The sequence below is a fragment of the Dreissena polymorpha genome, chromosome 4, assembly GCF_020536995.1.
Source record: "Dreissena polymorpha isolate Duluth1 chromosome 4, UMN_Dpol_1.0, whole genome shotgun sequence".
NCBI classification, from domain to species: Eukaryota; Metazoa; Mollusca; class Bivalvia; order Myida; family Dreissenidae; genus Dreissena; species Dreissena polymorpha.
Window position 1 is genome coordinate 31,247,910 of NC_068358.1, and position 116,917 is coordinate 31,364,826.

At 37.1% G+C, this 116,917-nt stretch overlaps 1 protein-coding gene across 2 annotated transcripts; it reads left to right on the forward strand.

Annotated features, from left to right (window-relative positions):
• The first annotated feature begins 3,936 nt into the window (after positions 1 to 3,936).
• LOC127879776 (protein fem-1 homolog C-like) lies at positions 3,937 to 82,197 on the forward strand. 2 transcript variants are annotated; one of them, XM_052426830.1, is made up of 4 exons: positions 3,937 to 4,012; positions 66,229 to 66,306; positions 76,648 to 76,825; positions 79,103 to 82,197. In XM_052426830.1, the coding sequence occupies exons 2-4, from the start codon at positions 66,229 to 66,231 to the stop codon at positions 80,839 to 80,841; spliced, it is 1,995 nt and encodes a 664-aa protein (XP_052282790.1). In that variant the 5' UTR covers positions 3,937 to 4,012; the 3' UTR covers positions 80,842 to 82,197. The 2 variants fall into 2 exon arrangements, with proteins under 2 accessions (XP_052282790.1, XP_052282791.1); XM_052426831.1 differs by lacking the exon at positions 3,937 to 4,012 and adding an exon at positions 21,941 to 22,016.
• The last annotated feature ends 34,720 nt before the right edge of the window (positions 82,198 to 116,917 follow it).

The window sequence follows — 116,917 nt, forward strand, 5'->3', positions numbered from 1 at the left end:
CAGCACAATGATGGGACTCTCTACCCCTAGGTCCATGGACACTGTCAGCACAATGATGGGACTCTCTACCCCTAGGTCCATGGACACTGTCAGCACAATGATGGGACTCTCTACCCCTTGGTCCACGAACACTGTCAGCACAATGATGGGACTCTACCCCTAGGTCCATGGACACTGTCAGCACAATGATGGGACTCTCTACCCCTAGGTCCATGGACACTGTCAGCTCAATGATGGGACTCTCTACCCCTAGGTCCATGGACACTGTCAGCACAATGATGGGACTCTCTAACCCTAGGTCCATGGACACTGTAAGCACAATGATGGGACTCTCTAACCCTAGGTATATGGACACTGTCAGCACAATGATGGTACTCTCTACCCCTAGGCCCATGGACACTGCCAGCACAATGATGGGACTCTCTACCCCTAGGTCCATGGACACTGTCAGCACATTGATAGGACTCTCTACCCCTAGGTCGATGGACACTGTCAGCACATTGATAGTACTCTATACCCCTAGGTCGATGGGCACTGTCAGCACAACGATGGGACTCTCTATCCCTAGGTCCATGGACACTGTCAGCACAATGATGGGACTCTCTAACCCTAGGTCCATGACACTGTCAGCACAACGATGGGACTCTCTACCCCTAGGTCCATGGACACTGTAAGCACAATGATGGGACTCTCTAATCCTAGGTCCATGGACACTGTCAGCACAATGATGGGACTCTCTACCCCTAGGTCCACGAACACTGTCAGCACAATAATGGGACTCTACCCCTAGGTCCATGGACACTATCAGCACAATGATGGGACTCTCTACCCCTAGGTCCATGGACACTGTCAGCTCAATGATGGGACTCTCTACCCCTAGGTCCATGGACACTGTCAGCACAATGATGGGACTCTCTACCCCTAGCTCCATGGACACTGTCAGCACAATGATGGGACTCTCTACTCCTAGGTCGATGGACACTGTCAGCACAATGATGGAACTCTCTAACCCTAGGTCGATGGACACTGTCAGCACAATGATGGTACTCTCTACCCCTAGGCCCATGGACACTGCCAGCACAATGATGGGACTCTCTACCCCTAGGTCCATGGACACTGTCAGCACAATGATGGTACTCTCTACCCCTAGGCCCATGGACACTGCCAGCACAATGATGGGACTCTCTACCCCTAGGTCCATGGACACTGTCAGCACATTGATAGTACTCTCTACCCCTAGGTCCATGGACACTGCCAGCACAATGATAGGACTCTCTACCCCTAGGTTGATGGACACTGTCAGCACATTGATAGTACTCTATACCCCTAAGTCCATAGACACTGCCAGCACAATTATGGGACTCTCTACCCCGAGGTCCATAGACACTGCCAGCACAATGATGGGACTCTCTACCAAAAGGTTCATGGACACTACCAGCACAACTATAGGACCTTCTACCCATATGCCCATGGACACTGTGACAACAATAATATGACTCTCAATCCAGAGGTCCATAGAGACCGCCAGCAAAATGATGGGACTCTCTATCCATAGGTCCATGGACACTGCCTGCAAAATGATGGGCTCTCTTTCCATATGTATATGGACACTGTCAGCACAATGATGGAACTCTCTTCTCCTAGGTCCTTGGACACTGCCAGCGAAATGAACAGACTCTCTATCCAGTCCATGGACACTGCCAGCACAATGATAGGACTATCTACGCTTAGGTCCATGGACGCTGCCAGCACAATTATGGGTATCTCTACCCCTAGGTCCATGGACACTGTCAGCACAATAATAGGATTATCTATCCCTAGGTGCATGGACACTGCCAGCACAATCATGGGACCCTCTACCCCTAGGACCATGGACACTGCCAACACAATGATGGGACCCTCTACCCCTATGACCATGGCCACTGCCAACACAATGATGGGACTCTCTACCCCTAGGATCATGGACACTGCCAGCAAAATGATGGGACCCTCTACCCCTAGGTCGATGGACACTGTCAGCACAATGATGGGACTCTTTAACCCTAGGTCCATGGACACTGCCAGCACAATGATGGGACCCTCTACCCCTAGGTCCTGGACACTGTCAGCACAATGATGGGACTCTCTACCCCTAGGTCCATGTAGACTGCCAGTACAATGATAGGACTCTATAGGTTCAAGGACACAGTCAGCACAATGATGGGACTATACCCCTAGGTCCATGGAGACGGCCAGCACAATGATGGTACTCTCTACCCCTAGGTCCATGGACACTGGCAGAAAATGATGGGACCCTCTTCCCCTAGGCCCTAGGTCAATTGACACTGCCAGCACAATGATGGGACCCTCTACCTCTAGGGCCATTGACACTGTCAGCACAATAATGGGACTCTCTACCTCTATGTCCTTGGACACTGCAAGCACAATGATAGGACTCTCTACCCCTAGGTCCATTGACACTGCCAGCACAATTCTAGGACTCTCTACCCCTAGGTCCATGGACACTGCCAGCACAATTCTAGGACTCTCTACCCCTAGGGCCATGGACACTGCCTGCAAAATGATGGGACTCTCTACCCCTAGGTCCATGGACATAGTCAGCACACTGATGGGACTCTCTAGCCCTAGGTCCATGAACACTGCCAGCAAAATGATGGGACCCTCTATCCCTAGGTCCATGGACACTGTCAGCGCACTGATGGGACTCTCTTCCCCTAGGTCCATGGACAATGTCAGCACACTGATGGAACTCTCTACCCCTAGGTCCATGGACAATGTCAGCACACTGATGGGACTCTCTACCCCTAGGTCCATGGGCAATGTAAGCGCACTGATGGGACTCTCTACCCCTAGGTCCATGGATACTGCCAGCACCACGATAGGACTCTTTACCCCTAGGTCCATAGACACTACCAGCACAATTAAAGGACTCTCTACCCCTAGGTTCATGGACAATGTCAGCACAATGATAGAACTCTCTACCCCTAAGTCCACGGACACTGTCAGCACACTAATGGGACTCTCTACCCCAAGGTCCACGGACACTGTCAGCACAATGATGGGACTCTCTACCCCTAGGTACATAGACAATGCCAACACAATGATGGGACTCTATAGCCCTATGACCATGGACACTGCCAGCACAATGATAGGACTCTCTATCCCAAGAGCCATGAAACTGTCAGCACATTGATAGGACTCTCCACCCCTAGGACCATGGACACTGCCAGCACAATGATCGGACTCTCTACCCCTAGGTCTATGGAGACTGCCAGCACAAAGATGAGACTTACTATCCCTAGGACCATGGACACTGTCAGAACAATGATAGGACTCTCTCAACCCATATGGCCATGGACATTTTCAGCACAATAATGGTACTCTGTAACCCTAGGCCAATGGACTCTGGCATCTCATCGCTCATGTTGCATCGTCGGTAGCACAGAAAAAAGTGAATAGACTTTTAAGATGATCGTGTTTATATAACACACGCCATCGCCCGTGTTCTTCCATGATTTTCCGTGCTTTCGACGTGTTTATACAATGAAGGTCATTGTCAAGCCGGCATCGTCCGTGATCCTAAAGGATAGTTCTTGTATCCGCCAGTTTTGCAACATTTTCCTCCATAGTAATTCCTTGCTGAGCCGTCGTGGTAGCGATAAATTATTCAACACGTTTAAACAAGAACTGTGAATGAAATAATGAAAGCATCCATGACTCACTGTCTCACTCATTCAAGGCCGAAGGGTATTGATTCACTCACTCACTCGCGCACTCACCAACTCACTTACTCTGACCCACTTTAAAACGCAAATAGCAGAACATATAATGTAATTTTGTATCAGAACAGTTATGTGTGAAGCTGTATGAAGTATGTTGTTCTAGTAGAGATGCGCTGACTGGCACACACGCTGATAGAAAATTAGTGGTGCATAACCGCAATCCATCGGTGTTTCTCAATCTTCCGGACTTCCGGGATTATTTTCGATGAGTTAAGAATATAAGCTAAACAGTAAGTAGATGTTTGTGATGTTTATAATTACGTATGCTTTTCATTAAAAATATAGTTCTTTGTGTAAATAACAACACGACATTTATTTATTTGTCTATGACGTTGATGAAAGAAAACGATCGTACCCCAGGGCTTAAGGACATATCACTTTCTGAAATGGTCAGAAGTGGGTGGGGTAATGTAAAATAATAATTCCTAATATAAGCATTCTATATATAGTTAGGAACAATATGCACAACTAAAATAACATATAATTCAGTAATACATGAACCAGTTGTAATGAAAACTTTCAAAAAGAGTTAATTATCACATTTTTTTACCTTATAAACCACTGTTTTTATTATCGTCCAAAGTCCTTATTTTCTCATATTCTTCATAAATCCGCTGATACCAGCTGGAACATACACCACTGTAGAACATAGTGTTAGAGTATTATTAAATATAACACACTAGAAGCAATGAAAAAAGCATCCTTTTTTGTAAGAAAAAATGTAAACAACTGGAGTCAAAAAATAGTACACTTGAACAAGTGGTAATGTAACGACTCGCCCCCTTAACTACTCGCCCCATAACGACTCGCCCCACTTTTTATAACGACTCGCCCCACATGTATAACGACTCGCCCCACATATATAACGACTCGCCCTATCAAAATAAAATGTTATATTATATATGGTAATATAAATGAAATCAATTCATAATATGAATTTAAGGTTCGGCATTGTTTGATAACCATCGTTCAGCGTTTTTTGCCTTATACCTGACCTTTTATACGTCTATTGCAGACATATTCTGAAAAGTAATAATTTTTATTTTATGATGTTTTTTACATCTTTGTTCAGTGACAATATTATCATAAAGCAAGACTATTGGATATCGGCACATTTGTCTCATGTCATACTTTCCTTTATATTTTTAAAAAGAAGCAAAGGCTTAGATCATATCGACAATTAAAGATTACCAGGTTAAATTACTCAAGAATTTAGGGATTATCGTTATAAAGGAGACCGATGAATTAACAACATAATTGACAGGTACATTACCGCGGGAGGGTGATGACAATCAACAATACACGTGTCATAAGCGCGAAAGCGTGAATACCTTGCTTCGTGGTAAAGATATTTTCGTATATACGGGTATTGAATGGTAAGAAAAATGAAAAAAGGCCTTAGACGAAATTTATTTTTTGCTGAAATTTTACGGACACAATTCATCTGTAAGATAATTTTTTATTTATAAATTTAAAATTACCATTATTTTCTTAAATCTACCTATTTATTACCTGTTGATCTGAATACACAACACACGTTTTAAAAATCTTTTTTTCATATTATAAAATGCGTATCAGTCCTTTTGTGTTTTTCACACAAACTTTACTTTAAAATGCTAATCAAATGGCGTTTCTTTTAAATTTTGGTGTGAACAATTAGCGCGGAAAGTTTTCAATGGTTTCAAATAAACATTAAATCCTAATTAAATGGCGTTTCTTTAAATTTGTAGGTGTGAACAATTATCGCGGAAAATTTGCAATGGTTTCAAATAAACAAGAAACCATTTGTGATAAATCAATTAATTCCACGATTTGTTTAATTACTTAATGGTTATAACTTTAATTGAGTAATACGTGCCACTGCGGAGTTTAGTATTGAAAGATGTATACATGATTATAGTATACCATTATTTTCAATTGATAATTCGACTAACACCATGCCTGCGCCTCCTTGTTTGTTTTGTCTACGACGGGTGTACCAAAACTCCAGAGCGGTGACATGTGACAACTGTTCACGGTGCCATCACATAAAATGTGGTAACACTGGTAAGTACTTCTAAAACGTACAATCGAAGATACATTATTTTTTTGCGTTGTAGTATTTTCGTGTGTCAACTTTGCACTCTGTATTTGCAGCGCAGCATTGTTTACTTATATATATAAAAGTGTATTAAACTGTTTTTATCTATGCTTATATTATAGTCTATGTATATCAGAGATGGAATAAACTTTGTACTCTGTATTTGCAGCGCAGCATTGTTTACCTATATATAATATATATAAAAAGTATATAATTTCAGGGATCACAGATGAGCAATTCGACGCCGCTGTTGCCGAAAATCGGGATCTACAATTTGTGTGTATGCGCTGTCGGCACAACAGCACCTGATAACCAAGGCTGCGCTTTTCTCTTTGGACAGGCCCTCTATCGGGAGGTTCAAGAATTCGGATTGCAGGTATATTGTATATATTGTATTTATAATTCCATGTGTTTATTTCCATGTATTTACGGCCATGTACGGACCTGTGTAAATAGTTGTTGTTGCTGTTGTTGTTGTTGTTTGTGTAAATAGTGTTTACATTTGTAATGAATAAAACGTTTGAATAAAATCATTTTCATAAATTCAATGTTGATAATATTAAGATATAATTATATTGATTACTGATGTATTACTGTCTTTTTGTAAACTTTTCTTATATATTTTATGTATTGATATTATTATACACACTGCGTAACTTTCTATTTTTATAAGTTGTTGTTGTTGTTGTTGTATATAAGTACATAAGTATCTAATAAACCATCAACACAAAAAAGTTTTTCTTATATATTTCTCTTTCTATTCATCTGTACTGTTTACATTTAACATAGATGCTAAAAATGTAACAATTAAAGTGATGGGGCGAGTCGTTATATATTATATACGCAAAAACATAGTTATGTTACTGTGGTAACGCATAATATTAATTGCAAGAGTTGATAAAATTCCAGGTGTAGAAATCTTGAACAAATCATGCAGGATGCGATACAGTATTCCAGTTTCTGTTGAAAGTTCCTGACAAAGGTGAAAGTTAAAGTAAAGCATTTTAACAAATTTCATCAAACTTCTAATTTGCCAAATCTTAAGATATTTTTTCAATACCCACTAGTTTTTACCGACTTAAAACAAATGAAATCGAAATTAAATAAAAATCCTACCATATAAGTAATGATGGGGCGAGTCGTTATCTATGTGGGGCGAGTCGTTATACATGTGGGGCGAGTCGTTATAAAAAGTGGGGCGAGTCGTTATGGGGCGAGTCGTTAAGGGGGCGAGTCGTTAGTAAACCCTACAAGTACGGTGGGCCAAAAATTATAATTTACAATATAAAATATAAAAGATACAGAAATATTGAAAACATTTTAATAAAATCCCTTCAAGCATATAGCATATATTAATGATATATGCATAATGACATATAAATGTGTTTGTTAAAGTTATGTTTTACACATTTAAAAAAAGTCTCAATCTAATTTATATTTGTCTTTTCTGGTCAACCATACTTTTTCCTACTATTTTTAGACTGAAGTTGTTTACATTTTTTTCTTACAAAAAAGGATGCTTTTTTCAGTGCTTCTAGTGTGTTATATTAAATAATACTCTAACACTATGTTCTACAGTGGTGTATGTTCCAGCTGGTATTAGCGGATTTATGAAGAATATGAGAAAATAATGACTTTGGACGCTAATGAAAACAGTGGTTTATAAGGTAAAAAAATGTGATAATTTACTCTTTTTGAAAGTTTTCATTACAACTGGTTCATGTATCACTGAATTATATGTTATTTTATTTGTGCATATTGTTCCAAACTATATATAGAATGCTTATATTAGGAATTATTATTTTACATTACCCCACCCACTTCTGACCATTTTAGAAAGTGATATGTCCTTAACACTATTAGTGTCACTAAGGCACGTCGGAGACGTCCGAACGACATTCACTGCCTGTACCTAGGTCCGGGCTAGCAAATGTCCCTGTAGCATGCCCGACCGGTCGTGTGTAATTTGGGCGGGATTATGTGTTCTATATCAATAAACTGCGTTTTAAATAAGCTTTTGAAAGATGCAAAAATCTTAATACAGTATGATCAAATGACAATTAAATCCCAGATTGAAGTCGGACACTACAAACAGATCGTTACTTGAAATAGATTTGGAAACCCCTGATTGCAATCAAAAAGAGGCCGACAATTCAGAAAATCCCCGGCGGTTTTCCTGGTAAAACACGTCAGTACCTATTTTTAAACGGAATTCTGATACGGTTTTGATTGGTTTCCTCGAAGTGATGTGTTTTCTCGATCAAAATACGTTTAAACTAAAAGCCGGGATTGCACAGGATTGTCCGGGATCGATGAAGGTATAAAACTCGACATTAACACAAAGTTAATATAAAATTATTATTTATTTATCAATTTTAAATAATTTTAATTTGTTTGATAGATTGGAAGTGTTTTGACAATCTTTTTTACGCAATTCAATTAGCAAAACTAATATTAATGGTCCATCCCGGCTTTTAGTAGAGAGTTAACCTTGTACAATTGTTACGAATACCGTAACACATTATTTGTTATTTTGCGACACCTAAGATTCACTTACGGTTTGTTATCAGACGGCAACCGCGGCAATCTATGTAAAAAGGTTTTAACATTCATGTCGTTGTTTAAGTTTGGCTTTACGAGTGGTGATGGGGGGTCCTCGGATAAGAAAAGAAAAGGGAAGGAGGAAAGTAAGAGAAAGTATGAGGGAAAAAAAACAAGGAAATTTCTCCCGAAATGGCGTGAAGATTACAAATAGATGTCTTAAGTAGATGAATATTGAATTCATTAGAATTAGTAAGGCAAGCTAATAAGAATGATTGAATCATAATTGCGCATCTCCACGCACAAGAAAATTCAAGTTAAATGATACATATAAAGGTTTTGATAATACTTTGGTTCTGGCACATAAAAGATTGGTCAGGGCTAGTAGGTTCTGCATTCAGTGTTTTTTTTTCACTTAAAGGGGAATGGTGGCGGGGCCCGTCAAAGAGGAAAAAATGCGTCCTTTTTTAGGAAAAGGGGAAAATTAAAAATTCACTCTTTTATATGTAATGATATTTATTATATGAATACACAGTCATGATTATGAAACAGTTCTTTCTATAAAAAAAATTTTTTTTTTTTTTTTTTTTACTTCTGGAGGGGATTTTTTTTTACAAAATGGGGGAAAAATATATACTCTTTTTTGAGGGGAATGGGGCCGAATATCGGCCCCGAAATTGCCATAAAAAAAACACCGGCATTTACTAGCCTCAGAATGGGCTAGTTGAAAAAAAAGTTAGTGTTAAGCCCTGTACCCAGTTTTCTGTTTATTGTGTACAGTTGGGTCAGTAGTTTCAGAGGTAGTTGCAATAATTCAACTCTCAGCTTAGGCTGAGAGTTGCAATACGCTCTCTCTTGTCCATGGGTGCAAAGTGTTATCAACAATTCAAAGGTTAATGAACACTGAAACTGCAAGAGCTTATTAAAATGTACCTATCTAACAGGGTTCGCACAGACCTTGAAAAGTGCTTGAAAATCAAGGTTTATCTTGAAAAGTGCTTAAAAACAATCTGGAGTGCTTAAGAGTGCTTATTTTCAACCATAGCCTTGAAAAGTGCTTAGAAAGTGCTTGAATTTGGCTGGAAAAATGCTTGAAAATGAAATAACAACAATTAAAAATGTTAAAAACAGATTCATTATTTCCAAGCTTTCAGATAATTTTACGTCATATCGATCCGATGATATTGATCGCTCCTCCTATCTGACCCACGCCAATTTTCGCGCGCTTTTTATCAGAACAAAGAAATTCATTTATTTCGTGTAAAAGTTGTAACCTAAAAGAGCTGTACACCATGCGTGCAAACCGTGTCAGATGATTTACACATGTTGCAATACAACTGTCCTGATTGGGCGCTTATTTCATCAAATCTTTAAATAGAATCATATGAGGTACTTTTGAAAATTGCAAACGTTTGTGTTTATGACTCTAATCGTCTATATTACCCACCCATAATTTGATTTTAAAAATGGAAATCGGGCATATATGGGATTATTGAGTAATGGATAAAGATGGGAGAAGTTGCATGTATGCGATTAAGAAAGTTGAAACGTATGTATCGGGGAATCTGGAGACTCGGGATAATACAATTACTACAATCAGTTATGAGTTCTCCTTGGCTTCAAACTGTTAATTGAATAATCAAACACTTAATTAAAACTCCTCCAGGTGCGGTATCCTACAGCTAGGTGCGAACACTGTTTTCTTTTATACGCGGCGTTTTATAAGACAAAAAACATGGGCATGGGTGTGAAATACATTATTCATTATCACTTTTAAATGAAAGGGATCAATACAAAACAATTATGTTGAATTATTTTATTTTAAGCGAACACGAACACGGCGGTATATATTATGGGTCTGCGGTGATTCGCGGTGTTCACCTTATGGCAAACGGCCCCGCTCATCGCGGTGTTCATATTGGTAAGCGAACACAGTGAGATGAACACCGCAGCGGCGAGTGGCGTTTGTTTAAGTACACGGTGCCTGTACTAAGAGTAAAAATACATATTTTCATGTCTTTTCCATGAGTCCGAAGTTGTAGTTTTTTGTTCAAGATTTATGACAGTTCCGATCTGTTTATACTAGCAGGTACTGGATCGGTATCGGTTTTATAATGTAAGGGAGGTAAGGTCTACTTTTTTTGTATGCATTATGCCATTACGGTTCTGAAATATGCCAGTGAACAAGTGCATTTTTCAGAAAGGGTTGCTTTTGAAGTACCTTGGGTTATTGGATTAGTGTGCTTGGTATAACTAAGACACTGACATTATCGATTGGTATTTGCACGGGGTTATTAACGCATGACTAATTCACAATTGCGTGTTTTATTTATATTGCTGATCTCATGCGTTCTTTTCGAGTGTCTATAATTGACAGGAGACTTTAACAACTCAAACTTCTAAACACCATAACTGACACGGCGGGCGATAAAACAAACAATGGAGGTGTGAAGCCGTTTGCCGGTTGGCATGTTTTGATTATAGCCAAGCTACACAAAACTTGACAGGTGACGCAAATTGCTCGATAATCACAACCCCAAGCTTGACAAGACATATGAAAACGTGTAAACAAACACAACATCAATTATATTAACACATTGTGTAAACAAACACAACATCAATTATATAAACACATTTGAAAAGCAAGAAAAACCAAGAAAAATAATCATAAATATATCAGGAAAGACCTTGCCGACATACTATTGTGAATCGACAAGTGCCCAAAAATAAATTGTGTAACCCTAGTACAGTAGGGAATAACATTGTGGGAAAAAACAATAAAATCTAAATGAAAATGGCTTCCTTGTTTTTCATTTTCTTCTTCAAATTTATTTGATTTCAATGCTCTGTACGTACCTGAAAAAGATAGAAAATATTGATGTTAACTTTATAATATTTGTCCATCTATATTCAGATCGTAAATATAACACCATTATTAACATAGTTACAGTTAAAAAAACGGGGAACAGAATGATGTGAGTTACCGTAACTGACAGGGAAACAATGTCTTGGCATGGCTGTAGTTGTGCATAACGCGCATCAAGTTTTTAAAATAAAATTTGGGGGTAAAAAAGTGCGCCTTATACACAACGTTTTACGGTATTAGAGAATGTGATTTGTCCTACAGGTAACAGGTGATGCTGTCATGGCACAATGGTAGACATGCTTATAGCGGTTTTGGGTAAATGTATAATAGTGATAGTACTACCATTCAACTGATTCCAGATATGTTCTTATGATTATTTATTTATTTTTTATATTATTGTGTAATCAACACAATCTTCTAGTCAGAAGTTTTTATATTAAAATTGAGTCCTAATTTGCTATTCTTTTTTATGTGTTTTATTGAAATCACATTTGAACAGTTAATTTTGAGGCATAAGAGTGAATATATGATAAAACTAGGTTTGAAGATGAATCGAATCGAAAAAATCGGTATCGGAGTGTCTGACATCGAAATCGATTCGAATCGAGCTGTTGGTGAATCATTGCAGCTCTAATGATATGGCTGCACACTCTCAGCGGTTGAGTAGTTGTCATGTCATCGTCTTCGTACTTCTCCCAGATCTCGAAGAGTCGCACGTGCACTTCTTTGAATATTGTCCGGTGTGCCCGAGTCGGGGCGTGTTCCGACACTAGGCGGATTGTTAAATCCACTGTTTCTGCCTCACGGCGCAACAGGGGGACGAGCATGTAAAACCCTAGGTCCACCCAACGACGCCATGAAGTAGTCACCGAACTGTCTGACGTTGGCATAGCACTTCGTCGTTTTGTTTCAGACACTGCATGTCCAGTACGTGCGCCCGCCATCACTACGCTACAAACAAACAAACAAATTATTAATGATTATTAATATGAAAAATTGATTTTGATATTGCTATTATTATTCTCAGAGCAGGGTTCGCCAAAACTTGAAAAATCTGTCAGTCATTCGGACTGACAGACTTGAATTTTTTGTCAGTCCGAATCAGTTTCTGTCAGTCCCACTGTCCGTCTAAACTATAACAGCAAAACACAACAAAAGAGAGTACCTTTTTGATGTTTATTAGTAATGATCACATTAAAATACAATGAAAACATGTCCAAAGTCGATATAATTAAACAATTATTATATTAATAATAAACCACATATAAACCAAAGGCATGTCAAACTGTTTTTAGCCTCCACAGCTCTACAAGTCCGTGTTCTTGAAAAGTTAGGGTGACATCCAATCAAGTTTGACTTAATTGCACACACCCATTCACACTTCTTTTGATGACATCAATTTCTGTTTATTAGCCGATTTCACAAGTTTTAAAACAACACCTGTTGTTAAAATATTTTCTCTTAGCTGAGGTGGTTGATTTCCAGGTTCAATTAAATGAATATCTTTCACACCTATTTCTTGATAGAAAGGCCCATGATAATTACCACCATTCTTGTTGTCTGAAATAACACAAAACATATTGCTACAAACTATCAACAACAAATCAAAACAAAAATATCCCTATGTCCGAAATATAAAATATCCGAAATATAGTACATGGGGCGAACATTTAATTTTAATTTCAGAAATTGTTGATGTGTAAATTAAAATATATCCTTCCCAGAACAATATAATAATGAAACTATTTAACAGAAATGCTCACAAATGCCTGCTGAAACAAGTTTTCATGCGGTTTTTGTTGTGGAGAAATTAAATGGAACAAATAAAATGGCGGACGCACTCGGTTGCTTTTTTTTAAACAAAGACCGTTGATTTTGAACTCGCATGTGATAGTCAATTCTAATCCAACTTTGAACATCAAAACATCAAAATGAAGGTAAGAAAAAAATGATTTTTTACAAAAGTTGAACAAAAAGCATTTACCTTCTATTAATCCAATAGCATATTATACACTTTTAGTGATCTTTTTGAAACCATTTTTCATCCGATTGTGTCGGTCAGTCGGACCGATTATCTTAAATCACGTGTCGGTCCTCAGAAAAATTTGCCGGTCAGGACCGGCGGACCGACGGTTTTGGCGAACCCTGTTCTCAATTACAATAGTAAAACGAGTTATATTGTTATTCTCAATTAATAATTAATTATTAACAAAAAATTACAGTTGCTTATTTTTACATACCTTGGCGATGTAGGAGGGAGTCAGTATTTAATTGTTTGCTTATTACTTAAAGGCACATACCGCTAATTGGTAGTTTGTGAGTCGATAGTAAAGCATAAGCTTTTCCTAAAAGTAAAATACCAACTTCATTTTAAATTGTATTATTGTTCATTCATGTTATATTATTATTTATGTATAAAGTTCATACAAATGAAGCATAAATGGTAACAGCTCTTCATGTTTTATATTTATTAAACAGTGCTCCAGCTAGGATTTGAAAAGGGCAGGGGGGCTTTTTTGTCAAAAGGGCACTTTCGACGCGCAGTATTTTGTCAAAAGGGCACTTTTGACGCGCAGTATTTTGTAAAAAGGGCACGTTCGAGCGCGCGGGTGTTTCTGGAATGCTTCCTATTGCATGTTAATTTATATGTTATAAATAATTGTATTATTCCCATTATTATTAAACCATTCAAATATAATGTCTACAATGAGGATTTAACTAATTACAATGTAATAAGAGATTTATGAATTATCATATGTTAAAAAAAAAAAAAAAAAAAAATTTTTTTTTTTTTTTTTTAGGGGGGGGGGGGCAGGGCGGAGGTTCGGGGGGGCAGGGCGGAGGTTCGGGAGGGCAGGGCGTGGCGCCCTTCGATTTAGGCCTAGCTGGAGCACTGTTAAAGTAACATTACTATTCAAAATCAACGAAAATTTCGTACAATTGTTCGTAAAATAAACTTAACCAATTAAAAATCAGTGTTCCTTATGGCAATTGCCGAAATTTCAACGTCAGATGTGGTCTGATAAAATAGATGTTTGTAGATACAAAATGCTCGTTTTTATTGTTGTTTTGCATATCTATTCATACGACACATGAACACTAAAATGGTGTTCGTGTGTCGTATGAATATATATATTCGCAGGAATTAATTGTGGCCACAAATAAATAAAAACGAGCATTTTGTATCTACAAAAATCTATGTAATCATACCACATCTAGCGTTGAAATTTTGGCTATTGCTATAAGGAACACTGATTGTTAAGGTGTTAACTTTATTTTACGAAATACTTAACGAAATTTTCGTTGATTTTGAGCGTTATAGTGACTTTAAACATAATGAACTATGCACAAATGTTATTATACTAACATTAAATCATTTTATTTTATTTTTACAAACACACATGATGCTTAAAAAATAACAACACTTTATGTTTTGTATTTATTGAACATAAGGCCACGGCTTTTATATTTCTTGGTTTACAAAACCTCCGACCCTAATTTTTGGAAAAAGGGAAAAAAAATAAAATCGGAAAATCGTCTTTTTTTTTTAAATATTTTATTCCCGACCGCACTGCAAAACGAGCGAAACGAGAAAAAAAAACGATCTTTGAGTACGGTTGCGAATAAAATCAAGTAAGTACAATCAACGATTGGTTCACATATATTGCAGAGATCGGGATATTTTTCAATGTGACACATTATGTACCAGTCCTTTTATGGGCACTTCTCAAAATTTATTTCGGGTAAAAATTACAGACAATAAGAAAATCAGCGTCAGTAAAATGTCGACCCCATCAAAATTTATTTCCGAGTCTGTGACGCAACTATATTGTTTAACATGTTAATTATATTAAACAAACCCGATATTATAGTAGATAAAAAAGTATTTGTAAATTAGTATAAATAATCCAATAAAACACTGCCATTATTTACGATATATGTGTTTAGGAATTTTGTAAACACGTCCGCCATAGTTTATAGGAACTGTACAGAAAGTTTGGAAATCGGAACAAATCGGTATATCTCGGAAAATCATTGATAAATGTATTTGTCGTTTCAATGCTTAGGGCCGAGTAATTTCGGCAAATCGGAACTCAACTTGCGTAAAACACTAGCTCAATTAACCATTAAACTCCGCCTCCGTTCTCGGCAAAAGATTCGAAGGCGGAGCTATGCACGTGCTTTTATTAAATTGGAGGATTGCAATTGAGAAACAAACACACGATTGGTTCGGCATGTTGATTGCTAGACAAAGGAAGCCAATTTTTTCGGCGCGAAATTTGTCGCTTTATTGCTTCCGACAGAAAGCGGCTTTCCTTTGATGACGTCAAACTGTCAATTCACACAGACTGCACATTTTCGGAAGACTAACTGACTCCTTGTTTACAATTCCGGTAAAAAAAAAACACTTGCTAACATTAAACTTTGGATTAAATTATCAAAATAAAGCAAAAGCGAAGTTGACAAATATGATTAAATTAATTCGCATCAGTTCAAATAAGACGTTTTGCGTTGTAAATCAACGAGTTTTCATGACAACAATAACTTTGACAAACATTACCGCGACGACGCATGGATCGATCTACCTCGATTTTTTTTCATCTCATAAGTCGAGTAAGAGCAAACACATACCGGGTAATTTGTGTATGAGTAGTTTATCTTATATAAGATTTATGCAACGGGCATTGCATTGCGTAATGAAGCGCATCGAATTATGGAAATGAAGCGCAGTTTTTCGTTTTAATGGGAGAAGAACGCATGTCATGTAATGGAATGTTTAAAATTGCCTGATGTTACAAAAGGTGCTTTTAGGACTCATTTCATTTGAAGATATAGATGTGTTTCATTGCATAATTTGATTTTTTGTCTCTGTGTCAAGGTTATAAAAGATATGTTGTCTTTGTTCTGATGTTATTAGTATTAACTTTTTTTTTCCGATGTTTTTTTTTTTTTTTTTTTTTTTCGACCGCCCGATGGACCATTTTCAAAATAATTTTTGTAAACCAATAAAAAAAAAAGTCGTGGCCTAATGAACTATTTACAAATATTTGTATACTAACAATAAATCATTTTATTTTTTGTTATCTATATTATAATTGTCAACATTGTTGTAATTTTCTACATTAATACCAATATCATTCACACCTATACGGCATTATTCACACCTATCCGCCTATATATTATCAGTGGGACGAAACGTCTACCTCTTTTCAACACAAATATCAGTGGCACGAACTGGTATTGGCACGAAACGTCCATAAACCGTTTCGGATCAACAGGAGTTCCGAATCAGTAGCGTTATTTACTTGTCTTTACGAAAAAATACATTCAATTTTGAACTGAAGCTTATATAATCATAAAGTCCATCCATTCTCGGTAACATCGAGCCATTTAACACGGTCTTCGAGCACAAATTGATGTTCTGCGACCCATTAATTTTGTAACAGGGTGAATTAATTTACCTAGGCACCGCTTACGCCAAATCGAGGCCAGACACTTTTGAGGACCACCAAAACTTAAATGTACGTTGGGTATCACATATTTTGCTTTAAATTAGAATTCATACGCTTACTTAAGATGATCATAATGTTAAATACTGTTAGAAGTTATTAGAAAAAGATCAGATTGCCTTTTTATTCTTATATATAAAGGCAGGTTTTCCGAATCATAGAAGCAAAAAAACACTGGGAACATCACAAACAAATTGAATGTATCAAATCTATGAGAAATGTTTTGTTATAATGATATTTTAGTTCCTGACTAGCCTGTCGAATGACCAAACCTACAAATCTGGCAATCTTCATTTCAACACCACTGAACATGCAACACCTTAAAAACCTGTATAACCAGTTTATTCAATCACACAACGATAATAAATACATTTTTCTTTTCCTTTACTTCTTAAAATTGCTTAACTAGCTGATATGCAAGCTATTTGAAAGTTAAACATAATTTTGAATCGGTCCCCATCATTGGTAATAGTTTACGTCATGTGATCTGGAATACCTGTCCTTGATTCGAAACTAGTGTTCTGAGTGGACTAGAAAATTCAATGTTTACATATTGATGAATAGAATTATTCCAACTTTTGAAACTTGTGTAGGATAGCGGACATAAATCCGCTTCCAAAGAGGTATACCATTAGCAAATTGGTGTTTGTTTCATTAGTGATCTGGAACTCCTGTCCCGATTGTAAAATCATTCAATGCAAGGGTTTTACTTAGTTGCAATAATCTAACTCCCCGCTATTGACCCTCCGGAGTTGCAACTGTTTGCGGCATATTTCACATCAAGTCTCCCGCCCGAAATCTGGGCGGTACTTTAATCGGTAATATTAGCAACATAAACTATTTTTGGCATAAATAAACAAAAACAGATCATAGTGTTTTTCTAGGAGGGCAAAGGGGCATGGCACATTACTTTCAAAAACGGCATTTTAATGTGCAGTTTAGGCAAAAAAGGGCAAAAACGTTCTGTGGAAAATTGGTTTTGGGAGAAACATGTAATCACATCAGAGGCAGTTGTGGAAAAAACATAAAAATATATACAAGCACATTTAATGGTAATAGATGTATTTAACTTACTTTGATTTATATCTATGTTAGCGTTTCTGATCACCAAAATCGCCAAAGGGGTTGAATCTTTCAGCTGGCGATTAAAGTTTAAAATGTGAATGAAAATGGCGATTGCAAAAAACCCTGATATTTCTCTATAAGTATATAATATTCCCTACTTTTAAAGAGAATTCAGTACTGATTTCCACATGTAATCGCCATAAAAGCTCCAGGCGGTAATAGATAGTCCACTGATAAGAGATAACCGGATGCCCGTATCGTATATTCAAGCCACATAACACAGTCATGTATGCTAACAGTTGCATCATTGGAAATTTTTGGGTAACTTTCCAGTCGACAAACTGTGATATTTAACGTCCAATCGGTTACGAGAATGTTTATGGAGGCGGAGTTATATAGCGATTATTATTTTTGATTGACGTCGTTCACAGAGTAAGTGTTTTTCGCAGGTTTATTAACAATGAATCACAGTTGTAGCATTAATACCTGATAGAAAACCGGTAAATAAAGCAGTACATTAAAGGCGGTTTCGGGCATCATCATCACACCTATTTACAGTACTGTAAACAATCAATAATTATGAGAAGTTAATTGCAATTGGTGAGCAGTGTAAAATTACTTACGGCTAGTAAGTTGTGAAAAACAAAACCCGTTAATAATTTGATGGGACTCTCTAACCCTAGGTCCATGGACACTGTCAGCACAACGATGGGACTCTCTATCCCTAGGTCCATGGACACTGTCAGCACAATGATGGGACTCTCTAACCCTAGGTCCATGACACTGTCAGCACAACGATGGGACTCTCTACCCCTAGGTCCATGGACACTGTAAGCACAATGATGGGACTCTCTAATCCTAGGTCCATGGACACTGTCAGCACAATGATGGGACTCTCTACCCCTAGGTCCACGAACACTGTCAGCACAATAATGGGACTCTACCCCTAGGTCCATGGACACTATCAGCACAATGATGGGACTCTCTACCCCTAGGTCCATGGACACTGTCAGCTCAATGATGGGACTCTCTACCCCTAGGTCCATGGACACTGTCAGCACAATGATGGGACTCTCTACCCCTAGCTCCATGGACACTGTCAGCACAATGATGGGACTCTCTACTCCTAGGTCGATGGACACTGTCAGCACAATGATGGAACTCTCTAACCCTAGGTCGATGGACACTGTCAGCACAATGATGGTACTCTCTACCCCTAGGCCCATGGACACTGCCAGCACAATGATGGGACTCTCTACCCCTAGGTCCATGGACACTGTCAGCACAATGATGGTACTCTCTACCCCTAGGCCCATGGACACTGCCAGCACAATGATGGGACTCTCTACCCCTAGGTCCATGGACACTGTCAGCACATTGATAGTACTCTCTACCCCTAGGTCCATGGACACTGCCAGCACAATGATAGGACTCTCTACCCCTAGGTTGATGGACACTGTCAGCACATTGATAGTACTCTATACCCCTAAGTCCATAGACACTGCCAGCACAATTATGGGACTCTCTACCCCGAGGTCCATAGACACTGCCAGCACAATGATGGGACTCTCTACCAAAAGGTTCATGGACACTACCAGCACAACTATAGGACCTTCTACCCATATGCCCATGGACACTGTGACAACAATAATATGACTCTCAATCCAGAGGTCCATAGAGACCGCCAGCAAAATGATGGGACTCTCTATCCATAGGTCCATGGACACTGCCTGCAAAATGATGGGCTCTCTTTCCATATGTATATGGACACTGTCAGCACAATGATGGAACTCTCTTCTCCTAGGTCCTTGGACACTGCCAGCGAAATGAACAGACTCTCTATCCAGTCCATGGACACTGCCAGCACAATGATAGGACTATCTACGCTTAGGTCCATGGACGCTGCCAGCACAATTATGGGTATCTCTACCCCTAGGTCCATGGACACTGTCAGCACAATAATAGGATTATCTATCCCTAGGTGCATGGACACTGCCAGCACAATCATGGGACCCTCTACCCCTAGGACCATGGACACTGCCAACACAATGATGGGACCCTCTACCCCTATGACCATGGCCACTGCCAACACAATGATGGGACTCTCTACCCCTAGGATCATGGACACTGCCAGCAAAATGATGGGACCCTCTACCCCTAGGTCGATGGACACTGTCAGCACAATGATGGGACTCTTTAACCCTAGGTCCATGGACACTGCCAGCACAATGATGGGACCCTCTACCTCTAGGTCCTGGACACTGTCAGCACAATGATGGGACTCTCTACCCCTAGGTCCATGTAGACTGCCAGTACAATGATAGGACTCTATAGGTTCAAGGACACAGTCAGCACAATGATGGGACTATACCCCTAGGTCCATGGAGACGGCCAGCACAATGATGGTACTCTCTACCCCTAGGTCCATGGACACTGGCAGAAAATGATGGGACCCTCTTCCCCTAGGCCCTAGGTCAATGGACACTGCCAGCACAATGATGGGACCCTCTACCTCTAGGGCCATTGACACTGTCAGCACAATAATGGGACTCTCTACCTCTATGTCCTTGGACACTGCAAGCACAATGATAGGACTCTCTACCCCTAGGTCCATTGACACTGCCAGCACAATTCTAGGACTCTCTACCCCTAGGTCCATGGACACTGCCAGCACAATTCTAGGACTCTCTACCCCTAGGGCCATGGACACTGCCTGCAAAATGATGGGACTCTCTACCCCTAGGTCCATGGACATAGTCAGCACACTGATGGGACTCTCTAGCCCTAGGTCCATGAACACTGCCAGCAAAATGATGGGACCCTCTATCCCTAGGTCCATGGACACTGTCAGCGCACTGATGGGACTCTCTTCCCCTAGGTCCATGGACAATGTCAGCACACTGATGGAACTCTCTACCCCTAGGTCCATGGACAATGTCAGCACACTGATGGGACTCTCTACCCCTAGGTCCATGGGCAATGTAAGCGCACTGATGGGACTCTCTACCCCTAGGTCCATGGATACTGCCAGCACCACGATAGGACTCTTTACCCCTAGGTCCATAGACACTACCAGCACAATTAAAGGACTCTCTACCCCTAGGTTCATGGACAATGTCAGCACAATGATAGAACTCTCTACCCCTAAGTCCACGGACACTGTCAGCACACTAATGGGACTCTCTACCCCAAGGTCCACGGACACTGTCAGCACAATGATGGGACTCTCTACCCCTAGGTACATAGACAATGCCAACACAATGATGGGACTCTATAGCCCTATGACCATGGACACTGCCAGCACAATGATAGGACTCTCTATCCCAAGAGCCATGAAACTGTCAGCACATTGATAGGACTCTCCACCCCTAGGACCATGGACACTGCCAGCACAATGATCGGACTCTCTACCCCTAGGTCTATGGAGACTGCCAGCACAAAGATGAGACTTACTATCCCTAGGACCATGGACACTGTCAGAACAATGATAGGACTCTCTCAACCCATATGGCCATGGACATTTTCAGCACAATAATGGTACTCTGTAACCCTAGGCCAATGGACTCTGGCATCTCATCGCTCATGTTGCATCGTCGGTAGCACAGAAAAAAGTGAATAGACTTTTAAGATGATCGTGTTTATATAACACACGCCATCGCCCGTGTTCTTCCATGATTTTCCGTGCTTTCGACGTGTTTATACAATGAAGGTCATTGTCAAGCCGGCATCGTCCGTGATCCTAAAGGATAGTTCTTGTATCCGCCAGTTTTGCAACATTTTCCTCCATAGTAATTCCTTGCTGAGCCGTCGTGGTAGCGATAAATTATTCAACACGTTTAAACAAGAACTGTGAATGAAATAATGAAAGCATCCATGACTCACTGTCTCACTCATTCAAGGCCGAAGGGTATTGATTCACTCACTCACTCGCGCACTCACCAACTCACTTACTCTGACCCACTTTAAAACGCAAATAGCAGAACATATAATGTAATTTTGTATCAGAACAGTTATGTGTGAAGCTGTATGAAGTATGTTGTTCTAGTAGAGATGCGCTGACTGGCACACACGCTGATAGAAAATTAGTGGTGCATAACCGCAATCCATCGGTGTTTCTCAATCTTCCGGACTTCCGGGATTATTTTCGATGAGTTAAGAATATAAGCTAAACAGTAAGTAGATGTTTGTGATGTTTATAATTACGTATGCTTTTCATTAAAAATATAGTTCTTTGTGTAAATAACAACACGACATTTATTTATTTGTCTATGACGTTGATGAAAGAAAACGATCGTACTATCTATCTATATATACTGCTAGTCGCCAACAATTAGCATTACAAGCAGGTGCGTGTCAGTGCTAGGAAATTAAGGAAGAAGTGTATAGGAGATAAAAGTAATACATAATGTATTTGTGAGACATAGAAACAAAGGTGATAGTGTTAGTTAAAAGAAGGAATATACAGATAAAAGGTTAAAAACAGCCAACCTGCTTAGAAACTGTGGTCTAGTTTGGTCACCCCCAGCCTAAACTGGTCCAGGGTAGGTGCCTGTACAATATTGGCTGGTAGAGAGTTCCATAGGACAATAGTGGCTGGATAGAAGGAGAATTTATAGTAGTTGCTTGGAGTAGGGATTTGTCTGAATGAAAGAGGGTGCAAATGTCTAGTGAGCCGGGTCGGAGGAGTGACATAGGGAGACATTGGTACAGCAACCAGTCCGTGGACAATTTTATAGAACATCAGTAGCCGGGAGTCATACCTTCTGTCGTACCCCAGGGCTTAAGGACATATCACTTTCTGAAATGGTCAGAAGTGGGTGGGGTAATGTAAAATAATAATTCCTAATATAAGCATTCTATATATAGTTAGGAACAATATGCACAACTAAAATAACATATAATTCAGTAATACATGAACCAGTTGTAATGAAAACTTTCAAAAAGAGTTAATTATCACATTTTTTTACCTTATAAACCACTGTTTTGATTATCGTCCAAAGTCCTTATTTTCTCATATTCTTCATAAATCCGCTGATACCAGCTGGAACATACACCACTGTAGAACATAGTGTTAGAGTATTATTAAATATAACACACTAGAAGCAATGAAAAAAGCATCCTTTTTTGTAAGAAAAAATGTAAACAACTGGAGTCAAAAAATAGTACACTTGAACAAGTGGTAATGTAACGACTCGCCCCCTTAACTACTCGCCCCATAACGACTCGCCCCACTTTTTATAACGACTCGCCCCACATGTATAACGACTCGCCCCACATATATAATGACTCGCCCTATCAAAATAAAATGTTATATTATATATGGTAATATAAATGAAATCAATTCATAATATGAATTTAAGGTTCGGCATTGTTTGATAACCATCGTTCAGCGTTTTTTGCCTTATACCTGACCTTTTATACGTCTATTGCAGGCATATTCTGAAAAGTAATAATTTTTATTTTATGATGTTTTTTACATCTTTGTTCAGTGACAATATTATCATAAAGCAAGACTATTGGATATCGGCACATTTGTCTCATGTCATACTTTCCTTTATATTTTTAAAAAGAAGCAAAGGCTTAGATCATATCGACAATTAAAGATTACCAGGTTAAATTACTCAAGAATTTAGGGATTATCGTTATAAAGGAGACCGATGAATTAACAACATAATTGACAGGTACATTACCGCGGGAGGGTGATGACAATCAACAATACACGTGTCATAAGCGCGAAAGCGTGAATACCTTGCTTCGTGGTAAAGATATTTTCGTATATACGGGTATTGAATGGTAAGAAAAATGAAAAAAGGCCTTAGACGAAATTTATTTTTTGCTGAAATTTTACGGACACAATTCATCTGTAAGATAATTTTTTATTTATAAATTTAAAATTACCATTATTTTCTTAAATCTACCTATTTATTACCTGTTGATCTGAATACACAACACACGTTTTAAAAATCTTTTTTTCATATTATAAAATGCGTATCAGTCCTTTTGTGTTTTTCACACAAACTTTACTTTAAAATGCTAATCAAATGGCGTTTCTTTTAAATTTTGGTGTGAACAATTAGCGCGGAAAGTTTTCAATGGTTTCAAATAAACATTAAATCCTAATTAAATGGCGTTTCTTTAAATTTGTAGGTGTGAACAATTATCGCGGAAAATTTGCAATGGTTTCAAATAAACAAGAAACCATTTGTGATAAATCAATTAATTCCACGATTTGTTTAATTACTTAATGGTTATAACTTTAATTGAGTAATACGTGCCACTGCGGAGTTTAGTATTGAAAGATGTATACATGATTATAGTATACCATTATTTTCAATAGATAATTCGACTAACACCATGCCTGCGCCTCCTTGTTTGTTTTGTCTACGACGGGTGTACCAAAACTCCAGAGCGGTGACATGTGACAACTGTTCACGGTGCCATCACATAAAATGTGGTAACACTGGTAAGTACTTCTAAAACGTACAATCGAAGATACATTATTTTTTTGCGTTGTAGTATTTTCGTGTGTCAACTTTGCACTCTGTATTTGCAGCGCAGCATTGTTTACTTATATATATAAAAGTGTATTAAACTGTTTTTATCTATGCTTATATTATAGTCTATGTATATCAGAGATGGAATAAACTTTGTACTCTGTATTTGCAGCGCAGCATTGTTTACCTATATATAATATATATAAAAAGTATATAATTTCAGGGATCACAGATGAGCAATTCGACGCCGCTGTTGCCGAAAATCGGGATCTACAATTTGTGTGTATGCGCTGTCGGCACAACAGCACCTGATAACCAAGGCTGCGCTTTTCTCTTTGGACAGGCCCTCTATCGGGAGGTTCAAGAATTCGGATTGCAGGTATATTGTATATATTGTATTTATAATTCCATGTGTTTATTTCCATGTATTTACGGCCATGTACGGACCTGTGTAAATAGTTGTTGTTGCTGTTGTTGTTGTTGTTTGTGTAAATAGTGTTTACATTTGTAATGAATAAAACGTTTGAATAAAATCATTTTCATAAATTCAATGTTGATAATATTAAGATATAATTATATTGATTACTGATGTATTACTGTCTTTTTGTAAACTTTTCTTATATATTTTATGTATTGATATTATTATACACACTGCGTAACTTTCTATTTTTATAAGTTGTTGTTGTTGTTGTTGTATATAAGTACATAAGTATCTAATAAACCATCAACACAAAAAAGTTTTTCTTATATATTTCTCTTTCTATTCATCTGTACTGTTTACATTTAACATAGATGCTAAAAATGTAACAATTAAAGTGATGGGGCGAGTCGTTATATATTATATACGCAAAAACATAGTTATGTTACTGTGGTAACGCATAATATTAATTGCAAGAGTTGATAAAATTCCAGGTGTAGAAATCTTGAACAAATCATGCAGGATGCGATACAGTATTCCAGTTTCTGTTGAAAGTTCCTGACAAAGGTGAAAGTTAAAGTAAAGCATTTTAACAAATTTCATCAAACTTCTAATTTGCCAAATCTTAAGATATTTTTTCAATACCCACTAGTTTTTACCGACTTAAAACAAATGAAATCGAAATTAAATAAAAATCCTACCATATAAGTAATGATGGGGCGAGTCGTTATCTATGTGGGGCGAGTCGTTATACATGTGGGGCGAGTCGTTATAAAAAGTGGGGCGAGTCGTTATGGGGCGAGTCGTTAAGGGGGCGAGTCGTTAGTAAACCCTACAAGTACGGTGGGCCAAAAATTATAATTTACAATATAAAATATAAAAGATACAGAAATATTGAAAACATTTTAATAAAATCCCTTCAAGCATATAGCATATATTAATGATATATGCATAATGACATATAAATGTGTTTGTTAAAGTTATGTTTTACACATTTAAAAAAAGTCTCAATCTAATTTATATTTGTCTTTTCTGGTCAACCATACTTTTTCCTACTATTTTTAGACTGAAGTTGTTTACATTTTTTTCTTACAAAAAAGGATGCTTTTTTCAGTGCTTCTAGTGTGTTATATTAAATAATACTCTAACACTATGTTCTACAGTGGTGTATGTTCCAGCTGGTATTAGCGGATTTATGAAGAATATGAGAAAATAATGACTTTGGACGCTAATGAAAACAGTGGTTTATAAGGTAAAAAAATGTGATAATTTACTCTTTTTGAAAGTTTTCATTACAACTGGTTCATGTATCACTGAATTATATGTTATTTTATTTGTGCATATTGTTCCAAACTATATATAGAATGCTTATATTAGGAATTATTATTTTACATTACCCCACCCACTTCTGACCATTTTAGAAAGTGATATGTCCTTAACACTATTAGTGTCACTAAAGCACGTCGGAGACGTCCGAACGACATTCACTGCCTGTACCTAGGTCCGGGCTAGCAAATGTCCCTGTAGCATGCCCGACCGGTCGTGTGTAATTTGGGCGGGATTATGTGTTCTATATCAATAAACTGCGTTTTAAATAAGCTTTTGAAAGATGCAAAAATCTTAATACAGTATGATCAAATGACAATTAAATCCCAGATTGAAGTCGGACACTACAAACAGATCGTTACTTGAAATAGATTTGGAAACCCCTGATTGCAATCAAAAAGAGGCCGACAATTCAGAAAATCCCCGGCGGTTTTCCTGGTAAAACACGTCAGTACCTATTTTTAAACGGAATTCTGATACGGTTTTGATTGGTTTCCTCGAAGTGATGTGTTTTCTCGATCAAAATACGTTTAAACTAAAAGCCGGGATTGCACAGGATTGTCCGGGATCGATGAAGGTATAAAACTCGACATTAACACAAAGTTAATATAAAATTATTATTTATTTATCAATTTTAAATAATTTTAATTTGTTTGATAGATTGGAAGTGTTTTGACAATCTTTTTTACGCAATTCAATTAGCAAAACTAATATTAATGGTCCATCCCGGCTTTTAGTAGAGAGTTAACCTTGTACAATTGTTACGAATACCGTAACACATTATTTGTTATTTTGCGACACCTAAGATTCACTTACGGTTTGTTATCAGACGGCAACCGCGGCAATCTATGTAAAAAGGTTTTAACATTCATGTCGTTGTTTAAGTTTGGCTTTACGAGTGGTGATGGGGGGTCCTCGGATAAGAAAAGAAAAGGGAAGGAGGAAAGTAAGAGAAAGTATGAGGGAAAAAAAACAAGGAAATTTCTCCCGAAATGGCGTGAAGATTACAAATAGATGTCTTAAGTAGATGAATATTGAATTCATTAGAATTAGTAAGGCAAGCTAATAAGAATGATTGAATCATAATTGCGCATCTCCACGCACAAGAAAATTCAAGTTAAATGATAAATATAAAGGTTTTGATAATACTTTGGTTCTGGCACATAAAAGATTGGTCAGGGCTAGTAGGTTCTGCATTCAGTGTTTTTTTTTCACTTAAAGGGGAATGGTGGCGGGGCCCGTCAAAGAGGAAAAAATGCGTCCTTTTTTAGGAAAAGGGGAAAATTAAAAATTCACTCTTTTATATGTAATGATATTTATTATATGAATACACAGTCATGATTATGAAACAGTTCTTTCTATAAAAAAAAAAATTTTTTTTTTTTTTTTTTTTACTTCTGGAGGGGATTTTTTTTTTACAAAATGGGGGAAAAATATATACTCTTTTTTGAGGGGAATGGGGCCGAATATCGGCCCCGAAATTGCCATAAAAAAACACCGGCATTTACTAGCCTCAGAATGGGCTAGTTGAAAAAAAAGTTAGTGTTAAGCCCTGTACCCAGTTTTCTGTTTATTGTGTACAGTTGGGTCAGTAGTTTCAGAGGTAGTTGCAATAATTCAACTCTCAGCTTAGGCTGAGAGTTGCAATACGCTCTCTCTTGTCCATGGGTGCAAAGTGTTATCAACAATTCAAAGGTTAATGAACACTGAAACTGCAAGAGCTTATTAAAATGTACCTATCTAACAGGGTTCGCACAGACCTTGAAAAGTGCTTGAAAATCAAGGTTTATCTTGAAAAGTGCTTAAAAACAATCTGGAGTGCTTAAGAGTGCTTATTTTCAACCATAGCCTTGAAAAGTGCTTAGAAAGTGCTTGAATTTGGCTGGAAAAATGCTTGAAAATGAAATAACAACAATTAAAAATGTTAAAAACAGATTCATTATTTCCAAGCTTTCAGATAATTTTACGTCATATCGATCCGATGATATTGATCGCTCCTCCTATCTGACCCACGCCAATTTTCGCGCGCTTTTTATCAGAACAAAGAAATTCATTTATTTCGTGTAAAAGTTGTAACCTAAAAGAGCTGTACACCATGCGTGCAAACCGTGTCAGATGATTTACACATGTTGCAATACAACTGTCCTGATTGGGCGCTTATTTCATCAAATCTTTAAATAGAATCATATGAGGTACTTTTGAAAATTGCAAACGTTTGTGTTTATGACTCTAATCGTCTATATTACCCACCCATAATTTGATTTTAAAAATGGAAATCGGGCATATATGGGATTATTGAGTAATGGATAAAGATGGGAGAAGTTGCATGTATGCGATTAAGAAAGTTGAAACGTATGTATCGGGGAATCTGGAGACTCGGGATAATACAATTACTACAATCAGTTATGAGTTCTCCTTGGCTTCAAACTGTTAATTGAATAATCAAACACTTAATTAAAACTCCTCCAGGTGCGGTATCCTACAGCTAGGTGCGAACACTGTTTTCTTTTATACGCGGCGTTTTATAAGACAAAAAACATGGGCATGGGTGTGAAATACATTATTCATTATCACTTTTAAATGAAAGGGATCAATACAAAACAATTATGTTGAATTATTTTATTTTAAGCGAACACGAACACGGCGGTATATATTATGGGTCTGCGGTGATTCGCGGTGTTCACCTTATGGCAAACGGCCCCGCTCATCGCGGTGTTCATATTGGTAAGCGAACACAGTGAGATGAACACCGCAGCGGCGAGTGGCGTTTGTTTAAGTACACGGTGCCTGTACTAAGGGTAAAAATACATATTTTCATGTCTTTTCCATGAGTCCGAAGTTGTAGTTTTTTGTTCAAGATTTATGACAGTTCCGATCTGTTTATACTAGCAGGTACTGGATCGGTATCGGTTTTATAATGTAAGGGAGGTAAGGTCTACTTTTTTTGTATGCATTATGCCATTACGGTTCTGAAATATGCCAGTGAACAAGTGCATTTTTTAGAAAGGGTTGCTTTTGAAGTACCTTGGGTTATTGGATTAGTGTGCTTGGTATAACTAAGACACTGACATTATCGATTGGTATTTGCACGGGGTTATTAACGCATGACTAATTCACAATTGCGTGTTTTATTTATATTGCTGATCTCATGCGTTCTTTTCGAGTGTCTATAATTGACAGGAGACTTTAACAACTCAAACTTCTAAACACCATAACTGACACGGCGGGCGATAAAACAAACAATGGAGGTGTGAAGCCGTTTGCCGGTTGGCATGTTTTGATTATAGCCAAGCTACACAAAACTTGACAGGTGACGCAAATTGCTCGATAATCACAACCCCAAGCTTGACAAGACATATGAAAACGTGTAAACAAACACAACATCAATTATATTAACACATTGTGTAAACAAACACAACATCAATTATATAAACACATTTGAAAAGCAAGAAAAACCAAGAAAAATAATCATAAATATATCAGGAAAGACCTTGCCGACATACTATTGTGAATCGACAAGTGCCCAAAAATAAATTGTGTAACCCTAGTACAGTAGGGAATAACATTGTGGGAAAAAACAATAAAATCTAAATGAAAATGGCTTCCTTGTTTTTCATTTTCTTCTTCAAATTTATTTGATTTCAATGCTCTGTACGTACCTGAAAAAGATAGAAAATATTGATGTTAACTTTATAATATTTGTCCATCTATATTCAGATCGTAAATATAACACCATTATTAACATAGTTACAGTTAAAAAAACGGGGAACAGAATGATGTGAGTTACCGTAACTGACAGGGAAACAATGTCTTGGCATGGCTGTAGTTGTGCATAACGCGCATCAAGTTTTTAAAATAAAATTTGGGGGTAAAAAAGTGCGCCTTATACACAACGTTTTACGGTATTAGAGAATGTGATTTGTCCTACAGGTAACAGGTGATGCTGTCATGGCACAATGGTAGACATGCTTATAGCGGTTTTGGGTAAATGTATAATAGTGATAGTACTACCATTCAACTGATTCCAGATATGTTCTTATGATTATTTATTTATTTTTTATATTATTGTGTAATCAACACAATCTTCTAGTCAGAAGTTTTTATATTAAAATTGAGTCCTAATTTGCTATTCTTTTTTATGTGTTTTATTGAAATCACATTTGAACAGTTAATTTTGAGGCATAAGAGTGAATATATGATAAAACTAGGTTTGAAGATGAATCGAATCGAAAAAATCGGTATCGGAGTGTCTGACATCGAAATCGATTCGAATCGAGCTGTTGGTGAATCATTGCAGCTCTAATGATATGGCTGCACACTCTCAGCGGTTGAGTAGTTGTCATGTCATCGTCTTCGTACTTCTCCCAGATCTCGAAGAGTCGCACGTGCACTTCTTTGAATATTGTCCGGTGTGCCCGAGTCGGGGCGTGTTCCGACACTAGGCGGATTGTTAAATCCACTGTTTCTGCCTCACGGCGCAACAGGGGGACGAGCATGTAAAACCCTAGGTCCACCCAACGACGCCATGAAGTAGTCACCGAACTGTCTGACGTTGGCATAGCACTTCGTCGTTTTGTTTCAGACACTGCATGTCCAGTACGTGCGCCCGCCATCACTACGCTACAAACAAACAAACAAATTATTAATGATTATTAATATGAAAAATTGATTTTGATATTGCTATTATTATTCTCAGAGCAGGGTTCGCCAAAACTTGAAAAATCTGTCAGTCATTCGGACTGACAGACTTGAATTTTTTGTCAGTCCGAATCAGTTTCTGTCAGTCCCACTGTCCGTCTAAACTATAACAGCAAAACACAACAAAAGAGAGTACCTTTTTGATGTTTATTAGTAATGATCACATTAAAATACAATGAAAACATGTCCAAAGTCGATATAATTAAACAATTATTATATTAATAATAAACCACATATAAACCAAAGGCATGTCAAACTGTTTTTAGCCTCCACAGCTCTACAAGTCCGTGTTCTTGAAAAGTTAGGGTGACATCCAATCAAGTTTGACTTAATTGCACACACCCATTCACACTTCTTTTGATGACATCAATTTCTGTTTATTAGCCGATTTCACAAGTTTTAAAACAACACCTGTTGTTAAAATATTTTCTCTTAGCTGAGGTGGTTGATTTCCAGGTTCAATTAAATGAATATCTTTCACACCTATTTCTTGATAGAAAGGCCCATGATAATTACCACCATTCTTGTTGTCTGAAATAACACAAAACATATTGCTACAAACTATCAACAACAAATCAAAACAAAAATATCCCTATGTCCGAAATATAAAATATCCGAAATATAGTACATGGGGCGAACATTTAATTTTAATTTCAGAAATTGTTGATGTGTAAATTAAAATATATCCTTCCCAGAACAATATAATAATGAAACTATTTAACAGAAATGCTCACAAATGCCTGCTGAAACAAGTTTTCATGCGGTTTTTGTTGTGGAGAAATTAAATGGAACAAATAAAATGGCGGACGCACTCGGTTGCTTTTTTTTAAACAAAGACCGTTGATTTTGAACTCGCATGTGATAGTCAATTCTAATCCAACTATGAACATCAAAACAACAAAATGAAGGTAAGAAAAAAATGATTTTTTACAAAAGTTGAACAAAAAGCATTTACCTTCTATTAATCCAATAGCATATTATACACTTTTAGTGATCTTTTTGAAACCATTTTTCATCCGATTGTGTCGGTCAGTCGGACCGATTATCTTAAATCACGTGTCGGTCCTCAGAAAAATTTGCCGGTCAGGACCGGCGGACCGACGGTTTTGGCGAACCCTGTTCTCAATTACAATAGTAAAACGAGTTATATTGTTATTCTCAATTAATAATTAATTAATAACAAAAAATTACAGTTGCTTATTTTTACATACCTTGGCGATGTAGGAGGGAGTCAGTATTTAATTGTTTGCTTATTACTTAAAGGCACATACCGCTAATTGGTAGTTTGTGAGTCGATAGTAAAGCATAAGCTTTTCCTAAAAGTAAAATACCAACTTCATTTTAAATTGTATTATTGTTCATTCATGTTATATTATTATTTATGTATAAAGTTCATACAAATGAAGCATAAATGGTAACAGCTCTTCATGTTTTATATTTATTAAACAGTGCTCCAGCTAGGATTTGAAAAGGGCAGGGGGGCTTTTTTGTCAAAAGGGCACTTTCGACGCGCAGTATTTTGTCAAAAGGGCACTTTTGACGCGCAGTATTTTGTAAAAAGGGCACGTTCGAGCGCGCGGGTGTTTCTGGAATGCTTCCTATTGCATGTTAATTTATATGTTATAAATAATTGTATTATTCCCATTATTATTAAACCATTCAAATATAATGTCTACAATGAGGATTTAACTAATTACAATGTAATAAGAGATTTATGAATTATCATATGTTAAAAAAAAAAAAAAAAAAAAATTTTTTTTTTTTTTTTTTTAGGGGGGGGGGCAGGGCGGAGGTTCGGGGGGGCAGGGCGGAGGTTCGGGAGGGCAGGGCCTGGCGCCCTTCGATTTAGGCCTAGCTGGAGCACTGTTAAAGTAACATTACTATTCAAAATCAACGAAAATTTCGTACAATTGTTCGTAAAATAAACTTAACCAATTAAAAATCAGTGTTCCTTATGGCAATTGCCGAAATTTCAACGTCAGATGTGGTCTGATAAAATAGATGTTTGTAGATACAAAATGCTCGTTTTTATTGTTGTTTTGCATATCTATTCATACGACACATGAACACTAAAATGGTGTTCGTGTGTCGTATGAATATATATATTCGCAGGAATTAATTGTGGCCACAAATAAATAAAAACGAGCATTTTGTATCTACAAAAATCTATGTAATCATACCACATCTAGCGTTGAAATTTTGGCTATTGCTATAAGGAACACTGATTGTTAAGGTGTTAACTTTATTTTACGAAATACTTAACGAAATTTTCGTTGATTTTGAGCGTTATAGTGACTTTAAACATAATGAACTATGCACAAATGTTATTATACTAACATTAAATCATTTTATTTTATTTTTACAAACACACATGATGCTTAAAAAATAACAACACTTTATGTTTTGTATTTATTGAACATAAGGCCACGGCTTTTATATTTCTTGGTTTACAAAACCTCCGACCCTAATTTTTGGAAAAAGGGAAAAAAAATAAAATCGGAAAATCGTCTTTTTTTTTTAAATATTTTATTCCCGACCGCACTGCAAAACGAGCGAAACGAGAAAAAAAAACGATCTTTGAGTACGGTTGCGAATAAAATCAAGTAAGTACAATCAACGATTGGTTCACATATATTGCAGAGATCGGGATATTTTTCAATGTGACACATTATGTACCAGTCCTTTTATGGGCACTTCTCAAAATTTATTTCGGGTAAAAATTACAGACAATAAGAAAATCAGCGTCAGTAAAATGTCGACCCCATCAAAATTTATTTCCGAGTCTGTGACGCAACTATATTGTTTAACATGTTAATTATATTAAACAAACCCGATATTATAGTAGATAAAAAAGTATTTGTAAATTAGTATAAATAATCCAATAAAACACTGCCATTATTTACGATATATGTGTTTAGGAATTTTGTAAACACGTCCGCCATAGTTTATAGGAACTGTACAGAAAGTTTGGAAATCGGAACAAATCGGTATATCTCGGAAAATCATTGATAAATGTATTTGTCGTTTCAATGCTTAGGGCCGAGTAATTTCGGCAAATCGGAACTCAACTTGCGTAAAACACTAGCTCAATTAACCATTAAACTCCGCCTCCGTTCTCGGCAAAAGATTCGAAGGCGGAGCTATGCACGTGCTTTTATTAAATTGGAGGATTGCAATTGAGAAACAAACACACGATTGGTTCGGCATGTTGATTGCTAGACAAAGGAAGCCAATTTTTTCGGCGCGAAATTTGTCGCTTTATTGCTTCCGACAGAAAGCGGCTTTCCTTTGATGACGTCAAACTGTCAATTCACACAGACTGCACATTTTCGGAAGACTAACTGACTCCTTGTTTACAATTCCGGTAAAAAAAAAACACTTGCTAACATTAAACTTTGGATTAAATTATCAAAATAAAGCAAAAGCGAAGTTGACAAATATGATTAAATTAATTCGCATCAGTTCAAATAAGACGTTTTGCGTTGTAAATCAACGAGTTTTCATGACAACAATAACTTTGACAAACATTACCGCGACGACGCATGGATCGATCTACCTCGATTTTTTTTCATCTCATAAGTCGAGTAAGAGCAAACACATACCGGGTAATTTGTGTATGAGTAGTTTATCTTATATAAGATTTATGCAACGGGCATTGCATTGCGTAATGAAGCGCATCGAATTATGGAAATGAAGCGCAGTTTTTCGTTTTAATGGGAGAAGAACGCATGTCATGTAATGGAGTGTTTAAAATTGCCTGATGTTACAAAAGGTGCTTTTAGGACTCATTTCATTTGAAGATATAGATGTGTTTCATTGCATAATTTGATTTTTTGTCTCTGTGTCAAGGTTATAAAAGATATGTTGTCTTTGTTCTGATGTTATTAGTATTAACTTTTTTTTCCGATGTTTTTTTTTTTTTTTTTTTTTTTTCGACCGCCCGATGGACCATTTTCAAAATAATTTTTGTAAACCAATAAAAAAAAAAAGTCGTGGCCTAATGAACTATTTACAAATATTTGTATACTAACAATAAATCATTTTATTTTTTGTTATCTATATTATAATTGTCAACATTGTTGTAATTTTCTACATTAATACCAATATCATTCACACCTATACGGCATTATTCACACCTATCCGCCTATATATTATCAGTGGGACGAAACGTCTACCTCTTTTCAACACAAATATCAGTGGCACGAACTGGTATTGGCACGAAACGTCCATAAACCGTTTCGGATCAACAGGAGTTCCGAATCAGTAGCGTTATTTACTTGTCTTTACGAAAAAATACATTCAATTTTGAACTGAAGCTTATATAATCATAAAGTCCATCCATTCTCGGTAACATCGAGCCATTTAACACGGTCTTCGAGCACAAATTGATGTTCTGCGACCCATTAATTTTGTAACAGGGTGAATTAATATGGAATGAGTGATGTATTGGACGTCATCATTGATGACGTTCATTCGAACGAATGATAAAGGGGGCTAAGTTTCGTTAAGTTGAGGCATATAGCCGCGATTTGAGCGCCTTGAAAACTGGCCGAACACGTTTGCTGAAATTTGACATGTATATGGACAAGAATGCGATCTACCTGTTGGCATAGGCGTTATACCTGGCAAAAATCAAGTTTTCGAGTATTTTGTGTTTAAATACTTTTATGGGAAAGGGCACGCGCACAGATAAACATTGTGACGTCACTTCACAAACAGCGTTAGACATCCGCCATCTTGTAACGCGACAAAGAAACTCAGTGTTATTAATTCAATAAACACAGAAAATATGATTGTGTTTAATTATCATTAATACAAATGTCTATATTTTGTGCAGCGGATGCTTATTCAGACGGATACGACAGAATTACGTAAGTATCATTGTGTACTTTACAGTAGATTTTACTACGGAAGAAATTTATTATATCTTACTCAGTCACTGACAAAATGAGCTTGACACATAAACAACAACCGGATCGGATTTACATCCACATAGAGTCGATGCGGCTAATTCCGTACGCATTCGGACAAGAATCAATATGGACGGTTATCGGCTGTTTTCTACCGAGAAATGAAAACTGCAGTGGACGCCGGGACCATTGGGCTATATTTAACTTGCTTTTTATATCGCGAGTTTTGATTGGATACTTCAGAAATTGTTGTCATGTACATTAACCTACACGAGTCTAATTTCGTACAGTGTGTGGGTAATTCCGTACACGCAAAAGAAAGTATACCAATGTCAATCTCGACGGGTTTGTGATAGAAATATCGATACCTATATTGGATATAATTACTACTTTATTTTTTAGAAACTTAAATATGAAATTAAATTTGTTTAAAAAAAAAAATTTTTCATGTTAAATCATGTTGAATTCGTATTTTTTGTATGTGCATATTAGAAATTTGATTCTGTAATTTACATCTTATTCATAATGTACGTGTAAGCAACACTAAAAGTTTTTAACGAATTCATATTTATATTTGTAATTGTTGTTTTATTTGATTTGTGTTGCTGTTTTAGTAAGTTTAATTGTTTGTTGTGCTAGAGAGTGACAGTGAAGACTCAGTATCTGTTAATAACCGCAATGTTAATCAATGAAAGTGGACCGAATATGGACTTGTCCTAAGGACACAACCACTGGGTTGTGTGGGGTGGAAACGCTAAGAGATGGACATCGTTAGCTATAGCAGCGTCTATGAGACCAAGTGTCTCGTGGGAAGAGTGAGAGTCCACAATTATAAGCTGGGGCCTCGCTGGACCACAGTGTTTAAGAAAATGGCCCCGAAACCAGATCTCACCGAATGTATCCTCCATCCAAGCTCGTTCCTGGAATGTGTAAACGCTGCCGGGAACTCCGTCCTCAGTATTGTAAGATAACAAACTTTTGTACGTTTTTCCCTTTACAATAACCAGAGGGGGGATCTCGCCTCCAGCAGCGTTAACACAGGCCAGGACAGAGACATTTTCCCGCTTATTCCCAACCCTTCCGGGAATATTTTTCGCACCGGACGGCCCAAGCACCCTAGCAGGCTTGTGCAGAAGTGGAACGCTGGTTTCATCAATGTTCCAGATGCGAACAGGCTTGTCCTGTAAAGAGAGAGACTCAAGCAGCCTAGTAAGATTGTTAAAATAATTATTGGTCACAGTTGCATTTAACATCCTTGCTCTGCATGTCGATAAGGCCTGTGGTGTCCTATGGCTTACGTCTGGGTGCATCTTCAAAAATCCAGCAATCCAATCCTTGCCAGGAACGCCATTTCTAAATGGGGACTTAATTTTGAGCTTACGGACGATTCTGCCAATCTTCACCTGCAACATTCGTCTGGTTATTCCAAATCCCTACAACAATAATAATATATGATGTATATGATGAATATCACCGCATTATATCAATAAATTGATCGTTTAATTTGTTAATACATGTGGGTGCTGTGAAACAAAATAAGATTCGCATTGTCGACCAATAATTAATACGGAGTTTTTATGATATAAGTAACGGAGTAAAGAACAATTAATAAATGCAAATGGTTTATAAATTAAATCCGCTTTATCGTTGGAAACAATTTGCTACTGTATTAGGCACAGTGCTTTAATGTCCGCTTCTTGGAATCGAGACCACATTTTGCGTTGCGTATGTTTGGTTTTAACAACGGCCAATAAGCGCAACAGGACGTTTGAAATGTTAATTTTAAAAATCTTCATTGATTATTATTTAAACTTACCAACATTTTAAAAACATAATGTGTATTGAACATGACGCATGAATCACAAAAACAGTTTCAACAGGCTAGTGTACATAGAAACAGCTACACACCATGTTCGCTGCCCGTTTAATTTTTTCAACTAGCTCCACCTCAACTTCGGTTGGTATGACTGTGGGTCGCCCAGCTTGTGCCAATTCGTCGACTTTGCCGCTTCGGTTTTGGATGGTCATGACTGGGACACCGAATTTGCTAGAAGCTTTCCGGTACGACATCCCATGTCTTACCGCACCCACAGCATCGAGGATATCCTTTTGAGAATACATTTTGGGCATTGTGGACTGTAAATGACAAAAAACAAACACAACTCATAATTGGAAATTTATTGATCATTTTACAGAAAATACGGAAGCTCTATTAAAGAGTGTTGGCTCTAATCTCGTCCACGTGGTCAAGCAAGTCACAGTCCTGCAAAACTCATACAACGTTCCATGCGAGATGCACTATGCTAAGTTCGTCCCTATCAAGACTGCAATATGCATTCCATATCACCTGCTGATTATACACATTTTCTGTCAATAGCGTTGACAGTCTGGTGAAAACGTCAAAAATAAGATGATGTTCATATTGCGTTTCACGCAAAAACAACTGGCACAAAAGAACGTGTATTTTCAGGCCGGTCGCCCCAAATCCAATTGATCTCAACATCAACGCATGTGGGGTTGTTCTAAATTGGAAACTCATGTCTGTAAACAAATAAACAACAACTACATAGAACATTTCTTTTCTGTATAAACATTTAAAACACTTTTTTTCATTCCAAAAATTTTAATAGATATATCGACCTTATTATCAATATTGTTTTCGTATAAATGCGTACGAAATTACCCGCACATAACTTTTACTGGTAAAAATTAATGCGGGTAATCTCGTACACTTTTATTTTACATATTACTAAAACAATAATACGATTTTAACATATATGTTGAGCTTAAAAAGAAAGAAAAAATATTTCATAAATTATTTTTAACACACAACCTCGCACACATTTCATAACAACTAAGATAATCTTATTAACGTTGGAGTTGTCGTTTCTGAGCGCTTGCTGATGATGCGGGAGAAAGCGGGAAATTTAAAATTTCGCGCCAAATACGTATGCAGCCAATCGGATGTAGACAGTAACGTCATCGGCAATCGATTTCACAAAGCGCACATTTAAACAAGCGAAAAAAGTACTATAAGCGATATAGCGTAATTCAGTGTTGTGTAACCAAACATAGAAGATATAAACAATAAATTTATAGTGTACGAAATTAGACGCCCGTACGGAATTAGCCGCATCGACTCTAATATTGTGCGAATCCGATGCAATTCAAATTACTAATGTTTGATAACGTTTGATGAATTCGTTATATCAATATGCATTAACTTTCAAGGGGAATAATTATAATTGAAATGTGCGATTCAATGACAGTGTTATATTGGGATAATTAGTCGTTTAGCCGTAACAGATAAGTATTTAGTTTGTTGTGTTTCATTTTCAACATAGTTTTACCGTTTTTTCCTAAAAGTAAAACAGTTCAGTCGTCATTATATCTTGAATTTTAAATATTGAAATACATGTCGGATATTTCATATTTTCGGACGTTGCTACGTAAGCTAGTTGTCAACATAATTATTAAGATACATATTTACCTTTTACCATACAGTTGTGCAGCTGTTGTCTACTTAATGACGCGCTGTTTAATGTCTATAATGTTGTTCTGCCCGTGATGATAATAAGTCTTTAAATCAACAAACCCCAGCAATGTCAATGGTCTGTCAACATTAGAAAAATATTAGCTAAAGAAACTTAAGCGTACAATTTATATGGTATTGACATACCTGTACTCTGAAGCCAACTCTGTATCGAAAGTCAACCAGAGTCGTAACATATTTATGTCACGCTATAAATCAAAGAATACTCATTTTCTTGGATACATTTCTACATATATTGGTGAATGAATATAAATTACTGCATCGAGGAATATTTTAAGGTTTAAATGTTTCAAATGCATTTAACAATAGATGAAAATAACTCTCATCAGTCTGAAATTCACAATTTTGAAGCCATTGTCGCTTTGTCCAAGACTAGTTTTCATTTGGATACTGTTGGATCATCCTTGACATCTTTTGCTGATATTGTAAACATTACCTTTGTTTTCTGAAATCTATTATTTGTGATTAACAACATACGTCTGGTGGATTATAAAACTGATTTCAGTGTGAATCAGGTAGTTTTAAATATTTACTTTGAGTTTGTATTTACACTACAATTTGTTAACAACACAAGCCAGAATATTCTAAAATACCGGGAAATGTCATTCTGAATTTGAAAACACTTGAGCACATGGTATACAAATATACAAATACAAATTTTATTTTAAGTCAGTTTGTACATAACAAGTATAACATTAACATCTACATTTTCACAACAATAACACGTATACTGAAAGCGCTTGGACAAAGCGGAAAGAATCCTGGTATTTCGGACCAGGGTATTTCCGGGACAGATTTACTCAATATGCAAAGGAAAAATATGATATGCCTAATCGACAATTTCAATTGGGTTTCGGAACGCATGGTTTTATTTTTCTATGCGTAATCGGCAATTTTACATTGGGTATTTACACAAATGCGCACCTAATTTGTAGCTCTGTTACAGTAATCTGTGAAACAACGTCATTAATAAAACAAAAAAATATGTTTGACCACAACGGTGGCTAATAATGTTTAGGAAAAATTACAAACAATATAGATTTATCTATAACATAACATGTTAGAATTTTATCATGCATTTATAATCACTCATAATGAGATTTCAATATACAGTTACATGCATAGACAGTTTTTTTAAGCCAGTGCCTTTTCAATTCAGAAAATAAGCAAGATAAACCATAAAATTGGGAAAAATAGATAGTAAACCATAAAATGGAGAAAAATGAGGCATTATTAATATGATTATAAATAACAGAATCACAATAATATTGTTTTTAAGTGCATGATTTAGTGCATTTTTAAATTTATATTATAAAATGCTGCTTCAATTTCTTTTTACCTTTCATATGTAAAAAAAGAAATATTTCCTGCTAGTGCAAAATATGACTGGTCATTTCGTAGCAAAAATGAAGAAAATAAGTGCATTAAATAAATGAATTAATATTTTTGTATCTGGAATAGTTGTATTTTAAATCGATCCTCCACCCTATTATGGCCGAATAAGGGCTAAATTGCTTTCCAACTTGAAATGAAAAGGCATATTGGTTGATCGTGTAGCGTTTATGTGCAAAATTTAAGGGCCAATTGATAAAGCTTGTTGATGCCAAAACAGGTAATAATAATAATTTATTATCAGGTACATGTACACAAGCAAATAAGTATATTTAACCCTTTCAGTGCGGTAACCGAATTTTAAAGGCCTTTGAAAACAGTTTGGATCCAGATGAGACGCCACACAACGTGGCGTCTCATCAGGATCCAAACTGTTTGCTATTCTGATAGTATTCTTTGAAAAAAAATCGAAGAAAATGCTAATTTTAGAAATTCAGCAGACGACATTTTAGCAGACGACAAATTTCCCAGCATGCAAAGGGTTAAGATGCTTAAGGTGTGGAAGACTGATAATCAGGTTTGGTGTCCCTCAAACCCTAAGCGTCTTGTTATTTCTTATGCAGTTTGTATAGATAGTGCCACATCCTGACACGTAAAGCTTGTGCTTTGTTGGCAGCGTTAGTTGGCTGTTAACAGGTTCATTGTGGTTATCTCCACCATCAGTCTGTCCGTCTGTCCTAGCCACTATCTCTTACACCATAAGCACTAGAACCATGAAACTTAAACACATGGTAGCTATGAGCATTATGTGCGACCCTGCACTATTTGGAATTTTGATCTGACCCCTGACCTCGCAAACCAAATAATGTTTCTTTAAAAAAATCTATGGCGGTAAAAAGTTAATGTGCAACGTCGCGGAAAATATTATACTTGACGACGTCATACAATGATGCGACTTTTAACAATTTAAGATTTAAAATTAAATCACATTAATGATTTAACAATGAGTTTTGATAATATAAATGCCATTGAACAGAAAATTGACATAAATGTGACCATATATTAATATTTGTACAAAATAGCCGACAACAACCGATTAAGTGTTAAAATTCCCGGGTACATTTTAGTATATTTACCGTACCCAGGGTACGAGCCTTACTAACTGTATTATTATTATATCTCACCGACTACAAGGTACCTTTACCTTGTTGTGTTTATCAACCTGGAATTTATGTAAAATCCGGCTTTCTTTACTTTTATTTTTCATTCATTTGATTAAGCAATTGTTGACGTATCTCGTGGAACATTATTTGAATCTTGGGATTTTAATGGCGACAAGCTGTAAGTGTCAATTTATTTTAAAAACAAATCTAAGATTTTAAGTTTTGTGTGTTTGTCATGCATAATTCAGTGTTTTCCAAAAAAAATTGAGTAGCCAGTTATATGGCCAGCAACAATGCAGTAAAACTAAAGCATTTGTGACATTTTACTTGATATACTTGGGGAAAGTAGTTGGCGTCTAGAGTAAATGTAACCGGCGAAATGGCCCGCTGCCGGTCTTACAGAGAACACTGATAATGGTAAACTAAATAAAAAAAACTCGCTGCGACTGGATTACGGGTTTGTAAAATTGTTTTTTGGGTCATAATATGGTTAGCATTCAATACAAATGTTATTATAAAGTATTGTGGTTTAAAATTCATTTTGAGAATAGGATGGAAGAACAGAAAATGAAAGGGTATACAGGGATGAAAATTAGTGGTTTCCCGTGAGCCCAGGACAAGTAGTTTTGGCCTGGGCAACTCAATTTCCAAAGTTGATAGTCCGGCCGGGCAACTTGTTTTTTTTTTAAAGCTTAAAACAATTCAGTGCAATAAAAATTGAATAACAATTGACCACCATGGATCAATACTAGTTAAATAACATTCATTATTTAGGAATAGGAAATAATTAAATTCAGGCTCATAATAAAACATCAAACATTGAGTAGTGCAATGTCAGCAAATTTATTTAATTATCTATTATTTTATTAAAAGAAAGTATAATATACACATGTACATATTTCTGGGCTCGTTATTCTTTATCTGGGCAACCAAAATACTAAAGATGGTTGCCAGTGCAGGCAACCAATAGTAATAAGTTAGTTTTAATCAATGAAATATCATTGTAACTTTATTGTTATAAGCATTGCATTAAAGTTGTGATTGAGGTAAGCTTGTTGTTAATAATATAGTATATTTACTTTTTAGCTCGACTATTATATATGAAATATATAAAGTGGAGCTATCCTACTCACCCCGGCATTGGCGTTAGCGTGCAAATGTTATAGTTTGCGTACCACCCCAAATATTTCCTATGTCCCTTGACATATTGCTTCCATATTTTGCATATTTCTTAACCAACATGACCCCAACCTAAATACAAGAGCAGACAACTGTATCACTTGCATTTTATAAGAATTATGACACTTTTTCCATGTAGAATATGCATATTATTGATAACTCTACAATGTTCGAAATTCGCACTAGCCCGGAGCTAGTTGATCATGTTTCGGGCTACTGAATTTCAATGGGTACTAGCCCGATTGGGCTATTGATTTTTCGAACTTTTGAAATTAAAAATGCTCAAAAATATTATTTTCATCCATCGTTTGAACCATACCTTAGAGGGTTTATTTAGCTTCGTATCGCGTTTCCTCACCCTTCTGATTATGTTGACATGACGAGAGTTTGAATGACAATTTTTTTTTGATACCGTGCAAATAAAATGCGGATCTACCCAGGTTGTTCAATTTGCTGTACTTTCAGAAAACCATACAAGTCTACAAATGTTTTAAATGTCCGCCATCTTGGATTTGTAATGATCTATTGACGAATTAACGCATTGCAATATCATATTTTAATAGAATATGTCAACCAAATTATATATTGATAGCGTAGTTGCTTGGTTACTTTTTACTGGTTTTCAGTTTTGGCAGTCAAACGTTATGCATATTTTATTTCACGTGCAAGGACTTACATTGATTGTTTTTGGACAGTTGTTTCCGGATACGGTATTATCTGTCGATTTTAATTTATTTTCGACATTCTTGATAAAAAAATATCTAGAATGATGAATACACATGCGATGTTACGGATGGTCTGGTTGATAATTTTTCACATTGTACTCACCAGAATTGGACCTAGAAAGACTATAAAAAAAACAGTAAGCTAGGGGGAGGAGACACTGCCCTCTATTCGCTTTATCATACGGCCTAAGACTTTCGGCTAAATGTTTCGGATTTCAAATTTGGGACAATTGACATCTAAAATTATTTACAGACTGGATATAAACCTTTGCATCTTGACTGCATGTAAGGTATTGATTGACGAATATCGTCATACATAAATATTATAATCGTATTGTGTCATTGAAATATTATAATAACATTTCCAGTTAATTGGGATCAACTGTTAGTTGCAATCCTCATCAATTACACCCTACCTGCAATAAAATCTACCCAGAACCGCAAAAATATAAACTTATTTTAAAAACTTGTGATAAACAGTTCGGGCTAGTAAACTTTGGTTCGGGCTAGTGAAAAATTCCATCTGGTAGCCCGAACGGGCTAGTGGTTTCAAATGTGAAATTCGCACACTGACTCTTTGTTAAAGTGTGCGTACCACCCCAAATATTTCCTATATCCCTTGATATATTGCTTTCATATCTTGAATAATGTTAACGTGCATATTTTGTATTAACGTCTTGATATTGTAGTGTACATATTTTTCGGATTTCGGACAGCCCATTCATTGAGTATTATTGTTGTGGTTTTGTGAGTACTCTTCATGTAAAATACTGCTGTTTAGATGTTCATTTTTAGTCGTATATATATCAGGATTCAATACCTATACCTTAGTGAAAATGGCATCGGAAGAACATTTGTTCATTGTACTAGATAAAAGTAAACATTATATCTATCCATCTTATTGTTTATTGCAGTTTCAGTAATATTCTGTCTAAAAATGATTTCAACATGATATAATTATAAATCATGGCTAGGAAATGTGTATATATGAAGCAAAAATTAAAAATAGATGGTTCATTTTTTCCCATTTACATGTATGTATATTTATCTATGTATACATCTTTTGTTGTAAACAGTTATGCGACATGTCGGGAAACGCCCAGGACAAATATATCGACGTAATGATTTTTTCACTTATGTGGGTGTATGTTGGCTCCACTTCTCACGATACAGTCATTGTAGTTTAATTGAAAAATGCATCTTACAATGTGAGATGAGTTCTGGGTTCAAGCCCCAGCAGTGGCCTATCAAGTGTGAAATACGGAGCCATTATGATTAAATATACACAGTTATCTTTTTAAACAATACAATTAAATATAAGGAATAATGTTAAAGGGGAATTGCTGCTTAGCTATTTTTGACATTGAATAACAGGGTTTATATACACCCCAAGGATAAATGCTTCTAAATTTGTAAAAAAAACAAAAAACAAGTCGAAGTGTGCAGAATATTAAACATTTGCAACTTTCTGATGTCTAAAAGTCATCAAATGCCACTTAAAGTTTACTTTTTTTTTGTACAAAATAACCCATTTTGTGCTGTCCATTATCGGTTAATGTTTTACGCTGTCAGGTCCAGAAGCGCTCATTCTGTAGCATGTTTGGACCATAATGTATAATGCGACCAAGTTTCAGCAGATTCAGCCCAGTGGTTCTGATTTTATACGCTGTGCCTAGCTTTTATTGAGTATAAGTACTATTACTCACTGATTTATGCATATGAGCTTGGCTGTTTTCGAACAAAACCTGAGGTTTTGTCATAGCAAGCTCATTGTGTCATGAAGTGTCTTTTCGCCATCCGGCGTCCGCCATGCTAAAACCTTAACATGAACCCATTGTACCCACACATTTTTTTCGTACCCATTTTTTTCGTACCCAAATATTTTTCGTAATCAAATGTTTTTCGTACCCAAATTTTTTTGTACCCATTTTTTTCCTACCAAATTTTTTTTTCATACCCATTTTTTTCGTACCCAAATTTTTTCGTACCCAATTTTTTTTTTCGTACCCATTTATTTCGTACCCAAATTTTTTTCGTACCCAATTTTTTTTCGTACCCACATGTTTTCGTACCCAAATTTTTTTTCATACCCTTTTTTTTGTACCCAAACTTTTTCGTACCCACTCTTTTTCGTACCCACTCTTTTTTTTTAACCCAAAATTTTTCGTACCCAATTTTTTTCGTACCCAAATTTTTTTCGTTCCCATTTTTTTACTACCCAAATTTTTCGTACCCAAATTTTTTCATACCCAATTATTTTTTGGTTCCCATTTTTTTCGTACCCAATTTTTTTTCGTATCCAAACGTTTTCGTACCCACATTTGTATATTCTTACCCATTTATTTTTTTCGTACCCAAATGTTTTTCGTACCCAATTTTTTGGTCGAAATAATCGGTTTTCAATTTGATTTGATCTCCCCACTCATTCCATCCCGCGAAACCCTTAAGGTGTCGCAACTCTGGTATGGAATGAGTGATGTATTGGACGTCATCATTGATGACGTTCATTCGAACGAATGATAAAGGGGGCTAAGTTTCGTTAAGTTGAGGCATATAGCCGCGATTTGAGCGCCTTGAAAACTGGCCGAACACGTTTGCTGAAATTTGACATGTATATGGACAAGAATGCGATCTACCTGTTGGCGTAGGCGTTATACCTGGGAAAAATCAGGTTTTCGAGTATTTTGTGTTTAAATACTTTTATGGGAAAGGGCACGCGCACAGATAAACATTGTGACGTCACTTCACAAACAGCGGTAGACATCCGCCATCTTGTAACGCGACAAAGAAACTCAGTGTTATTAATTCAATAAACACAGAAAATATGATTGTGTTTAATTATCATTAATACAAATGTCTATATTTTGTGCAGCGGATGTTTATTCAGACGGATACGACAGAATTACGTAAGTATCATTGTGTACTTTACAGTAGATTTTACTACGGAAGAAATTTATTATATCTCACTCAGTCACTGACAAAATGAGCTTGACACATAAACAACAACCGGATCGGATTTACATCCACATAATATTGTGCGAATCCGATGCAATTCAAATTACTAATGTTTGATAACGTTTGATGAATTCGTTATATCAATATGCATTAACTTTCAAGGGGAATAATTATAATTGAAATGTGCGATTCAATGACAGTGTTATATTGGGATAATTAGTCGTTTAGCCGTAACAGGTAAGTATTTAGTTTGTTGTGTTTCATTTTCAACATAGTTTTACCGTTTTTTACTTAAAGTAAAACAGTTCAGTCGTCATTATATCTTGAATTTTAAATATTGAAATACATGTCGGATATTTCATATTTTCGGACGTTGCTACGTAAGCTAGTTGTCAACATAATTATTAAGATACATATTTACCTTTTACCATACAATTGTGCAGCTGTTGTCTACTTAATGACGCGCTGTTTAATGTCTATAATGTTTTTCTGCCCGTGATGATAATAAGTCTTTAAATCAACAAACCTCAGCAATGTCAATGGTCTGTCAACATTAGAAAATTATTAGCTAAAGAAACTTCAGCGTACAATTTATATGGTATTGACATACCTGTTCTCTGAGGCCAACTCTGTATCTAAAGTCAACCAGAGTCGTAACATATTTATGTCACGCAATAAATCAAAGAATACTCATTTTCTTGGATACATTACTACATATATTGGTGAATGAATATAAATTACTGCATCGAGGAATATTTTAAGGTTTAAATGTTTCAAATGCATCTAACAATAGATGAATCATTATTTCTTATTTTTACTATTATGTTATAATTTTGTTAATTAAATAAAAGCACCAATTTAAAAACCAAACAACAGTATTGCGTTATTTAAATCGTAAAATTAACTAAATTCTTTACCTTAGGCATGGCATTAATTACTCAACTCAAAAGTAATCCACAGTTTGCAAATAAATGCCCCCAATGTTATTGTAAGCCGATAATAGGTGTCATTAACACCTCGTTGTAGGTATACCTCCTATATAAAATCAATTTACCGAAACATCCACGACTTTTACTCTATAAATCAATTTACCGAACTGGTCATTTACCGAAACATCCAGCACCCGTATGAAAATAACTCTCATCAGTCTGAAATTCACAATTTTGAAGCCATTGTCGCTTTGTCCAACACTAGTTTTCATTTGGATACTGTCGGATCATCCTTGACATCTTTTGCTGATATTGTAAACAATAAAACATTACCTTTGTTTTCTGAAATCTATTATTTGTGATTAACAACAAACGTCTGGTGGATTATAAAACTGATTTCAGTGTGAATCGGGTAGTTTTAAATATTTACTTTGAGTTTGTATTTACACTACAATTTGTTAACAAAACAAGCCAGAATATTCTAAAATACCGGGAAATGTCATTCTGAATTTGAAAACACTTGAGCACATGGTATACAAATACAAATTTTATTTTAAGTCAGTTTGTACATAACAAGTATAACATTAGCGATGTATCGCTATTGACTGACATATGGTATGTTACTAAAAGTAGAAATACCGTGAAATCTCGGGAGATTTGCATTTCAAGAAAGTCTGACACATCGCTGTTTTTCTCGATATGAAAGAGCAGAATAGATAAATTTTAAATGTTTAAGATAGTATTTTGTGAAAGAATGTATCGGTTAAATGTGAAAAATGTCAATCTTTCCAATCAAGACGTGATTGATTTGGGCCAATAACTGCATTTAAAACCTGTTTTGGACCGGTCTTTGTTAACTGTCAACTTTTCGGGATTTTCTGGTTGACTCTCCTAATGGGGTTGGTCCATAACTATTAAGTCGCGCCAGTAGTCATAGTATAAGCAACATTGAAGCCTAATATGCATTCATCTATTATTACATAAAAATGATGATTTTTTTCTTACTTGGTAACTGGCGACACACATTTTCAATTCTATTTCATTAAATTTGGCATATATATTAATAAAAATGGCATCGTATGAACATGTCGTCATAGAAAAAAGGACCATTGAAGCCTAATATGCATTCATCTATTATTATTTGGGAACAAATAATTTTAACGTGTGAAGACCCTACATAAAAATGCTAATTTTGTTCTTACTTGGTACCTGGCGACACACATTTTCAAGTCTATTTTATTAAATTTGGCATAGATATTTATAGAAATGGTATCGTATGAACCATTAGTCGTAGTATAAGCAATATTGAAGCCTAATATGCATTAATCTATTATTATTTGGGCACAAATAATTTTACTGTGTGAAGACCCTACATAAAAATGCTGTTTTTTTCTTATTTGGTACCTGGCGACACACATTTTCAAGTCTATTTCATTAAATTTGGCATAGATATTTATAAAATTGGCATCGTATGAACCAGTAGTCATAGTATAAGCAACATTGAAGCCTAATATGCATTCATCTATTATAATTTGGGCACAAATAATTTTACCGTGTGAAGACCCTACATAAAAATGCTGATTTTTCTCTTACTTGGTACCTGGCGACACACATTTTCAAGTCTATTTCATTAAATTTGGCATAGATATTTTTAAAAATAGCATCGTATGAACCAGTAGTCATGGTATAAGCAACATTGAAGCCTAATATGCATTCATCTATTATTATTTTGGGCACAAATAATTTTACCATGTGAAGACCCTACATAAAAATGCTGATTTTTTTCTTACTTGGTAACTGGCAACACACATTTTCAATTCTATTTCATTAAATTTGGCATATATATTAATAAAAATGGCATCGTATGAACATGTCGTCATAGTATAAGCAGAGAAGCATAATACGCATTCATCTATTAAAATTTGGGCTCATACAATTTTACCGTGTTAGCACCATATATCAAGTTGCAGATTTTTTTAATATTCGCCACATACCCACAGGCATTTTCATTAATATCTCAGAAAAATAGACCTATATATTAATACACATGGCATCTAAAGAACATTTTATCATTCATGGTTCCCAGCCAACCTGGAAATCAGGGAAAACCTGGAAAAAGACTTTCACTTTTTCCAGTCAGGGAAAAGTCAGGGAATTTGGGAAAAGTTCCTGAAATCAGGGAAAAATCAGGGAATTTTGCTTGGGCAGACTTTCCCAACTTGTCTCGAGAAGTCCATACAATTAAAACAGCAAATTATTTCCTCTGCATGGCTATGGTGACTTTGTAGTATACATGTAGCTTTAAAAATAAGTTATGTCTGCAACTGCTATTTATTCAGGGTGTCTAAAACAAGAAATAGGTCGAAATTATGATCCTGGACGTTTTATTTTCCATCAGGGAAAAGTCAGGGAATTTTGTTCATACAAAAAGCTGGGAACCCTGTAATAAAGCAATCTAGAGGCATGAAATGCATTTTTCTATTATGATATGTCCACAAATTATTTCACTAAGTGATGACCAAGCTTGAATATGAGGATTTGTTGAATATTTCATGCAAACCAACATACATTTTTAGTTGTATATCAGGATTCAATTCCTATACCTTAGTGAAAATGGCATCGGAAGAACATTTGTTCATTGTACTATATGGAATGAAACATTATATCTATCCATCTTATAGTTTATTGCAGTTTCAGTAATATTCTGTCTATAAATGATTTCAACATGATATAATTATAAATCATTGCTAGCAAATGTGTATATATGAAAAAAAAAAAATAGACAGTTTATTTTTCCCCATTTATGTATATATATCTATGTATACATCTTTTGTTGTAAACAGTTATGCGACATGTGTCAGAAACGCCCAGTACACATATATGGACAGAATAATTTTTTCACTTACCGGTATGTGGGTGTATGTTGGCTCCACTTCACAAGATACAGTCATTGTAGTTTAATTGAAAAACGCATCTTACAATGTAAGATGAGTTCTGGGTTCAAGCCCCAGCAGTGGCCTATCATGTGTGATATACAGAGCCATTATGATTAAATATACACAGTTATCTTTTTATGTCCCCCACTATAGTAGTGGGGGACATATTGTTTTTGCCCTGTCTGTTGGTTGGTCTGTCTGTCTGTCTGTCTGTCTGTCTGTTTGCGCCAACTTAAACATTTTGCAATAACTTTTGCTATATTGAAGATAGCAACTTCATATTTGGCATGCATGTGTATCTCATGAAGCTGCACATTTTGAGTGGTGAAAGGTCAAGGTCATCCTTCAAGGTCAGAGGTCAAATATATGTGGCCAAAATCGCTCATTTTATAAATACTTTTGCAATATTGAATATAGCAACTTGATATTTGGCATGCATGTGTATCTCATGGAGCTGCACATTTTGAGTGGTGAAAGGTCAAGGTCATCCTTCAAGGTCAGAGGTCAAATATATGTGGCCCAAATCGCTTATTTTATGAATACATGTACTTTTGCGATATTGAAGATAGCAACTTCATATTTGGCATGCATTTGTATCTCATGGAGCTGCACATTTTGAGTGGTGAAAGGTCAAGGTCATTCTTCAAGGTCAGAGGTCAAATATATGTGGCCCAAATCGCTTATTTTATGAATACTTTTGCGATATTGAAGATAGCAACTTGATATTTGGAATGCATATGTATCTCATGGAGCTGCACATTTTTAAACAATACAATTAAATATAAGGAATAATGTTAAAGGGGCATTGCTGCTTAGCCATTTTTGGGATGTTATTGTGATTTTTGGCCAAATTTGACACTGAATAACACGGTTTATATACATCCCAAGCATAAATGCTTCTAAATTTGTAAAAAAAACAAGTCGAAGTGTGCAGAATATTAAAAATTTGCAACTTTCTGATGTCTAAAGGTCATTAAATGCCACTTAAAGTTTACATGTTTTGTACAAAAGACCCATTTTGTGCTGTCCATCATTGGTTAATGTTTTACGCTTCAGGTCCAAAAACGCTCATTCTGTAGCTTGTTTGGACTATATTCTATAATGTGGCCACGTTTCAGCAGATTCGGCCCAGTGGTTCTGATTTTATACGCCGTGCCTAGCTTTTATTAGTCCACTACCGGTTTCACCGGAGGGGACTTATGGTTTGCACTCTGTGTGTCCGTCAGTTAGTCAGTCAGTCAGTCTGTCACACTTTTCTGAATCCTGCGATAACTTTAAAAGTTCTTAATATTTTTTCATGAAACTTGAAACATGGATAGATGGCAATAAGGACATTATGCACGTGATTTCATTTTGTTCCTACGTCAAAAATTCTGGTTTCTATGGCAATAAATAAAAACATAAAATAAATTCTGACAATGGTGGAGCCGGTAGGGGACAAATTTGCTTGACAATTATGAGTCTTGTTGAGTATTACTCACTGACTTATGCATATGCGCTCGGCTGTTTTAGGAGAATACCTGAGGTATTGTCGTAGCCAGCTCATTGTGTCGTGTCGTGTCGCCGTCCGGCGTCCGCCATGCTAAAACCTTAACATTGACCCATTGTACCCACAATTTTCGTACCCACATTTTTTTTCGTAACCAAAATGTTCGTACCCACATTTGTTTAGACCCAAAATTTTCGAACCCACATTTTTTTAGTTCCCACTCATTCCATCCCGCGAAACCCCTTAAGGTGTCGCAACTCTAGTATGGAATGAGTGATGTATTGGACGTCATCATTGATGACGTTCAATCGAACGAATGATAAAGGGGGCTAAGTTTCGTTAAGTTGGTGCAAATCACTGCGATTTGAGCGCCTTGAAAACTGGCCGAACACGTTTGCTGAAATTTGACATGTATATGGACAAGAATGCGATCTACCTGTTGGCGTAGGCGTTATACCTGGGAAAAATCAAGTTTTCGAGTATTTTGTGTTTAATTTTTTTTCTGCGAAACACAACGCGCGTAGATAAACATTGTGACGTAACGTCATGAAAAGCGCTTAGGCTAGCTTCCATCTTGTTAAGAAACAAAGAAACTAAGTTACGCGTTATTAATTCAATATAATATACAGTTATGCGTTAAATCTATAAACAACGACGTAATAATTGTGTTTAAATATCAATACGAAGTACACATGCATGTCTTTTGTGCAGATCGAGTGTGGTTGTTTAGATATTCATGACATAAATCTATGTTATTGTGTGCGACGAGTTGAAGAAAGGTTTACACGGCGAGGCTTTCCGAGACGTGTCGGATAAATGTAAGTACAAACTGGTATTAACATGGTATTCTATTTATCCGATAATATCTTTAATATACATGATAATCATGAGACAAATACATTATTAATTTAGGGTTTAATTATTGAATCAATAAATAAACGTGAGCAGTAAATCAATTGAGTATAAACAACTAGCTTACCTTAATGACGACAATAATCCAATATAATATAACAATTACAATTATGTATGATAAACACACAATCCGAAATACGTTTTTGCATTCGTTCGATGCTTTAAACAAATAAATAACTGTTAAAAACATCCAGAGAATTTAACTTAAAATTGTTTGTTTTGACAAATAAATTACGTCACACAACATACGTCATAAATTGCGCAATCAGTTGCATGCAAAATAAAAGTACGGAAAGCCGGTTTTGAGAAATGTTTATATAGAGGAGCAAAAAAGTATTATATAAACAATAACAAACGATAGAGTGGTGACGGACTTCTCAAAATAGCATTAATTGAAATAGTTTCATGTATATTAAAATATCTGTGATATCTTTGGATACCATCATCAAATACACAGAAAAAATAAAATACAATGTAAGTATCACGTTTACTTGAATTTGTCCGACGAGTTGAAGAAAGGTTTACACGGCGAGGCTTGCCGTGAGCAACACATCATTAGCAGCATAAAGTGCGTAACATATAAACAAAATAATCAAACATAATTATAATTTCACGTAGCACATTAAAATATCTATTGCAACTGACACCGTTTTGTAGCGAAATTTGATGACTCAATTTCAGCTTTAACAAGAGTTATAAAAAAAAAACTTAATTTAGTATAAACGTCACGCTTACATAAATGACATCGTTAATCCAATGTTTGTAACAATAAATTGACTACTTTAATCCAAAGTTTATAACAAACAATTTGAAACGATATGCACTTTCACCTTTATTAATCCATGTCTTTATCGAAACTTAGTTCACCTTTATTAATCCATGTCTTTATCGAAACTTAGTTCAAACCACACAATTGTGTTGTATTCCTATCTATGTTTACATTTATGCATGATGAACACACAATCCGAAATACGTTTTGCATTCGTTCGATGCTTTAAACATATAGTTTACAGATAAAAAAAACACAACGACATGTCCTTAAATTCCAGAGAGTGTAAATAAAACCATTGTGTTTCGTCACCGAAATGACGTCACACAATGTACTGCGTAGAACATTTCGTAATATAAAATCAAAGCGCTGATTGCATTACAAAATGAATTCAACATTATCTTGAACGCAAAGCTATAATGATGTTTCAATAAAATACACAGAATTTTGTAGACACAGAAAAAGGCTTAATGCTAGTCGATAGTGTTTAAGATGGGGATGTCCGACACACTGCAGTTGTTTGCTCTTTTCACGTTTTTAATATTATAGTCATGGGAATTGAAGTTCTACTTTTTAAGGTAGCTAATCGAACGGCCTCGAAAAAATAAACATGTCTGCGAGTATGATGGTTACTTTCATGTGATATGTATATTAAGTTTTTGCGAGAACTTTGGTTACCATCATTAAATGCACAAAAAGAAATAGGTTTTCAATTTTATTTCATCTCCCCACTCATTCCATCCCGCGAAACCCTTAAGGTGTCGCAACTCTAGTTTACCTAGGCACCGCTTACGCCAAATCGAGGCCAGACACTTTTGAGGACCACCAAAACTTAAATGTACGTTGGGTATCACATATTTTGCTTTAAATTAGAATTCATACGCTTACTTAAGATGATCATAATGTTAAATACTGTTAGAAGTTATTAGAAAAAGATCAGATTGCCTTTTTATTCTTATATATAAAGGCAGGTTTTCCGAATCATAGAAGCAAAAAAACACTAGGAACATCACAAACAAATTGAATGTATCAAATCTATGAGAAATGTTTTGTTATAATGATATTTTAGTTCCTGACTAGCCTGTCGAATGACCAAACCTACAAATCTGGCAATCTTCATTTCAACACCACTGAACATGCAACACCTTAAAAACCTGTATAACCAGTTTATTCAATCACACAACGATAATAAATACATTTTTCTTTTCCTTTACTTCTTAAAATTGCTTAACTAGCTGATATGCAAGCTATTTGAAAGTTAAACATAATTTTGAATCGGTCCCCATCATTGGTAATAGTTTACGTCATGTGATCTGGAATACCTGTCCTTGATTCGAAACTAGTGTTCTGAGTGGACAAGAAAACTCAATGTTTACATATTGATGAATAGAATTATTCCAACTTTTGAAACTTGTGTAGGATAGCGGACATAAATCCGCTTCCAAAGAGGTATACCATTAGCAAATTGGTGTTTGTTTCATTAGTGATCTGGAACTCCTGTCCCGATTGTAAAATCATTCAATGCAAGGGTTTTACTTAGTTGCAATAATCTAACTCCCCGCTATTGACCCTCCGGAGTTGCAACTGTTTGCGGCATATTTCACATCAAGTCTCCCGCCCGAAATCTGGGCGGTACTTTAATCGGTAATATTAGCAACATAAACTATTTTTGGCATAAATAAACAAAAACAGATCATAGTGTTTTTCTAGGAGGGCAAAGGGGCATGGCACATTACTTTCAAAAACGGCATTTTAATGTGCAGTTTAGGCAAAAAAGGGCAAAAACGTTCTGTGGAAAATTGGTTTTGGGAGAAACATGTAATCACATCAGAGGCAGTTGTGGAAAAAACATAAAAATATATACAAGCACATTTAATGGTAATAGATGTATTTAACTTACTTTGATTTATATCTATGTTAGCGTTTCTGATCACCAAAATCGCCAAAGGGGTTGAATCTTTCAGCTGGCGATTAAAGTTTAAAATGTGAATGAAAATGGCGATTGCAAAAAACCCTGATATTTCTCTATAAGTATATAATATTCCCTACTTTTAAAGAGAATTCAGTACTGATTTCCACATGTAATAGCCATAAAAGCTCCAGGCGGTAATAGATAGTCCACTGATAAGAGATAACCGGATGCCCGTATCGTATATTCAAGCCACATAACACAGTCATGTATGCTAACAGTTGCATCATTGGAAATTTTTGGGTAACTTTCCAGTCGACAAACTGTGATATTTAACGTCCAATCGGTTACGAGAATGTTTATGGAGGCGGAGTTATATAGCGATTATTATTTTTGATTGACGTCGTTCACAGAGTAAGTGTTTTTCGCAGGTTTATTAACAATGAATCACAGTTGTAGCATTAATACCTGATAGAAAACCGGTAAATAAAGCAGTACATTAAAGGCGGTTTCGGGCATCATCATCACACCTATTTACAGTACTGTAAACAATCAATAATTATGAGAAGTTAATTGCAATTGGTGAGCAGTGTAAAATTACTTACGGCTAGTAAGTTGTGAAAAACAAAACCCGTTAATAATTTGATGCGGTAACAAATTAAATCCAGTGCATGTATATTTTATCATGTCTATTTGTAGAACTGATTTACACCGTTTTTCTACAGCCACTTGATAATAACTATTCACTATGCATTAATATCGGTATGCCATGTAAAACTCGTGTTATAAGAAAGAGCGCGAAATTATTGCTGTCGTCTGCAATGCCAAGTTCTACGCATGCAAAGCATGCTTTTTTAAAACAGACGATGTGTAACTAAATATAGCCTAGCCGTTCACTACATGCGGTATTTAAGACTTACAAATTTACCGGTATGTTTGAATGAATTATATTTTGCAACTATGGAAAAATATGTCAATTCAAGAATACATTGCAGTAAATGTATTTTTCAAGAATCAAGAAGCACCAGACTACGGCAAAAATTATTGGGAGAAGGGTGGGGTGGCCAATAGGAGTTACGCAAGACCCACCCAATCAAAGACCGGGGCATATCTGAAAGTTCTAACATTGTATACCGTTTATGCCAGTGCATGAAAATAAATATAAATGAAAAATAAAAAAAACATGAAATTATTTGATTTCAGGTAACAAATAATTTATTTAAATGTGACTTCATTGATAATTTAATACAGTCATTGTTGATACCTATAGATTCATGATAATGATTATGTTGTTCATTGAGCAAATAAGGTTATAATGTGGGTCGTCATCGTAGTGCTGAAATTTGGCTACTAATTTTTTATGTCCCCCACTATAGTAGTGGGGGACATATTGTTTTTGCCCTGTCTGTTGGTCTGTTGGTCTGTCTGTTTGCGCCAACTTTAACATTTTGCAATAACTTTTTCTATATTGAAGAACTTCATATTTGGCATGCATGTGTATCTCATGAAGCTGCACATTTTGAGTGGTGAAAGGTCAAGGTCATCCTTCAAGGTCAGAGGTCAAATATATGTGGCCAAAATCGCTCATTTTATGAATACTTTTGCAATATTGAAGATAGCAACTTGATATTTGGCATGCATGTGTATCTCATGGAGCTGCACATTTTGAGTGGTGAAAGGTCAAGGTCAAGGTCATCCTTCAAGGTCAGAGGTCAAATATATGTGGCCAAAATCGCTTATTTTATAAATACTTTTGCTATATTGAAGATAGCAACTTGATATTTGGCATGCATGTGCATCTCATGGAGCTGCACATTTTGAGTGGTAAAAGGTCGAGGTCAAGGTCATCCTTGAAGGTCAGAGGTCAAATATATGTGGCCCAAATCGCTTATTTTATGAATACTTTTGCAATATTGAAGATAGCAACTTGATATTTGGCATGCATGTGTATCTCATGGAGCTGCACATTGTGAGTGGTGAAAGGTCAAGGTCATCCTTCACAAGGTCAAGGTCATCCTACAAGGTCAAACATCATATAGGGGGACATTGTGTTTCACAAACGCATCTTGTTTTCCTTAGCGCCAACCTAGATTTATATTAATATATTCACCTTGCAATGTCCATTTAAGTTCCATGCTGTTTCAGTAAACTGTATAGCACGACAAACATAATAAAGCAATATATGCATATGCATTTGATTCGATACAGATCCGCTAGCATATTATAAATATAAATGAAAACATGATTGTCTTATCCAATTTTCTTACGATAATCTTGTCAGATGTTTTAACTTTGCGAGTAAACTGAACTCTAACAATTTGCAAACACTGGTTTCCGTGAAAATTTGAAATACCGGTACATCCACTGAGTAGATTACTATAACTATGTTGTTGGTATCTGAAACGTTTTTATGCATCGTTGATTATCACAGGCATTTCATGAATCCCTTGGAAATGTATGATCTCCAACGTTAATTTGATAGTAATTTGCCATTTTTGCAGAGAGTCACAATTTAATTCTTTATAGTCCGCCATCTTGTTAAAGTGATGTAAGAAACAGGTGCGCATAGCAACGTAAAATCGTATTAAATGTCCGCCTTATACAAGATTCGCATTTTGTTTAATTAGTTCATGTTACAGTAATTGTTTCAATAATTAATTATCTTAAAGACGACATAAAAAACCGATAAAGATATAACTTTTTTTATTTAATTACGCGTAAAAATATAAGTTTTGATATAACTGAATTGTGCATGAAATGCTCAATTTCCACCAGGATAACATCGAGGTTTTCATCATTAGTCTCCGAAGTAACTGTCCAAGATTTTATCGTGGAGGAAAAACACATTACAGATGGATTAGTGTGCTTGGCATAACAAAGCCACTGAAATTATTGATTGATATTGACACGGAGTTATTCACGCACGACTAATTCACAACCGCGCGAATCTTCGCTGCCTAAGGGCCATAATCGGGTAATAGTCAGCTCAGAAGTTTGGTTAAAAGGCAATAAAGGTGTTATAAATAAGTGTGCACGGCGGGAAACAGTGGGTGCTCATGAACGGGCAGGCCGGTGGCCTTTGGGATGGGCAGCGTGGCGCTAAATGGCTTTGAAAAGGGGCAGAGTGGCGTTACAAAAAAGGGCATGGCATGGCGCCGCGCCATGCTAAAATGGCCTGGATAAAACACTACATATATATATCACTTATGCGCAAATTAAAACCACTTACGTGATGTGGTGTGCTCTCTTAATAATGATATTAATCCAAAGTTTCAAACATGTCAACGGTCAATGAAAATGCTTAAGTTTTTGCAATTGAAAAAAACAAGTATTCCAAATTTGAAAGTACACTACCAGAATCCTTCGCGTGATAGATCTCGTGTCTCGTCAACCAATCATAATACACTGACTTTCTACGGATCTTCCAAAAGATAGATTGAATCATCAATTCCAAACTAAGGCTTTCGGTTTAATAACTGTTTTGTAAATGTAATATTAAAATCACTTTTAATTCTCAATTTAAAGCATTTGTTTGTCAAAAAAACAAGAAAATTCTTTCCCAAGTTATGTCAAAAGAAAGCAATTTTTCCCAATCAAACCGTAACTTCGCCAAGGACGGTCCCAATCCCGCGCTGAAAAAGGAGGAGGGTTGGGCGTGGGGCTAGCAACGACAACAAGGGAACAAGCGACAAACGGCGCCGGGAGTGAAGCAGACCAGGCAACTGGACTTATGAAGGATGGGGATCAAAGCCACAAGGACGTCCCCACCCCGATAGCGGAACTCTTGACGCTAAAGCGATGGATCAGAGTTGGATGTTGGAACGTGCGAACACTCTACCAGACTGGAAAGCTAGCGCAAGTGGTGAGTGAGCTGAACCGATACAACCTGACCCTTATGGAAGTAACAGAAGCAAGATGGACTGGCTCTGGCAAGAAGAAGGTGAGTTCCAGAGAAGTCATCATCTGGTCAGGAAGAACTGACAACGACCACCGGGAAGGAGTTGCCGTCATCATCAAGAAAGAGCAAGGCCAACATCGTGCTACAGTGGAAACCTGTGAACCAGCGCCTGCTGTACGTCAGGATGAACTCCAAGTACGCCAAGCTGTCTGTTGTTGTGGGCTACGCACCAATAGACAATGCGGAAGAAGAGGACAAGGATGCATTCTACGACACCCTTCAAAGTGTTTTTCTTTTAGAGGACATTCCCCAACACAACGTGCTGATGTTGCTTGGCGACTTCAATGCTAAGGTTGGCTTCAACAAAAAAGACAGAGAGAGCACCATGGGACGACATGGAATGGGTGTGATCACCGACAACAGGGAGAGACTAGTCAACTTTTGTCAACAGAACGACTTGGTCATAGGAGGCACCCTTTTTGTGCACAAGGAGATCCACAAACTAACACATCCCCAGACAGCAGGACCCAGAACCAGATCGACCACATCATAATCAATGGTCAGTTGAGGCACTCTCTGCAGGACGTGTGTGTGATGCGACATGCAGACATCAGCAGCAACCATAGTCTTCTGGTGGCCAAGGTGACTTTGAAGCTCAGGAAAGCCAAGACGGGAGACATCAAGAACCAACCCTATGATGTCGTCAAGTTGAAAGACCCAAAAGTGAAAGAAGAGTTTAGGTTAACCCTCAGGAATAGATTTAGTATTTTGGAAGATGAGGCAGCACTGACCATTGAAGGCTTCAACAAAGTAATGAAAGAGACAGGAGAGGAAGTTCTGGGCTTCAGAAATAGCCAGAAGACAGAATGGATCTCAGAAGAAACGTGGTCTCGTATAGAAGAAAGAAGACAGATCAAAAAGAAACTGTAAGACACCAAATCCCTAAGACTTAAGCAAAGAATTTCAAAGGAATATAGTGAGGAAGACAACGTGGTGAAGACATCAGCCAGAAGAGACAAAAAGAGGTACATAGAGAGGCTGGCAGAGGAGGCGGAGACAGCAGCCGAGCACAATGACATGAAGACAGTGTACCAGAACACCAGGAAGCTGAAGGGCGACTATGGCCAGCACCATGACCTTCTTGTGAGAGCTGAAGACGGAACTCATGTCACTGTGGAAGAGGAGAAGCTGAAGAGATGGAAGCAACACTTTGAGTCCATCCTAAACCGCCCAGACCCACCAACCCTAGCCGACATTCCTGAAGCTGAAGAGGACCTTGACATCAACCTCGGCAACATCATTGTAACGGAAGTCAATGAAGCCATCCGTAAGCTGAACAATGGGAAGGCGCCTGGCGACAATGGAGTGTGCCCTGAGATGCTGAAAGCAGAAGACACAGTGACGCCGCAGCTTCTTTGCCAGATTCTTCAAAAGATTTGGGACAGTGAAGAAGTGCCAAGCAAATGGAAGACCGGCACCATTGTCAAACTGCCCAAGAAAGGAGACCTGGGGAACTGTAACAACTGGCGAGGCATCACTTTACTATCTCTCACCAGTAAGATCTTCAGCCGCATCATCCTCCAACGCATCACAACAGCAGTGAATGGTATCCTTCGCCAGGCTGACTTCAGGAAAGGCAAGTCCTGCATCGACCACATCTACGTCCTTAGGCAGATCCTTGAGCAGTCCCAGGAATGGAATGGATCCCTCTACGTGGTTTTTGTGGACTTTGAGAAGGCCTTCGACAGCCTACACAGAGACTCCCTCTGAAAGATTCTGCGACATTATGGCATCCCTCAGAAACTTGTCAACGTCATCAGGTCCCTGTACAAAAACTTTGAGTGCAGAGTCATCCACAACAACCAGCTCACTCCCTTGTCAAAAAATAACCCACTTTCATACCAAAACACACTTAAACCAACATAAAACTGTGTTTTTTCGGAGTTTTTCTTAGCGGAAGTTGGTTTTTGCTAATAAAAGTGAGTTTTATGTGCGCTAAACTGTGCTTAACTGAGTTTAAAGTTGGTTATTTTAAGAAGATGTGTGTTTAAGCGAGTTTTTTTCTGTAAGAAGTCGGTTTTTTGTGTGTCAAAAGTGAGCCTTTTTATTTATGAGTTGGTTTATGTGTGTTTAAGTGTGTCTTTTTGTTTTATAAGCGAGTCTTTTACAACAGAAGTTGGTCTTTTTTTAAACAGAAGTGGGTTTAAGCGAGTTTAACTTGGTCCTTTTGTAAATAAGTTGAGAGCTGCAACGAGGCTTAAAGACTCACTTTAACACACTTTTCAACAAGTTGGTCTTTTGTTTATTAATATAACTCATCAATGAAACAATAATTCTTCAACTGGGTCTTTGTTTGATGTTTATAGCCATAAATAAAACAAGTCAATTGTAAAGGGGCTTTTTTTTACAGCTTGTTTGCCATTGTCCCTATTGTACATTTGTGTGATCCCCATAATTTTTAGGGAATATTGGATGAAAATGGCTCTTTCAAAACATCACAGGTTCACAGATGGACAACAAGTATCACTGACAAAAACTATAACAATGGTCAAGCTTAGTTTTATACATGGAAATGAAAGAGTTTGTGTTTCACTTTGAATTTTTATCTTTATGTTTGTTTTTATTATAAACAATATCTTATGATTGTTGTATGTCTTTATTTTTTAATTTTTTTTAACAATCTCATATGATTTATCTCATATGATTGTTTATATTTGTTTAAAACAGTATTTACTTGTTAAATCTGCATATTTAAATAATTATGGTATTGGAAACATTATTTTGGAAATAATCTATTTATTTTTGTACATAAGTTATGCAAGATTTTGATATTTGCATATGATACCATCATATCCATTTTCTTAATTTGCAATAAAATAATAAAATGCCAAACATGCTAAATGAACCCTTATTTCACACCACTAACAATAAACAGATAACAATCTGTCAGGCATTCAGAGCTAAACAGGGTACTGCTTATCTAGGGGCAGATAAGGCTACTGATGGGGTTTGCCTAGAGATAAAGCTGTGTGGAATAAGATATAAGGCTTTTGATTGGCTATTGCACTGAGGAAGTTATCTTTTTGAAAACAACAACTTTTGAAAAACAAGCTGGTGTCAGCAATTGAATATTGAGCTAAATTTAATTCAGCAACATTAATATAAAGAAGTGAAAGACTTATAATGGTAGTGTAAAATGTCTTGAAATTCTGTCAGCATGAAGTATTGTGTGATGAAAACAATGTGTTTTTTACTGCAATGTGGAAATCAATAATAAGTTGGTTGGAAAGGGGGTTGAACTGCCTGTTGTTGTTTTTGGAATACTGAAGAACAGTTTTAACAGGTTTGTATTGTCATTTCTTCACCCCTTTTTTATTTAGTTTATTGAATTAATTATGATAATTATCATATTTATGTATTGTCACTGGGAAATGTAAATGGATAAGTTATTGTATTGCAATTTAAAGGATAAACAACACATTTTGAAGCAAAAATAGATAAACTTACACATGAAAAAGTGTAAATGTTGTGTACAGTGAATAATTATGGTTGTGTTTCATGGTTATTGTCATCTAAAATTTTATTTATATCTATTTCTGGTTATTACTGAACGGATTTCTTTCCCTCATACTTAATTAGAACTTATATATTTTAATTTTGAAGGTTAAACTCTTGCCACAAGGCAAAATTGACATCGATGGGAAGATCCTTTGGAAAGAATGTGCATCATCGCCTGCCTGATGTATGGACTTTTAAACCTGGTTTTTACCCTGCACAAGCTGGCAAACTTGAGGGGAACAAGAGTGGGAAAACCTCGCCCTGTCCTTGACCAAGAAAGCTCGATTTGTTGAGAGGTAAACTATACAGGTTATTGCATTTACAATGCCACCAGACCACACAGCCAAATGAGACCACGCATCTTGGTACATTTTCAAACTGCATTTTCTACCAAACGCAGTTTCTTTTAATAATTGATGAAAAGTGCTAAGTCACATGTGATCACGGGATTAAAATTTCAAAAATAAACAAACAAAAACAACAAGCAAATAACTTAAATTGATTATTATTAAAGCAACAAGATTACCATAACAGCAATATTTCATAGTTAAGTGGAACGAAAACATAACCAATCAACATGTTTGAAGAATGCCTTGCCCTTTTGAAAGTGATATGGTATTAATCCTTTGCAGATCAACTGGCATAAGAGATGCTCAAGAGGAGAAGGACACAAGCAGCATCAATGGTACAACTACATGTCGCTCCAGCGCCCGCTTTCCAGGTCTCTACCAGCTGCTTTCCAGGTCCCTCCACCCGCCAAGATCAGGTCTAGGTCCCTGCACTGGCTGCTTTCCAGGTCCCCTAGCGGTCAAGGTCTCTCCAGTAGCTGCTGTGCAGGTCCCAACACCGTATGCCGTCAAGGTCCCTCCATAAGCTGAAATCCAGGTTCCTCATTCCATTGCGGTTCAGGTACCTCCAACAGCTGAGATCCAGGTCTCTGCGGCAGCTGCGGTCTAAATACTCCACCCGCAGTGGTCCATTGCGGTCAACCTTTTGCTTTAAAATCTTCCATAAATGTCTATTATTGTATAATGTATTGTAAAAATATTCTGTTTGTATTAATTTGCGGTGTACTATTTTTGTCATATAAACATAATTTTGTACACATTGTGTTTTTTTCCCTTTTAACCACATGGGGCTTATAATGAACTGTTGTAATTGCTTCACAAAAACCATTTTTTCTAGAACATATCAGTCCAAAATTATTTTTTTTCACACTGCAAAATCCCACAAAAGGCTCACAAAAAACCTACTTTCTTAAAAAAACTCACTAAAACACTGTTAAAACTGACAAAAATCAACTTACCCAAACCCACAAATTGCTTTTGTTTTTTTCACAGATAAAATACTGTTAATAACTAGGTTTAAAGCGAGTTAAAAGCATGTTTTCACTTTGAAAAAAACTAACAAAGGCGTGCTTTCAGCTCACTTTTCGCTCACTTAAAAACCGTGTTTAGCCTGCTTATAGCTCACATAAAAAAAACACTTTTTACCCACTTAAAACCAACTCCACAGACAGAAGTTGGTCTAAGCATGTTTAAAAAACCCCAAAAAACCAACTTGTAGAAAATCATACTCACTTTAAACCCACTTAAGATGGTTAAAAAACCCACTATGTTGGTTTGAAGCGAGTTAAACCAAGATTTAACTCAGAAAAAACCAAGTCGGTAAGCTAAAAAACCCAGTCGGTAAGCTAAAAGCGTGTCTGAAAAACCCGCTTTTAGCACAGTGCAAATACCGCAGAGTTAAACACAGATGCCTGAAAATAACTCACTTTAAACCCACTTAAGACGGTTAAAAAAACCACTATGTTGGCTTTAAGCGAGTTAAACCAAGATTTAACTCGGATAAAACCAAGTCGGTAAGCAAAAAGTGTGTTTAAAAGACTCGCTTTTAGCTCGGTGCCAATACCGCAGGGTTAAACCCAGTTTAAAACTGGGTTATAACCGGATTTTGCTCACTTTTTTGGCAAGGGCTGAACCATTCAAGGTGGAAACTTGAGTGAAGCAAGGATGTATCCTCTCGCCGCTCCTCTTTTCAATGGCAATTGACTGGATCACAAGAGTTAATCACAAGATTATTATTGTACATTGATTAATTGCATTTATTTCAATATAATTATAATTTTCGGACACATTAATTTCTGTCTCTAAATTTTGGGACACTTGTTATTATGAGAAAATAATCTCATATAGTAAGAAATATGTCATGACAATTTATTATTGACCTAAAGTCAATTTTCACACTGAACAAATAATATAAAGAAACTAGAAATGGCGCGGCAGAGGCCGACACGTATCCCCACGCCGCATGGTTGACCCAGGGGGCACCCCAGGGTTGGTAATTGGGCCCTGCATTGTTGAGATTGACCTTATTGTCATAAGAGATGTTCATTATCAATTAGAAGTAAATCAGTGTAGAAATGAAGTTATGGTAAAAGGCAATTTTTGGTGGGCGTGGCCTATGTGGGCGGGCATGCTCCAGGGTTGGTAATGGGGCCATGCATAGTTGAGATTGACCGTATTGTCATAAGAGATGTTCAGTATCAATTTGAAGTAAATCGGTGTAGAAACAAAGAAGTTATAGTAAAAGGCAATTTTGGGTGGGCGTGGCCTATGTGGGGGGGATGCCCCGGGGTTTGTAATGGGGCCATGCATAGTTGAGATTGACCGTATTGTCATAAGAGTTGTTCAGTATCAATTTGAAGAAAATCTTTGTAGAAATGAAGTTAAAGCAAAAGGCAATTTTGGGGTGGCGTGGTCTATGTGGGTGGGGTCGCCCCAGGGTTGGTAATGGGGCCATGCATAGTTGAGATTGACCGTATTGTCATAAGAGATGTTCAGTATCAATTTGAAGTAAATCGATGGTAGAAATGAAGAAGTTAATGTAAAATAACATAAAAAAATGAGTGAAAATCTCTGACCCGGCCCCACCCAACCCCCATAACTTTTGACCCAGGGGTCAGATCAAAATTCCAAATAGTGCAGGGTTGCACATATGGTCAAAGCTACCATGTGTGTAAGTTTCAAGGTTCTAGTGCTTATAGTGTAGTAGGAGATAGTGGCCAGGACATACGGACAGACAGACAGAGGGACAACCGGACAGACGGCAGAGATAACCACAATATCCCCACGCTTTTCAAAAAGCGTGGGGATAAATATAACTAATTTAATGTTCAGTATGAACTTAATTTGTTTTTACAATATGGTAAATCCCCTTGTCTCATTTCAGATGGCAGGATTCAGGATAACGGACACTGCTGGTATAGACTATGGGCTGCTGTCATCGATTGTGTACAACTGTGTGCAGGTAATTGAATATACATAGCAACATCTACTAGTTCATTGCGATCATATTGAAAGTTTAACAGAATACCAAACATGTTTGCCAACTGAAGCTAAAATATCCTGTAGTAATGCAAATAAAACACATAATTATGTTAACTCTCCTATTTCAGTATTTGTTTAGTGTTTGTTTTTTGTCCCCTTACAGAAAAGGCAGCATGTAAAAGCTGTACACCTTAACAGATGTCCATCCGAAAATTGCAGTCTCACCAATAATTTCGCAATATATTTATTGATTTTAAAGGGACTGTCAACCACGACGACAAAGAAAAGAAAAGTTGTAAAATAACATATTTTTTACAATTATTAGTTAATATTGATTAAAATATCACGATTGGTATATAACATTACTTGAACAAAGTTGTTGTGTTTTCATATTTTCAGTATATTCGGTAATGAATTTTACTGGGTATGTCTACCAGGTAACTACCAGTTAACTATAAATAACGTCAGTAGATTGATCATCGTCGTCTAGTGGTTAACCCAGGAATGCAAATTGTGCATGCGTAGTGAATTGTATATATTTTATATATAAAATGATAATTCTACTTGTGTTATTTATAGTGTGTATATCATTATGTCACCTATTTTAGCGATGTACTTTCGATTTCACATCGCGAAATTGTATTACCAAATATACTAAAAACATGAACTTTTTAAAAGTAATTAAATATACCAGTTGTGATATTTAATCAATATTAACTAATGATTGTAAAAATAAGGTATTTCAGAACTTTTATTTTTACGTAATTTGTGGTTGACAGTCCCTTTAAAATGCCCTGGCACTTATCTCTCTACCTCAAAGGCACTTATCTCTCTACCTCAAAGGTCAAGGTCACTAAATATAAGGTCAAAGGTCAGACAACAGCTTGTCTGGACTGTTACATGGTCATTTATCATTCAATTGTCAATTAACTGATCACAAATGACCACTAACAGCAGATGGCTTGTGGGCGTGTATCACCATCTCCCTGCCTCAAAGGTCAAGGTCACACTGAGTGTGAGGGGTTCCGTGCCCTATGAGTTAATATCACTTTATTTTATATAGCTCTTATCAAAAATAGGCTACATATTCTCAAAAATTGCTTGTAATTCATGCAGTTTTCTCCAGAAATGAAGCTTACCTAATGGAAAGACCTCCTGGAACTTAGGAGAAATAGTCCTTTAATTTTATAAAAATGTGGCTCGATGATATCTGCTCTCTTACTAAACCAGTGTTCATCTTATTATATATAATTGTCACCAAACAGTCTTGAAATGTTAATAAGCACACAATGGAGGCCGAGTTATTGCCAGCCGAATCCCACTAGTCACGTGAAGAATTGATGAAGTATTCTACTTCTGTGGTTGTGTGGGGCTGTTCTTTGCTAGTCAGAAAAAATGTAAATAATTGATTCATGTTGTGAATAAATCTGAACTATAAGTAAAGAAATCACACAAACACAAACATAAGTCTTTCATTCCCACTTTTACATGAAATGTGTTAACTTATAACAGAACTAAAAGTATTAAACCATCTGGAAGTATTTAAAGAGCATGAACCTTTAATCATGTGACTGTGTTAAGTCTGTGAAAATTTTCACTGTGAAGCATTTTACTAAGGAAATTTGATACTACGATATGCTTGGAAAACTGAAGGGCTCTATTTTCACTCCTCACTTAATTTTTAGAAGCATCTGTTGAACTATGTGTCTGACTGTTAACAGCGTTATAGATAATTTTTGTCCCATGTGGGTAAATACCCCCACTTTTCACAGCATGGGGGTAAATGGTCAAATTTTGCTTTGCTTGAAGGGTAATTTGCTAAAAGTAAAACAAGAATATAGCCGGGGTACAGACACGTTACTTTAATCATGTTAAACACAATAAACCATTAATTATGTGTATTCCTTCATAGTAGTAGGTTTCTTAAGGTGTTTTTGTGTTTTTTTTAGCTCACCTGATTGCTCAGTTGAGCTTTTGTGACCGGTCTTTGTCCGTCTTATGTCCGTCCATCCGTTCGTCTGTAAACATTTGCTCGTAAACACTCTAGAGGCCACATTTCTTGTCCGATCTTCATGAAACTTGGTCAGAAGCTTTGTCCCAATGAAATCTCGATCAAGTTCGAAACTGGGTCATGCTGGGTAAAAAACTAGGTCACTAAAAAAAGAAAAACCTTGTAAACACTGTAGAAGTCACATTTCATGCCCAATCTTTATGTAACTTTGTCAAAATGTTTGCCTTAATGATATGTTGGTCGAGTTCAAAAGTGGTTCCTGTCCGTTGAAAAACATGCCTGCCAGTGGGCGGGGCAGTTTTCCTTATTTGGCTATAGAAAAACCTTGTAAACACTATAGAAGTCACAATTTTCGCCCAATCATCATGAAAGTTGGTCAAAACATTGGTTTTATTGATATTTCGGACGAGTTTGAAAATGGTCCAGATCGGTGAAAAAACATGGCCGCCAGTGGGCAGGGCATTTTTCTCTATATGTATATTGTGAAAACATGTGAACACTCTAGAAGTCACATTTTTTGCCCAATTTTCATGAAATTTGGTCAGAACATTTGTTTCCTTGATATGAGAGTTAAGTTTGAAAATGGTTCCGGTCAGTTGATTAACATGGCTGCCAGGGGGGTGGGGCAGTTTTCCTTATTTGGCTATAGAGAAACCTTATTAACACTAGAAGTCACAATTTTTGCCAAATCATCATGAAAGATGGTCAAAACATTGGTTTTATTGATATCTCGGACGAGATCCAAAATGGTCCAGATCGGTGAAAAAACATGGCTGCCAGTGGGCGGGGCATTTTTCTTTATATGTATATAGTGAAAACATGTGAACACTCTATAAGTCACATTTTTTGCCCAATTTTCCTGAAATTTTGTCAGAATATTTGTTTCCTTGATATGAGAGTTGAGTTCGAAAATGGTTCCTGTCAGTTTAATAACATGGCTGGGGGGGGGGGGGCAGTTTTCCTTTTTTGGCTATATAGATCCCTTGTAAACACTCTAGAAGTCACAATTGTTGCCCAATCATCATGAAAGTTGGTCAAAAAATTGGTTTTATTGATATCTCGGACGAGTTTGAAAATGGTCCAGATCTGTGAAAAAACATGGCCGCCAGTGGGCGGGGCATTTTTCTCTATATGTATATAGTGAAAACATGTGAACACTCTTGAAGTCACATTTTTGGCCCAATTTTCATGAAATTTGGTCAGAACATTTGTTTCCTTGATATGAGAGTTGAGTTCGAAAATGGTTCCGGTCAGTTGAATAACATGGCAGCCGGGGGGGCAGTTTTCTTATATTTATATAGTAAAAAAAGCTTGTGAACACTCTAGAAGTCACAATTTTTGCCCAATCATCATGAAACTTGGTACAAAGATTGGTTTTGTATATATCACATAATTAATGCCATAATTATGGCCCTTAGATTGTCCAAATTTTCATTATATTATACAAAATCCTTGTTAACACTCTAGAGGTCACAATTTTGTTTCAGATTTTATGAATCTTGGTCATAATATTTATTTTTGTAAGCAAAGTTTGATGTTTGGTAAGGGGGGGTCAACTCAAGATATAGGTCACCAGGTCAAATCTTACAAAAACAAAAACACTCCATATGCCAGAGTTTTGGTTCAATAATGATGAAACTTGACCAGGATGTTTGTCTGGACAATATCTAGGTCAAGTTTGACGTTTGGTAAAGATTGAATGAACCGATTCCTCTCAGGTGAGCGAACTAGAGCCATCTTGGCCCTCTTGTTTGATAAGTTAAGCAAGATTTCGAAATTTTCATAATATTGCTATAATTTTATTTTTAAATGGGAAATATAATAATAAAATATGTGTCACATTATCAGTCAACAAAGTAACAACACCTAAAAACAACCTTTTTCACACCCATAAAGGTATCAATAAACAGATAATCTGTCAGGCATTCAGAGCTGATGAGGGTACTGATTATAGTGGTAGATAAGGCTGTTACTGATAGGGGTTGCTTAGAGCAGAGAAGTAGATAAGGCTGTAGTACGGAATGAGTTAACATACTGTATGATTGAAGTGGGCTTGAATTAAGTACAATTTTTGTAAAAAATACATTACATTTCAAAACATTTTAAGTAGGACCATACTAGCGGTATTATAGTGGATTTAATAAATCATGAAGTACTTGTGTATAAATAGCATTTAAAAAATTATAACAGAAAATGGTGTGAATTACTGGATTTGAAATGAATACTGATATTTTCAGACTTAAATATGTTTCAATACACAACATTGCAAAACACAACTTCTATCACTAATCCTTCAATGAGAGAAAATCCAACAACTTAATGGATAATAAGAATTTAAATAATATTTTTTAATGAAACACTTATTTTTACAGGCAGTTAATTAAAAATAATAATCAAAATATCAGGTGAACAAAAATGGAATTTATTAATACAGGTATTACCAGGTATTAGAATTGCCCAGTCCAACACAATTATTTGTCAATGTGTGTAACTGAAGTCTTTGTTTATCTGTTTTGACACTTTTATTAATCTGTTTTGACACTTTGATAAAGCTTTATCAGGGGTGTGAATGCTTGATTATTATACCCATTAATGGCAGGCTCCCAACTAGATTAAATTTCCTTTCTTCAATTAAGGTTTTCTTATCAATTTAACCATTATATTTTATAACATTAATTATCCTATCTAACATGAATAAATAAGTAATTGTGATAATGTAAAATTCAAAGAATTCAATGAAACTAATTAATCGACTTCAACATTTGGCAAGTACTAAATTAAATAATAAAATAATAACCTATCTATGTATACTGCCAAGCAACCTTCCAGCATTATAGGATATTATCGAGTCCGTTTCTTGGGATGAACCAGTACTTGGTGTCTATGGAGGAGATAATAATAACGCTCCCCGAGTAGAGAGCAAACCCACGAACTCCCGATCGCTAGACGGACCTAATAATATTATTTAAAACAAATGCGCAAATATTATACAAAATACTTAATTTCTTTCAATTTTATATGTTGTAACACAGTTTATAGAAAAATACATTGGTTGAATTGCATTTGACAAAAATCGCAATGTCATCTTTCATTTACATACTACTGTTATTATTTTCAAGTCAAAATTGTGTTGCAAAGTCAAAATTATAACCCCAAAACATCTGCTCACAGTTTGTTTTTGAATATGTCTTTATGACAAAAGCAAATGACAATAAAATCTCATATAAAAATATGGGGGTGAATTGTCTTGGGGGTGAATTGTCTTTGGGGGTGAATTGTCCAAGGAAATCAAATTCTGGAGGTGAATTGTCCAGGGGATGAATTGTCTGACACCCATTTATATAATCCAGCGCACAAATTCGCTCTAATTTTTACGATAACCAGTCTCATATTTTTGGCGAAAGACATTCGGCTGTTTATATTTTTTGTTTACGATGTATGCAGAGAATTTACAGCATTTGCGTAAGTCCAGATTTGCTTGCTTAAATGTACACACTGAAATGATAAAATGAGCATATCTTGATATTTCTAATGCATATATTACGTTGATACTCAGCTTATCTAGAACGCTGTGTAAACATAAAATGCTGAACGTTAGTTTACTTACTTCTACATGAACTGCATTTTACTGAAGTTGAATACAATATAGTAAGTACCCTGCATTCATTGTGTTAGATATGTACATGTACTCACTGTAGGTTGACGTTATTGTTAAAGTTTAACATACGCTACCAATCTCTAGAGTTGGGCCCCATAATTTTTCCCTTTATATAATTCACAAAAGGGCTTCACAATGATTTCCCCTCTTTCATAACCAGTTTTCACTGGATCAGCGCAAAACTTTCTGGACAAGGGCTCAACCAGTCTTGGGGCAAGGTTTATTCCAATATTGTTAAAAATATCACTCTGGTAACAGGGCTTGACACTAACTTTTTTTAACTACTGACCCAAAGGACCACCAGCTTTCAGAAATTACTGGTCCTCCAAGATTTCAAGTGGTCCTACGATTTCTATGCTATTTGACCTAAATTTCAACTTAACTTTCCGGACTATCCACAATGTGCTGTGCATTTATAAAAAGAAAACTGCTATCTACTAAACTATCTCTTATCCTTTTCATATTCCCGCTGTACTTCAAGCTTCTCTTCATTAGTTTTAGGTTTTTTAGGCGGAGGTTCAACCACCCTTTGATTGAAATTACTAGGGATGCAAGAGGTTAACCGGTTAACCTACCGAAACGACCAGTTAACCGGTTACATTTTTCGGAAAAAGGTTAACCTGGAAAAAATATTTGATTATTTTTTTTCATGGAATTATTTGTACGATTTTAATTTTTTCGCGTGACATATTGCCAACTTGCGCTGGCGACTAGTTAGAACAACATGCCGCACGATTGACGGTAATAAATAATGTGTCAACAATCAAAGTAATAAAACAATTAATCAATACTTTTGTGATAACAAATAAGCGGTACGTTTTGATAACTGACACTTTTGTGTTTTTTTTACTCGCTTAAATTTAACTAGCGAACTGCGGTGAGTGGGAGCTATTAGCGAAGAAGTAATTGACACGTTTATTGAACTCACGATAAAAAAACAGTTGAACTATTAGACGGCTCATTTTGATGTTTTGTTTACCAATACCCAACACTGATTGCTCGCAAAAATACCGTGTTTATAAGTAACATTTTTATCAAGAATTGCATCCGTAGTTGAAATCTTGACGAGTTAACGTCCTTTTGTTTATCAAAAAATAATATAATTATGATAATATTACGTCTAATGATTCCACCATTACCGTCCAATGAGAGTGTTATTAAAGAAAACAAATTATTAACTTATTAAATAATTAAACATCAATTAAAAATAGATACAAAATAAAACCGTTGAATTTAGTATTTGTGTAATTGCTTAAAATTTTCGCGCTATGGTACGTTAACAAACATACGTAACTATCAGTATTTGCGATCATTATACTTAGTTACTTCGCTATTAAATAAATGTACTGATTATATTAAACATTCAACTTACATATCGTGCAAAATTAATTTAATTTGCATTTGTGTTCTTTATTTTACCCACATTTTTAATTGTATAATGAAAATCAAACGATACTACTTCGGCTACAAACGCTAAAATGCAAACAACAAAATATGTAAGTATCGAATTAGAAGAGATGCGAATTCATTGGACACACATGACCCACTTAACGTCGAATAGAAAGGGAAAAAACGTTTCTTTATTAAGCCAATTTGAGTTTCAAAAATTAAAACAGAATGAACACACCATTTTTGTGAGCTATACGAAGCGAACGTAAAATAAGCGGCCCAACCAAAAATAAGTTATTAACACGTGAAAATGAACATTGTGTAGCTTTTAAATTTTTTACCCCTGTGCATGTACGCAGGAAAACTAAATAAAATATATAGCATAAATTTACAAAATTATTAAAATAAATTGTACAATACATTTTATTACGAAACTGGCATGTTATCAACGCAAGCGATTTCAAATTTGAAATAAATTTTGTTTCTACAGAGCTGTTCGAGCGGTATGAAATTTTTTACGTACTCTAAATCATTTTCACTACTTGAGGCGTTTCGGTTAACCGGTTAATAACCGGTTACGGGAAAGGGTTAACCGGTTAATGATTTTTGTAACCTCTTGCATCCCTAGAAATTACACATCGCGATAACTTGTTATCTTGAAGATACGCATGTTTACTCTCCAGGAATATCTAAACATTATTTGGCGCCATCCAGTGTAAATTCGCACGGTAAACAAAGTATCAATCCGAAACGCTTCGAATTTTATGTTAATTTGTGTATCGATCACAGCGAAGTACGGAGACATTTACAGATGACATTTGCGGATTGCAAATTGATTTTTTGATCCGACAACAGGATTTTGTCTTCCGGGCTTCTAGAAAAATTTAGTTTTTCAGTATGTTGCTATTTTTATCCTGGTCTCGAGTCTTTTGCTATATTATCCCAGTCTCGAGTCTGCCCATAACATAATGATGAAATTATCGGTTTATTATGAACATATAAAGTTGTTTTTATTGATGAAAACGGCTTTCCATCAGTATTTCACAATAAGTTGGCCAGGATTTTTCGCTGGTTCAACGGATCAACCAAATTTCTAGTTTCACTGGTCCTCCCTATTTTTTACTGATCCTGGGTCAACGGACCACCGTTAGTGTCGTGCCCTGGGTAAAAATCAGGGTAATCTATTAAAGAAATCTTTTCACGTTTCGGTAAATTGACAAAATTGAAAAAAAATGTTTCAGATTTGCAAATTTTCGTTTTATTTATGATATTTGTGAGGAAAGAGTAATAATGAAAATTTACCCTGGTATAATATAGCCATAATATGCATCTTTTGACGATTTAAAAACCTAAAAAAATTTAAAGCGTTGCAACGCGAAGCGATTGAATAATTTCAAATTTAGAGAGTTCTGTTGTTGTTGTTAAATTTTGTGAAACTACGAAGATTGCTTATATAAAGTATAAATACGTCTTGCATACACACATGTATATATTTGGCAGGATGGCCAAGCGGTCTAATTGGTTTTTACTCCATGACTCCAGGGGTCATTGGTTCAAGCCCTGTTGCGGGCTACTTTTTTTCCCTTTTTTAAATGTTATTCTTGATTTTTTACTAGAGCTTTTTAAATCCAATGTTTACATTTATCAATATAAAGCATTAAATGACAAACTTCAAAACATGCCAAAATCTGTGAAAAAGGCCCCTTTAACTACAAAACCTAAACAGCTTGTTTAAATACAAACTACAGCCATTTAACTCATTTGAAACAACCTTCAGAAAGTCATGCCTTGTTATATACATTGTTTGATGATTGGATGCAACAGAGCAGGGCATTTTGATATCTCTGACACATTCCTTGTTTTAAATATATCCAATTGATCTTGTTCTGAGAAAACTAGGCAAAATGCATGTGCGTAAAATCTGTCCCAGATTAGCCTGTGCAGTCCGCACAGGCTAATCAGGGACGACACTTTCCGCTTTAATGGTAATTTTGTTATGCCCCCCTTCGAAGAAGAGGGGGTATATTGCTTTGCTCATGTCGGTCTGTCGGTTGGTCGGTCTGTCGGTCGGTCCGTCCACCAGGTGGTTGTCAGACGATAACTCAAGAACGCTTAGGCCTAGGATCATGAATCTTCATAGGTACATTGATCATGACTCACAGATGACCCCTATTGATTTTGAGGTCACTAGGTCAAAGGTCAAGGTCACTGTGACCTGAAATAGTAAAATGGTTTCCGGATGATAATTCAAGAACCCTTATGCCTAGGATCATAAAACTTCATAGGTAGATTGATAATGACTAGCAGATGACCCCTATAGATTTTCAGGTCACTAGGTCAAAGGTCAAGGTCACGGTGACCCGAAATAGTAAAATGGTTTCCGGATGATAATTCAAGAACCCTTATGCCTAGGATCATGAAACTTGATAGGTTGATTGATCATGACTAGCAGATGACCCCTATTGATTTTCAGGTCACTAGGTCAAAGGTCAAGGTCACGGTGACCCGAAATAGTAAAATGGTTTCCGGATGATAACTCAAGAACGCTTATGCCTAGGATCATGACACTTGATAGGTACATTGATCATGACTGGCAGATGACCCCTATTGATTTTCAGGTCACTAGGTCAAAGGTCAAGGTCACAGTGACCCGAAATAGTAAAATGGTTTCCTGATGATAACTCAGGAAAGCTTATGGCTAGGATCATGAAACTTCATAGGTACATTGATCATGACTCGCAGATGACCCCTATTGATTTTCAGGTCACTAGGTCAAAGGTCAAGGTCACAGTGACAAAAAACATATTTACAAAATGGCTGTCACTACAACTTAGAGCCCATATGGGGGGCATGCATGTTTTACAAACAGCCCTTGTTTAAAGGAAGTCCCTTTTTATCGCAATCTAGTTTAAGGGGAAAGTGTCGTCCCTGATTAGCCTGTGCGGACTGCACAGGCTAATCTGGGACGACGCTTTTCGCACATGCCTTTTGCCCAATTTTCACAGAACAAGCCACAATTGATCTCATTTTCAAAATTAACCCTTACAGTGCAGGAACCGAATTGTGAAGGCCTTTGCAAACAGTTTGGATCCAGATGAGACGCCACAGAACGTGGCCTCTCATCTGGATCCAAACTGTTTGCTATTCTGATAGTATTCTTTGAAAAAAAATCGAACAAAATGCTAATTTTAGAAATTTAGCAGACAACATTTTAGCAGACGACAAATTTCCCAGCATGCAAAGGGTTAATGATCCTTTTTCAGGAAGAAAAGCTGAGCAAGCTGCGTGCTACTCTTTCCAAACGAACACGGGAGCAGCGTCAAAAGATTGTGAATCATAAGATCAATGGCAACACTCCACTATTCATGGCATGTCAGCAAGGCAAGGTGCACTTTGTGAACTACCTCATCGAGGAGTGTGGTGCTGACATCGAAATTAAAGGTGAATGGGCATTCATTTAAAGTGGATTGGGGTCAAAGAGATTGACACTATTTGTGTCTAATTGAGTGTGCTACTTTTGTACATACATACATACCTGCCTGTCTCATTTTAATATATACAATTTCCCAGTTAGGTCCGTCCATCTGTCTGTTGATAGACAGATATATGTTTGATGGAGTACTCCTTCACTTTTAAGCTCACCTGAGCAAATAGTGTGCAATGGGAGCTATTGTGATCAGTTTCTATTATCGTGCAGAAATTATTTTTAAAACATTGCGATTCTGGAGGGAAAATTTTTCATCCAATCTTGATGAAACTTTATAAGTATATTTATCTTCACAATATTTAGGTTGACTGTGAATCTGGGTCACATGTGTCCAAAAAATAGTTTGTCAGGTCTTATCTTAGAAAAACCTTATAACAACTCTCGAGGGCACATTTCTGACTCAATCTTGATGAAATTTGGTCAGAATATTAACCTTGGCAATATCAAGAAAAACCTTGTAACAAATCTATTTAAAAAAAAGACTATCTTGACGAAACTAAGTCATAATGTTGATCTTTACTTTTCCAGACTTAGCCGGGTTAAGTGTAAAGAACATCAGGTCAAAATTTACACAAACCTTTTTAGCTCTCTTTTGAGACATTTTTAACTCAGGTCAGAATGTTTGTTTTGGCAATATATAGATGGAATATGAATCTTGTTCACTTGTATAAAAACACACTAGATCACCAGGTCAGATAGCAAAAAATAATATAAAAATAGTTACCACTGTGAAGGCCACATGAATTCAGGATGCTGAGCAAGCCCAACTTTAACCCTTTGCATGCTGGGAAATTTGTCGTCTGTTAAAATGTCGTCTGCTGAATATCTAAAATTAGCATTTTCTTCGATTTTTTTTCAAAGAATACTATCAGAATAGCAAACAGTTTGGATCCTGATGAGAAGCCACGTTCTGTGGCGTCTCATCTGGATCCAAACTGTTTGCAAAGGCCTCTAAAATTCGGTTCCCGCACTGAAAGTTAATTTTGTTTCCCTGTTTCAATGGCTTGATGTGTTAAAAACAGCAGTTATTTTAACGCAATTATGAAATTACATAATAGTCTAATAACTGTTTTTGTTTTTTTAATTTAAATCACTTGTTTTTGCATAAATATTTAGAGCAAATCTTAGGGCAGCCTTAAATCCTTGAAAAATTGGGATAACTTCTTGCCTTTTGCATTCAAAAATGTACTTTTTGACATGAAAAGAATAAAGCCCAACTTTCAGGGTTCGACATTAAGGCACGTTTGACAGACATTGTCTAGTAAGATCGGTGGTCGGGCTGGTAAAACAGCGGGCTAGCTTGTCCGACTGGTCATACATAAACAAAATCTATACTGATTCATATAACTGTAAATAACTGCTGTGAAAATTCTTTCCTTCATGTGTAAAATTACTCTCATATCCGTTATTTACATCAGAACGAAACTACCGTATATAAATAAATGCAGAGCATTCACATGATTCATCGCTATTTTTAGACGCTAAGGAGAGCTTCCCGCAGGAATTGCTTGTTTCCATTGATCAAGTTGTCATGAATATTAATGATTTTCTGCAGTGTCTTAAAACTTTACAGCATGTTTATACGACTTCTATAAAAAAAATCTGTATCGTCAATATAAACATTTTTGCGTAGCAGACAAGATAATGTAATTTAAATAATGGCTTTGTTCAAGTTCGGATTTTTGTCCGACAAATCAGTTAATAAAGAAGATTTTGACGGTAAAATTGACTGGAAACGTAAATATGAAGAAAAACGAAAACGTCAAATTTAAATGTATCCTATGGAAAATTGAGTCAGTTCCCATGGCTTGAATTTGACAAAGAATAGCAAAAAAATAGTTTTATTTTATTGTTTTACTCTATGCATCAAAATAACTGTCTGATGTTCACTGATTATTTACTGATAAATCCTGATTAAACAGTAACATGATCCAATTGTGTTTATTTGCTATGTCATTTATAGTCTAGTAGACATGCAGATTCAGGCTAGTACATTTTAAGAGGAGATGGTCCGATGGTCTTGCTGTAAAAAAAGTTAATGTCGAACCCTGACTTTAATATTTACTAGTAGAGGGCATGTGTTTATTTATATGTATAAATGATTTATATTTATTATTAAAAGTTGTTGCTAAAATTAAAACAATATGCAATAAATCAATTATTGACCTTAAAACGTTTGTTTTTGCTTGACACTTTACTGTTGATAATATCAGTTGCATGCTTGCTTTCAGGTGTGTATGAAGTTCATGAGGACAATTCCCGCCACCTTGTTTCCCCGCTCTGGTGTGCAGCGGTGGCCAACAAACTGGACGTCGTTCAGACGCTCGTGCGTCACGGTGCCAACGTCAACGAGACCTCTGACACGGACTCCACACCGGTACGATCAGCCTGCTTCATGACAAACATTCATGTGATCAAGTTCTTGGTTGAAAATGGCGCTGATATACTAAAGCCGAACAAAAATGGTGGAACGTGTTTGATTAACTCCGTTCAAAGCGCACAACTGTGTACGTTCCTCATAAGCAAAGGTGCCGCTGTGAACGCTGTTGATAGTTCTAAGAACACTGCCTTGCACTATGCAATACGTGAAGGAATGCTGGAGTCGGTGAAAGTTCTGTTAAGCAATAAAGCTGATTACATGATAAGGAACGATTTTGATGATGATGCTCTGCAAACGGCTGCAACCCGAGGAAATGTTGAGATCGTAGATGTCATTGTTGAAATGGCTGGACTTTCTCTGGAGGCTAAAATACAGGCTTATGAGCTTCTTGGTACGTGTCATATAGATGAACGTAATGACATTGTGTCTGGCTTGAAGCTGTGGCGCCAAGCTATGAAATGGAGGTACAAGAATAAAAATCAACCGATTTTGAAAGTTTTACCAAAAGAAACTAAAAAAGTCTACTTGAATGCTAAAGAACCTGAAAATGAGGAGGAGCTTTTGGAACTGACTGACCCTGATGAGATATACATGCAGAGTCTTCTGATACGAGAGAGAATACTAGGGCAACACCATAAGGATTCAGTATTTGGACTCATGTACCGAGGGGCCGTGTATGCCGACTCAAACAAGTTCCAGCGTTGTGTAGACCTCTGGAAGTATGCTTACATTATTCGTTATCAACAGAACGAGCCTCTCAATCTGGACTGCCTGTTCACAGTGCAGGCTCTAGTGAAATTCTTCTGGGAGGTTCAGATGGAACATGAAAACAATGGTGAAATCGAGGCCAAAATCTTTTTTGATGATGCCCTCGAAGTTCTACAAATCCTTACAGGTCAGATCATATCAGCCAAAGAATGTTTGAGCAATGACGGGGAATGTTTGCTCTATGAACAGGCCTCCAAGTTGAATACCCAAGCAGAAGACAAGGCTTCGCAGACGTTGTCCGAGTTTCATCTCCTCATGCAGCTGTACCTGCACATGATTCACCTGCTGACTAAACTGGAGTGCTCGCGCGACCAGACGCATGCCTACATGTCCTGCATTCACAGGCTGGTGAGCACAGATCTGAGGTGTACCAAGGGACTCTCACTACTCCACCTGGCGGTGGACTCCAAGACGTCATTGACCGCTGACGAATATTACTCTCAGTTTCCTACCCTTGAGGTCGTTCAACTTCTTGTGCGGTGTGGGGCGAACGTGAATGCGCAATGTCAGTGTGGGAATACGGCATTGCTGAAAACGGCGCACACGATGTATATGCACAGCGGGCCTCCTGAGGAGGAGGAGAAAAAAGTCATTGAATATTTACTTGCTATAGGGACCCATGTGGACATAATGAATAATGTGGGAGACACTGCAGAGAAGTTTTTAAAACATTCTGTTTTTTTCAGTTACAGTCCTTTACAGTATTCGTCGCTAAAATGTTTGGCCGCTCGTGTGATAATAAAAGAAAAAATCCCATTCAAAAGTGAAGTTCCTGTGTCTTTGATTCCTTTTGTTCAATGCCATGGAATGCATTGTAACTGATATTAGTTTGCGTTTTTTCCGTCATAAATTACAACTGATTTCAATACATTTAAATGAAAAGGATTTTATTTAAAAGATTTCTTGTTATCGTGATAACTTATTTAATATATTGTGAAGTGCTAAGTTTCTTTTATTTATTTACAACATTTGTCATAAATGAATCATGTTAATCTGTTGTTCACCCTTACTAGATGACTGTCAGTGATATATTGTGAAATTGGCTGGGAACTTGTCATATTTAAAGCCAGCTAGTGGGAATATGACCTGTTTTTTTTCCCAATAATATCTACACATGCGAATGGGATTTTGTTAATATTACAGTATGTCTATTTGGTAAAGTAAAATAAATAATATGGCATATTTTACTCCCTGTAGAGTGCAATTTTAACCATACCCATCAACTTCCTATGCTATATATGTAATATTACAATACATAGCTTTATAAAGCCTTTGTAAGGCATCATCCCCTCAGAATAATTAATTCATATACTAGTAATCCATAGCATTCCCCCTCAAACTTTTCTTAACCCTTTCCCACTCAGAAGCAAAGTGAAAATGGCTATGTGCAAACAGCATAAGACCAGAACAGCCTTGCAGTCTGTTCATGTTTTATGCTGTTTGCTGCTCATTTGTATTTAAGGTTTCAAAAATTGAATCTACATTTAGTCTTAAATTTTTATAATATTCTAAGGGACTACAAATACGTGAAAATACATATCTAAGTGGTAAAAGGTTAACTCAGAAATCGTAATTGCCGACCTTTTTCCCCAACAATATTTCTATGGGGAACTAAGGTCAGCATCCACAGATATCAGGCCAGACATGTATCTTTTAATTTAATTACTTTGATGAAAACAGGAGTATCCTGAAAATTAAATCATACCCTGTCCGTCAGTGTCTGTCTCTCTGTATGAGGTTAACCCAACATGAATTGTTTCATCTTACATTAGTTGTTCTTCTTAAACAGTTTTTATTCCTGCATTAATGATGTGTTTAGACACCATCCCCACTCCCACTTTTCCTAACCTCATTTTGTCATGGAGATACCTTGGGACCAAGACTAATTCAGAGCGTCCACATTCTTGATTAAACCAAAATGACACTTTAAATCCGAGATAAATACGTTCTACAACAGACTTTGGATACTTTCAATCCAACACTCATTTTGAACTTTAAATTGATCTCCTGTTGGACTTATTCAAATAAGCCTATTAATCAATAAGGACATGACTTTCCTGGGGACTTATATGTGTTTTGAATGCTGGTTTTTATTTATTTTAATGATAATTAAGTTTTTTAAGCATTTTGTTTTGGTTGTAAATTTATTTACACTGAAATAAATGTTGATCATATCTACTTGTGTGTTTTGTTGTGTGTAATTAACCTAGTAATTAATATAAATCGGTTTAAATGGATTTAAAAGACATTATTGTCTACTTCTAACTTACAGACTATACTAAGAATCCAGTATTTAAATTAGTATATGATTTACTGAAGCAGCTGCTCTTCATAACATAGATCTGGTCTATATTGAATGACATTCAAAAAGTTGTGTAACAAACAGTTAGTATTGTAATAAAATTCTATTAAAACTAGACACCCTGTATTTAAAAGATTGTTTTTGAAAACAAGAGTAAATTTCAAACAATTCCTTTAGTGTTTGCTCTCCATGTTCACGTCCTTTCATTTTTCAATGTTTTAGTAGTTACTACTTAGCTGTTCACATGTAACACCTGTAACTGCTCAATTAAATGTTCACTTAGATGCCTCATTAAATTTTGCCTTTGGGCAAAGACATATTTGCCAAAAAAGGTTTAGATTTGTTAAAGAGCACGTTATTCTTTATAATTTAATTTTGTTTAAATATAATTTTAAAAAAAATATTTAGAATTGAATTTTGTAAACCCCTCATGATCAACTTGTTCCTGTTGTGTTTAGGCAAATAGGATGTTTCTAATTTGTGTTTTCATAACTTATAACAGCTCAAACCACTTCCCCCTGCATTTTAAATATAATGTAAAAATTATGCATGGTTAAATTTAAAGGAAATTTTTCAGATCTTCATGTGTTTTTATTTACATGTCATTAAAAAAATTTACTTATGTTTTGAATAGCCTTAATTAATTGTCATACCATGAAAAAAATGAAAACAAAATATTTCCTCGCAGGGTTGCAGATCCGAGATCTCTTAAAGCCCTCGCAGGGATGCAGATCTGGTACCTCTTGAAGCCCTTGCAGGGATGCAGGTCGTGGACCTCTTAAAGCCCTTGCAGGGTTGCAGATTTGGGACCTCTTAAACCCCTCGCAGGGATGCAGATCTGGGACCTCCTACAGCTCTCGCAGGGATGGAGATCCGGGACCTCTTGAAGCCCTCGCAGGGATGCAGATCCTGGACCTCTTGAAGCCCTCTAAGGGATGCAGATCTGGGACCTCTTTTAACTCCTTGCAGGGATGCAGATCCGGGACCTCTTGAAGCTCTCGCAGGGATGCAGATCCGGGACCTCTTGAAGCCCTCTAAGGGATGCAGATCTGGGACCTCTTGAAGCCCTCAAAGGGATGCAGATCTGGGACCTCTTGAAGCTCTCGCAGGGATGCAGATCTGAGACCTCTTGAAGCCCTCTAAGGGATGCAGATCTGAGACCTCTTTTGACTCCTTGCAGGGATGCAGATCTGGGACCTCTTGAAACTCTCGCAGGGATGAGATCTGGGACCTCTTAAAGCTCTCGCAGGGATGCAGATCCGGGACCTCTTGAAGCCGTCTAAGGGATGCAGATTTGGGACCTCTTGAAGCCCTCTAAGGGATGCAGATCCGGGACCTCTTAAGCTCTCACAGGGATGCAGATTCGGGACCTCTTGAAGCCCTCGCAGGAATGTAGATTTGGGAGCTCTTGAAGCCCTAGCAGAGATGTAGATCTGGGACCTTTTTAAGCCCTAGCAGGGATGCAGATCTGAGACCTCTTGAAGCCCTCTTAGGGATGCAGATCTAATACCTCTTGAACTCCTCGCAGATATGCAGATCTTAGACCTCTTGAAGCCCTCGCAGAGAGGTAGATCCGGGACCGCTTGAAGCCCTCCAGGGATGTAGATCTGCGACCTCTTGAAGCCTTCGCAGGTATGCAGATCTAATACCTCTTGAAGCCCTCGCAGAAATGTAGATCTGGGACCTCCTGAAGCCCTCGAGGGATGCAGATCTGGGACCTCTTGAACTCCTCACAGGTGTGTAGAACTGGGTCCTCTTGAAGCCCTCGCAGGGATGCAGATCTGGGACCTCTTTTAGCCCTTGCAGGGATGCAGATCCGGGACCTCTTGAGGCCCTCGCTGGGATGTAGATCTGGGACCTCTTGAACTCCTCGCAGGGATGCAGATTTAGAACCTCTTGATGCTCTCGGGGGATGTAAATTTGGAACCTCTTGAAACCCTTCCAGGGATGCAGATTTGGGACCTCTTGAAGCCCTCAAGGGATGCAGATTTGGGACCTCATGAAGCCCTCACAGGCATGCAGATTTGGGACCTCCAGAAGCCCTCAAGGGATGCAGATTTGGGACCTCTTGATGCCCTCTCAGGGATGCAGATTTGGGACTTCTTGAAGCCCTCTCATGGATGCAGATCTTGGACCTATTGAAGCCCTCGCAGGGATGCAGATCTGGGACCTCTTGAAGCCCTCGCAGGGATGCAGATCTGGGACCTCTTGAAGCCTTCGCAGGGATGCAGATCTGGGACCTCTTGAAGCCCTTGCAGGGATGCAGATCTGGGATCTCTTGAAGCCGTCAATGGATGCAAATTTGGAACCTTTTGAAGCCCTGGCAGGGATGCAGATCTGGGATCTCTAAAGCCCTCTCAGGGATGCAGATCTGGGACCTCTTGAAGCCTTCGCAGGGATGCAGATCTGGGACCTCTTGAAGCCCTCACAGGGATGCAGATCTGGGACCTCTTGAAGCCCTCACAGAGATGCAGATCTGGGACCTCTTGAAGCCGTCAATGGATGCAGATTTGGAACCTTTTGAAGCCCTGGCAGGGATGCAGATCCGGGACCTCTTGAAGCCCTCGCAGGAATCGAATCTGGAATCTCTTGAAGCCCTCACAGATCTGGGACCTCTTGAAGCCCTTGCAGGAATGCAGATCTGGGACCTTGAAGCCCTCACAGGGGTGTAGATCTGGGATCTCTTGAAGCCCTCACATTGATGCAGATCTGTGATCTCTTGAAGCCCTCACAAGGATGTAGATCTGGGATCTCTTGAAGCCCTCACAGGGATGTAGATCTGGGACCTCTTGAAGCCCTCACATATATGTAGATCTGGGACCTCTTGAAGCCTTCACAGGGATGCAGATCTGGGATCTCTTAAAGCCCTCACAGGGATGCAGATCTGGGAACTCTTGAAGCCCTCACAGGGATGTAGATCTGGGACCTCTTAAAGCCCTCGCAGGGATGCAGATCCGGGACCTCTTGAAGCCCTCGAGGGATGCAGATCAGGGAACTCTTTGAAGCCCTCACAATGATGCAGATTTGGGACCTCTTGAAGCCCTCGCAGGGATTTAGATCTGGTAACTCTTGAAGCCCTCACAGGGATTCAGATTTGGGACCTTTTGAAGCCCTCACATGGATGTAGATCTGGAATCTCTTGAAGCCCTCACAGGGATGTAGATCTGGGACCTCTTGAAGCCCTTGCAGGGATGTAGATCTGGGAACTCTTGAAGCCCTCACAGGGATGTAGATCTGGCACCTCTTGAAGCCCTCACAGAGATGTAGATCTTGGACCTCTTGAAGCCCTTACAGGGATGTGAATCTTGGACCTCTTGAAGCCCTCACAGAGATGTAGATCTGGGAACTCTTGAAGCCCTCGCAGGGATGACGATCTCGGACCTTTTGAAGCCCTCGCAGAGATGAAGATCTGGGACCTCTTGAAGCCCTCGCAGGGATGTAGATCTCGGACCTCTTAAAGCCCTCACAGGGATGCAGATCTGGGACCTCTTGAAGCCCTCACAGGGATGCAATTCCGTTGAGATTTCGGCATTTGCCATAAGGAAAACTGATTTTTAATCGTTTAACTTTATTTTACGAAATACTTTACGAAATGTTCGCTGATTTTGAGCGTTGTAGAGGCTTTAATAACAGTACATGACCCTATCTCAGCAGAGATTTCATTGGGACAAATGCCCTGAACAAGTTTCAACAAGATGGCGCAATAACAGTGGTCTCAGGTGTTTTCTTTAGCTTTTTCTTTTATTACACAAAGCATCCTGGTTTTAAAAAACGTGTCCCAGTTTTGACCTTGACCCAGGTTTCATTGGCAAAATAATCTTGCCAAGTTTCAATAACTTTCATGAATATTGGGCAATAAATGTGACCTCTATAGTTTTCACAAGGTAAATTTCAACAAAAGACACAAGGTGATCATAAAAGCTCACCATAAGAATGATGTGCTCAGTTGAGTAAACAAGCTGTGGGTGCAGTTTTATTTATTTTTTTTAGAGGTCACAGTGACCTTGACCTTTGACATAGTGACCCAAAAATGGGTGTGGCATGTAGAACTCGTCAAGATGCAGCTACATGTATATATGAAGTTTCAAAGTTGTAGGTGAAAGCACTTTGATTTTAGAGCCAATGTTAAGGTTTTAGCACGACGACGGCTGACGACGAGCTGCTATACCAATACCTCGGGTTTGCTCCAAAAATAGCCGAGCTAAAAATTTAAGCATATTTAAACAAGTTTTTCCCACACATTTGGACCAAAAACAGCTTCAAGGATACAATATTGTGTATGCCATTGCATGCTTTCTACCAGTTATACTGCCAAAGTTTCCCGTCAAAAACTTATTATTAGTGTGTTTTTCTCTGAATTACCAGTGTCATCATGTGAAAGAACAATCTGGTAATAGAACAATGATGGTACCTTGAATACAAACACATCACAATCTGGCTGAAACCTCCCTGACAAATCCTTTATATTCACCCCATGGGACAAATGTTTAAAACAATATTTTGTACTGGTAATTGACCTTTTCGACATTATTTTAAGAGAGACAACTCTGAGTGGATTAAGTGAGGTCGGGGGGGGGGGGGGTACTCGATCATCTACTGCAGTGCGTCTGCATAGAGTTCTGTGTTGATGCAATTATAATTTCCCAATAATTTGCAGATATAACTTATATGTTATGATTTTTTGTAATTTGTTATAAGCTTTGTATCTTTTATTTAATTGTAGTTCATGTTTATGCTTTATTTCGATTTTATGGTGTTTAAAGTAGGTAAAAACGAAACATGCCACAAGCGGGTGGGGTATGGAAAAATATAGTATTTGTTAAGTTTGGGCAAATTAGAAGTTTGATTACCTTTGGTAAAATACTTTTCTTTGAAAAGAACAATTATTTTAAAACAGATAACTATGCTGTCTTTAAATGTTATTGAATGGTTTATTGTTATAACTTATAAAAACCTTTTTTTCAGGAACATCACAGTGTCAACAGAATTTCAGAAACTGGAAAACTGTATCTCATTCTGCATGAAGCTCAAGACTTCTACACCTGGAATGCTATTAACTCTTGCAATTAATATTATACATCACCACAGTTACATAACTATCTTCTTTGAAAAAAATAAAATAAAGATACTTCAGATGTGTGTCTACTTCATACCCTTACATTAAAAAATATCCTACACATTCAGAAATATAATAAAATGGATGGTGGTTTAAGTTGCTACACATCCAATGTTGTCATGTAGTCATTTAACATAACATGTGATGTGTTGACATGACTATTAACACTGCTAAGAAAACATTTACTTCGAATTAAATAGTGTCCCTGGTCAAATGTCCATTGGCTAAATATCCATATTGGTGAAACTTTCAGCTGTATCACAGTCATCCTTAACTGGTTGTGTGTTGGGCTATCCCCATTAACTACCCGTCATGGCAGATTTGTTTAAAACAAGACAAGTATCAATGTTTGAAGAATTGTTATTGCTTTTACAGTCTTGACGCTAACCCCTAGCCCAACAGCCCGGGGCTAGTGAAATGTATTAAATTCTGGCTATTACAATTTCCTGATTCATATAGTCGGGCTAGTGGGTATTTTAATCTGTTCTATTAATGCATAAAGATTCAGGCTAGTTGTTCAAAAATGCTAAAGTGAAGACTGCTTGTATATCCTGGTTAGTCTGAGACATTCCAACAAGATAGCTGTGACAGGCCAAATACTTGCTCATTAAAGTGTGCATAAAATTTACAGGAGCTTGTGTGTGTGTTTGGTACAAGCTCATCTAAAAAACTGATTCACTATTTAGTTTTTAACCTAATAGAAGTAACACCTGACTGTAAAATGAACACTATCATTATAAAGATTTTGTTGTTGGGATGAAATATTATAAATTGTAATCCCTATGATTAACACAGAAAACATGAACCCAACGCTAATTCCTGTTGATGTAGCAGAGCCAAAAGACCTGGAAGTATAGATGGTTAATGGATGATGTTCCTTATGAAAGTACTAGTAGGTACTAGTTGGTTTGTCTGTTTGAAACATCTTATAGTATATTTAATTATTTTCATTAATAATATGGGGTTAACTTAGTTATCCTGCTCAGTGGTTGAATCTTCAGGAAATGTTAACATAAGCACATACATTGTATTTGATACATGTATGTCGGTGCGGTGATCCTCGACTGCAATTTGGGTTACAGACAGGGTAGCCTAAGGTGTAAGAGATGAACCTGAGTTGAGGCTTAAACTTACCAACCCATGAGCGAGTCAGAGATCAGCACTCTACCGGTTTAGCTGGCCGGGGTAAGCTGTCGGTCAAAAGCTATTCATAGCTTATGTTATAATGTTTGTATACCATACCGACAATAAATAAATATTGATTTGATTTGGGGGACTTACTTTTGCTTAATAATGATCTTAAATAATATTATAGTTGTCAACAATATGATTTTTATGTATTTTAAAAACACAACAAGTTAGGCTTGCAACAGAACTAATAAAAAATATATAGATTATTATACAATTTACAAATCAAACATATTTAACTTAAATTAGTTTTGCAACAGAACTAATAAAAATATATAAATTATTAATTTATTATACAATTTACAAATCAAACATATTTAACAATAAAGAAGTCTTAGGTTTACTGAAATGTGCAAATACCAATTGGTTTTTGTTTCTGAAAATTTAGATAAACAAGGGCTGTTTGTAAAACATGCATGCCCCCCATATGGGCTGTCCGTTGTAGTGGCAGCCATTGTGTGAATACGTTTTTTGTCACTGTGACCTTGACCTTTGACCTAGTGACCTGAAAATCGATAGGGGTCATCTGCGGGTCACGATCAATGTACCTATGAAGTGTCATGATCCTAGGCAAAAGCGTTCTTGAGTTATCATCCGAAAATCATTTTACTATTTCGGGTCACCGTGACCTTGACCTTTGACCTTGTGACCTCAAAATCAATAGGGGTCATCTGCAAGTCATGATCAATCTACCTATGAAGTTTCATGATCCTAGGCGTAAGCGTTATTGAGTTATCATCAGAAAACCATTTTACTATTTCGGGTCACCTTGACCTTTGACCTAGTGACCTCAAAATTAATAGGAGTCATCTGCAAATCATGATCAATCTACCCATGAAGTTTCATGATCCTAGGCGTATGCATTCTTGAGTTATCATCCGGAAACCATTTTACTATTTCGGGTCACCGTGACCTTGACCTTTGACCTAGTGACCTCAAAATCAATAGGGGTCATCTGCAAGTTATGATCAATCTACCCATGAAGTTTCATGATCCTAGGCGTATGCGTTCTTGAGTTATCATTCAAAAACCATTTTACTATTTCAGGTCACCGTGACCTTGACCTTTGACCTAGTGACCTTAAAATCAATAGGGGTCATCTGCGAGTCATTATCAATGTACCTATGAAGTTTCATGATCCTAGGCCCAAGCGTTCTTGAGTTATCGTCTGACAACCACCTGGTGGACGGACCGACCGACCGACAGACCGACATCAATATACCCCCTCTTCTTCGAAGGGGGGCATAATGAGGTTTAATTTTAATAAGTGGGTGTGTTTAAATTAACTTGCACTCAAAAATTATAATAGTCTGGAGTTGTTTTAATTTCTGACAGGTTTCTGCACACCGTACAGTAAGGTATGATCATGTTATTTTTGTCAGTAGTTAATTACGGCGCCGTTAATTACAATGGTACTGAACTATTATCGAGCAGATGGTCGTTGAACGTTATAATAAAAATTAAGATTGCTTTTATTAGTTACAAATCGGCAATTTATCGCTTTTATTTTATTTATAAAGTCAATATAGCGGATAGGTAAGGTGTGTATACTGTAGAGCGAATACTGGTAGACACCCCCCCCCCCCCCGAACCCTTAATCTCGCGTTATCTCGGCAGTCTCGTTACGCGTGATTTAGCAATGTCGAAATCGTGAATAGAACACTGTCATATGACTAAAATACAATTTTTAAGAGGGAACAAATCCAAGGCAAAAATGCAACAGAGCAATGACAAACATCAATTAATTGAGAAGGTCTATTATTCATTGAAACACTGAAATAGTTGAAACAAAGCAAGAGTTGTTAATGACCTGCATTAACAAATACCGAGACAATGTTCAGTATAACAAGGTATAGGTGAAAATGCACAATCAAACCAGTTAACACTTTTACCACCCAGATATGCATTTTGAAGCATTTGTAGCCCTTGCAAAAATAAAATTAAATTTAATATGTTTTTTACATAATTGAAGTAATGAAGGCTTTTAAGCATAAAAGATACTGATGCAAACAACATAACATTTGCGCAGACAGCTAGTTACTTGAAAGCTGTTCTGGTTGTAAGCTGGATGCAAACAGCCATTTTTGTTTTTCTTCTGAGTGGAAGAGGGTTAAACTGCAAGAGATTTTATTGTGAAAAGATATTTAAAGAATTAAATTCATTAACATGTACATAAAATAGCAATTTGCCACATGATTCGCAATTACTGAAACAATTATTAATAGTTCAATTACATTTAATGAAATATTAATATGCACACTAAATTTATATCTTTAATTTATAAATTTTAGTTTCTGTCAAACAAATTCATAATAAAATGATAATTTATTAAAATTGTTAATAAACATTGTGGTCAATATAGCATATTTTAAAACTAACAGAAGAAGCAAAACGTATTAAACATTATTTTGTCATTACAAATCTTTATAGACTACTCAAACTATTTACAAGTTTATCCAAAATTTTCATTTAACTGATAAGACAACAAAAGTTAAAATCTAAATTTATTAAAATGTATATGAGCAGGGGCATTCCTGAGGCTATTTCAACTATACGCACGACCGAGCAGCGAAGCTGAGAGTGGGGGTAGGTGCGGGAGGGGGTTCCCCCTCCTGCTAGGGGGATTTGGGGGGCCTCCCCCAAGAAAATTTTTTAAAAATTCATTGCAGATGGTGCGTTTTGGTGTTATCTTTCAGCCAAGTTTTGGCAATTTAATTCGTCAATTTCTTGCTTGAAAAAGACCGATAAAAGAAAAAAACTAAGCCCATTGTATTTTCTGCTGAAACTGATTTTATGTGGGGTATTTGGTAAACAGAAAATTAAATTCTTTTTTTATTAAACTGTAAAAGAAACACTGTTTGAATGAAACAACAGCATGCTCGCTGAGTGTTGAGCGAGCATGCTAAACTTTTATTTAACTCTATCAATAAAACCAGTTTGGACTATGTGTAATTTATTAAAAAGAAAACATCCTCTAATTTCACATAAAACACGGGTCCACTTGTATGTGCAATACTACACCCTGAAAAGTAATGCTTATCTTCGATCTATTCTTTGTGCAAAAATGTCGACCACATGCTCAGCGTTAATTTCTCTTTCCCTATATACATTAAGGAGTCCAAGTCCAGACAAGCGTTTCGTCCCCATTGTACTCCGCAAGTATGTCTTGACCCTTCGCATTGTGGAAAACGATCTTTCTGCAGTTGCGGTGGAGACAGGCATAACGAAGAGCAACATGAAGCATTTTCTGATGCTGGGGTATAGCTGCTCATTCGCAAAAGCTATGCTCTCTTCAAGTGTTTCAGCGGGGTCAAATCTACCCATTGCACACTTAAAATTAGTCCCAATCATGCACCGCGGTGCAGAATTAACTTAAAATAAACTTTAATTAAAAGTTTTAGTGTTTGAGCTTGTTTTGGTATAAAGTTAAGATAATTATATTTTTCTACTGAAATTAAAAATTAAAAATAAACTAGGAAATGGTTATATTAGAAGAAAAAAAAGTAAAGTGAAAGGTTCTTGTGGGGATCGAACCACTGCCCTTCAGGTCAATAATGGGACAAAATGTCGACCAGCTAACCGATTGCGCTACAGAGTACTTCAGAACGTCATTGATTTTAAACATAGCTATATATATATATATATATATATATATATATATATATATATATATATATATATATATATAAACTAAATAGTGAAGAACAATTTCGAATAAAGATACCAACAATAATTTGAATGAAAAAATAATTTGGGCATTGCCTATCATTTTATCATGATTTGAACGTCCAGAAATGTGAAAATTTATAGAAATGCTAGATTTCAGAAATACATTTCAAATTCAAGAACGGGTAGATCTATAAATCGAGTCTTAATCGACATATCTTTAGGGCAATGTAAAGCTGTGGACATTTTCCCACTTATCTGTCAAAAGAGCTAGCTTCTGGGTATCATCTGATGTTTCGCTGACGCTATCTCTAAAAACATCTGGATAAAGCAGGGCGTTCGCCGACATTTTTGAAAATTTGTGCCATGTAATCATAATCTGGTACCCGTGTCCGAATATTGGTTCACAAAAAATTGAAGGGCGACAACACAGTCGTAGAGTAGAGTCTACACAGTGATTACTACCCCTCATCAGTGAAAAAATACTTAAGTTCGTATGTTTGGAGTTAAGACTGTGTTGTGTTTTTCACCCACTGTTATTTTCTAAAAGTGGACCTCTTGTTTGCTTGTTTACATAATTATACCCTTAACCCCCATACGCCCTCACTTTTTATTGCATTTTTCGAGTTTTCATTTTTTCAAGTTTGAAACTGAATTACGTGCGTACTGCCGTATGCCTAGGTACGCCCCTGATGAGTAATAATGTATTAAAGCTAACAAAAACATACTCCTAACAATTCAATGGCAAAGTTATACAGCCACTACTTAAGTGTACTGTAACGGTACATCATAATGAACACTAATAAATTTCAAAGAAAACATGATGCATATTGATATATGCTAATAAATGCACATACATTTTCTACTTTTCATGCTAGAAAATAATACAGGCAATTTAAGCAGAAAATATGAAAAGAAATCTCCATGGAGGTATATATAACACAGATGCCACAGCATTTCATTTTGTCAAACATGTCTAAAATAACTGCCTACAAATGGTCAATTCATAAGTTCACATGGTTACTATTAGGAATATTAAGTTTAATAACACCAGTAGTTAACAGTGTGACACAAGTTCCAAAATGCTTTTGTGTGTGTGTAAAATGTGCCATAACTATGCTTATGATAGAAAAAAAAGTCCTTCTTAAGGCTCTACACAGTTTAGTACATGGTGAATGTGCCAGTATAAAATACATGGTGAATGTGCCAGTATAAAATAACCACAAAATGATTACTTTCTGGTAGTCACCAGCCATGTTCATATGTTCATTTTGACTTAAGTGTTTAACATCTTTTTTTCAATGTGAACTTGTCTTCCATTTACTGAAGTGGTGAATTCAAGAGTTCAAATAACCCAGCTTTCTCATTCGCTTGCATGGACATGTGCACAATGTAATATACAGTTTTATTACAATATACTTATTTCTATGGGCTGTGCTCTGTGAAAATGGGGTTTAATGCATGTGCATAAAGTGTTGTCTCAGATAAGCCTGTGCAGTATTTTACATTATTTTTTGTTTACGGTTTACAGAAAGTCTCTTCTTAGCAAAAATCAAGTTAAGGCGGAAAGTGTCGTACCCGATTAGCCTAAGCGGACTGCACAGACTAATCCATCGTCAGATACCCACGTTTAACCCATTCCGCTACTCTCCATTATCTAATGTTGAAGATGAATGGAATGAATTAGTCGTGGGTATCTGAAGATGAGACTTATCTGAAATGACACTTTACGCACATGCATTAAGCCCCGTTTTTAACAGAGTAAGGCTCTTATAATTTGTGTCTTGTTCTGGGAAAACTGGGCTTAATTCATGTGCGTAAAGTGTCGTCCCAGATTAGCCTTTGCAGTCTGCACAGGCTAATCAGGGACGACAAATTCCGTTTTAATGGTATTTTTAGTTTCAAGGAAGTCCCTCCTTACCGAAAATCAAGTTTAGGCGGAAAGTGTAGTCCCTGATTAGCCTGTGCGAACTGCACAGGCTAATCTGGGACGACACTTTACGCACATGCATTAAGCCCAGTTTTCCTAGAACAAGACATATTTAATCGACTGTCCTCATTTATTTCACCTGACTGTCCAAATATTTCCACAAATTGAATCAGTGTTTATCCAATATATTCTGTTTCGGATGGGTCTGATTTAACCTAACATATACTCTAAAAGTAACTTGCATACAAATCTTTAATTCACATAGATTTCAGCATTGGCCAATCGCAGTTCTGCCAAACTGTGCTTAAACAAAAAATCCCAGGTTTAAAACTTACTTAAACTATGTATATAAATGCCTCAGTGCCTTATTTCGAGTGGGAAATCATGTTTACGACAAACATTACAACATTATGAAATTATGCTCTTTTGCAGACCTTTTGTTGAAACAGATACATTATCAATATAAAAATACATATACTGTACTATTCTATAATCAACACACAAGTTAGAAAAATACTTTTTTCTGACAAAACTCTGCCATTTATGCTTAATAACCCAAGTGTGTTTACTACACACATTTCTATAATCAGACATGAAAACAATTGCCTGCTGCTCATAAAGCAACATAGAAATAATTTCCTAAAACTTTGACCCAATACGAGCATAAACAATCGGACTTATTTTAGTTTTTTATTGAACTCCAATTTGGCTTCATGCATAAATATTTGTTGGAGCTTAATAAGTAAAACCTTTCCTAAGAGAGAATCAAAGAGATAATTGACTTATACATGTACTTTTGACTGACTGTTGACAATATTTTTTAAAGTCATCAAAATGTTCAAAAGAATCACTTAAAATGTGTTTTCATTAATTGTATATGATTCTTTATGAGCACAGGACAATTTGTTAATATATACCTTTAACATACACTTTTATATTCATTCGCAAAATCAAAACAAGATATGTGTTTGTCAGAAACACTATGTCCCCTTTTGAGCCGCTTTGAAGCTATATATTTGACCTTTGACCTTGAAGGATGACCTTGACCTTTCACCACTCAAAATGTGCAGCTCCATGAGATACACATGCATGCCAAATATAAAGTTGCTATCTTCCATATTGCAAAGGTTATGGTAAATATTAAAGTTGGAGCAAACAAACAAACAAACAAACAGACCAACCAACAGACAGGGCAAAAACAATATGTCCCCCACTATATTGGTGGCGGCCATAAAAATGCACTAGCAGAAATTGGGTTCAAATACATATCTTTAAAAGTAACCATAACTATTATGCACATCAACTTAAAGTGATTGTTGGTTATTTTGCCTATTTCAAAATAAATCTTGTTCATCGTAAGTAAAGGCCATTAAAACTATAAACAAGAGGGCAATGGTGGCCCTGAATCGCTCACCTGACTAACCAAATACAATCCCAACCCAGATTTTATCAAGATAAACATTCTGACCAAATTTCATAAAAATTGGATGAAAACTGTGACCTCTATTGTCTACACAAGGTTTTTCTAATATTTGACCTATTGACCTAGTTTTGACCCCAGGTGACCCAAATACAATCCCAACCCAGATTTCATCAAGATACACATTCTGATCAAATTTTATAAAGATTGGATGAAAACTGTGACCTCTAATGCCTACACAAGGTTTTTCTATTACTTGGCCTTGTGACCTAGTTTTTGACCCCAGATGACCCAAATAAAATCCCAACCCAGATTTCTTCAAGACAAACATTCTGACCTAATTTCATGAAGATTTGATGAAAACTGTGACCTCTATTGTCTACACAAGGTTTTTCTATTATTTGACCTAGTAACCTAGTTTTTGACCCAAGATGACCCAAGATGACCCAAATACAATCCCAACCCAGATTTTATCAAGATAAACATTCTGACCAAATTTCATAAAGATTGGATGAAAACTTCGACCTCTATTTTCTATACAAGGTTTTTCTATTATTTGACCTAGTGACCTAGTTTTTGACCTAGTGACCTAGTTTTTCCCGGTGCCGCCCCGATTGAAGCCGGTAAACAACCCGTCAGAGTCCCGGTCAACCAAAGACTAGGTACGGTTTACTCCGGTGAAGCCCCGACAGAGCCACGGTTGTCGCCGGTAATGCTAAGGTGGAGCCCCGGTGAAAGTCGGCAGCGTCCCGGCAGAGCCCGGTATACCGTAACTCCACCGGCACTCACCGGGGCTATACCGGCATCAGAACCCGGCAGAGCTACGAGAACGCCCCGGTTTAACCCCGGTCGTTGCCGGTAATGCTAAGGCGGAGCCCCGGTGAATGCCAGTGGCGTCCCGGCAGAGCGCCGGTTTACCAATGCCGGCATTCACCTGGGCTACGGGGCACTACCGGCGACAACCGGGACGTTGCGGTAGCTCTGCCGGTGTCTCCATGGGTCCCGGTGGAGCTACGGTGCCGTCCCGGATGTTCCCTTATCCGTCCCGGTTGTTCCCGGTGCCGCGCCGGTCGTTGCCGGTCCTTTCCGGTGACTCCCGGTTCATCCCGGAGGTATTAAACATTTTAATACTTTCCCGGTGGAGACCCGGTTGACCACGGTCGTCCCCGGTTCATCCCGGTCGTCCACGATGGAGCCCCGGTTCATCCCGATAGAGCCCCGGTTCACCTGGTAGATCCCGGATCACGCACCGGGGTTTGATCAAAACATGATCGTTTGGTTTTCCACCCTTAAATATTGGAACTATGTATCCAAGGCCCCATCTTTCTGGGTATTCAGCATCTCTAAATAGCTTATTGTATATTAAGAGAAATCGCGGTGATAATACGTCAAAAGACGACTAAATTATATCTGCGCTTAAATTATCCGGGCCGCATGATTTGCTGTTGAGTTTGTTTTTTTTGCTTGAAAACGGCTAATTTTATTTCATCTCAAGCGATTCTCCGTCTAATTCATTGTCAGTTGTTTCAGTGAAATTTAAACTATCGTTTATTTCTGTCGGATCTGTGCCTAAAAGATGATTGATTTTTCGATGCGGTATTTTCAAGTCTTTCTCCTTCCGCTATTTTGTACCTCGCTTTTTTTTTGTTTTATTGTAGTGTGCACGTTTTTACGAAATGGTGTCTATTTTCATCTGTTTTTGATTTGTTGAACGTGTTCTCGCACTTGTGAAATTTTATTTGTAAGATAACAATTTATATCAAACCATTTGGGAGATTGTTTTTTATTTTCATTTTAATAATGTTTATTTGGGTTAATAGTTTTGCCAAATACTTTGACCGCATTGTTATATATGAAGTCTGTGATACATTTTATTTCGCTATTCAAGCATTTCAAATTCACTTATAATATCAGTATCGTTCGCATTTATGATAAGGTAAATAGTTATACTCAAGCCCCGTGTTGATGAAAATGTGAATTTGTTTTCTTGTTCATTGTTTAGACGACCAGTTATAATTATGTGGTTTATAGATTTACATAAAGATTTACAAGTTATTTTTTTGCCATTGCTATCAATGACATTGTCTGGATTATTTCGTACTATCGATATTACATCGTTTGTATTTTCTGTGTTTGTAAGATCTGGAGAGTCAAGATACTTGTCGAATTCTAGGATATCTGTTAAATTATCTGGTCTAGCACCAGTGATACATGTTTTACCTAACAGCCCGTATTTTTCTATTCCTTTTTCTATTTCATAAAAAAAATATTTATCAATTAAAATTCTTGAATTAACAGGTGGAATATATAAATGACATATAGAGAATAACAGGTTACTGCCTGATCTTTTTGTAATATATCCGGCAAGGCTTAGTATTGTTACGTACCTCTGCTTTGAGGTATACCGTTTTAATGACTTGATTACTTATAGCTTTCAAATAGCTGTTAATATAGTGTTACACTTGTTCCATCCGTTTTGAAATATGACACAAGTCCATAGTAAACGTTTAAACAATAATGTATTCATGCGAAGACAATAATCGCAATAAACTTCGTGCGAAGACAATAATCGCAATAAACTTCGTGCGAAGACAATAATCGCAATAAACCACCCGTTAGACAGCAGCACAATGTAAGTGATTCCTAACCGCCAGCTTCCCGGTAATTACACTAGGGTAATATTTACAAAGTTAATGGCGTGTGACGCACAATCAGTCAGTTCTGCGTTCTTGCAGTATTTATGTGTAAATAATACAATAAAAGTGTTAAAATGCTTCCAAAATCAGTGTTACTTAATGTAAACAATCTTCAATTTACTGGATTATTACTATAAAACATGTGATAACGACTAAAAGGTATTTACTTCGAAAAATGAATGACTCTCTTAACAAAAATTACGTCTATCCTAGATCTTGACTAAAACTCCACTGTCAACTGTTTTTACTTATTGTTTAATACTGATGACCAAAATTGGTCAGTGACCAAAATTCTGGGCAATGACCGAGATTCTGGGCGATGACCAAGATTCTGGTCATTAATGACCCGAATTCTGGGCACCTTTGACCAAAACTGGTCAGTCACGTGACTGACCTGGTCAGTCACGTGACTGACCAAAAATAATGACCAAGAAATTGGAACGTTTCATGACGTCGTTTACAAAACGTCATAACAATAAGACACTTTGGCGCCTTATTTAGAAAAACAATGAAAATTACAAAGAATTAAACATGGATTTACTTTGATGTGATACATCTTGCTGCGTCAAAAAAGTTGAACTCTCAAACTGTCAAAGTGACTTTCAGGAAAGGGAATTTCCCAGAATTCAATAAAACAAATGGCTACCAAAATTACAAGGTGCCACTTAAGGTAAATAGGTACATGTAAGCTGGCAGAAATTGTAAAATATTGGAATGTACTACATAGAAACGAAATTCTATAACATGGATGGCTAACAACTAGATGAAAGTTCTGGTGATGTTAAGATTATATACATTCACTTGAGAAAATATGCCAATTGATTTATATAGTCACATAATGTCACCAGTACGAACAACTTCACAGTCAATGAAAAAAGGTAAGTGTTACTGTCACACCTGGGGTGTATCATTACCCCCTCTTAATAAGGCAAAGCTCCTGCTGCCTTTTACTTATCATAATACACCACATACATACCAATAATTGCTTATCAGCGTACTTCATTGCATTAAAAAATAAACAACAATAACAGATCAAAGTATTAAACTTATAACTTTGTGTATAACTGTTTACTGTACGAACTAATCATAGTGTATGGCAGTCTATTTAAATAACAGTCACTGTTCAGTGTACGAACTGATCATAGTGTACGGCAGATCATTTAAATAACAGTTACTGTTCAGTGTTCACTGTCTGTATGATCTTTTAAAACACACATTTAACTTTAATAAATATTTAACAGTAAATAACATAACATGTTTACTTGAAAATGCACTTATTACTCAAAAGTTAATGTCAGTGCCCAGCGTCTTTGTATGATTGGTATTTCCCGCTTGACTTTGACCGTCTCTCTTTCGCCAATGTTTCTTGGATGCCGCCCAGTTGCTTCAAGATTTTTGAGGCCTCCTCCACCAGCGTTGCCATGGACCTCTGTGTGGACAGACTAACCTCCACAAGTTTTGCCACGGACCTCTGTGTGGACAGACTAACTTTCAGCTGCTCGTCCATTGCGCTTGATAAGGACCTCAAAACGTTCGCCGCGTTACACTGGCAAGTGGGACTGGGACTACACTGGGTTGATGCCTCAATTCGCTGGACCTTATGCCGGCTGCCTGAAGATTCTGCGAATGGCACTGGTAGTGGCCTTTTCAGAGCGACAGGGGTCATCGGTCTTGAGTCCCCTAGGAAATCCAGAAATGGGCTTTCTTTCTCATCCAGCACAGGTGTGGACAGCGATGCACTGTACCTCGTTAGTGATCCAAAACCAACTGATGGACACAATGGCTGGAAGGAGTTATCTTCTGCTACTTCTGATGACATCATTTGGGCGTTGGTTGACTGCGCACTCAGAGTAGTTTGCAGACACAGTGCTGGCCCTTCAGCTACCCCCTGTTCATAATCCACTGCAAACCATGAATCCGGGATGGCAGATGTGTTCAGTGGCGCTGACAATTGGGGAGTTGCAGCGATGCCGCAAGCCTTTGCTGCCGTGTAGATCTGGCTGGCAGACGTGTCAAGTGGCGCCGACAATTGGGGAGTTACAGCAATGCCGCAAGACTTTGATGCCGTGAAGATCTGGCTGGCAGGTGTGTCCAGTGGCGCTGACAATCGAGGAGTTACAGCAATGCCGCAAGCCTTTGCTGCCGTGTAGATCTGGCCAGACCTCTCAAAACGGGGCAATTCCCGAGTGTGGGATTTTGTTGACACTGGAATTGGCTTAACCAACCACAGAGGCACCATTGACCCGTCTTCTGTAAATACCGTTTCGTTGTCATCTTCCTCCATGTCCTCCATCTGATACCTGTTTCTGTCACACCATTGCGCACTCTCTTCAGGCGATAATGCTACCATATCCCCTTCGGTAACATGATATGGATCTTTTGCCCTTCGCAAAACTTTGGTATAGTCAGGTTTCCCTGACCTCTTCTCCTCAGTCACATGCCTAGTATATTGAGTTAAGTGTTTCAGAAAGGCTTGCTGGTCCTGGCACCTAAAACAGCACAGGGTGCAGACAAACGGCGCCCTGTCCATGGGAACGTGTTCCTTCAAAATATGGCCCTCTATGCGGCTCCTGCGATCAACTTTAGTACAGTACTTACAGCGATACGCTCTACGCTTAAAGTTGCCGACACGGTTCATTGTCTGAAAATACACAAACCAACAACTCTTTAGAGTACGGAGACAAATAGATCGCAGTGACTTACTCTGTGCTCACATCTTCGAATATCGGTACGCGATTAGTTAAGTTCCTTTAGTATTCTTCATCAAATTAAATGTTTTTTTGTTCGCTTATTTCCTACTATTCTTATTATTACTATTATTATTAAGACAATTAATAAAATAATTGTCAACAGTATTTTGTGCGGTTTAATAGTTAGTTTCGGACACACATTTACGCACGCCTGTTCAACAGCCTTTTAGTCACACACTCATGTGGGGTTGCACGATAGGCGCCTGCCAAACATCCCAGGTGTTGATCCCAGTCGCTTTGTTCCCCTTTTAAAAATGCCTTGATCATCTAAAGAAGAGTGCGGTTGTTCCGTTCCACTTGTCCATTACCTTTAGGATTTCTTGCACTCGACCTAGTCTTCTTTATTTCTAGAGTTCTACATAGCTCCTGAAATACTCTGCTCTCAAATGCCGCCCCCTGATCCGAGTGAAGTGACAATGGAGCACCCCACCTGGCTATTACATCATTCATCAATCTCTTCGCGCATTCTTCCGCCGTTTGATTTGGAACAGCCAAAACCTCTGTGTACTTAGTAAAGTGGTCGGTCAGTACCAAAATATATCTATTTTGTGTCCTTGTTACTGGGAGTGGTCCCATAAAGTCTAGCGCCACTCTTTCCCATGGCCCGCCTGATTTCAAATGGCCCAAAGGAGCTCTCGGTTTCTTGTTCGGCTTCTTGTCAGCTTCACAAGTATCACATCGTTGGATGTAAAGTCTGACATCTCTTTTTCATGCGGAACCAGTAATAGCTTCGTGTCAAATTGGCTTTGGTTTTCTTAACACGCAGATGACCGGCCATAAAAGTGTCATGTACAGCCTTCAACGCTCTAGATCTAATGTTAGCTGGAAGTATTATCTGGGTTGCTTCACCTGTACCATCCTTCTTTAGTTTTGTCCTACATAGTACACCATCTATGATCTTGATGTGATCCCAAATCAACCAGTAATGTCTGGTTTCCGGGCTCAGCTCTGCCACATCAGCCCATGGTGGTTTGGAAACGGACATCAGTCCTTCATAGATTGGCTTGATATTGATATCAACAGCTTGAAGATTCGCCACTTCGGCAGGAGACATTTCACATGCCCACGAAAGGTTGTTATTCTGTTCTTTAGTCACTCGTACGTTATCGCTTATGCTGGCCACCTTTACACCTTCAACCTGCTTACTATTCCCAGCAGCTTCATCGGTATTGTTGTCAACATTCAAAGATTGCTCTACATTAGCATCATTTTGATGGACCTTTGATGGCTCTCTTCTTTCTACTAAAGTACCATGCGGCTGAAATTCCATAATTTCTGCCTTATGCTTACATCGGCTGCATGGTCCGCATTTTATGGGTCCACTCATATCGACCTCGTGACATGTACAACCCCTTGGCGTTTCACAGCGCGACAGGGCATCACAATGCGGTTGAAGCTTTCCTGCGCGATACTCAATTTGAAAATCGAACGGTGACAGGATTTCGATCCATCGGGCGATTTTGCCGTTAGGCTCTTTCAAAGAGAAAAGCCAAGTAAGGGCTTGATGGTCGCTTCTGACAATGAAACGTCTTCCCAGAAGGTACTGCCTGAAGTATTGTGTGAAATAGACCACTGCGAGTAGCTCTCGCTCTGTCACACAATAGTTACGCTCAGCTTTGTTAAGGGACCTACTCGCGTAACTGATCACCTTTTCGCGACCTTGCTGCTCCTGTGCCAGAACGCCACCTATTCCGCACCCAGACGCATCGACATCCAAATAGAAAATACCACCACCGTTCAATGGATAACCCATCACTTCAGGGCTAACCAATGCCTTCTTAATGGCTTCAAAGGATTTCTGACAGTGTTCAGTCCAAAGAAAAGGTGCCTCTTTTTTTGTCAGGTCAATCATTGGTCTGGCTATTTTAGCAAAGTCCCTTACAAACCTTCTGTAGTAAGAGCCTGTAGCCACGAAATGCTTTACTTGTTTTGCAGTTTGTGGAATAGGTAAATTTATTATCTTTTCAACATTACTCGTGTCCGGTTTGATCCCCTCTTTTAGCACTATATGTCCAAGGAAGACAACTTCTGTTTGCAGTATGCGGCACTTCTCAGGCTTGAACTTTAGACCTGCGTCTTGAATACGCGCCAGCACCTCATCAACGCGGACAATGTGGTCAACGAAATTTTCACCAAACACAATAATATCGTCAATGTAGACGAGACACGTCTGCCACTGGAGACCTTGAAGTGCTAATTCCATGGTACGCTGAAAAGTGCTAGCAGCATTGTTAAGACCAAATGCCATCCGTGTCATTTCAAACTGTCCGAACTTACACACGAAAACGCTTTTCGGTACATCTTCCTTTTTCATAGGTATCTGGAATTAGCCGGACGTCAAATCAAAGCTACTAAAATACTTGGACCCAGCCAAGGCATCCAAGCAGTCCAGGACTCGCGGAAGCGGAAACCCCTCTGGCTTAACCAAAGCATTGACGCGCCGGTAGTCGACGCACGGCCTAACCGCGCCTGATTTCTTTCGCACTAGCACTATCGGACTAGCCCAAGGCGAACTGCTCTTCTGGATCACCCCTTTCTTCATCAGATCTTCGATTGCGTTCCTTTCTTCGTCGACATAAGCTGACGGTACCCGACGAGGCCTTTGTTTCACTGGAGCGGCATCTCCGGTATTGATGCAATGCTCTGTTAAATGGGTTAGACCTATACCCCAGTCTTCTTTAGAAAATGAATCGCTGTATTTGTGAAGCAAACCTGCAACAACGGCTTTCTCGTGTTCCGTTTTACCTACTGTAGAGCGCTCGTGAAGATCTTTAAGATGAACTGGTAGTTCTTTTAAACCTGTTTGGGCAAGTGCTTCTTCATTACCAGGCAATTCTTGATTCGGTCTTACAGCAATTTGTCCTATACTAATGTTATTCGCCACATCATCGCTCTCTTTATCAACGACGACACTTACCACACTATCAATGCGTTCTGCACGTGCTATTTCGGCATCCTGCTTCAGCATTGCTTCTTCAGGGAACGGATTCATAAGCCTCACCTTGCAAGTAGGGGCTGAGTTGATGTTAACTAATGTTGCAGCCAAAACTAGACCATACCGCTCTTGGAACATATCAGTGGCTTCAATGATAAAGTCAGGCGTCCCTCCGTCATCAGCCTCTTCTCTTTCCACATACACTTCTATCACAGCTTCTGAGTTACCTGGAACTAGCACATCGTCTGCAACAGTTACCTTTCGCATTTGCCTCAGCCTTTTCTGTATACAAGGTATATCTTTGCCATCTAAAGAAATTATACTGCGACTCAAAATGATATCAGCTGGACTCTCGGCGTTCCCCAACACGTCATAGCCCAACAGCACGTCATCTTCTATGTCGGCTACTATAGCTTCTTGAAGCCTCTTGACTGGCCCAAGCTGCATTCTGAAGGCTCCTCGACACATTACCTTAATGGGCATACCCCCAGCTCCCCGCAAACCTATGGCACCAGTTAACTTTGGCTTCTCACTCTCTCTAAGCCGATTGAAGATCCTCGAAGACACAATAGTTTTCGAGGCACCAGTGTCAGTTGTAAAAACGACAGGGGTATCTTCCACTGTACCCTCAATGTACAGGCCATCCCCATAGTCCCTGTCGTTACAACTGCTCACTGGCTCTGTCGCTGTTGTAGTTTCCTTATGGCCCTCCAATACTAGATCATTTACATGGACCTCCCTTTGGCCGCAAGGGCTGGTCCTTTCCCGTTTAAAGGCTTCTGTTTTTCATCAGCTGTTCTGTTAAAGGCGTTCTTTTGCTCTTGATTGGGGCATTCCCTCGCATAGTGTCCCTTCTGTTGGCATCTAAAGCAAGTCACATCTTTCTTGAAGTTTCTCTTTTGAGGTGTGTTTCGCTCTGCCTCTAGTTTTTCGATCCTCGCCAATAGCTCTTTTATCGTAGATGCTTCGCTATTGCTCTCATCTTCGTTTTTTACTCGCGAAGGAGTTGTATTTGGATCTGCCCCCTTAATTGCGAAAGTATTTTCTTCCTCGTCTGCAACGGTACTATCATAATCGTCGTGTTCAGTTCTCCTGGCATTATAACGGTTTCGCCTTTCAGCTCTGTTTGAACCACGGATTTCAATCAGGTTCACGGCAAAATATACCGCCTCATCAATATTTCGCGGTTCTTTATTAAATTCTACCTCGAATTTAACATCATCACCACTCAATCCATCTAGGAATTTTCGTACTAGATCTTCGTCCCTAGTACGTCGATCTCTCCAGCCATGAGCCTTGTCATAGAGTTGCTTCAACTCCGCTGCATACTCTTCGAGAGTTTCGCCATGTCGTTGCGACCTTCTGCTGAATTTTGAAGCAAAAGAGCGCGGCGTTTCGATGACACGGAAACGGCTGTCTAGTTCTTGCACTAAAGATTGATAGTCATTTAGCAAGTTTGGGGAGAGTTGCGAGAATACAAACTGGGCTGCTAAACCTTCGAGTCTGGGTAGCAACTGGTCCAGCATTTCATCTTGGCTCCAATTGTTCCTTTTTGCGATTGCTTCAAACTACGATATCCAAGTCACCCAGTCCTCTTTTCCACTAAATGATGCCATCTTTACAGGTGGAAGTCTTCGCTGCTGATTTGGACGATGACCATCCATATAGACAGGAGCCTTGTCTCGTATCTACCACGGGCATTTTCGCACCTGGTATTTGAAACCCCAGGTTGTGCATGCGTCTGTCCTTGTTCAGTTTGCCGTTCGTAATTACGGTCAATTACAAAGCCGTTGTTAAGGAACCGCGGCGCTTGCGGTTCCGGCTGCGACTCCCACACGTCGGGCACTCTGTTGCCAACTCTATAATCAACCCGGCTATCACCCGCACTACGTAGATCATCATCCAGATCACCCACACGCCTGTGTACCGTCGCAACAAATGTGTTGTTGTTCGCGTTGTTAGCAGTCGAAGATGTGGTACCCCGCCCTGCTTCCTTCAGCTGCTTTAACTCCACAACGACATCACGCAAAACTGAAGCCATATTCGACATTTGATCGTGGAGCGCTCGTACCCCGTCGTCAGGTACATGTTGGCTGCCGTACGCGTCCTCCGCGTCCGACTCAGGTGTGTCTTCATCGCCACGAGCCGACGAACAATTTCCGTCACGGAATGTTACCTCACTGTCTACCGCCCTCGGGTCACTCATATTTTACTTATACGAGTGTAATAAATTATTGTACGAAATAACACTTTTCAACCCACTGTTTACACGTTGTGTCTTGCAATTACAATAACGTTTATTTTAAAACACACATTTTTTTAAACGTGTTACAAAGGATTACCGATAAGCATATTCGTAAATCGAATTCGTTTACCTAAATTGGTGTGAACAACATGTCCGATGTTCGCTCCGAAAAGTGAATAAAATATTCGTAAAATGGTAGCGTTATAACAATTTTCACTTTAAACGTAGAAAAGCGTCGGATTCATATCGCTGGATTGAGTTAAAAAAAATCAATCCCACCGCTGCCACCAAAAATGTTACGTACCTCTGCTTTGAGGTATACCGTATTAATGACTTGATTACTTATAGCTTTCAAATAGCTGTTAATATAGTGTTACACTTGTTCCATCCGTTTTGAAATATGACACAAGTCCATAGTAAACGTTTAAACAATAATTTATTCATGCGAAGACAATAATCGCAATAAACTTCGTGCGAAGACAATAATCGCAATAAACTTCGTGCGAAGACAATAATCGCAATAAACCACCCGTTAGACAGCAACACAATGTAAGTGATTCCTAACCGCCAGCTTCCCGGTAATTACACTAGGGTAGTATTTACAAAGTAAATGGCGTGTGACGCACAATCAGTCAGTTCTGCGTTCTTGCAGTATTACGTGTAAATAATACAATAAAAGTGTTAAAATGCTTCCAAAATCAGTGTTACTTAATGTAAACAATCTTTAGTTTACTGTATTATTACTATAAAACATGTGATAACGACTAAAAGGTATTTACTTCGAAAAATGAATGACTCTCTTAACAAAAATTACGTCTATCCTAGATCTTGACTAAAACTCCACTGTCAACTGTTTTTACTTATTGTTTAATACTGATGACCAAAATTGGTCAGTGACCAAGATTCTGGGCGATGACCGAGATTCTGGGCGATGACCAAGATTCTGGTCATTAATGACCCGAATTCTGGGCACCAGTGACCAAAACTGGTCAGTCACGTGACTGACCAAAAATAATGACCAAGACATTGGAACGTTTCATGACGTCGTTTACAAAACGTCAAAACAATAAGACATATTGGCGCCTCATTTAGAAAAACAATGAAAATTACAAAGAATTTAACATGGATTTACTTTGATGTGATACATCTTGCTGCGTCAAAAAAGTTGAACTCTCAAACTGTCAAAGTGACTTTCAGGAAAAGGAATTTCCCAGAATTCAATAAAACAAATGGCTACCAAAATTACAAGGTGCCACTACAGGTAAATAGGTAAATAGGTAGATGTAAGCTAGCAGAAATGGTAAAATATTGGAATGTATTACAAAGAAACGAAATTCTATAACATGGATGGCTAACAACTAGATGAAAGTTCTGGTGATGTTTAGATTATATACATTCACTTGAGAAAATATGCCAATTGATTTATATAGTCACATAATGTCCCCAGTACGAACAACTTCACAGTCAATGAGAAAAGGTAAGTGTTACTGTCACACCTAGGGTGTATCATTATAATATAACGGCGAGGCTTGCCGAGCCGTTAATTTATTCGTGCCGAGCCCGATATATAACAAAAAATCAGGCAGTAACCCGTTTTTCTGTTTATCATACCTCTCTCTAAGTCTCCATTTTAAAAGAAATAATGAAATATAATCGCTACAACATCTTTCACAAATGATTTACAGAGGTTTCGCTGTCAATCGCGCTACCATGTTTCTAAGCCTGAGGCCCTCGCATGATAAACTTGATATTTATCAAAAAATCACATAATATTCTATTTATCCTATTATTTCCTCTCTTTTTTCCATTAATAATTATCAAATATCGATTTTTTTGACGATTTTGTTCTTCAGTATTTTTTTGGAAAAACCCGAGTGTGATCTAAAATTTGCGATAGAGTATAGAGCACTAGTTTATACGATTTTTTGTTATACTATCGATTTTCATCTGCTAATAGGATACAATATATTACATCTTGCTATCAAATGGTTTGTTTTGTTGAATCTGATTTTATTTTACAAAAAAAAAATGACTTTATAGTTCATTCCGAGTAAAATGACCTACATCCAAACATCGACTGATTTAACAATTTCCTGTTGAACATGACGTCATCAGCATTTACACATTCATGTTTAATATTTAGAAAAAAAAAACGCTTTTTGCTGTTTGTGTTGCTTTCTGTGGATTAAATGTAATACATCTTGGTATCAAATTGTTTGTTTTGATGAATCTATTTCATTTTTACAATACAATACTGCTTATTTATTAAGTCTTATTACTATGACACATCGACTGATATAAGAACTTCCTGTCGAACCTGATATTAAAAAAATATATCATGCAGCGTTATATCAGGCAGATATCAATGTAGCGGTATGATAAATATATATAACAGATATAATCGGAAGAGGTGACTTAATTGGTTATAATACTTAGTCTAGTAGTTGCAGTATATGTATCTCTTAGCTCCAGCAGTTCAGGTGGTTAAGACTGTGGGTATATATAGTCACAAATATTATATGTAATTGAAACTCTTTATCGAGTTGGCTCCGGTTTTGGAGCGGCGAGTAAAAAATGAAGTATAGAGTTCACGACATGGAATTTATTTCCATCTTTTACTGATGAAATATTTTATGCATTTCCATTGTATTTTGTCTTTGGAAAGAAAAACAATATGATCAAGGGTTATTTTCATTGAGTTAATATTTAAAAAAGCATATATATGTGAGAGACGGGGTTAATCTAAGACGGTACTATGCCCTGTGTATTAATTTTAGGATTCTATTTAACATATTTAATCTGTCTTACAGATGGCATTGCCTGGTGGTAGTGTTGATCAGCTACGTAGTATGCTCGCAAATGCTAGAGAGCTTACTTCAGAAATGCGACATCAGCGATCAGTTACAGAAAATACAATCCGCCGCCGACCGGGACCAACAGCCAGAAAGCTCCGATTAAGATACTACCTACTTCCCGCCAACGGCCAAGTGCCAATTTAATCAGGTGATAAAGACCAGGCGCTTATAGCAGCCCATCATCAATGTAACTATGGTAAGTGTTGAGAATGAATATGACAAACCGCACGAAACTAGGATTTGTGAAAATAAATGACTTTGATTTAGGTGCAGTAAGTTAATTCACAGTTCACATAAAGTTCTTCTTAGAAATACAATAATTTATTATGGAGGGTCATATCTATTTGTTATTAAGTGTGCATGGTGAAATATGCACGAGTTCTGAAGCGGACAAAGGGAGTGCAAAATTCCCGCGTAAGAACGAGATGTTAATACACAAACATGTAATTCTAGATCACGAAGTTGTGCAATAATAAAATATTTAGCAAAAAGCAAATGCAGAGCATTTCAAAGTTTTCGGGGTATTGAAATTCACAGCTTTGTACATTATCTTTGGCCTGTTAATACATGAATACTCGTTTAAGTTTCAATACCACCGACTATTTCGCGTTCTTGGCTCGTCTGTACAACATACCAGCTACAACCCGCTTCTTACTGTACAAGTGTGACAAACGAAAGAACATCAATGTTGTTGATCATCACAGTGAACTACATAAGTACGGTGGAGTGATATTTCTAAAAATAGACAGTAGTGATAGTGTGTCTGACGACGATTCCATTGATTTGCAAGTTGATACACACACCAACATTTAACGTGCTGACGCCCCTACTACCGCGCCGATTCGTCAGCAGCCAACAGAAGTACTCGCTCTACGTCAACCAACACCACAGGTAGTTCTTCCTCAGCAGCCAATACAAGTACTCGCTCTTCGTCATCCAACACCACAGGTCGTTCTTCCTCAGCAGCCAACCGAAGTACTCGCTCTTCGTCAACCAACACCACAGGTCGTTCTTCCTCAGCAGCCAACAGAAGTACTCGATCTTCGTCTACCAACACCACCGGTCGTTCTTCCTCAGCTGCCAAGTCTACAACGTATCGACCTTACAAACGACGACCCGGTATCGCATGACGTTGCTGCCCGCCGCTTCGTGATTCATGATCAAGATATCCAGTTCGCGACCAGCCTGCAGGTCGACAGAGACAGGGTAAGTCCCAATTAATTACTTTGATAAACAGGTAGTTAAATTGTTACTTCAATTTCAACAAGAGATGTGTTTGTCAGAAACACAATGCCCCCTTCTGCGCCGCTTTGAATCCATATATTTGACCTTTGACCTTGAAGGATGACCTTTGTGCAGCTTCATGAGATACACATGCATGCCAAATATGAAGTTGCTATCTTTAATATTGCAAAAGTTATGTCACTGACCGATGTTAAAGTTTTCGGACGGACGGACAGACTGACGGACAGACAACTGACGGACAGATCAAAAACTATATGCCACCATTCGTGGCTTTAAAAAAAACAACAGATAAAGCAGTTGTCGAAATAGAGAGTCTGCATACATACAGTGCTCAAAAGTACTTTTTCAATATTGTACATGAACGTATACAAACAAAATTATAAAGGAAGTTAAAGTGACATAACATATTTTTTGCAAAATATTTTAATCGAAATTAGGATACGCATGCTGACATATAATCTCAAAATGAACGTAACCGTCACGTAGTTTTAGGGAATAATAAATTCTTGAACTACTGCACATGAAAAATAAAAAATGCATTTTCAAGGGAGTTAATTCGGATAATATACATTTGCTTAAATATCAACAACATTGTAAGAGATAGGAACCAATACAATTTTCTTAACTTAAATATATTAACATCCAATTAAAGAAAAACCTTATATTAATGATTATCTGAAAAAAATATTTTTTTTTTAATAAAATAGACGTTTACGTCCAGTTCGTCTTATTTAGAGGCTCTTCATGTACAGTAATTATTCTCGGTTCAAAATGTCAAAACAAATCTATGTTCAGCAATCAGTACATCCTAACGGAATTATGCAAAATTGTACAAACAATATTTTATCATTCTTTTCATCATACAAACATACTTTCATAAGATATTATGTCGCTTTAATCAAAATCTATAAACTCAATTATAACAGTGTTAATGGATAATATTTTGAAAACCGGTGGTTTATATCATAACTCATCCGATTAGGTATCACTTTAACTTAAATATCGACAAAAGAAGGTCCTTGTTTCAAAACCAGGATTTGAAAAGTCATTCCTATTTTTACAAAATAGTTATCAGGTATGAAATCGCCAGTGTTAATACAATATAATCTCTCTGTTCGAAAGGAAATGTGATAAGCTCTAGAGCGAATATTTTAGGGTCAATATTGATATATAGTATGCAATGTTTCACTTTGCTATTTGCTAATTATTACCAATTATTTTGAAAAACAGGATAGACGTCGCCGAAAAGCTAGAGGAAGACTCAGCCTCTGGTCGAGGCAACGCCGAGAACGTATCGCAAGAGAAACAGCCCAGGCCGAACAGGTAATACAGTCTTTAAAAGGATTTGAAGACAGATACTATGATCAGTCAAAAATTACCCAGAGATGCCTCAAATGTATTTGTTTTAAGGATTGGGATTTGATAGAACTTCATATTAAATGACTTTTGATGGAGTTCTGGTCCTTTAATGGCCTGGGGATTAGATGAAAATAGCTCGATCCAGCTATAAATTCATAAAAGTGTTCACTGTTATATCATTTATCATTTATTACAAAGAGTCCATAATTAGATCCGAATGGAATGTGCAAAGTCCGATTGAAAATAAAACTCATATTCCTTTTCACACTCAAAATAAAATAAGAAGATATCTTTATTCACTGATTTTCCGTGTAATATAATGTTATTAATTAGTTGAATTATTGGCCTGAGGCCTCATGCCAATACGGTTGTCTGAAGCTCAATAACAAAGCCAATATGAATTAAACTAATTAATGACAATTGTATTATTAACTTTATAATATTATCATATTTTTCGTTTAAATGAAGTCTCTTCTTTACAAAAATCCAATTAAGGCGGAAAGTGTCGTCCCTGAATAGCCTGTGCGGACTGCACAGGCTAATCTGGGACGACACTTTACGCACATGCAGTATGCCCAGTTTTCTCAACGCGACACATATCTGCGCAGGAATCAAACCGCCACTATTGAAAGATTCTCATATAAGGCCGATTTTTTTTCTGATTTCTGATTGGCCGAATCTCGTATTGGCCGACCTTTTCCCGTATTGGCTGTGTTTTTTCAAATTGGTCGCCTTTTAATCGTATAACGCGAGTTTTCGAGCTTTATTGGCGAGGCTCAACTTGTATGGGGCGAACATATCGAACACATTCTCGTCTAATATTAAGTTAATTAATAAAATCTTATAGTGCACCCCTTATATCGATAATTGCAGCTACCGTTATGAATATTCTGAAAAAAAGGCGAAACGCCGTGATAAATTGACATCGTCTATATGGACGTCGCGCAAGCTAACCCGGTTCATCGTAATTTGCGTGTACCTCGTGACGATATCCATTCCTTATTTACTCGTTCGTCACCAAAGGCTAGACAATTATACATCGTTATAAGCGTAAGAGACTATTCTTACACGACACGTGAAATTCCAAATATAAATGTATGAGAAACGACCTGTGTTTGACTTTGCAATAAAACATACCTAAGCTTACGATGACGTCAAAACTTGTGCCGTCAACACTACGTCCAATGAGAGCCTTCGTTGTTTTATGTTGTGCCCGGAAACGCATATTAAAAAACGTTTTAACAACAGCAAACGTTTTAACAACAGCGCGCGCTCACGAGAATGCCATTGTTCCTCGTACGTAAGTTTTTTTTCCTGTTACATGGCTAAAATCGGGGAAAATATGCAAGGATAGATATTCTAACATGTGTTACCAGTTTAACAAAGAAGGAATTCTACCGTGATAAACCATGCTATAATGTACGGTTTCATGCACATCTTTGAACTAGATATTCGACCCGGACTGGTTTTCAATTGGCGTCAATCATATAAGATCGTTATGCATTTTCGATTCTTTGTTACTGCGCATATCGATATCTATTATGAGCTTTGATATCAATACAACACAATTCTTTTTCGAATGCATACTTTTGACATCTAAATTTAAAGGGGTGGGGAAATAAGGGTTATATTCTGTCTCAAAACCGTTTTGTCCGTATCGCCTCAAAACATGCCTTCGTGAGCCCAAGTTCCAACACTGTGGAGAGGGACTTTCGATTAAAAGAATCAGCACTTAACAGGCTGGGGATAACCTTGGGAAATAGCCAGATCGAGCCATGTTTCATAAAACATGTGTTAATAAAGAATTAAAAACTCAGAAAATATGATATATGCATAACAATCTTAAAATTGATAAAATGTAGGTACATGACAAAATAATGCAGCATTATTTTATTTGAAGGTGTTGTGAACCTTTTTAAAAATGTTGTTGAATGGGAAAAGAAATAGGACTTGTTTTAAGAAAAAAAAAAGAAGTTTGTGCATTCTTTCCATATCTTATTGTGGATCCATTGTAGTGAATAAACAATGTTATAACTTGCAGAAGATCTGGAAACAAGAACGGCCAAAATTCGATTTTCCTTTTGTGATAGCTTTTGTTCCGTCGTCCGTCTGTTAAACATTTCACCGTTAACACTACCTTTTTCAATTTCTCTGATCATAATGAAAGTGTGTCATTTAGGTTGAGTATTATTATGTATTTGGCAGGTGACCGGCTGAAGGATCTATGATCCCCTTGCTAGATTATAACTACCCTTTTAATTCCGAACTAAATGATTTAATAGCATTATGTTGTCTTTGCTATGTATGGTAAAATAGTTTTTGAGTGAAATAACACTAAGAACTTGCACATTTTCATAAAACATAGCGCGGTCGGGCTATTTCCTCGCTTGTCCCCAATCTGCGTAAAACAAAAAGTACGACAAGTTGTTTTAAAAAATCCCGTGGTCCTTTTTCATTTGCGATCGAATTCCATCTGTTCACATGCAAAAATTATTATTAAATTTTAACCTTTCAGGTGAGGTTAAACGTCATAGAATCCTTGGGACCAGAGCCAGACACAGACGACAGCTTCCTTCTAAGCTTCCGCTGTCCCGATCCAGACGTGAACCTAAGTAGACGGTTTCGACTAACAGATACATGTCGCGTTGTTTGTAGTTACGTCGAGGCGTCAGTTGGTACAGCATGTACCATACACGGTCCGCAAGGTGTGCTAATCAATTCTGAAATGACACTTGAAGCATCCGGAATAACACAAAACACGCGATTTAACGTCGATGAGACGAATGCTGTCAGCAACAGTGATTCAGAGAGTGTGGGAGACGATTTTCGTGATGCACCGTCAAGCCCTACTCCTAGTCAAGATCCTCAATATGAATCATTGGAACAAAAATGCGAACGCATTAGAGACAATTTGTTGCAAGAGAAGACCGTTCTTGTAAGGCGCGAAAATCTGATAGAAGATGTGCTTGACGCATATAGGGGGGCAGGGGATATATTTTTGACCAAATTTCGAGTTCCGAAAGGCCGCAAACAGTCAAATCCATTGCATCAAAACAGAAAGTGACACAAGAAAGCCTTTTTGTGTCAGTGTCATAACATAGGCAATATACATTGAAAATACAACCAAAGACAAGGCTGGCTTCTTCACTTGTGAAACTATGGCCCTTGATCTTTCCCCCCACCCACCTCATTTTTAATGAAAAATTGAGAAATTTGACCCATTTCATGGCATGCACAGAACATTCAAACAGAATGCAATCCTAGTTTTGGCTACATTACTCATTAATTTCATCCCTGTGCTTTGTTTATTTACCTAGAAAAGTGTCTCCGATACGTTTAGATTTTTCACAATTTACCTTCAAAGTTTTGTACTGTTTCTGCAGCGTGAAATATTGACTTCCGACAAAAGTGAAAACCTCCTTTATGAAGATTCAAATTTCCTTGCTAGGGAGCTGTGGCTAGTTTTAATGTTTTTTTCCAAAATTTTGAGACATTCTTTCTACAACCTAACACAAGAAATACATCTTATAAATACCTAATTGATTTTTAAAGACCATAGGTAACACCTACCCTAAAAATATGCAATTTTCATGGACCCCCCTTTCACTGATATATCCCCTGCCACCTTAAGTTTTTTAATATATGCATAATAAAACAAAAAAGCTTTTGTTATATTGAAATATAATGTTTAATGAATTAAATGCAACATTTCTGAACTGTATCCTGTGTTTTGTTTGTATTTTATAGTAATTCCAAAATTTCACACAATTCAAGGGGAACAACCAGAACAGAAATAATCCAAAAAATAGTGTTCCTATTCACAACATTTGACTCTATTTAGTAGAGAAGCACATAAGTTATATGTCAAATGTTTACAATGATTATTTACAATATCAATCAGTCTTACAGATGTATATTCCCATATGATTACATAATACAAGCACCAAATATTGATATTCATTCATTAAAATACCATTCAAAATGAGATCACTCCATAAGAAATCACAGCACAGTTATAAAAACAATCATGCTAGGAAAAACAAAGGTGTACTTTTCAAAAAAGGAGTATTTCCAAACTATAAAGTTTCTGCAGGCATGTGCCCTGTGTAGAGAAACAAGTTCAAGATTCTATTCCGTTGAATTTAGACCCTGACCTGGAAAGTGTCGTGCGATTGGGTGATTCTGTGGCTAACGATGTCTTGAATGCGCGTAACCGTTCTCGGGGTCCACTCGTTCTCCCTTTTAAACTGCGACCACGTCAAACAGTACCACAGTCTGAACATCAAAGTGCTACAATTGGAAACAGTGGGCAAATATATAATTGTGTCGTGTTCTGAGAAAACTGGGCATAATGCTTGTGCGTAAAGTGACACTTTCCGCCTTATCTGGATTTTCGCTAAGAAGAGACATCATTTAAACGAAACATTCCATAAAAGCGGAAATTGTCGTCCCTGATTAGCCTGTGCGGACTGAACAGACTAATCTGGGATGACAATTTACGCACCAGCATTATGTCCAGTTTTCTCAGAACGCGAGACAATTATGTTTATGATTCATTTTATAGTTTGTTTATTTCATTAACTACAAATTTGTATTACATTATGTCTACCTTGAGGTTGTTGTACATAGTATAATTTTGTTACAATTATAGTATTTTCTGTAAACGAACAAATCCTTTTGTATCGAATACTATGCATTAATATTGTTTTCTACCAAATGTTTTTTATAGGGATCACTTGTCCGTCGTCTGTCTCGTTAAAAAGTATTAATAGCATCAGTTTGAAACTTTATACATTAATAGACCTCATTCAGTGGGAGTGCGTCGATAAAGAACTCTTAGCATCCCGCTTTTTTAAATTATTTATAATTAATGCATAACCAGTATTCTTGTATTAGTTAAGTTAAATTGTCATAATAAAATGTTGTCATGTCATTTTTCCATTTTTCTTTTTTGTGTAAGGTTTTGTAAATAAAGCTTTTATTTGTTGTTATTATTGTTAATACGGATGTTTTAGTCCGGTCTGTTTTCCAAATCGTTACAATGGTATAGTGGTATAGGAGAGGTTGAACATATGATTTTGATTAATAAAGGATTTATATTATTAAACTAGTGTTTTTTTCTTATTCTCTGTACAAAGATTGATTATATGAAGATTTGCTACAGTGCATATTTATCAATGTATTTGGTTCC

Coding starts and splice junctions, on each gene's coding strand:
- LOC127879776 (XM_052426830.1), top strand. CDS start 66,229: ATGGCAGGATTCAGGATAACGGACACTGCTGGTATAGACTATGGGCTG. Junction 66,307..76,647: donor TTGTGTACAACTGTGTGCAG/GTAATTGAATAT, acceptor ATCCTTTTTCAG/GAAGAAAAGCTGAGCAAGCT. Junction 76,826..79,102: donor TGCTGACATCGAAATTAAAG/GTGAATGGGCAT, acceptor GCTTGCTTTCAG/GTGTGTATGAAGTTCATGAG.